The sequence below is a fragment of the Hippoglossus hippoglossus genome, chromosome 24 (genome assembly GCF_009819705.1).
Source record: "Hippoglossus hippoglossus isolate fHipHip1 chromosome 24, fHipHip1.pri, whole genome shotgun sequence".
Lineage (NCBI taxonomy): Eukaryota > Metazoa > Chordata > Actinopteri > Pleuronectiformes > Pleuronectidae > Hippoglossus > Hippoglossus hippoglossus.
The window spans coordinates 7,983,596-8,099,745 of NC_047174.1; the positions used below are offsets into that span (position 1 = coordinate 7,983,596).

At 41.4% G+C, this 116,150-nt stretch overlaps 9 protein-coding genes across 14 annotated transcripts; 2 read left to right on the forward strand and 7 right to left on the reverse strand.

The window, feature by feature from the left end:
• Nucleotides 1–8,053: 8,053 nt before the first annotated feature.
• Nucleotides 8,054–15,222, reverse strand: epm2a (EPM2A glucan phosphatase, laforin). Its single transcript, XM_034579370.1, has 4 exons — nt 14,897–15,222; nt 13,488–13,662; nt 9,650–9,894; nt 8,054–9,555 (listed from the first exon to the last, which is right to left on the reverse strand). Exons 1-4 carry the CDS (start codon nt 15,141–15,143, stop codon nt 9,272–9,274), a joined length of 951 nt encoding a protein of 316 aa, XP_034435261.1. The 5' UTR covers nt 15,144–15,222; the 3' UTR covers nt 8,054–9,271.
• Nucleotides 15,223–16,018: 796 nt separating this feature from the next.
• LOC117758044 (hydroperoxide isomerase ALOXE3-like) lies at nt 16,019–22,446 on the reverse strand. Its single transcript, XM_034579365.1, has 14 exons — nt 22,300–22,446; nt 21,536–21,740; nt 21,323–21,404; nt 21,101–21,223; nt 20,909–21,012; nt 19,860–20,032; nt 18,786–18,929; nt 18,442–18,645; nt 18,008–18,094; nt 17,703–17,869; nt 17,195–17,316; nt 16,992–17,092; nt 16,535–16,705; nt 16,019–16,403 (listed from the first exon to the last, which is right to left on the reverse strand). The coding sequence occupies exons 1-14, from the start codon at nt 22,444–22,446 to the stop codon at nt 16,224–16,226; spliced, it is 2,010 nt and encodes a 669-aa protein (XP_034435256.1). The 3' UTR covers nt 16,019–16,223.
• Nucleotides 22,447–24,662: 2,216 nt separating this feature from the next.
• LOC117758048 (hydroperoxide isomerase ALOXE3-like) lies at nt 24,663–31,365 on the reverse strand. Its single transcript, XM_034579368.1, is given in 15 exon segments — nt 24,663–25,125; nt 25,128–25,224; nt 25,356–25,526; nt 25,814–25,914; nt 26,017–26,138; nt 26,528–26,694; nt 26,834–26,920; nt 27,183–27,386; nt 27,527–27,670; nt 28,584–28,756; nt 29,631–29,734; nt 29,830–29,952; nt 30,052–30,133; nt 30,265–30,469; nt 31,014–31,365. Coding segments are annotated over 15 exon segments (2,007 nt in total). The 5' UTR covers nt 31,161–31,365; the 3' UTR covers nt 24,663–25,045.
• A 2,406-nt stretch (nt 31,366–33,771) lies between these two features.
• Nucleotides 33,772–39,468, reverse strand: LOC117758047 (arachidonate 12-lipoxygenase, 12R-type-like). The gene is made up of 14 exons (XM_034579367.1): nt 39,322–39,468; nt 38,997–39,201; nt 38,784–38,865; nt 38,562–38,684; nt 38,363–38,466; nt 37,315–37,487; nt 36,258–36,401; nt 35,914–36,117; nt 35,565–35,651; nt 35,260–35,426; nt 34,749–34,870; nt 34,546–34,646; nt 34,089–34,259; nt 33,772–33,957 (listed from the first exon to the last, which is right to left on the reverse strand). Exons 1-14 carry the CDS (start codon nt 39,466–39,468, stop codon nt 33,778–33,780), a joined length of 2,010 nt encoding a protein of 669 aa, XP_034435258.1. The 3' UTR covers nt 33,772–33,777.
• A 5,454-nt stretch (nt 39,469–44,922) lies between these two features.
• LOC117758050 (arachidonate 15-lipoxygenase B-like) lies at nt 44,923–51,347 on the reverse strand. The gene is made up of 14 exons (XM_034579371.1): nt 50,924–51,347; nt 50,157–50,361; nt 49,959–50,040; nt 49,737–49,859; nt 49,538–49,641; nt 48,678–48,850; nt 47,644–47,787; nt 47,300–47,503; nt 46,867–46,953; nt 46,562–46,728; nt 46,061–46,182; nt 45,855–45,955; nt 45,398–45,568; nt 44,923–45,266 (listed from the first exon to the last, which is right to left on the reverse strand). The coding sequence occupies exons 1-14, from the start codon at nt 51,068–51,070 to the stop codon at nt 45,087–45,089; spliced, it is 2,010 nt and encodes a 669-aa protein (XP_034435262.1). The 5' UTR covers nt 51,071–51,347; the 3' UTR covers nt 44,923–45,086.
• A 2,782-nt stretch (nt 51,348–54,129) lies between these two features.
• On the reverse strand, nt 54,130–59,731 carry LOC117758046 (hydroperoxide isomerase ALOXE3-like). Its single transcript, XM_034579366.1, has 14 exons — nt 59,545–59,731; nt 58,779–58,983; nt 58,569–58,650; nt 58,347–58,469; nt 58,148–58,251; nt 57,813–57,985; nt 56,774–56,917; nt 56,430–56,633; nt 55,997–56,083; nt 55,692–55,858; nt 55,181–55,302; nt 54,978–55,078; nt 54,521–54,691; nt 54,130–54,389 (listed from the first exon to the last, which is right to left on the reverse strand). The coding sequence occupies exons 1-14, from the start codon at nt 59,689–59,691 to the stop codon at nt 54,210–54,212; spliced, it is 2,010 nt and encodes a 669-aa protein (XP_034435257.1). The 5' UTR covers nt 59,692–59,731; the 3' UTR covers nt 54,130–54,209.
• Nucleotides 59,732–61,437: 1,706 nt separating this feature from the next.
• Nucleotides 61,438–66,628, reverse strand: LOC117758228 (F-box only protein 30-like). Of its 2 annotated transcripts, none has more exons than XM_034579737.1 (3): nt 66,426–66,628; nt 62,596–64,632; nt 61,438–62,214 (listed from the first exon to the last, which is right to left on the reverse strand). In XM_034579737.1, the coding sequence occupies exons 2-3, from the start codon at nt 64,573–64,575 to the stop codon at nt 62,020–62,022; spliced, it is 2,175 nt and encodes a 724-aa protein (XP_034435628.1). In that variant the 5' UTR covers nt 64,576–64,632; nt 66,426–66,628; the 3' UTR covers nt 61,438–62,019. The 2 variants fall into 2 exon arrangements, with proteins under 2 accessions (XP_034435628.1, XP_034435627.1); XM_034579736.1 differs by having other exon boundaries at nt 62,596–64,636; nt 66,426–66,582.
• Nucleotides 66,629–70,140: 3,512 nt separating this feature from the next.
• Nucleotides 70,141–98,382, forward strand: grm1a (glutamate receptor, metabotropic 1a). 4 transcript variants are annotated; one of them, XR_004613254.1, is made up of 10 exons: nt 70,141–70,255; nt 71,080–71,911; nt 74,888–75,137; nt 88,499–88,734; nt 89,984–90,230; nt 90,817–90,985; nt 92,209–92,335; nt 94,329–95,262; nt 96,766–97,618; nt 97,741–98,382. XR_004613254.1 is itself a non-coding variant. In XM_034579733.1 (9 exons), the coding sequence occupies exons 2-9, from the start codon at nt 71,194–71,196 to the stop codon at nt 97,553–97,555; spliced, it is 3,471 nt and encodes a 1,156-aa protein (XP_034435624.1). In that variant the 5' UTR covers nt 70,141–70,255; nt 71,080–71,193; the 3' UTR covers nt 97,556–97,676. The 4 variants fall into 4 exon arrangements, 3 of the variants coding, with proteins under 3 accessions (XP_034435624.1, XP_034435626.1, XP_034435625.1); XM_034579733.1 differs by lacking the exon at nt 97,741–98,382 and having other exon boundaries at nt 96,766–97,676; XM_034579735.1 differs by lacking the exon at nt 97,741–98,382 and having other exon boundaries at nt 96,801–97,345.
• A 1,892-nt stretch (nt 98,383–100,274) lies between these two features.
• Nucleotides 100,275–114,974, forward strand: rab32a (RAB32a, member RAS oncogene family). 2 transcript variants are annotated; one of them, XM_034579271.1, is made up of 4 exons: nt 100,286–100,702; nt 109,331–109,608; nt 113,610–113,802; nt 113,862–114,974. In XM_034579271.1, the coding sequence occupies exons 1-3, from the start codon at nt 100,489–100,491 to the stop codon at nt 113,757–113,759; spliced, it is 642 nt and encodes a 213-aa protein (XP_034435162.1). In that variant the 5' UTR covers nt 100,286–100,488; the 3' UTR covers nt 113,760–113,802; nt 113,862–114,974. The 2 variants fall into 2 exon arrangements, with proteins under 2 accessions (XP_034435161.1, XP_034435162.1); XM_034579270.1 differs by having other exon boundaries at nt 100,275–100,702; nt 113,610–114,974.
• The last annotated feature ends 1,176 nt before the right edge of the window (nt 114,975–116,150 follow it).

Sequence of the window (116,150 nt, forward strand, 5' to 3'; positions counted from 1 at the left end):
GTGTGTGTGTGACAGTGAAGGAATGAGAGAGGGAGATAACTGGAATAGTGAGGTTGAAAGATTGACATTGAATAGAATGGAGGTTTATTTCTGAAGATAAAGACCGATAGGTGGAGTCCAGCAGTGCCAACTTCTTTATTTGCAAAGTCACTTTAGCGGCGTCTTAGTCTGACTTGGTGTAAGTGATTTGACAGTGAAGATAAACTCTGATGAACTACTTTATGAGCTTCACCAACATATTCTCCTTTAATACAGCTGTCTGAACAGAGTACGCCAACTTGGAGTGAATAATAGTCCACTTTGAAAGACTAATTTGCCTTTGACGATTATCCCGAGGCCTTGCAGTCATATTCGGGCTCAACAACCAGACACTGACGCCTCTAAGGTTCTGCCAAAGACCTCTACTGAGCACCTTCCGGGACTTGATGTTACCAATATAATCTTGAAGTAAGCACGGACCACCTGGCTCAGTCCCCAGACTAAAGACAGGCCTCATCTACTTCCCATCTGTCTGGCAGTGGGGTCCAGATGTGCTGATGAGGAACAATAATCAAGGGAAGATAGAAATTCTGGACAGGAATGAGCCAAATGCACAGAGTGTCCAAAAAAACTCTAAAATCCATGTTTATATTTGTATTTTTATTAGAATTCGCAGCATCTTATATTTAAATACAAGAAAAAAACAAGCAAATGAGTTTATTTCTGGATTGTTTTGGGGCCACATGTCGTAATCTGTAGCTAAATAATTTTTTCATCTGCGTCTGAATGTATTTATTCGTAAATATCAATGCATGTATTTCATGTTGGACACAGATTTTCTTATTCTGCCATCATTTCACAGAGCAGATATAGAGATGAGCAAACCAATCTTCTCTGATAGGCTGGCATTCATTATCTGCTGTCACTAGTGATTTATGAGTCTGGTGGTCCCGGGTACAGGCGACCATATGTCTCCTCATTCCTATACACACATGCGGCACCGTCCTGTTGATGATGCTCGGATTCATCATCCACAGACACAATAAACACCCCGAATAAACTTTTAATGGTATCGACAGCGGCCGGGCTCTTTCCTCCTTTCAGGCCCGGCTCTGCTAAACAAGCAGAAGAGAAAGGCTTCGATCAGGGGAGAGAAAAAGCTCCGTCGGGCAATTTTGGCTTCCTGTGAAGGGTGTTGTTGTCGTCAAACACGTACGGAGAAATTACCCCATTTCCAATTCAGTTCATCCGACACTGTGGTATTAGGCTGAAATGGAGCAAATCACATTAGGTCCAAAGATGTCAATTAGCTGGTGGGTAATCTAAATTTGCTTCCCATTGTGTTGAGTGAGTCATTATCTGGTTTCCCCCCCCCCTAAAACCATGTGAATGATAAGATGAGCATCATCAATTTTCAGCACAGTGAATACCCCAAACTATGTGTAATATAATTAGCATAAAAATGTTTCTAACTAATGTCCCCTTGATGGTCCAGTCAGTTCAGAGACCTTCTTTAAATAATTAGACTAATTTAGCCGAGGCTGTTTCACCACCATGTTCTTCCTGTGAGCACAGGCTGTGAATATATTCAGTGCCGTGGAGCTCAGCGGCCGCTTGTGTGCGGTCGCCGTCTGAGCCGCTCTGTTGTAAATGTTATCCGTTCTGGCAGCGACTCCATGTCAAATGGTGCGAGGGTGACGAAGCAGGTTATAGTCACGCTCTGTCCCCTGTCAGCCCACGTCAGGTCACCCTGCTGCCCCTAGTGGCCTGCTGGGTGTCTGTGACGCTGTGATCGGGGACAACTCGAGCAAGTGCATCAGATGGGATTAGGTCTGCTGCACACTTCGGAACTCACAAAAAGTTGCGCGATCAAATGTGATTAAAAAAATAAAGTAAACATGGAGGCGGACAGCTGGTGTCACAATGTTTTGCACTGAGAAACACCACTCATACTGATTCCAATTGACATGGGAGAGAAACATCTTATTTACGCTATCGGCAGTTTCAGTTGACAGCTCACTCTCATTGGCTGTTGGGGGTCTCGGCTCACTCACCTAATCGCTGTTCCTTTCATACTACGTGAGTCATCGAATGTTTGATATTTGCGATTTGAAATTCAGTCGGTGACATTAAGATTATACATCTAAACCCCTCCACACTACATGTTCATTGGCTCAGATAATTGTGCTCTGATCAGCCTCAGATCGGCAAGGTTGCTCTACAGAGGGCATTAGAACGGCCATGTTGGACTAGTCATTGTATACAGGCCTTTTAGACCTAGTTTCCTCAGAGCTGTCACCTGGGAAAACTCTGTAAACTCTCACAGATAAAATGTCAGATGTGTGCACAGAGATTAGGCAGATTTTATTCCAGAGTTAATAGAGTTGTGCCTGAAATCAAAGGTAATGATCATATTGTTCTGGAAATAAGCAAGTTCAATCATTCTGATGAGGATTCGTAATGTAAAAGCTGAATTCGTCTTTATGCAGAGGTGTTTCCATTATCAGACAGATGACGATACTTATAACTAAAGTTCACGTTCAAACCACTGATCACATGTTCCCTGCAGAATCATGCTAAAAATGATAGACCTGTCTTTGATTGGATCATTTAGTGCTCATTGATCTCTTGATTACCATGTTAACTGAGCTGTCAGCCCTGGCATCTGGCATCACACACTCAGACAGGGGGAAAGAAACTGGGGAGGCCGCCCCACTTGTCATGCATGGCCACACACTCTCTCCTCTCTTTCTCTTTAGGCTAGCCAACTTAATTACGCGCTAAAAACGTCTTCAAACGAGCCCACAAAGTGACGTGTACCTGTCCGCTCCGGTTTAGCTCAAGCTGGATGACAGATATGAACACAAACAGACTAAACTATGTCGCTGCTGTGGTTTACTGCACAATCATATGATGTATTAGGGGATCAGGAGACGATTTGCTAAATTTAACTGAAAGGAAAGAAAAGCATCAGATAAGATTGGAGGAGCGCAGACGTCTGAGTGATTTGTTTTGTCAAATTGTCAAACGGGCTTATCCACCTTCAGGATCAGAGAGAAACTGTTTTGAATTTTACCATCAATAAAGATTTAACGATACTATTTTAGTTCATCTGAGACTCTGATTTATGATGTAGTAAATCTGCATTTTAGCATTGAAAAGAAAAGTGCAGCATCTTTCCTCCTCACACACAAAGAGCTTTCAGTATAACTCATTTTGCCAAATATAGCTTCAGGGGTCCAGATTTTGATTTATATTCCAATCAAAACCCTTTTAGCTTGATTGGAATACAAAAAAAACTATCCAGGTATGATGTTGATTTAACAAATTAAAAGCTGCTCAATTTGACAACCGATTATATCATTTATTTATCACTGCATTGGTTTTAATGTACTGCTAAAGACCGTTTCGAAAAATGTGTCCTGCCTACAAAAATACTTTTGTTGACTTTTTAGTTTGGGTCCATGGCTCATCCACTAACATGGAGGAGGCAGGTTCCATGAGCTGTACTGCAGCCAGCCACAAGGGGGCGATTTGAAATGTTTTGGCTTCACTTTTTGCGAGCTGTCATATCTTCCATCTTTATTTGCGGTGTTAGTTACAGACAAAAAACTATTACGGTGAACAAATCCAGATTAAATCAAAGTGGTTATAATCATAGTGGCAGACCTTAATTTACCAGTTGAATGGCAGTTCGTCATATGCTTCCTCTGTCCTTTGTGTGAACCAGTTTCTTGTGTGAGGAATGAGATGAGGAGGGAGAGTGAAATACAGAGTCCAGTCAGGACTGTGTGCATGGACCCAGAACAGAGCTCCAGGTAGCAGATGGAATTTATTGATTTGGGATATATCTCTATTTTCCAAGGTCATTGACCCCAGCGTCTCCCTGTGAGGTGTCGTCAGTCTGCGCCCAACATGAATCATGACATTCTGTCCATATAGACCTGCAGAATTTTATATATTACAGTAAAATGTCATGACAGAGTACAGATAAAGACACCACAGTTGAAATCAGGCCTGGTGCACAACGCGCAATCCTTTAACTGTCATGCTTTATCCAGTGACACGTCGCCCCCCCCTCCCACTGGTTCGTATCAGAATCTGTCCCGCTGACACTGATCAATGGCAGCGGCGATGTAGAAGATGGAGGGAACAACAAAGGTATTGACAGCAAGAGATGGATTTCACGGGAAGCCGGTCAGTACAGTCGCCGGGTGATAGACTCTAGTGGGGTCTTGTCAAAGCAAATGACTTGCTTAGTCCATTTCTCATTTTTCGCCCCATCCGCTGTACCACTCGTCCTTTTCTCGTGATGAACAGCACTGCGCTGAAATTGACTGAAGTGTTCGAGTATCTTCAATTGAGGCAATCATCACAACCAGCAGCAATTATCTCATGTCGGGAAATTAACAATTTCATTGCAGCCTGGTGTCATTAACTTGAATAACATCAGACATGCACGTACTGAGAGCATAAGTGATCTGCGCTTGATTAAGATGCGTCAAAACTCCCACACTCGTTTCTAGATAAGCAAAACCTTCAACCACTGAAACAGGAAGATTTAAGAAAAATAATTGTAAATACAACAATTCAATTCATCCATGGAGAACATTTTTGACGTTGATTAAGAAATCTCGAAGACACTACTCACGCAAACTTATTAATAAATTAATTATTGGATAGGTTTATTAGCAACATTAAGATCTATAGTCGATCATTCATCGATGATACCACTGTAAGAGCCTTTTCACAACTGAAAATCCGAACCAGGGTTAAATGTTTTACATTTGATCAGGATGGTTTTAGTTCCACATTTCAATTTAGGGATTATTAGTCAGTAGTCTTTTATAGTGTCAGTTATATAAAATGTCCTTATTTAAAAGTATATAAATTGGTAGATTGCAACAAACCGAATACTCCGCTTCTGCAAAACAGAGATTTGCAGTTTTGTATCTGCAAAAAAACAACAACCAGGAAATGAATAATTCAAAATCTCAGTAATGTTCTTAATAAAACCAAAAGTGCACTCAGGGTACAGGCAAAGAAAAGAACAGGCAGAGGCTCACCAACTGATTTGGAAATTAATTGGGTGCATGGTCTATGTGTTGCAGCAATAAATGATTTTCAGATTGCATTCACACAAAAATGTCGAGCCTGCATATATCAGCCCAGTCATTGTTATGGTTCCCCGGAGACAAAGGCCGGATATTATTGAATATCAGTTGGGCACTGCCACCAGCTCCTTGTGGAATGACTCAGGCTGCAAATAATGCATTAAAGTTCAGTTCAGCGGATGTTTGCTGCTTGGATAATCCCTCCAATTGGCTCTGGTGGATGTTTTGATGGCTCCATCTCCTTCACTTACCACTTTCCAACCTGTATAAATCAACTTCACAGCTCGTGCAACTGCAGAATGCTTGAAAGTTGGGATGGAGAACTGCAAGACATTTGATTCAGGTATGTCATAAGCAGGTTTGGGCACCGGTGCCTATTGCAGATTTCGCTACCTGAGCAATGAACTGAAATATTTGCTCTGCTTCCAGGCAACATAAACATCACTGCACCTCCCTAGTTAACATTAGGTGTAGCTCTCACACTCTACATGGCTCTGACAGCACGTAACGTTAGCCTACAGTTAGCTAGTAGCTACCTCAAACTTAACACAACAACAAAATGCCTAAAGCCGAATGGTCAAAAGTGTGGCTGTGTTTCACGTGAAAGGATTCTGACGCCGGGACATGCAGCAAATGTCCAGGCAATAACTAAGGGCGGGGGAACCTGGATACATTTGAAATCAATTATTGTTGTTGGGTTAAGTTTTATTTATTGTCGGATTTTGTTATGTAAAATCGTAAGAGTTTTGCTGTATAATTAAGTTTTTAGCATCGCTATCGGAAAAAGCCCAAACTATACCCAACCCTAATGATAACAAACTTCGCTGTATCTTTGTTGCATAAAAAATGGGCCTTCCATCTAGATATAATTCTTTCCACAGTTTAAGTGGAGGTGAAATGCAGAGAACTGTCAGCGTGTGCCAACAAGTCCAGCTTTTTGGAAAATGCTGACCATTCTCCAGACTTAACCGCCGTCAGAGACGATACAGAATTCACGTCCGTCAAATCTTGTGTGGTTCTTTATCTCGACGAACACATGCCATATTTTGGCACGGCACCGTCTCATGCAGTGAGTCTATCTATATATTGCAATTTCAGATTGATCTATTATTCAACAATGTTACCCTGGAGCCTCCCAGATTTTTTTAACTATATTTTCCAACTGCCTGATATCACTCTGTTCACTGTTCATTTTGCGCTGAATGCCTCGCAGTCAGATGTTCTTAACCTTCAACGATGGGCGGCTTGCACCTGCCAAAAAATGCGTGGAGGAATACCTCTCTGTGAATCTGGAGCTATAGTCAGTAATTTATCCGACTGGGTGTTTTGCCTGCGAGCAAAGTCAAGTGCAGTGTCTTCATTGTTGGATTTTTTTCTTAAGTACATATAGAGAGCCCAGACAATGCAAATCATTTGACTGAACCTGGAATCTATTAAGTTAATTGGCCGATGGTGTCCTGACTGAGGTGATGCATATAAATCATTGGAGGCTCTTTCTATGTAAAGCGCTTACCCTCTCTCTCTATGATGAATGAATGGCTATAGCACAGACTGGTCAAGCTAATAGAACTGCGGGGAAGACGAATAGTAAGTGTTTGAAAAGGGGCAAAGTTCATGTTCAAAGTATCATGAAAACAAAAGGCTCAGTGGAAAAAATGCAATTCACGCTTCAAAGCTTACTGACTGCCCATGAAGTAATACAGGAAGTACACAAACCTGGTCTTCTTTGAGTCTTATTGACTTTAAAATGCTCTGCTCATCCATCTCACAGATATGCAAAGTAAGCAGAAGAACATTCAATGAGGCTTTTAATGAGTCTTGTTTCAGATAACCGCTCTGGTTGGATGAAATGAGGCAATACAGAGTGATTTAATGTATAGTTTGACTGTGTTTGTCAGGTATCTGTATAGTGTTTGTGTGCCTGTGTTCCACTGGATTGAATTTAGACACCAACTTCACAATATGACAAAATCAGAAGTTCGTGATAGTTTTTAACTAAGGAGCAACTTTCTATTTGTGCAAATCATTGTTCACATATGAACATTACTCAGCTTCTTTTATCCCTTTCTATAAGTATGTGGACATTGCTTTTGCAATCTGAGTTTAACTGTGCATGTTTATGTGCTTTAATTAAGCTGAGTTTGTTTGGCAGCAATGCACAGTGAGTCACACACAGAGGGAGACAGCTTAAATAGTCGGGGGAACCTGAGGGAGGAGGAGGCATTTTGGAAATGTAAAACTGAGTGACCAGTAAAGTTGCACTGAGGACAAATAACAGCATAAACAAAAAAGTCCTGATTTCTGCCTGTTAAATACACACATACATTTAGGTTTGATTAGAAAACACCTCCACCAACCTGTGGCAGAATTCAAGATTTGATTTTGATAAACATCCCAACATGATTCAAGCAGCTTAATGGCTGAAATCAGTTCATCAGTTGTTATTATTTTAATCTCACTTCTGTGTGGCGCCCTAATATTTAGTTTACTGTAAATTAAAAATGATTTGAACATTTCACTGTGTGAAGTTAAATTCAGATCTGCATTCTGTGGACCAACACAAGAATAAAGTAATCTTTAACATTGTTGTAGTAAAGGTACTATAATCTGGTGTGTATAGTTCATCTTCTTATTATGTTGGTCAATCAGCTACATGCGTGCAGATCTTGGATATAAACTGAGGTATTTGTCAACCTTTGAATGAATGACAGAAGCAATATATCCTGATACAGTCAGAATTATTGGAAATATATTATTACTGTGCCCCTCTGATTATTTTATTTCATAATAGTTTTGTTTCAGTCAGAGAGAATAAGAAAACTACAGACACAATTTTAAAGATTGCCTCTGCGATGCTTCAAATCAGAAAAATGAATGCATATAGATACAGAAATATAGGTAATAAGTACTAGTCCGAGGCCTGCAGGGACAAAACATTTGGGAAACAACACAAGTACGTGCATGACACATTGTGGTAGAGATGGAAGTGTATAATTGTGGAACACTGCACTATATAAATCTGTCTTCTGTGACAGTTGCAAATGCTTTCTAATACCTTCTCCAATTTAAATGCAAGGATCTCGGGGAACAGGCAGAGGTGATTGACAGATCCTGGAAATCATGTGGACTACAGATACTTTATAACATCAGTCACTGACAACAACCCAGTGGAATAAAAGCAACATGTTTTCCAATTACATTTGCATCAATCCGGCGAAAAAACACCAGCAGCCACACACACATAGTAAGGTATAGACGCATTTGTTTTCAAACCTCTACACATTCTGCTTCTTCTTCAAAAAGGAAAAGCATGTCACTCATTTCAAATCTGGATTTTATGCATATTTTTAGAGCGTTTGGAAATCCACAACTTTGCTTCTTTTTTTTTGCATGGCTCAATCCACCCACCCGTCCCCACTGACGCTCTTTTAAGTTGCTGTCTTCCGCAGGTACTCACTGAAAAGTAATGAGAGGCTGTAAGACACGCTCGAGGAGAAGAATCTTCCCTCCTCTCTAATCCACCAACTTTCTTAAATCAGGGAAAGGTAACAAAAACACTGCATCTTAAAAAAGAAAAAGCAATAGATCCTCATTATGAGTCAAGGCAGAAGAACAGTATTCCGATAATGCTTTATTATGTATGCATTAAAATGGTCTGGCAGGGATGTTGTTTTTTGTTATTTAGGAGAAGGGTCGGAATAACATCTGTCGGATAAATAAATAAAGATGAAATGCGATCAGGCTCTCCGAGAAAGACGGGGCGGAGCTGTGTTCTTCGATGTCTGGGAACAGAATACCTGCTTGACAGATATGGAGAGGCATTGTCATTGGAGAATTGATTTGTTGCTTTGGCAAGGGGCTGCCATTTTCAGGCAGCATCAAGACTTCTCTCCAAAATAATTTCCCGATGAGATTAAAACTGATTTTTGGTACAGAATTGTGAAATATAGAGAATAACTGTGGAAAGGGAGACATCTGGTTTTGTTTTAGTGTATTGATATTTGGTTTGTTTTGCAGTGTGTCCCACTCAATCATTGCTGTTCAACACTTACAGTAGAAGTCGCCTTTTCAAAATGTCAACGCTCTTCGTTGATTATTACTAAAACGGCTGAAGTCTTTCTTGTTTTAGTTCCAGTCTTCTTTAAATGTGAAAACTTCAGTGCAAAGACTCTAAACTCTCATGGCTCCAGGTAAGAGAGGGAGGGCCTCAGTTGTCCAAACTTCTGGATGAATTCTGCCTGAGCCTGGACCAAAGCCTCCTCATCGATGTACACCACCGGCCTCCTGACTGCGACAAAGTATTGCACCTTCCTCAGGCTCCAGCCGAGGACGTACATGAGCAGGCCACACACGGCAGCCGTCGACCTGCCCACTCCAGCGTTACAGTGAACATAGACGGTGTGGCCATTCTCCAAGAGACCTTTAAGCAGGAATACCGCCTGGGGAAGCATCCTGATACGACCTGCACAAGAAGAGAGTAACGTACAATACGTGTAAAGGAGAAGGCTGGTAATTATATCTCAATATATCCCATGGAAAGACCTCTTGTAACTTACCCTCCGTGCTCATGTCAGGTGTGGGCATCCACAGGTACACCATGCCACAGTCTTTGTACAAATGCATCATGGTGTCCGGCGTCATCGCTTCCCCAGGGTTGCGTCTGCAGTCGTAGGAGTTGTTCACCACGTCGCCCTCAGTCTGGAAGTTCATCACCGCAGTGATGCCCAAGTCATGCTTCATCTTAATCGTCACATGCTCTACCTGTCGAGGGCAGCTGCCAAGCCAAACACGTGGAAGCACCCTGCGGACAAATAAACACGTATGCATCAATCATTTACGTGTATGTTTTATAGACTGTATAAAAAGAGAGATGTTGCGTCTCCACTTCCTTTAGATTTGAGCTGGATGCAATGTTATTTAATTCTACTGTGCACTTGTCTTGTTCTTGTTCTGACTGACAGTAAAGTGAATCTGAATCTCTTGAATCCCGATCTTGCATTTAAGCTGATCAACTAGTTTAAGCAGGTCTCCAATCAGTCTCAAAATGTCTCACCTCTCTCTTCTATCCTACCTTCCTCCCTCAGAGCAATGAGGTTTTATTGACCTCCTGTCCCTCTAATCTTCTTCCTGACCACTGTGGTCGGTGGCAGACTCCATTTAGCGCTCATTAGCATGCACAAAGTCAACAGCCAGAGGAGGTGACACATAAAATGATGAAACGACGGCTGTTAATCTGTGATGTTTCAGAGTCACACTGCAGTGAGAGCCTGTGGTCTGGACTTGTTACCAGATGATCTGTGCGTGTGTGTTTTAAACCTAAAAATACCTTCAAAACAGCATTCAGATGAATCAAATCTTCTTTCCTCACCACTGAAGAATTATACCTTTTTTCTTACTCTGAGTTTAAATATGTCTAAAGGTATAACCCTGACTTGTGCAGAAGCTGTTTTAATATTTTTCTTTGTATAAATAACAGTTTCACTATTTCAATCTATTAAAGTAAAATCAAATAACAAGGTCTCTTGTTTTACGTTGTCATTTTATGACTGCATAACTTAATCTAAATGAAAATGATGTCTCTTCGGTCTCTGTTTGTTGAAATATGCCACTTGTTCAGTTTTTAAAAAAGGCTGCATAACTCTGAGGCCCTCTCTCCTTTGAACATTAGAGAGGAGGCACCAGATTAAAGTTGAGTTAAATTCCCTTTGAATCGTATAATGATTTACTACAGAGGTGAGTCTGAATCATACTCGGGGCAACACGGATGCAAGGTTGGCGAGACTCATTTAAAAAGCTATTTATAGGCCAGATAAAAGGGCACAGTGCTTCCTACTGAACAGGGGTCCTTGACATAAGCCTTGTAAGGTCTTGGGGCACAAATTAGAACCTGATGGCAGCAGCCAACACTGTTTATTCCCATGCAACTTTATTAGCTCACTGCTTCAGGGGTCTGGGGTTAATTTGGGCTGTACCTGGGATGCTCTCTGTGTATGACATTGTGAAAGGAAGGCGTGCATGGGGTAGGTGGAGCCATTGCATGCTGGATGTTTTGAGGTTTCGAGGGGACTTTTGGGGGGGGGGGGGGGTTCTCTCAACCTGAGGGGCCGACATTGAACCAAAATGAACCCCCTGAAATTGCGGTATTTTAATCTTCAAACGATTATTGTCACAAAGTGAATACTGTTCATACACACCACTATATGAAGCACAAACACACATTTAGACATTCTCGTCATCAACCAAACCTCTAAGACTACGAAGCCTGTGGCAGCAAGCTAGTGGCACAGGGCCTCGTTAGGGGATCTCTGACCATGGTGTCATTATAGTTCACTGTACGTAACCAATCATGGAAATTAAGGGGGTTGTCACAAAATTCTCATTGCTGTGGATTAATGTAATCAGCCATTTTCAGGGGGTCCCTTTCAGCTCCAGGAAATTGTCTGATTTGCCTAACCTGTTGCAACGGCCCTGGTTGAGTATATGACCATTTATTTTCCTAAATTACAGATTTAATTCCACGAATGTAAACATGAATCCTCTGCACTGTTAAAATGATGAAACACTATCTGATAAAGATTCCACTGTAAATATTATGAAAGGTTTAGCTTTATTTTGACTTAGTAACTGAGGATTAATGCAACTCTTCAAGGTGGAAGCTGTAAATGGCTGAATAGAGTCAAAGTCATTGAGATGTTATGAGCTGACAAACGACTTACTATCTAATAGACCTGTCAGATAAAAAAAAAACAAGGACTACAAAGAAGACATTGTTTAACTATCAGTCACCTATACTAAAAGAGACAGTTACTGAATGAGTTGCCTTGAAAATAAAAATGAATTTTCTGATTACCATACCTGCCCTCTCCACTGACATGGCCAACAAGCTGGATGAGTTAATAATCTCACTGCTCGTGGTCGACTTATTTAAAGAGCGATCGTTTTCAATGTGACAGACAGTGATTAGAACTAAATGGCAGAGAGCAAGGTTAAAAAACAAGGGAGCGAACAGAGGGCATTGCCTGCCCTGCAACAAAAAGGTAAAGCTGTATTTGTATAGCACTTTTTAACAGTTACAAAGGGCTTCACAGAGGCGTAAAAATAAATTCTTAATATTTGTAATTCACCTGTTGATGAAAGCTCATTTTTAAGAATTGATTTGAAAGCAGTAAGTGATGTAGCAAATCTAATCTGATCTTGGTCAGAGTTATGGTGTCTGTTCCCTAAAAGCACAACATGACTGCCCTGTGCGCTTTGCAGCACACTGAAGTACAACAGAAGTATTTGCTGGGACAGATTTAATATCTGAATGAAGTTTAATTCAAGCTTTCTCTAAGGACACATATTAACACAAGATCCTTACTATAGAAGATCAGTTATGTGTGGAAACTGTAAAAAAAAAGATGAGGGTAGAGGAGCTGATTTAATCCTCACACTTCCAGCATGGATACATTCACTGCATGGCCCCCAGGGGACCAGATTAACTTTTGTTATTATTAACTTTGGTATCAGATCTCACATCAGCAAGGCAAAAAACTTTCAACAACTATCAAATTTCTTTGGGTGTTTGTTTGTATTTGCTACAGACCACAAGGTTATTTTACACTTTTGTAATTTGTACCTGTTTTCACCCCTGTCTGGTTGTTTGTTTGTTTGTTTGTTTGTTTGTTTGTTTGTTTGTTTGTAAGTGGGAATACACAAGAACTACTGGAAAAGGTAACCACGGAACTTGCTGGAAAGATGTGGTATGGTTAAGCGAAGAACCCATTTAACTTTGGTGCAGATCCAGGAATGCTTGTTTTTCACTTAACATTGTAATATTGGGTGTTTTTCAACATTTTTGTTTACTTCTCAAAGAATAATTCATGGATCTGGATAAGGAAAATCAGACATGTTAGGTGTGCGTGAAATTTGGTGCAGATCAAAATAAAAATCTGGTTCTAGTGAATTGAAATGTGGATTCATAAGGGGACTGTTGGGTCATGTCGGACGTATGCGCTCTACTAAGTACCATTGGAATTTTAGGTCTTTTTTTCATCGGGGAATCAATCTATTAACACCTCTAATCCCCAATAATACAAAAATGATATCATGGTTGTTAAATCTATGATATATCCAGATGAAAGAATGAGATACAGGTACAGAAGCTGTGCAGCATTCAACAATCCAGATCATGGACTGTGAAAACATAAATATATCATCAAAGTCTGTCAGTGCATTGTCTCTGGTATAATACTTGATTGACTCCCTTGACAAAATCAGAGATAAAGCTCAACAACAATAACAACAACGAAACACCCTGAAGGCTGGTAAACATCCTGATAAATGACACCTCAGCAGTTGGCACCCATGCTGCCCTCTTTAACGCTCATGCAGGGAGGGTTTCTGTAGTTTTACCTGGAGAAATGCATGGCCGCCTGACCCGCCACACCCAAATAAAAGCGGGTGGTATGTTTCATCTCGTCTGTGTGTCCAGTTTCCTCTATCCAGTGGCCAATCGGGTGGCAGTACACTCCGTCCACCACGTTCCTCTCATCATATGAACAGAACCTGTCATGGCTGGGGCCGCTACCTGGTGACAAAGAAGACAGCACTTGTGTAAGTTAGTGACCAAATATGGATGTTTCTTGTTTAAAAGATGTCTCTTCTGAACAAATACAGTCTCATGTCACCTATGTTTTTCTGTAAGGGACGAAATACAATGTGTTGTTTTGCATTAAATAGGAAAAGCATCTTTGTAGCATCAGGAACAGATGGACAAAATGTTTCTTAAACTTGAAGCTTTAACTCCAAAAAAGATAGTTGTGAAATATTGTACACTTAAATCCTCCATATTCATCAAGCAGGTACAGTAACAAGTAATTTATCTAGTTACTATGGATACAAATACAGAGCATTTACTTATTAAGCAGAAAATATATAATCAGATTAAAAAATATGTTGCAGTGTTATACACAACCAACCTCCACCAAAATGCACCAGCATTAAATTCTTGTAAAGGTGTCTAAAATCAATAACAATAATGATCCAGTAATATAATATAAATAACATCATAGTCTAAACATGCTCATTAAGTCATTACTAACTACACATGTTGCACAAGTAGGTCATAGTTCTACTCAATATTGTATTTAGTTTATTGCACCGACATATTATTCATCCATAGAAAACGTCTGTACGACGTGTTTTTTTAAATCTCTTTTATATATGAGGATTCTTTTTCTATTCCTATTATATTTAACATACGATGAGATAATAGTTTATTTGTTATTTTACTAGGAAACGTGCTGTGTTGCACCAGCAAAAACAGACACCTGTCGAAGTGACATGCAATATAAATGCAGTGAAATATAAAAACATAAATAGAATATAAATAATATAAACACAGTGAGCAGAGTATATACAGTATCACATATCTCTCACCACATTTCTTCCTGCACTGCAACTTTGTTTGTACAGCAGTGTCTAGATTTAATTTCCTCTATAATATCAATAATAATTTAGTAATATTTGCAGAATAATACATTTCAAATTTTGCATGTAGACTTTATTACATGCAATGAAATATTTGATACATCGAACAGTTACTTTTACTACAAAACTCCACTGATATTTAAAAGTAGATGTGCAGTGAAGTCAAAGAGCCAGGTTGCTGAATTACAAGTGTCGCTGTACCGCCATCATGAGGCGACAGGCGCACATTACACAGTACAAACCAAACATGGCGGAGTTGTTTTGGTGCTTTTCTCGTGAATCGCAGCTTTGAGCGTGAACATCCTCACAGGAGCTCAGTGCTGCTGTGTTACCTTCCCAGATGTAACAGCCTCTGGTTCTTTGCAAGAACTTGAACCACAGCGCGTCTTTCACCGGCTCCTCCAGCTGCACGTCGCCGAGCCACAGGTTCGGTTCATGCGGCGACAGGAGCTCGTGTGCGGGCTTCATGTGCACCGCTCTGTCCGGGTCCCACCGACCCATCTCCTCACGAGAGCCCAGGACCAAGAGCTGCACGTCCGCACTGTCCGGAGCGAGAATGACCCCGAATCTGAACAACATGGTCACGGGTGTTTAACACGGCACGGCACGGTTATTATAGTCCCTGTTAGATTATAGCGCGGTTAGTATTCAGTGGAGTCGATAGTGTTTGGTGTCGCCTAAATATAACACACACACACACACAAGTTTGTAATTCTATCTTAGTGAGGACACAGATTGGTATAATGCATTTCCTAGCCCCTTATCCTAACCAAAATGTCCTCACTTTACCAAAATGCCCTCACTTAACCCAACATGTCCTCGCTTTATCCAAAATGTCCTCTTCGCCAACATGTCTTCACTTTCCACAACATGTCTTCACTGTCCCAATGTTTCCTAACTTTCCCCAATATGTCCTCACTTTCCCCAAAGTGTCCCTTGCTCCCCAACATGTCTTTACTTCCCCCAACATGTCTACACTTTCCACAACATGTCCTCACTTTCATAAAAAAGTCTTCACTTTTCCAAACATGTCTTCACTTCACCCAAATTGTCCCCCCCCCCCCCTTCCCAAAATGTCTGATGCATCTCTGTCCAGATGTATTTATTTTAAAGAGCCCTAACATAATGGTTTCAACATGTGCATCAGTCATGCACTTTACTTCTGATGGACATGAACTGATAAATTATGCATGATGTTATAAAAATAAAGGGAGGTTGCAAATATGAGCGACTATAAGTTTAATGGATTCGAAGTTGAATACAGGTGACAGGAACCAATTATACACAGTACATCTTTATCTTTATTGTTTAAGCAAAGAATTCATGTATTTCCCCAAAACATAACATCAGTGTGTTTTCTTACAGCTAATTCATCTCTGCCATTGTGTCCATTACAGGAATGGAAAAAGCTAAAACTTAATGGTAGAAAAGAGTAAGAAGTAACATTATATATCCCCTTTTTGTTTAATATGGTCAGAGTAATGTTTAAGCTATTATTTCCTACGTCCATCAATTAAGTTATTGCTGAACAACCACACCACAGGCCCACATATCAACTAAAATATGTAATCACATCATGCAACACCTACCCACAACAAAAACACCTCCCAGGATGAAATACAGTTGGTTAATGATACAGAATTGATCTCTCTGACTTTCTCAAATAGACACGCTGTTCTCAATGCGAGAAGGGTGCAGATAGTCATAGGGCACTTCAAGGTGTGAGTTTCTCTCTGTGATTTCTTCACCGAGGTATGACAACTCCGCTTGAAACTCCTGAATCACCTGTGTAAGCTCAGGCTCGTCAAATCTTTTCTCAGGATATTGACCCAAAGGAATCTGCCGAAATGACAAAGTCGAGACAGAAATATTACAGCGACAGAGTTTATCATGGTGCAAAAAATGACAAATTCTTATTGAATTATGCAAGTATGAATTAACAAATGCATTAATATTTAAATAAAACTTACAACACTACTGTAGTCGCCTGAAAGTTGATTTATTAACACTGATGTGGCGACAGTCTCTCCAACATTCGGGATGGTCTCCATAATTGTCTCCATGCTTGACTGCCCCTTGGTGGTCGGAGGAGGTTTGTGCAATAGCAATGCGGCATTCAGCGTCCAGAAGTAGAAGTCAAACTAGATGATGAGAGAAGTTTCAACATGCATGTAATGTATGATTAAACATTTTTGTATTTATGTATTATTTTATTTCATGTAGTTATGTTGTGGCAAATTTGATGTCAAACTAATTGAATCGACTGAATCTCATTAAAAGTTACAAAAAAGTGATGTAAATGTAGGAAATGAAACCTGATAGTTGAAGAAACAGATTACACATCTGCCACACGTCCCATATATTTGAAATGTGAAAACAAACCTCAATACATATTCCAGTGTCCTAACTTTTTCACTCTTGCCTCACCTGTCCATTATTGACTGCTGCATGTTGAACCGACACTGTGAAGATGACCATGGTGATGAATCTTATCAATTCCTCAATGGAATGAAAGGAGGATGGGAATCCTGTCGGCAGCACCACCATCATTAGTTAATGTTCGGCATTCACAATTTGCATTGGACATTTTTTATAGACTATATGTTGTATACAGAACATGGGTTAAATACCTGAGGCTTTGTTGCTCAAGAGGCCGTAGGTGAATATCTCATGGATCCAATCCTGCAGCTCTGTGTCTTTACAGACGTCAGCGTCTGAGGGATAGTAGTACTCCACTGCTGCCCTCACAAAGCTGGTTAACACAAAACAATGTGATTCTGAGTAATTATGTGGAAAAAAGAAGTCCCTATCAAAACCCACAGACTGAATTTAAACATGGACATCATGACAGCTCCCCAAAAGTGAGGCCAAAGCATCTCAATCAACACCTGGTGTTTCTCCGACCAGACACCTAGTGCAAAGTATGTAAAATGTCTTCCACAGGATTCACCGCCAGCTAGTGGTTGCTTTAATTACATTTCTAATACAAAAATGAAAAAAACAAATCTCAACAGTATATAAATACATTAATTCCTGTCTCCTACATGCTGCACCACTTCTTTACTGAACACAAGCTGTTGATTGTAAAACAGATCAGTGAGGATATCTGCAATATTTATTACCTAAATTTGAAGTTACCTGTTGATGATGGACCACAGCTTCAATCCATCATCTCTGTAGTAGAAGTTGGGGATTGACTCCAGTCCTCGTGCAGCAATGTTCTCTGGCAGACAGACGGAGCTGTAGGTCATTTCACGGAGGGACCTTCTCATGATCTCTATCATCCCCTCAATTCCAACTGTACTCTAATAACAAATTATACAGAAATATTTACCATGAGACAAATATAACTTTGTTGTAAATCTTATAGAAATTCAGTTTTTCAACAGTTCAAGATGAATAGAATAGTCCGGCTTTGTATTATATATGTGAAAGAGCCTTACTATTTTAAAGATCCCATCAGGTCCTATTAGATCGACACGGCCTTGAATGTTTATGTCGAGAGTGGACTTGAAGTGTGGAAACAACAGCTGAAGAGAAAGGGTGGAAAATGTTAAACGTCAAGTTAAGGTGCTTATTTAAGCCAGAATGGCACAGAATCTACAACAAAAATGGGTTCTTCCCTGACCCATACCATATCTTTCCCACCAACTTAATCTGTTTGGTAGTTTTTGTGTGATATATTTATAACAAACAAGGAAATAAACAGCAGACAGCACATCCTGGCTGTGTTGATCAGCAAAGAGAAGACACAACCATAACAAAACAGGTTTCCCTCAACTCATGAACAAAAACCTGACATACCAGTCAAACATCAGGTCAGATCCAAAAGAAAAACACACATACGAGCAGAGTGATCTCTGCTGTGTCGTTGTACCTTGTAGAGGGGATGAATCACAGGGAAGCAGCGCAGAGTGGCGACAGTGTAGACCTCTCCCATGAAGTGAGTATTCATGAGGTGATGGACGGCTTCATGATCCATTGTATCTGCGTTTTTGATATAGATCTTGGCCAGCAGCCAGTCGGTCTCCAGGTCGCTGGGCAGAAAGATGGGATTCTTCTCTGAGGGCTGTTGATGCAGCTGGAATGTGATGAAAAAATATTGACTTTAAAATGGTTGAAGAGTGAAACAGGACTTTTGAAAAAATTTTATAAAAATAATAATGTAATTTGGAAAATAATATGATTCAATGACCACACTGGATTTTCATATAAATATACCTGTATTGCAATTGGCATCAGTTTGTTTTCTGGGTTCAAGTAGAACAAACAGAGACCAGAAGTCACAGTCAGAGATTCTCCATTGTAGAGATAAGTGGGGATTCCATCCAGCTTCTTTTGGTCATAGAGGAATATATTGCCTTTCTGTATGGGAAGGAATCAAGACGCAACACAGATTTGTAATCAATCAATGGATCAATCCATCTTAAATCATTCCTTTCAAACTAAACTAATGCATTCAAAGTGCTTTACAGGTGATTGACAAAACATAAGATGGTAAAAAGGAATTGAAAATAAGTTTAAAAAAAATTAAGATTTAAAGACTAACGCATAGCAAAGCAATCATTAATGGAAAAGACAGCAATCAAACAAAGTTAAGAAATTAAATATATGTATAATTAAACCATAAATTATAAAACACTACATTAAAGCCAAACTAAATATTAACAAATCTGAGGGGTCTTCCCCCCCAGCTTCATAAACCACATGCATTTCAGATGCTTTGTTGGTTTAGTGGATGTTTCACATATGTAAGCAACTTAATTTATATTTTATTTATTTTATAATTTTGTTAGTATGAATTAATTGATGTTGTTTATCGTACAGAAAAAGCATCCATTCATCCATCGACCTATTGTGACCTTAAATGGCTCTTGGATCCCTGTGTTTGAATGTGCTCACCAGTAGGTCTGTGACCCAGTCAACTTTAAACTATCTGTACCAGTAACAGTATTACACATTAACACGTTCTATAGTCTTTTTTATAGTCTTTTTCAATACTAACAGGTAGCCAGTGTAAAGATTTAAAAAAGGTGTGATGTGTGCTGTCCTTTTGGGATTCGTCAGCACTGGTGAGGCAGAGTTTTAAATTAATTGTCACTGATTAATTGTGTTCTATGTTGTTTGTTGTCTCTGCTTGTTATAAAAACATGCATTTGTCTGTGTTGCTCAAAGAGAAACGGCATCACTTTGACAATAATCTTCAAATGTTAAATTGCTGTTTTCAAGCTGAATCAATGATTCAAGGATTTTTCCTCCAATGAAAAGATTATTTTATTCTCTCTTCTTTCTTACCCCAATTTCACTCATCAGACTGCTGCCCTCAGCCAGGAACGGCTTCACCATCTCTTCTGTGACAGGAAAGTTTGGGGGGAGCTCTGAACAGCGCTTGATCAAAGTGGGGTTGATTCCGTTCAGGAACTGGAATCCGTAAAAGTCATCCTCCTTCCAGTGCTCTGCAACGTACTCTGAAAAAAGAAAAGAAACAGAGATATAAGGTTTTACCTGCTCAGGTTTGATGTACGACATGATCCTAGTCATAAAAAATTCATGTTTTTTTAATTTTGAAAAAAACTAGAAGACATAAGTTTTAATTTCACAAAAAAGAAGAAAATGTATTCAACATTATCAGCTGATTTCAATAGATTTCAGTGTTGAAATTTGAGATGCAACAACCATAACAAGGGATATGGAATGATGAATGTGCCTGTGGGAAAATAAACTGTAGTTAGGTGTTAACTAAACAATTTAAATTATTTAATGCTCGATAACTAATTCAATATTATATATGCATATATACTATATTCAATTTTCTTTTTTCAGTGCATTGTAAAGTTTTCAAAAAACCTAAGTAAAACTGTTCATAGAATAAATGTTGGTCACATCGTAGGTGCATTGTTTTTCACGATATCGAAAAGTATGTTGGAAACATTTAGCCCATATATTATAACATATGAATGATTGGTTTAACTTTGGAGGTAAGCTTAGTCAATTCACATGTGTGGTTTACAGCAATGAGTCCATATATAAGCTGTATAATAATCAGCTTTGGAGATTTAAATGATTACCAATCTGCCAATTTCTGTTAGATCACTTGTGAGCTGATAATTCTGTGTGTCCCACATCCTAACATGTAGCCACTTGTTACTGTATTTCTACAGCGGTTCTCCAGTCACATTCACAGCCACCAGACGCCAGGGATCAGACCACCGAACCTCTGGTTAGTAAGACAACCTCTACCTGCTGAGCCACAGCCACCCCTGATTTGTGAAATCAAAGAGGACAAGACATTTCTGTTGAGGAAGTCTATGATCTAATCTGCAGTACTGGAAAACATGAAATACCTGACATTGCTGTCTTTTCAAACTTAAAGAGTCTTTTCAGGTCGTCGACATTTTCCCATTTTTCGGTGGATCCGACCATTCCCTTAAATTTGAATTTCAATCCACTGAATTAAGACAAGGGAAAGAGAAAAAGAGAGCGTGAGTATATGGGAACCAGTTTGTGTTGAAAATCTTTATCTACAGTCGACCCACAGTCGTTTGGTTGTGTCTTGCATTTCGTCCGTTTTGGTCTTAGAGAAGCGGATTTCAGCTGGTAGCTCAGACTCATTTTCAAAACTGCATGTGTGGAGTAGTCCTTCAGCTAGAGGCTTCCACCTGAAAAAAACAAAGGAACAAAGTTACATAAAAGTAAATGGTCTCAAAGCGGACATGCCTGGATCTGTAGGTACAGGACCTACTGTGCTGCACACTTACTGGTACAAGCTCTTTTGAAGTGTCAGCTCTTTTTTCCGGTGCTCAATCAACAGGGGATGGTCGTCCTCAAGAAACTTCATGGCTGAGAAGTGAAAAGAACGTTACGGCAGTCAAATTTCAACTGTAAAAAAATTAAAAAATGTTATATCCCCCAAAAATATATAATGTTTAATAAAAAAGATCTATAAAATGAATAATAATATAATATCAGACCTCGCCCTCCTCTCAGCTCCACATACTCTCCCCTGGAGATCCATCTGTGACAGGGGAAGAGAATTACGTCTCCCTCTGGAGTCGTCACCTCTATGGTGGAGCAGTACCACTCGTCTTCTGGGAAAAAGAGACGGGGATCCTTCTCCACCTTGACCAGCAGAAGTTTCCCCAGAGATGAACTGGTTTTCACCGTGTAGGTCCCGGTCTGGAAGTAAGAGTTAATGTAAATATAAACAGTGAAGTAAGTGCGACATCGGTTGAAAAGGGTTCGGTTTGATGTTATCAGTCTCACAAGCATTTCTCAGTACACAGAGATAGACAAACATGACAGCTGGCTGGTGAAAGTGGGACAAACACCACACCTTGAATAAACCTACGAAACAAAACAAGTGGTTGAAATTTGCTGAAAGACCGCCCATAAATGTGATCCACAAAAATGTTATCATTTTGTTCTGGCAGAAATCTTCTCATCTTCACTGAAAATTGGTGTTGATCGAACTTTGATTAAGTAGAAACTATATAAGATAGAATATAGAATGTTTAAATTGACAGAAAAATCTGAACCAGGGAGAAAGCGTACCAGTAGAAATGGGCCTTTGTGAGAGATTTAAAAGAGTATAAGGAGTTTGTTGGACTGACCCCCTCAAGGATATTGATCCAGAGAGTGGGAGCCCTGACAGGAAAGGCCTGGTCACCTTTTGGATGTACTATCCCTTTAATTTGTGAATAGATTTTAGAGTGTCGTGCAGGTGGATTTAACTTACTTTCCCGGTGCAGAAGTCTTTGCCAAAGTTGTCCAGATCAGTTTTCTCACTCTCTCCGTCACTTCCAATTAGAGTGACAGAAACGTGATCCCATGTTCCTGCACTTGGCATGTCACCTGTTGACACCTGTAGCTTGTACTCAGCCATGGTCACTCAGTGGATCCGGTCCAGAAAAACTACCAAAATACCAGGTCCAGATTTTTCCTCTCCGTGCTCTGTTTTCTTGCTCTCTGCCTCTTTTCCTCACAACCCTCCACCCTATTTAAGACCTTTACAAGACCACACCTCTTTTGGTCTTTTAAATGGTTCGGTAAGACAACTCACATTCCAACGTCCATTGCAGCAGAACAGGTTTAGTGTTTGGCATCTAGGCTCCAACTTAATCACACCCCCATATGATTACACAGGAAGGATGGGAGTGATGAGCAAATACTTGTAACCCTGTAGGGAGCCTACAGGTGGATGCTGGGGTGGTGGAGGGGCTGAAGCAACTGGTAGCAATACTGCAGCAGCAGTGCGAGCAAAGGGGATGATGGGAAATTTCTCTCTGCTTAAATAGACCACCCGATAAGGTGGGTGTGTATTATAGATGGTTGTGGAGAGTGAGGTATGTCACATGATGTATGTCACATGATTGGAGCAGCGCAGCTTGAGTTGGCAGCCTGAACTAGTTCGCAGGCGTCGCTCCAAAGGTGGTTGGAACATGTGTTTCTGTTTTTTTTTGTCAGCTTGAAGTCCTTTACAACAGGATATGACACTTATTTGCTCAGGTTTGTCCTGTTGCTTTGTCTGCACTAGTTCACATCTTTTTACATGTTTTAAATTAACTCAAAAGTACTGACTTTGTACTCAAAGACCGAACTCCTCTGATCGGTTGAGATGTGACCTTTTAGCAGGGGTGTTTCCAGAAACTTTTGGGACTTTAAGAGACCTGCTTGGGGACCCTACACAATCGTTATCTCTTATGTAATCAGCCATTCTCGGGGCAGGTGGAATCAATTCAGGGCCTCAGGTAATGACCTGATTTGCATTTAGCGCTGCAACATTTCTGCCTGGTACTGATAATAACAGGTTTGGTCATGCTGAGCCACGCCCACTAACCTGACCTGATAATATTAACATTCACATTCTTTTTTTGCAGTGAAATACACACAGCAATAAAGAATCACTGAATTCTAACTGGCCTGTGGAGAGTTAAGAGTTAATGTAAATACTTTATTTCATTGAATCAATTTCTGGGAAAGTCTACAGTATAAAGTAATGGTATATTTATTTTTTCATTTTCTTAATGCTCACCTGTAGAGGAGTCACCAGCAGCACATCCAACAACCTGTGAGTCCTCTCATTGTCTGTGTGGTGATTACTCCCAGAGAAATTTCCTTCCAGATTCTTCTCATGTCAGTTCAAGATACTGAACCCCAAATTGCCCCTTAAGGCTGTGCTGCTGTATGAGTGATGTATGATCCACATAGATGCACTGTATGAGTGTTTGTGCAAGTGGTAAGACTATATTGTAAAGCGCTTTGAGTGGTATATAAATACACACCATGTTCTGTACACAACATTAAAAGTTCAAAAGAAATTGAATACACAGTATATAAATTCTATAAACACAGTGAGCAGAGTATATACAGTATCACATATCATTCACCACATTCCTCTTGCACTGCAAATGTGTTTGTACAGCAGTGTCTATATCTAATTTCCTCTATAGAATCCATAATAATGTATGATATATTTCTAATTTTGCATGTATAATATTTTGCATGCAATAAAATATTTGATACATCGAACAGTTACTTTTACTACAAAACTCCACTGATATTTAAAAATAGATGTGCAGTGAAGTCAAAGAGCCAGGTTACTGAATTACAGATGTCGCTGTACCGCCATCATGAGGCGACAGGGGCACATTACACAGTACAAACCAAACATGGGTTAGGGTTAGGTTTTACTTCCCCCAACATGTCTTCACTTTATCCAAAAAGTCCTCTTCCCCAACATGTCTTCACTTTCCACAACATGTCTTCATTTCCCCCAACATGTCATCATGTTGCCCAAGATATCTTCACTGTCCCAATGTTTCCTAACTTCCCCCAACATGTCCCCACTTTCTTCAATATGTCCCCACGTTCCCCAAAGTGTCCTCACCTTCCCAAAATGTCTGATGCATCTCTGTCCAGATGTATTTATCATAAAGAGCCCTAACATAATGGTTTCAACATGTGTATCAGTCATGCACTTTACTTCTGATGGACATGAACTGATAAATTACTCATCATGTTATAAAACTAAAGGGAGGTTGCAAATATGAGCGACTATAAGTTTAATGGGTTCGAAGTTGAATACAGGTGACAGGAACCAATTATACACAGTACATCTTTATCTTTATTGTTAAAGCAAAGAATTCATGTATTTCCCCAAAACATAACATCAGTGTGTTTTCTTACAGCTAATTCATCTCTGCCATCATGTCCATTACAGGAATGGAAAAAGCTAAAACTCAATGGTAGAAAAGAGTAAAAAGTAACATTATATATCGCCTTTTTGTTTAATAAGGTCAGAGTAATGTTTAAGCTATTATTTCCTACGTCCATCAATTAAGTTATTGCTGAACAACCACACCACAGGCCCACATATCAACTAAAATATGTAATCACATCATGCAACACCTACCCACAACAAAAACACCTCCCAGGATGAAATACAATCGGTTAATGATACAGAATTGATCTCTCTGACTTTCTCAAATAGACACGCTGTTCTCAATGCGAGAAGGGTGCAGATAGTCATAGGACACTTCAAGCTTAGAGTTTCTCTTTGCGATTCTTCACCGAGTTTTGACAACTCCGCTTGAAACTCCTGAATCATCTGTGTAAGCTCAGGCTCTTCAAATCTTTTCTCAGGATATTGACCCAAAGGAATCTGCCGAAATGACAAAGTCGAGACAGAAATATTACAGCAACAGAGTTTATCATGGTGCATAAGACGACAAATTCTTATTGAATTATGCAAGTATGAATTAACAAATGCATAAATATTTCAATAAAACTTACAACACCACTGTATTTGCCTGAAAGTTGATTTATTAACAAGGATATGGCGACAGTCTCTCCAACATTCGGGATGGTCTCCATAATTGTCTCCATGCTTGACTGCCCCTTGGTGGTCGGAGGAGGTTTGTGCAATAGCAATGCGGCATTCAGTGTCCAGTAGTAGTAGTCAAACTAGATGATGAGAGAAGTTTCAACATGCATGTAATGTATGATTAAACATTTTTGTATTTATGTATTATTTTATTTCATGTAGTTATGTTGTGGCAAATTTGATGTCAAACTAATTGAATCGACTGAATCTCATTAAAAGTTACAAAAAAAGTGATGTAAATGTAGGAAATGAAACCTGATAGTTGAAGAAACAGATTACACATCTGCCACACGTCCCATATATTTGAAATGTGAAAACAAACCTCAATACATATTCCAGTGTCCTAACTTTTTCACTCTTGCCTCACCTGTCCATTATTGACTGCTGCGTGTTGAACCGACACTGTGAAGATGACCATGGTGATGAATCTTATCAATTCCTCAATGGAATGAAAGGAGGATGGGAATCCTGTCGGCAGCACCACCATCATTAGTTAATGTTCGGCATTCACAATTTGCATTGGACATTTTTTAAAGACTATATGCTGTATACAGAACATGGGTTAAATACCTGAGGCTTTGTTGCTCAAGAGGCCCTGGGTAAATATCTCACGGATCCAATCCTGCAGCTCTGTGTCTTTACAGACGTCAGCGTCTGAGGGATAGTAGTACTCCACTGCTGCCCTCACAAAGCTGGTTAACACAAAACAATGTGATTCTGAGTAATTATGTGGAAGAATGTGGAAAAACGAAGTCCCTATCAAAACCCACAGACTGAATTTAAACATGGACATCATGACAGCTCCCCAAAAGTGAGGCCAAAGCATCTCAATCAACACCTGGAGTTTTTCCGACCAGACACCTAGTGTAAAGTATGTAAAATGTCTTCCACAGGATTCAGGCTTTGATGACATTTCTAATACGCGACAGGCGCAAAAATTTAAAAACAAATCTCAGCAGAATTAATACATTAATTCCTGTCTCCTACATGCTGCACCACTTCTTTACTGAACACAAGCTGTTGATTGTAAAACAGATCAGTGAGGATATCTGCAATATTTATTACCTAAATTTGAAGTTACCTGTTGATGATGGACCACAGCTTCAATCCATCATCTCTGTAGTAGTAGTTGGGGATTGACTCCATTCCTCGTGCAGCAATGTTCTCTGGCAGACAGACGGAGCTGTAGGTCATTTCACGGAGGGACCTTCTCATGATCTCTGTCATCCCCTCAATTCCAGCTGAACTCTAATAATAAATTATAAAGGAAATATTTACCATGAGACAAATACAACTTTGTTGTAAAACTTATAGAAATTCAGTTTTTCAACAGTTCTAGATAAATAGAATAGTCCAGGTTTGTATTTTATATGTGAAAGAGCCTTACTAGTGTAAAGATCCCATTAGGTCCCATTAGACCTTCACGGCCTCTAATGTTTATGTCGAGAGTGGACTTGAAGTGTGGAAACAACAGCTGAAGAGAAAGAGGGAAAATGTTTAAACGTCAAGTTAAGATGCTTATTTCAGCCAGAATGGCACAGAATCTACAACAAAATGGGTTCTTCCCTGACCCATACCATATCCTTCCCACCAACTTAATCTGCTCGGACACAACCATAACAAAACAGGTTTCCCTCAACTCATGAACAAAAACATGACATACCAGTCAAACATCAGCTCAGATCCAAAAGAAAAACACACGTACGAGCAGAGTGATCTCTGCTGTGTCGTCGTACCTTGTAGAGGGGATGAATCACAGGGAAGCAGCGCAGAGTGGCGACAGTGTAGACCTCTCCCATGAAGTGAGTATTCATGAGGTGATGGACGGCTTCATGATCCAGCATATCTGCGTTTTTGATATAGATCTTGGCCAGCAGCCAGTCGGTCTCCAGGTCGCTGGGCAGAAAGATGGGATTCTTCTCTGAGGGCTGTTGATGCAGCTGGAATGTGATGAAAAAATATTGAATTTAAAATGTTTGAAAAGTGGAAAAGGACTTTTGAAAAAATAAAATAAAAACAATAATGCTATGTGGAAAATAATGTGATTCAATGACCACACTGGATTTTCATATAAATATACCTGTATTGCAATTGGCATCAGTTTGTTTTCTGGGTTCAAGTAGAACAAACAGAGACCAGGAGTCACAGTCAGAGATTCTCCATTATAGACTTGAGTGGGGATTCCTTCCAGCTTCTTTTGGTCATAGAGGAATATATTGCCTTTCTGTATGGGAAGGAATCAAGACGCAACACAGATTTGTAATCAATCAATGGATCACTCAACCTTAAATCATACCTTTCAAACTAAACTAATGCATTCAAAGTGCTTTACAGGTGATTGACAAAACATAAGATGGTAAAAAGGAATTGAAAATAAGTAAAAAAAATTAAGATTTAAAGACTAACGCATACCAAAGCAATCAATAATCAAAAAGACAGCAATCAAACAAAGTTAAGAAAATAAATCAAACCATAAATTATAAAACACTACATTAAAGCAAAACTAAATATTAACAAATCTGAGGGGTCTTCTCCTCAGCTTCAAAAAACACATGTTGGTTTTGTGGATGTTTCACATATGAAAGCAACTTAATGTATATTTTATTTATTTTATAATTTTGTGAGTATGAATTTATTAATGTTGTTTATCGTACAGAAAAATCATCCATTCATCCATCCACCTATTGTGACCTTACTAAATGGTTAAATGGCTCTTGGATCCCTGTGTTTGAATGTGCTCACCAGTAGGTCTGTGACCCAGTCAACTTTAAACTATCTGTACCATTAACAGTATTACACATTAACACGTTCTATAGTCTGTTTTAAAGTCTTTTTCAATACAGGTAGACAGTGTAAAGATTTTGAAAAAGGTGTGATGTGTGCTCTCCTTTTGGGCTTTGTCAGCACTGGTGAGGCAGAGTTTTAAATTAATTGTCACTGATTAATTGTGTTCTATGTTGTTTGTTTGTCTCTGCTTGTTATAAAAACATGCATTTGTCTGTCAGTGTTGCTCAAAGAGAAATGGCATCACTTTGACAATAATCTTCAAATGTTACATTGCTGTTTTCAAGCTGAATCAATGATTCAAGGATTTTTCCTCCAATGAAAAGATTATTTTATTCTCTCTTCTTTCTTACCCCAATTTCACTCCTCAGACTGCTGCCCTCAGCCAGGAACGGCTTCACCATCTCTTCTGTGACAGGAAAGTTTGGGGGAAGCTCTGAGAGGCGCTTGATCAAAGTGGGGTTGATTCCGTTCAGAAACTGGAATCCGTAAAAGTCATCCTCCTTCCAGTGCTCTGCAACGTACTCTGAAAAAAAAAAGAAACAGAGATATAAGGTTTTACCTGCTCAGGTTTGATGTACGAGATTATCCTAGTCATATAAAATTCAGGTTTTTTAATTTGCATAAAAACACAGAAGACATACGTTTTTATTTAATGAAAAAGAGAAAACGTATTCAACATTATCAGCTGATTTCAATAGATTTCATTGTTGAAATTTGAGATGCAACAACCATAACAAGGGATATGGAATGATGCATGTGCCTGTGGGAAAATAAACTGTAGTTAGGTGTTAACTAAACAATTTAAATTATTTAATGCTCGATAACTTTTACAATATTATACATACATATATACTCTATACAATTTTCTTTTTTCAGTGCATAGTGAAGTTTTCCAAAAACCTAAGTAAAACTGTTCATAGAATAAATGTTGGTCACATCGTAGGTGCATTGTTTTTCATGATATCGAGCAGTATGTTGGAAACATTTAGCCCATATATTATAACATATGAATGATTGGTTTAACTTTGGAGGTAGGCTTAGTCAATTCACATGTGTGGTTTACAGCAATGAGTCCATATATAAGCTGTATAATAATCAGCTTTGGAGATTGAAATGATTACCCATCTGCCAATTTCTGTTAGATCACTTGTGAACTGATAATTCTGTGTGTCCCACATCCTAACATGTAGCCACTTGTTACTGTATTTCTACAGCGGTTCTCCAGTCACATTCACAGCCACCAGACGCCAGGGATCAGACCACCGAACTTCTGGTTAGTAAGACAACCTCTACCTGCTGACCCACAGCCACCCCTGATTTGTGAAACCCGACAGGACAAGACATTTCTGTTGAGGAAGTCTATGATCTAATCTGCAGTACTGGAAAACATGAAATACCTGACATTGCTGTCTTTTCAAACTTAAAGAGTCTTTTCAGGTCGTCGACATTTTCCCATTTTTCGGTGGATCCGACCATTCCCTTAAATTTGAATTTCAATCCACTGAATTAAGACAAGGGAAAAGGGAAAGAGAAAAATAGAGTGTGAGTATATTGGAACCAGTTTGTGTTGAAAATCTTTATCTACAGTCGACCCACAGTCGTTTGGTTGTGTCTTGCATTTCGTCCGTTTTGGTCTTAGAGAAGCGGATTTCAGCTGGTAGCTCAGACTCATTTTCAAAACTGCATGTGTGGAGTAATCCTTCAGCTAGAGGCTTCCACCTGAAAAAAACAAAGGAACAAAGTTACATAAAAGTAAATGGTCTCAAAGCGGACATGCCTGGATCTGTAGGTACAGGACCTACTGTGCTGCACACTTACTGGTACAAGCTCTTTTGAAGTGTCAGCTCTTTTTTCCGGTGCTCAATCAACAAGGGATGGTCGTCCTCAAGAAACTTCATGGCTGAGAAGTGAAAAGAACGTTACGGCAGTCAAATTTCAACTGTAAAAAAATTTGAAGATTTAATATCCCCCAAAAATATATAATGTTTAATAAAAAAGATCTATAAAATGAATAATAATATAATATCAGACCTCGCCCTCCTCTCAGCTCCACATACTCTCCCCTGGAGATCCATCTGTGACAGGGGAAGAGAATTACGTCTCCCTCTGGAGTCGTCACCTCGATGGTGGAGCAGTACCACTCGTCTTCTGGGAAAAAGAGAAAGGGATCCTTCTCCACCTTGACCAGCAGAAGTTTCCCCAGAGATGAACTGGTTTTCACCGTGTAGGTCCCGGTCTGGAAGTAAGAGTTAATGTAAATATAAACAGTGAAGTAAGTGCGACATCGGTTGAAAAGGGTTCGGTTTGATGTTATCAGTCTCACAAGCATTTCTCAGTACACAGAGATAGACAAACATGACAGCTGGCTGGTGAAAGTGGGACAAACACCACACCTTGAATAAACCTACGAAACAAAACAAGTGGTTGAAATTTGCTGAAAGACTGCCCATAAATGTGATCCACAAAAATGTTATCATTTTGTTCTGGCAGAAATCTTCTCATCTTCACTGAAAATTGGTGTTGATCGAACTTTGATTAAGTAGAAACTATATAAGATAGAATATAGAATGTTTAAATTGACAGAAAAATCTGAACCAGGGAGAAAGCGTACCAGTAGAAATGGGCCTTTGTGAGAGATTTAAAAGAGTATAAGGAGTTTGTTGGACTGACCCCCTCAAGGATATTGATCCAGAGAGTGGGAGCCCTGACAGGAAAGGCCTGGTCACCTTTTGGATGTACTATCCTTTAATTTGAGTGTCGTGCAGGTGGATTTAACTTACTTTCCCGGTAGAGAAGTCTTTGCCAAAGTTGTCCAGTTCAGTTTTCTCACTCTCTCCGTCACTTCCAATTAGAGTGACAGAAACGTGATCCCATGTTCCTGCACTTGGCATGTCACCTGTTGACACCTGTAGCTTGTACTCAGCCATGGTCACTCAGTGGATCCGGTCCAGAAAAACTACCAAAATACCAGGTCCAGATTTTTCCTCTCCGTGCTCTGTTTTCTTGCTCTCTGCCTCTTTTCCTCACAACCCTCCACCCTATTTAAGACCTTTACAAGACCACACCTCTTTTGGTCTTTTAAATGGTTCGGTAAGACAACTCACATTCCAACGTCCATTGCAGCAGAACAGGTTTAGTGTTTGGCATCTAGGCTCCAACTTAATCACACCCCCATATGATTACACAGGAAGGATGGGAGTGATGAGCAAATACTTGTAACCCTGTAGGGAGCCTACAGGTGGATGCTGGGGTGGTGGAGGGGCTGAAGCAACTGGTAGCAATACTGCAGCAGCAGTGCGAGCAAAGGGGATGATGGGAAATTTCTCTCTGCTTAAATAGACCACCCGATAAGGTGGGTGTGTATTATAGATGGTTGTGGAGAGTGAGGTATGTCACATGATGTATGTCACATGATTGGAGCAGCGCAGCTTGAGTTGGCAGCCTGAACTAGTTCGCAGGCGTCGCTCCAAAGGTGGTGGAACATGTGTTTCTGTTTTTTTTGTCAGCTTGAAGTCCTTTACAACAGGATATGACACTTATTTGCTCAGGTTTGTCCTGTTGCTTTGTCTGCACTAGTTCACATCTTTTTACATGTTTTAAATTAACTCAAAAGTACTGACTTTGTACTCAAAGACCGAACTCCTCTGATCGGTTGAGATGTGACCTTTTAGCAGGGGTGTTTCCAGAAACTTTTGGGACTTTAAGAGACCTGCTTGGGGACCCTACACAATCGTTATCTCTTATGTAATCAGCCATTCTCGGGGCAGGTGGAATCAATTCAGGGCCTCAGGTAATGACCTGATTTGCATTTAGCGCTGCAACATTTCTGCCTGGTACTGATAATAACAGGTTTGGTCATGCTGAGCCACGCCCACTAACCTGACCTGATAATATTAACATTCACATTCTTTTTTTGCAGTGAAATACACACAGCAATAAAGAATCACTGAATTCTAACTAGCCTGTGGAGAGTTAAGAGTTAATGTAAATACTTTATTTCATTGAATCAATTTCTGGGAAAGTCTACAGTATAAAGTAATGGTATATTTATTTTTTCATTTTCTTAATGCTCACCTGTAGAGGAGTCACCAGCAGCACATCCAACAACCTGTGAGTCCTCTCATTGTCTGTGTGGTGATTACTCCCAGAGAAATTTCCTTCCAGATTCTTCTCATGTCAGTTCAAGATACTGAACCCCAAATTGCCCCTTAAGGCTGTGCTGCTGTATGAGTGATGTATGATCCACATAGATGCACTGTATGAGTGTTTGTGCAAGTGGTAAGACTATATTGTAAAGCGCTTTGAGTGGTATATAAATACACACCATGTTCTGTACACAACATTAAAAGTTCAAAAGAAATTGAATACACAGTATATAAATTCTATAAACACAGTGAGCAGAGTATATACAGTATCACATATCATTCACCACATTCCTCTTGCACTGCAAATGTGTTTGTACAGCAGTGTCTATATCTAATTTCCTCTATAGAATCCATAATAATGTATGATATATTTCTAATTTTGCATGTATAATATTTTGCATGCAATAAAATATTTGATACATCGAACAGTTACTTTTACTACAAAACTCCACTGATATTTAAAAATAGATGTGCAATGAAGTCAAAGAGCCAGGTTGCTGAATTACAAGTGTCGCTGTACCGCCATCATGAGGCGACAGGGGCACATTACACAGTACAAACCAAACATGGGTTTGGGTTAGGTTTTACTTCCCCCAACATGTCTTCACTTTCCCCAACATGTCCTCACTTTATCCAAAAAGTCCTGTTCCCCAACATGTCTTCACTTTCCACAACATGTCTTCATTTCCCCCAACATGTCATCATGTTGCCCAAGATGTCTTCACTGTCCCAATGTTTCCTAACTTCCCCCAACATGTCCCCACTTTCTTCAATATGTCCCCACGTTCCCCAAAGTGTCCTCACCTTCCCAAAATGTCTGATGCATCTCTGTCCAGATGTATTTATCATAAAGAGCCCTAACATAATGGTTTCAACATGTGTATCAGTCATGCACTTTACTTCTGATAGACATGAACTGATAAATTACTCATCATGTTATAAAACTAAAGGGAGGTTGCAAATATGAGCGACTATAAGTTTAATGGGTTCGAAGTTGAATACAGGTGACAGGAACCAATTATACACAGTACATCTTTATCTTTATTGTTAAAGCAAAGAATTCATGTATTTCCCCAAAACATAACATCAGTGTGTTTTCTTACAGCTAATTCATCTCTGCCATCATGTCCATTACAGGAATGGAAAAAGCTAAAACTCAATGGTAGAAAAGAGTAAAAAGTAACATTATATATCGCCTTTTTGTTTAATAAGGTCAGAGTAATGTTTAAGCTATTATTTCCTACGTCCATCAATTAAGTTATTGCTGAACAACCACACCACAGGCCCACATATCAACTAAAATATGTAATCACATCATGCAACACCTACCCACAACAAAAACACCTCCCAGGATGAAATACAATCGGTTAATGATACAGAATTGATCTCTCTGACTTTCTCAAATAGACACGCTGTTCTCAATGCGAGAAGGGTGCAGATAGTCATAGGACACTTCAAGCTTAGAGTTTCTCTTTGCGATTTCTTCACCGAGTTTTGACAACTCCGCTTGAAACTCCTGAATCATCTGTGTAAGCTCAGGCTCTTCAAATCTTTTCTCAGGATATTGACCCAAAGGAATCTGCCGAAATGACAAAGTCGAGACAGAAATATTACAGCAACAGAGTTTATCATGGTGCATAAGACGACAAATTCTTATTGAATTATGCAAGTATGAATTAACAAATGCATAAATATTTCAATAAAACTTACAACACCACTGTATTTGCCTGAAAGTTGATTTATTAACAAGGATATGGCGACAGTCTCTCCAACATTCGGGAGGGTCTCCATAATTGTCTCCATGCTTGACTGCCCCTTGGTGGTCGGAGGAGGTTTGTGCAATAGCAATGCGGCATTCAGTGTCCAGTAGTAGTAGTCAAACTAGATGATGAGAGAAGTTTCAACATGCATGTAATGTATGATTAAACATTTTTGTATTTATGTATTATTTTATTTCATGTAGTTATGTTGTGGCAAATTTGATGTCAAACTAATTGAATCGACTGAATCTCATTAAAAGTTACAAAAAAGTGATGTAAATGTAGGAAATGAAACCTGATAGTTGAAGAAACAGATTACACATCTGCCACACGTCCCATATATTTGAAATGTGAAAACAAACCTCAATACATATTCCAGTGTCCTAACTTTTTCACTCTTGCCTCACCTGTCCATTATTGACTGCTGCGTGTTGAACCGACACTGTGAAGATGACCATGGTGATGAATCTTATCAATTCCTCAATGGAATGAAAGGAGGATGGGAATCCTGTCGGCAGCACCACCATCATTAGTTAATGTTCGGCATTCACAATTTGCATTGGACATTTTTTAAAGACTATATGCTGTATACAGAACATGGGTTAAATACCTGAGGCTTTGTTGCTCAAGAGGCCCTTGGTAAATATCTCACGGATCCAATCCTGCAGCTCTGTGTCTTTACAGATGTCAGCGTCTGAGGGATAGTAGTACTCCACTGCTCCCCTCACAAAGCTGGTTAACAAAAAACAATGGGATTCTGAGTAATTATGTGGAAGAATGTGGAAAAACGAAGTCCCTATCAAAACCCACAGACTGAATTTAAACATGGACATCATGACAGCTCCCCAAAAGTGAGGCCAAAGCATCTTAATCAACACCTGGAGTTTCTCCGACCAGACACCTAGTGTAAAGTATGTAAAATGTCTTCCACAGGATTCAGGCTTTGATGACATTTCTAATACGCGACAGGTGCAAAAATTTAAAAACAAATCTCAGCAGAATTAATACATTAATTCCTGTCTCCTACATGCTGCACCACTTCTTTACTGAACACAAGCTGTTGATTGTAAAACAGATCAGTGAGGATATCTGCAATATTTATTACCTAAATTTGAAGTTACCTGTTGATGATGGACCACAGCTTCAATCCATCATCTCTGTAGTAGTAGTTGGGGATTGACTCCATTCCTCGTGCAGCGATGTTCTCTGGCAGACAGACGGAGCTGTAGGTCATTTCACGGAGGGACCTTCTCATGATCTCTGTCATCCCCTCAATTCCAGCTGAACTCTAATAATAAATTATACAGAAATATTTACCATGAGACAAATACAACTTTGTTGTAAAACTTATAGAAATTCAGTTTTTCAACAGTTCTAGATAAATAGAATAGTCCAGGTTTGTATTTTATATGTGAAAGAGCCTTACTAGTGTAAAGATCCCATTAGGTCCCATTAGACCTTCACGGCCTCTAATGTTTATGTCGAGAGTGGACTTGAAGTGTGGAAACAACAGCTGAAGAGAAAGAGGGAAAATGTTAAACGTCAAGTTAAGATGCTTATTTCAGCCAGAATGGCACAGAATCTACAACAAAAATGGGTTCTTCCCTGACCCATACCATATCCTTCCCACCAACTTAATCTGCTCGGACACAACCATAACAAAACAGGTTTCCCTCAACTCATGAACAAAAACATGACATACCAGTCAAACATCAGCTCAGATCCAAAAGAAAAACACACGTACGAGCAGAGTGATCTCTGCTGTGTCGTCGTACCTTGTAGAGGGGATGAATCACAGGGAAGCAGCGCAGAGTGGCGACAGTGTAGACCTCTCCCATGAAGTGAGTATTCATGAGGTGATGGACGGCTTCATGATCCAGCATATCTGCGTTTTTGATATAGATCTTGGCCAGCAGCCAGTCGGTCTCCAGGTCGCTGGGCAGAAAGATGGGATTCTTCTCTGAGGGCTGTTGATGCAGCTGGAATGTGATGAAAAAATATTGAATTTAAAATGTTTGAAAAGTGGAACAGGACTTTTGAAAAAATAAAATAAAAACAATAATGCTATGTGGAAAATAATGTGATTCAATGACCACACTGGATTTTCATATAAATATACCTGTATTGCAATTGGCATCAGTTTGTTTTCTGGGTTCAAGTAGAACAAACAGAGACCAGGAGTCACAGTCAGAGATTCTCCATTAGAGACTTGAGTGGGGATTCCTTCCAGCTTCTTTTGGTCATAGAGGAATATATTGCCTTTCTGTATGGGAAGGAATCAAGACGCAACACAGATTTGTAATCAATCAATGGATCACTCAACCTTAAATCATACCTTTCAAACTAAACTAATGCATTTAAAGTGCTTTACAGGTGATTGACAAAACATAAGATGGTAAAAAGGAATTGAAAATAAGTTAAAAAAAATTAAGATTTAAAGACTAACGCATACCAAAGCAATCAATAATCAAAAAGACAGCAATCAAACAAAGTTAAGAAAATAAATCAAACCATAAATTATAAAACACTACATTAAAGCAAAACTAAATATTTACAAATCTGAGGGGTCTTCTCCTCAGCTTCAAAAAACACATGTTGGTTTTGTGGATGTTTCACATATGAAAGCAACTTAATGTATATTTTATTTATTTTATAATTTTGTGAGTATGAATTTATTAATGTTGTTTATCGTACAGAAAAATCATCCATTCATCCATCCACCTATTGTGACCTTACTAAATGGTTAAATGGCTCTTGGATCCCTGTGTTTGAATGTGCTCACCAGTAGGTCTGTGACCCAGTCAACTTTAAACTATCTGTACCAGTAACAGTATTACACATTAACACGTTCTATAGTCTGTTTTAAAGTCTTTTTCAATACAGGTAGCCAGTGTAAAGATTTTGAAAAAGGTGTGATGTGTGCTGTCCTTTTGGGCTTTGTCAGCACTGGTGAGGCAGAGTTTTAAATTAATTGTCACTGATTAATTGTGTTCTATGTTGTTTGTTGTCTCTGCTTGTTATAAAGACATGCATTTGTCTGTCAGTGTTGCTCAAAGAGAAATGGCATCACTTTGACAATAATCTTCAAATGTTACATTGCTGTTTTCAAGCTGAATCAATGATTCAATGATTTTTCCTCCAATGAAAAGATTATTTTATTCTCTCTTCTTTCTTACCCCAATTTCACTCATCAGACTGCTGCCCTCAGCCAGGAACGGCTTCACCATCTCCTCTGTGACAGGAAAGTTTGGGGGAAGCTCTGAGCAGCGCTTGATCAAAGTGGGGTTGATTCCGTTCAAGAACTGGAATCCGTAAAAGTCATCCTCCTTCCAGTGCTCTGCAACGTACTCTGAAAAAAAAAAGAAACAGAGATATAAGGTTTTACCTGCTCAGGTTTGATGTACGAGATTATCCTAGTCATATAAAATTCAGGTTTTTTTAATTTGCATAAAAACACAGAAGACATACGTTTTTATTTAATGAAAAAGAGAAAACGTATTCAACATTATCAGCTGATTTCAATAGATTTCATTGTTGAAATTTGAGATGCAACAACCATAACAAGGGATATGCAATGATGCATGTGCCTGTGGGAAAATAAACTGTAGTTAGGTGTTAACTAAACAATTTAAATTATTTAATGCTCGATAACTTTTACAATATTATATATACATATATACTCTATACAATTTTCTTTTTTCAGTGCATAGTGAAGTTTTCCAAAAACCTAAGTAAAACTGTTCATAGAATAAATGTTGGTCACATCGTAGGTGCATTGTTTTTCATGATATCGAGCAGTATGTTGGAAACATTTAGCCCATATATTATAACATATGAATGATTGGTTTAACTTTGGAGGTAAGCTTAGTCAATTCACATGTGTGGTTTACAGCAATGAGTCCATATATAAGCTGTATAATAATCAGCTTTGGAGATTGAAATGATTACCCATCTGCCAATTTCTGTTAGATCACTTGTGAACTGATAATTCTGTGTGTCCCACATCCTAACATGTAGCCACTTGTTACTGTATTTCTACAGCGGTTCTCCAGTCACATTCACAGCCACCAGACGCCAGGGATCAGACCACCGAACCTCTGGTTAGTAAGACAACCTCTACCTGCTGACCCACAGCCACCCCTGATTTGTGAAATCAAAGAGGACAAGACATTTCTGTTGAGGAAGTCTATGATCTAATCTGCAGTACTGGAAAATAGGAAATACCTGACATTGCTGTCTTTTGGAAGTTAAATAGTTTTTTCAGGTCGTCGACATTTTCCCATTTTTCGATGGATCCGACCATTCCCTTAGATTTGAATTTCATTCCACTTAATTAAGACAAGGGAAAAAGGAAAGAGAAAAAGAGAGCGTGAGTATATTGGAACCAGTTTGTTTTGAAAATCTTTATCTACAGTCGACCCACAGTCGTTTGGTTGCGTCATGCATTTCGTCCGTTTTGGCTTTAGAGAAGCGGATTTCATCTGGTAGCTCAGACTCATGTTCAAAACTGCTTGTGTGGAGTAATCCTTCAGCTAGAGGCTTCCACCTGAAAAAAACAAAGGAACGAAGTTACATAAAAGTAAATTGTCTCAAAGCGGACATGCCTGGATCTGTAGGTACAGGACCTACTGTGCTGCACACTTACTGGTACAAGCTCTTTTGAAGTGTCAGCTCTTTTTTCCGGTGCTCAATCAACAGGGGATGGTCGTCCTCAAGAAACTTCATGGCTGAGAAGTGAAAAGAACGTTACGGCAGTCAAATTTCAACTGTCAAAACATGTGAAGATTTGATAACCCCCAAAAATATATAATGTTTAATAAAAAAGATCTATAAAATGAATAATAATATAATAACAGACCTCTCCCTCCTCTCAGCTCCACATACTCTCCCCTGGAGATCCATCTGTGACAGGAGAAGAGAATTGCATCTCCCTCTGGAGTCGTCACCTCTATGGTGGAGCAGTACCACTCGTCTTCTGGGAAATGGAGATAGGGATCCTTCTCCACCTTGACCAGCAGAAGTTTCCCCAGAGACGGACTGGTTTTCACCGTGTAGGTCCCGGTCTGGAAGTAAGAGTTAATGTAAATATAAACAGTGAAGTAAGTGCGACATCGCCTTTTGGATGTACTATCCTTTAATTTGTTAATACATTTTAGAGTGTCCTGCAGGTGGATTTAACTTACTTTCCCGGTGCAGAAGTCTTTGCCAAAGTTGTCCAGTTCAGTTTTCTCACTCTCTCCATCACTTCCAATTAGAGTGACAGAAACGTGATCCTGTGTTCCTGCACTTGGCATGTCACCTGTTGACACCTGTAGCTTGTACTCAGCCATGGTCACTCAGTGGATCCGGTTCAGAAGATACCAGGTTCAGATTTTTCCTCTCCGTGCTCTGTTTTCTTGCTCTCTGCCTCTTTTCCTCACAACCCTCCACCCTATTTAAAACCTTCACAAGACCACACCTCTTTTGGTCATTAACAATAGTTCAGTCAGACAACTCACGATCGAACGTTTATTGCAACACAACAGGTTTAGTGTTTGGCATCTAGGCTCCAACTTAATCACTCCCCCATATGATTACACGGGAAGGATGGGAGTGATAAGCAAATACTTGTAACCCTGTTGGAGCCTACAGGTGGATGCTGGGGTGGTGGAGGGACTGAAGCAACTGGTAGTACTGCAGCAGCAGTGCGAGCAAAGGGGATGATGGGAAAGTTCTCTCTGCTTAAATAGACCACCTGATAAGGTGGGTGTGTATTATAGATGGTTGTGGAGAGTGGGGTTTGTCACATGATGTATGTAACATGATTGGAGCAGCGCAGCTCGAGTTGGCAGCCTGAACTAGCTCGCAGGTGTCGCTCCATAGGTGGTGGAACATGTGTTTCTGGGGTTTTTTTCAGCTTGAAGTCCTTTACACCACGATATGACATTTATGTGCTCAGGTTTGTCCTGTTGCGTTGTCTGCACTAGTTCACATCTGTTTACATGTGTTAATTTAACTCAAAAGTACTGTCTTTGTACTCAAAAACCGAACACCTCTGATAGGGTGAGATGTGACCTTTTAGCAGGGGTGTTTCCAGAAACTTTAGGGACTTTAAGAGACCTGCATGGGGACCCTACACAATCGTTATCTCTTATGTAATCAGCCATTTGCCTTCTGCACTGCAACATTCCTGCCTGCTACTGATAATAACAGGTTTGGTCATGCTGGGAACCGGCCCACTAACCTAACATGACATTTCATTTAGCTGATGCTTTTATCCAAAGCAACTTACAATAAGTGCATTCAACCATGAGGGTACAAACCCAGAACAACAAGAATCAAGAAAGTACAATTTCTTCAAGAAAGCCAAACTACAAAGTGCTTTAAGTAAGTGCCATTTAAGTGTTACCAAATTGTTAGTTTAAACTTTTATTTAAGGTATAGTCGGATCAGGTGTGTTTTTAGTTTGCGGTGGAAGATGTTTAGACTTTCTGCTGTCCTGATGTCATTGGGGAGCTCCTTCCACCATTTAGGAACCAGGACAGCAAACAGTAGTGATTTTGTTGAGTGTTTAGCTCGCAGTGAGGGAGCAACAAGCCGATTGGCAGATGCAGAGTGGAGTGAACGGGCTGGGGTGTAACGTTTGACCATGTCCTGGATGTAGACTGGACCCGATCCGTTCGCAGCACAGCTACAGTGTTCAAAAACCAAGTTGAAAAGAAAGTACGATGAAGCCTGTCTTGCTCTTGGGTTCACAGTGAATGCGGTAGGACATGAGGAGAGACCAGTGTGTATTTTATGTCTGAAAACTCTATGAGACCCAACAAATTAAGAAGACACTTAGAAACATTACACCCCAGTCACATGCATGTGTTCTTTTTGGTTGAGCTTTATCATCTTTGTAACAAAGTGATTATGAATTGAATTCATTTTTTCTCTATTTTTGAAAAAGTACAGACTGATGGAGGAATGTAGTGATAAATGTCACCAAAAGTACTTCAATTAAGTTAAATTTAAGCAAAGTTATTGCACTATTTTTTGAAAAAAGCGACAAATGTCACAAAAAGTTGTTTGAAAAAGGTTTTTTATTTGCACATCAGAAATTCCTGAAAGTAATGTGAATTTAATGTTCATGTGTATGTCATGTAAATACAAATGTTAAACTTGGCTCATTTTGTCATCATTTTGTTGGGGCAGGGGAGCGGGTGGGGCATGACAAATATTCTAGCTCCAAAGTGGGGCATGACAGAAAAAGTTTGAGAACCACTGATCTACAGGAACATGTTGTTGCAGGTACTGCCTGGCACTGATAATAACAGGTTTGTTCATGCTCGGAACCGGCACACTTACCTAATATTACATTTCATTTAGCTGATCCTTTTATCCAAAGCGACTTACAATAAGTGCATTCAACCATGAGGGTACAAACCCAGAACAACAATTTCTTCAAGAAAGCCAAACTACAAAGTGCAATAAGCAAGTGCCATTTAAGTGCTACTAAATTGTTAGTTTAAACTTTTATTTAAGGTATAGTCGGATCAGGTGGGTTTTTAGTTTGCGGTGGAAGATGTTTAGATTTTCTGCTGTCCTGATGTCATTGGGGAGCTCCTTCCACCATTTAGGAGCCAGGACAGCAAACAGTAGTGATTTTGTTGAGTGTTTAGCTCGCAGTGAGGGAGCAACAAGCCGATTGGCAGATGCAGAGTGGAGTGAACGGGCTGGGGTGTAACGTTTGACCATGTCCTGGATGTAGACTGGACCCGTTCGCAGCACGGTACGCAAGTACTAATGTTTTGAAACGGATGCGGGCAGCCACTGGTAACCAGTGAAGGGAGCGGAGGAGGGGAGTAGTGTGAGTGAATTTAGGTAGGTTAAAGACCAGTCGAGCTGCTGCAGTCTGGATGAGCTGCAGAGGTCGGATGGCGCCACCTTCTGAGTTAGAAGGGGACGTATTCTCCTGATGTTGTGCAGCATCTATCTAAAGGAACGTGTTGTTGCAGTAATGTTGGCAATAAGGGAGAGTTGACTGTCGAGTGTCACACCCAGGTTCCAAGCAGTCTTGGTGGGGGCTAACACGGAGTTGTCAAGGTAATAGTCAGGTCGTGGGCGGGAGAGCCTTTCCCTGGAAGGAAAAGTAGTTCAGTCTTGTCAATGTTAATTTTCAGGTGGCTAACCTTGTATTATTATCATTCACTTTCTTTTTCTTGCAGTGAAATACACACAGCAATAAAGAATCAATTAATTCTAACTGGCCTGTGGAGAGTTAAGAGTTAATGTAAATATTTTATTTTATTAAATCAATTTCTGGGAAAGTCTACAGTATAAAGTAATGGTATATTTATTTTTTCATTTTCTTAATGCTCACCAGCAGCGCATCCAACAACCTGTGAGTCCTCTCATTGTCTGTGTGGTGATTACTCCCACAGAAATTTCATTCCAGATTCTTCTCATGTCAGTTCAAGATACTGAACCCCAAATTGCGCCTTAAGGCTGTGCTGCTGTCTGAGTGATAGATGCACTGTATGAGTGTTTGTGCGAGTGGTAAGACTATATTGTAAAGCGCTTTAAGTGGTATATAAATACAGACCTGTTACCATTTTAGCTTTGAAAAATGGAAAAAAAACTATTTGGTTGTGAATTCCCAATGAAATTAACATAATGGTGGTTTGACTGAATAGATAATTTTTTACTCGAGCCCAATTCATATTGACTTGAACTCCTCTAATATCTCTGCAACACATGTTGATTCATCGATTCATATTTTCATTTTGGACTCTTAGCAGTCATACACAATATACACCATGTTCTGTACACACCATTAAAAGTTAAAAAGAAATTGAATACACAGTATATAAATACTATAAACACAGTGAGTATATACAGTATCACATATCACTCACCACATTCCTCTTGCACTGCAAATGTGTTTGTACAGCAGTGTCTATATATAATTTCCTCTATAGAATCAATAATAATGTATAATATATTTCTAATTTTGCATGTATAATATTTTACATGCAATAAAATATTTGATACATCGAACAGTTACTTTTACTACAAAACTCCACTGATATTTAAAATTAGATGTGCAGTGAAGTCAAAGAGCCAGGTTGCTGAATTACAAGTGTCGCTGTACCGCCATCATGAGGCGACAGGCGCACATTACACAGTACAAACCAAACATGGCGGAGTTGTTTTGGTGCTTTTCTCGTGAATCGCAGCTTTGAGCGTGAACATCCTCACAGGAGCTCAGTGCTGCTGTGTTACCTTCCCAGATGTAACAGCCTCTGGTTCTTTGCAAGAACTTGAACCACAGCGCGTCTTTCACCGGCTCCTCCAGCTGCACGTCGCCGAGCCACAGGTTCGGTTCATGCGGCGACAGGAGCTCGTGTGCGGGCTTCATGTGCACCGCTCTGTCCGGGTCCCACCGACCCATCTCCTCACGAGAGCCCAGGACCAAGAGCTGCACGTCCGCACTGTCCGGAGCGAGAATGACCCCGAATCTGAACAACATGGTCACGGGTGTTTAACACGGCACGGCACGGCACGGTTATTATAGCCCCTGTTAGATTATAGCGCGGTTAGTATTCAGTGGAGTCGATAGTGTTTGGTGTATAACACACACACACAAATGTTTGTAATTATATCTTAGTGAGGACACAGATTGGTATAATGCATTTCCGAGCCCCTTATCCTAACCAAAATGTCCTCACTTTCCCAAAATGCCCTCACTTTACCCAAAGTGTCCTCAGTTAACCCAACATGTCCTCACTTTATCCAAAATGTCCTCTTCCCCAACATGTCTTCACTTTGCCCAACATGTCTTCACTGTCCCAATGTTTCCTAACTTTCCCCAATATGTCCTCACTTTCCCCAAAGTGTCCCTTGCTCCCCAGCATGTCTACACTTCCCCCAACATGTCTTTACTTCCCCCCACATGTCTACACTTTCCCCAACATGTCCTCACTTCCCCCAAATGGTCCCCACCTTCCCAAAATGTCTGATGCATCTCTGTCCAGATGTATTTATTATAAAGAGCCCTAACATAATGGTTTCAACATGTGCATCAGTCATGCACTTTACTTCTGATGGACATGAATTGATAAATTACTCATAATGTTATCAAACTAAAGGGAGGTTGCAAATATGAGCGTGTGATGGAAATTCATCTTGAGATTTGAAATAATGAGATTCTCAGACTGGAGTTGCCTTTGAGTCTTTTTAATAGTAAGCTCTGCAGAGGTTACACAACAAGCACGGGTGCTCAAAGTGGAACTGCCCCAAAGTCCAAAAAAGCCAGTACTTATACATAGAGGAGTTTTAAAAAACACAACATGAAAAAAAGACATGAAATCATCATCTGTGTCTATCTGCTGTGTCCGTCCCCTGTAGCAGTTGGAAGAAAACATTACAGAATAAGGGCATACACACTGTTTGTCAAGGTCACAGCAGTGAGACACCGCCAAATAAGGGTTCCATCCTGTCAGGTAGACAGTATCACAGCAGTGAGACACCTGGTCAGTGGAATTTTCCATTACAAGCGACTATAAGTTTAATGGGTTCGAAGTTGAATACAGGTGACAGGAACCAATTATACACAGTACATCTTTATCTTTATTGTTAAAGCAAAGAATTCATGTATTTCCCCAAAACATAACATCAGTGTGTTTTCTTACAGCTAATTCATCTCTGCCATTGTGTCCATTACAGGAATGGAAAAAGCTAAAACTCAATGGTAGAAAAGAGTAAAAAGTAACATTATATATCGCCTTTTTGTTTAATAAGGTCAGAGTAATGTTTAAGCTATTATTTCCTACGTCCATCAATTAAGTTGTTGCTGAACAACCACACCACAGGCCCACATAACAAAAATATTTTATCAAATCATGCAACACCTACCCACAACAAAAACACCTCCCAGGATGAAATACAATCGGTTAATGATACAGAATTGATCTCTCTGACTTTCTCAAATAGACACGCTGTTCTCAATGCGAGAAGGGTGCAGATAGTCATAGGACACTTCAAGCTGCGAGTTTCTCTTTGCGATTTCTTCACCGAGTTTTGACAACTCCGTTTGAAACTTCTGAATCATCTGTGTAAGCTCAGGCTCGTCAAATCTTTTCTCAGGATATTGACCCAAAGGAATCTGCCGAAATGACAAAGTCGAGACAGAAATATTACAGCAACAGAGTTTATCATGGTGCAAAAAATGACAAATTCTTATTGAATTATGCAAGTATGAATTAACAAATGCATTAATATTTAAATAAAACTTACAACACTACTGTAGTCGCCTGAAAGTTGATTTATTAACACTGATATGGCGACAGTCTCTCCAACATTCGGGAGGGTCTCCATAATTGTCTCCATGCTTGACTGCCCCTTGGTGGTCGGAGGAGGTTTGTGCAATAGCAATGCGGCATTCAGCGTCCAGTAGTAGAAGTCAAACTAGATGATGAGAGAAGTTCCAACATGCATGTAATGTATGATTAAACATTTTTGTATTTATGTATTATTTTATTTCATGTAGTTATGTTGTGGCAAATTTGATGTCAAACTAATTGAATCGACTGAATCTCATTAAAAGTTACAAAAAAGTGATGTAAATGTAAGAAATGAAACCTGATAATTGAAGAAACTGATTACACATCTGCCACACGTCCCATATATTTGAAATGTGAAAACAAACCTCAATACATATTCCAGTGTCCTAACTTTTTCACTCTTGCCTCACCTGTCCATTATTGACTGCTGCGTGTTGAACCGACACTGTGAAGATGACCATGGTGATGAATCTTATCAATTCCTCAATGGAATGAAAGGAGGATGGGAATCCTGTCGGCAGCACCACCATCATTAGTTAATGTTTGGATGCATTCACAATTTGCATTGGACATTTTTTATAGACTATATGTTGTATACAGAACATGGGTTAAATACCTGAGTCTTTGTTGCTCAACAGGCCGTAGGTGAATATCTCACGGATCCAATCCTGCAGCTCTGTGTCTTTGCAGACGTCAGCGTCTGAGGGATAGTAGTACTCCACTGCTGCCCTCACAAAGCTGGTTAACACAAAACAATGTGATTCTGAGTAATTATGTGGAAGAATGTGGAAAAACGAAGTCCCTATCAAAACCCACAGACTGAATTTAAACATGGACATCATGACAGCTCCCCAAAAGTGAGGCCAAAGCATCTCAATCAACACCTGGAGTTTCTCCAACCAGACACCTCGTGTAAAGTATGTAAAATTTCTTCCACAGGATTCAGGCTTTGATGACATTTGTAATACAAAAATGAAAAAAACAAATCTCAGCAGAATAAATACATTAATTCCTGTCTCCTACATGCTGCACCACTTCTTTACTGAACACAAGCTGTTGATTGTAAAACAGATCAGTGAGGATATCTGCAATATTTATTACCTAAATTTGAAGTTACCTGTTGATGATGGACCACAGCTTCAATCCATCATCTCTGTAGTAGAAGTTGGGGATTGACTCCAGTCCTCGTGCAGCGATGTTCTCTGGCAGACAGACGGAGCTGTAGGTCATTTCACGGAGGGACCTTCTCATGATCTCTATCATCCCCTCAATTCCAACTGTACTCTAATAATAAATTATACAGAAATATTTACCATGAGACAAATATAACTTTGTTGTAAATCTTATAGAAATTCAGTTTTTCAACAGTTCAAGATGAATAGAATAGTCCGGCTTTGTATTATATATGTGAAAGAGCCTTACTATTTTAAAGATCCCATCAGGTCCTATTAGATCGACACGGCCTTGAACGTTTATGTCGAGAGTGGACTTGAAGTGTGGAAACAACAGCTGAAGAAAAAGAGGGAAAATGTTAAACGTCAAGTTAAGATGCTTATTTAAGCCAGAATGGCACAGAATCTACAACAAAAATGGGTTCTTCCCTGACCCATACCATATCCTTCCCACCAACTTAATCTGTGCGCTAGTTTTTGCGTGATATATTTATAACAAACAAGGAAATAAACAGCAGACAGCACATCCTGGCTGTGTTGATCAGCAAAGAGAAGACACAACCATAACAAAACAGGTTTCCCTCAACTCATGAACAAAAACATGACATACCAGTCAAACATCAGTTCAGATCCAAAAGAAAAACACACGTACGAGCAGAGTGATCTCTGCTGTGTCGTCGTACCTTGTAGAGGGGATGAATCACAGGGAAGCAGCGCAGAGTGGCGACAGTGTAGACCTCTCCCATGAAGTGAGTCTTCATGAGGTGATGGACGGATTCATGATCCAGCATATCTGTGTTTTTGATATAGATCTTGGCCAGCAGCCAGTCGGTCTCCAGGTCGCTGGGCAGAAAGATGGGATTCTTCTCTGAAGGCTGTTGATGCAGCTGGAATGTAATGAAAAGATATTGACTTTAAAATGTTTGAAGAGTGAAACAGGACTTTTGAACAAAAATTATAAAAATAATAATGTAATTTGGAAAATAAGGTGATTCAATGACTACACTGGATTTTCATATAAATATACCTGTATTGCAATTGGCATCAGTTTTTTTTCTGGGTTCAAGTAGAACAAACAGAGACCAGAAGTCACAGTCAGAGATTCTCCATTGTAGAGATAAGTGGGGATTCCATACAGCTTCTTTTGGTCATAGAGGAATATATTGCCTTTCTGTATGGGAAGGAATCAAGACGAAACACAGATTTGTAATCAATCAATGGATCAATCAACCTTAAATCATACCTTTCAAACTAAACTAATGCATTCAAAGTGCTTTACAGGTGATTGACAAAACATAAGACGGTAAAAAGGAATTGAAAATAAGTAAAAATCGAAAAGACAGCAAACAAACAAAGTTAAGAAATTAAATATATATAATTAAACCATAAATTATAAAACACTGCATTAAAGCCAAACTAAATATGAACCAATCAGAGTGGTCTTCCTCCCCAGCTTCATAAACCACATGCATTTCAGATGCTTTGTTGGTTTAGTGGATGTTTCACATATGTAGGCAACTTAATGTATGTTTTATTTTTTTATAATTTTGTTAGTATGAATTAATTAATGTTTATTGTACAGAAAAATCATCCATTCATCCATTGACCTATTGTGATCTTAGTAAATGGTTAAATGGCTCTTGGATCCCTGTGTTTGAATGTGCTCACCAGTAGGTCTGTGACCCAGTCAAATTTAAACTATCTGTACCAGTAACAGTATTACACATTAACATGTTCTATAGTCTTTTTTAAAGTCTTTTTCAATACAGGTAGCCAGTGTAAAGATTTAAAAAAGGTGTGATGTGTGCTTTCCTTTTGGGCTTTGTCAGCACTGGTGAGGCAGAGTTTTAATTTAATTGTCACAGATTAATTGTGTTCTATGTTGTTTGTTGTCTCTGCTTGTTATAAAAACATGCATTTGTCTGTCAGTGTTGCTCAAAGAGAAACGGCATCACTTTGACAATAATCTTCAAATGTTACATTGCTGTTTTCAAGCTGAATCAATGATTCAAGGATTTTTCCTCCAATGAAAAGATTATTTTATTCTCTATTCTTTCTTACCCCAATTTCACTCATCAGACTGCTGCCCTTAGCCAGGAACGGCTTCACCATCTCCTCTGTGACAGGAAAGTTTGGGGGAAGCTCTGAACAGCGCTTGATCAAAGTGGGGTTGATTCCGTTCAGAAACTGGGATCCGTAAAAGTCATCCTCCTTCCAGTGCTCTGCAACGTACTCTGAAAAAAAAGGAAACAGAGATATAAGGTTTTATCTGCTCAGGTTTGATGTACGACATGATCCTAGTCATATAAAATTCATGTTTTTTAAATTTTGAAAAAAACTAGAAGACATAAGTTTTCATTTAACAAAAAAGAAGAAAATGTATTCAACATTATCAGCTGATTTCAATAGATTTCATTGTTGAAATTTGAGATGCAACAACCATAACAAGGGATATGGAATGATGCATGTGCCTGTGGGAAAATAAACTGTAGTTAGGTGTTAACTAAACAATTTAAATTATTTAATGCTCAATAACTTTTACAATATTATATATACATATATACTATATACAATTATCTTTTTTCAGTGCATTGTAAAGTTTTCAAAAAACCTAAGAAAAACTGTTCATAGAATAAATGTTGGTCACATCGTAGGTGCATTGTTTTTCATGATATCGAGCAGTATGTTGGAAACATTTAGCCCATATATTATAACATATGAATAATTGGTTTAACTTTGGAGGTAGGCTTAGTCAATTCACGTGTGTGGTTTACAGCAATGAGTCCATATATAAGCTGTATAATAATCAGCTTTGGAGATTGAAATGATTACCAATCTGCCAAATTTCGTTAGATCAGGACAAGACATTTCTGTCGAGGAAGTCTATGATCTAATCTGCAGTACTGGAAAACATGAAATACCTGACATTGGTGTCTTTTCGAAGTTAAAGAGTCTTTTCATGTCGTCAACATTTTCCCATTTTTCGGTGGATCCGACCATTCCCTTAAATTTGAATTTCAATCCACTGAATTAAGACAAGGGAAAAGGGAAAGAGAAAAAGAGAGCGTGAGTATATTGGAACCAGTTTGTGTTGAAAATCTTTATCTACAGTCGACCCACAGTTGTTTGGTTGTGTCATGCATTTCATCCAATTTGGCCTTAGAGAAGCGGATTTCAGCTGGTAGCTCAGACTCATTTTCAAAACTGCATGTGTGGAGTAATCCTTCAGCTAGAGGCTTCCACCTGAAAAAGACAAAGGATCAAAGTTACATAAAAGTAAATTGTCTCAAAGCCGACATGCCTGGATCTGTAGGTACAGGACGTACTGTGCTGCACACTTACTGGTACAAGTTCTTTTTAAACGTCAGCTCTTTTTTCCGGTGCGCAAGCAACAGGTGATGGTCCTCATCAAAATACTTCATGGCTGAGAAGTGAAAAGAACATTACGGCAGTCAAATTTCCACTGATTTAATATCCCCCCAAAATATATAATGTTGAATAAAAAAGATCTATAAAATGAATAATAATATAATATCAGACCTCTCCCTCCTCTCAGCTCCACATACTCTCCCCTGGAGATCCATCTGTGACAGGGGAAGAGAATTGCGTCTCCCTCTGGAGTCGTCACCTCTATGGTGGAGCAGTACCACTCGTCTTCTGGGAAATAGAGAAAGGGATCCTTCTCCACCTTGACCAGCAGAAGTTTCCCCAGAGATGAACTGGTTTTCACCGTGTAGATCCCGGTCTGGAAGTAAGAGTTAATGTAAATATAAACAGTGAAGTAAGTGCGACATCGGTTGAAAAGGGTTGGGTTTGATGTTATCAGTCTCACAAAAATTTCCCAGTACACAGAGATAGACAAACATGACAGCTGGCTGGTGAAAGTGGGAGAAACACCACACCTTGAATAAACCTACGAAAACAAAACAAGTGGTTGGAATTTGCTGAAAGACTGCCCATAGATGTGATGCACAAAAATTTAATCGATTTGTTCTGGCAGAAATCTGCTCATCTTCACTGAAAAATTGGTGTTGATCAAACTTTGATTAAGTCGAAAGTATTTTAAATAAAATATAGAATGATTAAAATAGACAGAAAGATCAGAACCAGGGAGAAAGCGTACCAGTAGAAATGGGCCTTTGTGAGAGATTTAAAAGAGTATAAGGAGTTTGTTGGACTGACCCCCTCAAGGATATTGATCCAGAGAGTGGGAGCCCTGACAGGAAAGGCCTGGTCACCTTTTGGATGTACTATCCCTTTAATTTGTGAATAGATTTTAAAGTGTCGTGCAGGTGGATTTAACTTACTTTCCCGGGAGTGAAGTCTCTACCAAAGTTGTCCAGTTCAGTTTTCTCACTCTCTCCGTCACTTCCAATTAGAGTGACAGAAACGTGATCCCATGTTCCTGCACTTGGCATGTCACCTGTTGACACCTGTAGCTTGTACTCAGCCATGGTCACTCAGTGGATCCGGTCCAGATAAACTACCAAAATACCAGGTTCAGATTTTTCCTCTCCGTGCTCTGTTTTCTTGCTCTCTGCCTCTTTTCCTCACAACCCTCCACCCTATTTAAGACCTTCACAAGACCACACCTCTTTTGGTCATTATCAATAGTTCAGTCAGACAACTCATGATCGAACGTTTATTGCAACACAACAGGTTTAGTGTTTGGCATCTAGGCTCCAACTTAATCACTCCCCCATATGATTACACAGGAAGGATGGGAGTGATGAGCAAATACTTGTAACCCTGTTGGAGCCTACAGGTGGATGCTGGGGTGGTGGAGGGGCTGAAGCAACTGGTAGCAATACTGCAGCAGCAGTGCGAGCAAAGGGGATGATGGGAAATTTCTCTCTGCTTAAATAGACCACCCGATAAGGTGGGTGTGTATTATAGATGGTTGTGGAGAGTGGGGTATGTCACATGATGTATGTCACATGATTGGAGCAGCGCAGCTCGAGTTGGCAGCCTGAACTAGGTCGTAGGTGTCGCTCCATAGGTGGTGGAACATGTGCTTCTGGGGGTTTTTTCAGCTTGAAGTCCTTTACACCACGATATGACATTTATGTGCTCAGGTTTGTCCTGTTGCTTTGTCTGCACTAGTTCACATCTGTTTACATGTTTTAATTTAACTCAAAAGTACTGACTTTGTACTCAAAGACCGAACACCTCTGATAGGGTGAGATGTGACCTTTTAGCAGGGGTGTTTCCAGAAACTTTAGGGACTTTAAGAGACCTGCATGGGGACCCTACACAGCCGTCATTTCTTGTGTAATCAGCCGTTCTCGGGGTGGAATCAGGTCAGGGCCTCAGGTAATGACCTGATTTGCCTTCAGCGCTGCAACATTCCTGCCTGCTACTGATAATAACAGGTTTGGTCATGCTGGGAACCGGCCCACTAACCTCATATTACATTTCATTTAGCTGATGCTTTTGTCCAAAGCGACTTACAATAAGTGCATTCAACCATGAGGGTACAAACCCAGAACAACAAGAATCAAGAAAGTACAATTTCTTCAAGAAAGCCAAACTACAAAGTGCTATAAGTAAGTGCCATTTAAGTGCTACTAAATTTTTGGTTTAAACTTTTATTTAAGGTATAGTCAGATCAGGTCTGTTTTTAGTTTGCGGTGGAAGATGTGTAGACTTTCTGCTGTCCTGATGTCATTGGGGAGCTCCTTCCACCATTTAGGAGCCAGGACAGCAAACAGTAGTGATTTTGTTGAGTGTTTAGCTCGCAGTGAGGGAGCAACAAGCCGATTGGCAGATGCAGAGTGGAGTGAACGGGCTGGGGTGTAACGTTTGACCATGTCCTGGATGCAGACTGGATCCGATCCGTTCGCAGCACGGTACGCAAGTACTAATGTTTTGAAACGGATGCGGGCAGCCACTGGTAACCAGTGAAGGGAGCGGAGGAGGGGAGTAGTGTGAGTGAATTTAGGTTAAAGACCAGTCGAGCTGCTGCAGTCTGGATGAGCTGCAGAGGTCGGATGGCGCTAGCAGGTAGACCTGCCAGGAGGGAGTTGCAATAGTCTAGGTGTGAGATGACCAGGGCCTGGACCAGAACCTGCGCCACCTTCTGAGTTAGAAGGGGACGTATTCTCCTGATGTTGTGCAGCATCTATCTACAGGAACGTGTTGTTGCAGTAATGTTGGCAATAAGGGAGAGTTAACTGTCGAGTGTCACACCCAGGTTCCAAGCAGTCTTGGTGGGGGCTAACACGGAGTTGTCAAGGTAATAGTCAGGTCGTGGGCGGGAGAGCCTTTCCCTGGAAGGAAAAGTAGTTCAGTCTTGTCAATGTTAATTTTCAGGTGGCTAACCTGGTATTATTATCATTCACATTCTTTTCTTGCATTGAAATACACATAGCAATAAAGAATCAATGAATTCTAACTGGCCTGTGGAGAGTTAAGAGTTAATGTAAATATTTTATTTTATTGAATCAATTTCTGGTGAAAGTCTACAGTATAAAGTAATGGTATATTTATTTTTTCATTTTCTTAATGCTCACCAGCAGCGCATCCAACAACCTGTGAGTCCTCTCATTGTCTGTGTGGTGATTACTCCCACAGAAATTTCATTCATACATGTTTGGTGTCCTCTAAATATAACACACACACACAAGTTTGTAATTCTATCTTAGTGAGGACACAGATTGGCATAATGCATTTCCTAGCCCCTTATCCTAACCAAAATGTCCTCACGTTCCCAAAATGTCCTCACTTTCCCAAAATGCCCTCACTTTACCCAAAGTGTCCTCACTTAACCCAACATGTCCTCGCTTTATCCAAAATGTCCTCTTCCCAAACATGTCTTCAGTTTCCACAACATGTCTTAATTTCCCCCAATATGTCATCACTTTGCCCAAAGTGTCCCTTGCTCCCCAACATGTCTACACTTCCCCCAACATGTCTTCACTTCCCCCAACATGTCTTCACTTTCCTCAACATGTCTTCACTTCCCCCAAAATGTCCCCACTTTCACAAAGTGTCCTCACCTTCCCAAAATGTCTGATGCATCTCTGTCCAGATGTATTTATTTTAAAGAGCCCTAACATAATGGTTTCAACATGTGCATCAGTCATGCACTTTACTTCTGATGGACATGAATTGATAAATTACGCATGATGATATAAAACTAAAGGGAGGTTGCAAATATGAGCGACTATAAGTTTAATGGGTTCGAAGTTGAATACAGGTGACAGGAAGCAATTATACACAGTACATCTTTATCTTTATTGTTAAAGCAAAGAATTCATGTATTTCCCCAAAACATAACATCAGTGTGTTTTCTTACAGCTAATTCATCTCTGCCATCGTGTCCATTACAGGAATGGAAAAAGCTAAAACTCAATGGTAGAAAAGAGTAAAAAGTAACATTATATATCGCCTTTTTGTTTAATATGGTCAGAGTAATGTTTAAGCTATTATTTCCTACGTCCATCAATTAAGTTATTGCTGAACAACCACACCACAGGCCCACATATCAACTAAAATATGTAATCACATCATGCAACACCTACCCACAACAAAAACACCTCCCAGGATGAAATGCAATCAGTTAATGATACAGAATTGATCTCTCTGACTTTCTCAAATAGACACGCTGTTCTCAATGCGAGAAGGGTGCAGATAGTCATAGGGCACTTCAAGCTGCGAGTTTCTCTTTGCGATTTCTTCACCGAGGTATGACAACTCCGCTTGAAACTCCTGAATCACATGTGTAAGCTCAGGCTCGTCAAATCTTTTCTCAGGATATTGACCCAAAGGAATCTGCCGAAATGACAAAGTCGAGACAGAAATATTACAGCAACAGAGTTTATCATGGTGCATAAGACGACAAATTCTTATTGAATTATGCAAGTATGAATTAACAAATGCATTAATATTTAAATAAAACTTACAACACTACTGTAGTCGCCTGAAAGTTGATTTATTAACACTGATATGGCGACAGTCTCTCCAACATTCGGGAGGGTCTCCATAATTGTCTCCATGCTTGACTGCCCCTTGGTGGTCGGAGGAGGTTTGTGCAATAGCAATGCGGCATTCAGTGTCCAGTAGTAGAAGTCAAACTAGATGATGAGAGAAGTTTCAACATGCATGTAATGTCTGATTAAATATTTTTGTATTTATGTATTATTTTATTTCATGTAGTCAGGTTGTGGCAAATTTGATGTCAAACTAATTGAATCAACTGAATCTCATTAAAAGTTACAAAAAAGTGATGTAAATGTAGGAAATGAAACCTGATAGTTGAAGAAACAGATTACACATCTGCCACACGTCCCATATATTTGAAATGTGAAAACAAACCTCAATACATATTCCAGTGTCCTAACTTTTTCACTCTTGCCTCACCTGTCCACTATTGACTGCTGCGTGTTGAACCGACACTGTGAAGATGACCATGGTGATGAATCTTATCAATTCCTCAATGGAATGAAAGGAGGATGGGAATCCTGTCGGCAGCACCACCATCATTAGTTAATGTTCGGCATTCACAATTTGCATTGGACATTTTTTATAGACTATATGTTGTATACAGAACATGGGTTAAATACCTGAGGCTTTGTTGCTCAAGAGGCCCTGGGTAAATATCTCACGGATCCAACCCTGCAGCTCTGTGTCTTCACATACGTCAATGTCTGAGGGATAGTAGTACTCCACTGCTGCCCTCACAAAGCTGGTTAACACAAAACAATGGGATTCTGAGTAATTATGTGGAAGAATGTGGAAAAACAAAGTCCCTATCAAAACCCACAGACTGAATTTAAACATGGACATCATGACAGCTCCCCAAAAGTGAGGCCAAAGCATCTCAATCGACACCTGGTGTTTCTCCGACCAGCCACCGAGTGTAAAGTATGTAAAATGTCTTCCACAGGATTCAGGCTTTGATGACATTTCTAATACGCGACAGGCGCAAAAATTTAAAAACAAATCTCAGCAGAATAAATACATTAATTCCTGTCTCCTACATGCTGCACCACTTCTTTACTGAACACAAGCTGTTGATTGTAAAACAGATCAGTGAGGATATCTGCAATATTTATTACCTAAATTTGAAGTTACCTGTTGATGATGGACCACAGCTTCAATCCATCATCTCTGTAGTAGTAGTTGGGGATTGACTCCAGTCCTCGTGCAGCGATGTTCTCTGGCAGACAGACGGAGCTGTAGGTCATTTCACGGAGGGACCTTCTCATGATCTCTATCATCCCCTCAATTCCAACTGTACTCTAATAATAAATTATACAGAAATATTTACCATAAGACAAATATAACTTTGTTGTGAATCTTATAGAAATTCAGTTTTTCAACAGTTCAAGATGAACAGAATAGTCCGGCTTTGTATTATATATGTGAAAGAGCCTTACTATTTTAAAGATCCCATCAGGTCCTATTAGACGTGTACGGGCTCTAAGGTTTATGTCGAGAGTGGACTTGAAGTGTGGAATCAACAGCTGAAGAGAAAGAGGGAAAATGTTAAACGTCAAGTTAAGATGCTTATTTAAGCCAGAATGGCACAGAATCTACAACAAAAATGGGTTCTTCCCTGACCCATACCATATCCTTCCCACCAACTTAATCTGTTCGGTAGTTTTTGTGTGATATATTTATAACAAACAAGGAAATAAACAGCAGACAGCACATCCTGGCTGTGTTGATCAGCAAAGAGAAGACACAACCATAACAAAACAGGTTTCCCTCAACTCATGAACAAAAACATGACATACCAGTCAAACATCAGCTCAGATCCAAAAGAAAAACACACGTACGAGCAGAGTGATCTCTGCTGTGTCGTCGTACCTTGTAGAGGGGATGAATCACAGGGAAGCAGCGCAGAGTGGCGACAGTGTAGACCTCTCCCATGAAGTGAGTATTCATGAGGTGATGGACGGCTTCATGATCCAGCATATCTGTGTTTTTGATATAGATCTTGGCCAGCAGCCAGTCGGTCTCCAGGTCGCTGGGCAGAAAGATGGGATTCTTCTCTGAGGGCTGTTGATGCAGCTGGAATGTGATGAAAAAATATTGAATTTAAAATGTTTGAAAAGTGGAACAGGACTTTTGAAAAAATTTAATAAAAATAATAATGCTATGTGGAAAATAATGTGATTCAATGACCACACTGGATTTTCATATGAATATACCTGTATTGCAATTGGCATCAGTTTTTTTTCTGGATTCAAGTAGAACAAACAGAGACCAGAAGTCACAGTCAGAGATTCTCCATTGTAGAGATAAGTGGGGATTCCATCCAGCTTCTTTTGGTCATAGAGGAATATATTGCCTTTCTGTATGGGAAGGAATCAAGACGCAACACAGATTTGTAATCAATCAATGGATCAATCAACCTTAAATCATTCCTTTCAAACTAAACTAATGCATTCAAAGTGCTTTACAGGTGATTGACAAAACATAAGATGGTAAAAAGGAATTGAAAATAAGTAAAAATCGAAAAGACAGCAAACAAACAAAGTTAAGAAATTAAATGTATATAATTAAACCATAAATTATAAAACACTGCATTAAAGCCAAACTAAATATGAACCAATCAGAGGGGTCTTCCCGCCCAGCTTCATAAACCACATGCATTTCAGATGCTTTGTTGGTTTAGTGGATGTTTCACATATGTAAGCAACTTAATGTATATTTTATTTATTTTATAATTTTGTTAGTATGAATTAATTAATGTTGTTTGTCGTACAGAAAAATCATCCATTCATCCATTGACCTATTGTGATCTTAGTAAATGGTTAAATGGCTCTTGGATCCCTGTGTTTGAATGTGCTCACCAGTAGGTCTGTGACCCAGTCAACTTTAAACTATCTGTACCAGTAACAGTATTACACATTAACACGTTCTATAGTGTTTTTTACTGTCTTTTTCAATACTAACAGGTAGCCAGTGTAAAATTTTGAAAAAGGTGTGATGTGTGCTTTCCTTTTGGGCTTTGTCAGCACTGGTGAGGCAGAGTTTTAAATTAATTGTCGCAGATTAATTGTGTTCTATGTTGTTTGTTGTCTCTGCTTGTTATAAAAACATGCATTTGTCTGTCAGTGTTGCTCAAAGAGAAATGGCATCACTTTGACAATAATCTTCAAATGTTAAATTGCTGTTTTCAAGCTGAATCAATGATTCAAGGATTGAGGATGAGACAAGATTATTTTATTCTCTCTTCTTTCTTACCCCAATTTCACTCATCAGACTGCTGCCCTCAGCCAGGAACGGCTTCACCATCTCCTCTGTGACAGGAAAGTTTGGGGGAAGCTCTGAGCAGCGCTTGATCAAAGTGGGGTTGATTCCGTTCAGAAACTGGGATCCGTAAAAGTCATCCTCCTTCCAGTGCTCTGCAACGTACTCTGAAAAAAATGCCAGGGATCAGACCACCGAACTTCTGATTAGTAAGACAACCTCTACCTGCTGACCCACAGCCAGCCCTGATTTGTGAAACCTGACAGGACAAGACATTTCTGTCGAGGAAGTCTATGATCTAATCTGCAGTACTGGAAAACATGAAATACCTGACATTGTTGTCTTTTCGAAGTTAAAGAGTCTTTTCAGGTCGTCAACATTTTCCCATTTTTCGGTGGATCCGACCATTCCCTTAAATTTGAATTTCAATCCACTGAATTAAGACAAGGGAAAAGGGAAAGAGAAAAAGAGAGCGTGAGTATATTGGAACCAGTTTGTGTTGAAAAGCTTTATCTACAGTCGACCCACAGTTGTTTGTTTGTGTCATGGATTTCGTCCGTTTTGGCCTCAGAGAAGCGGATTTCAGCTGGTAGCTCAGACTCTTGTTCAAAACTGCTTGTGTGGAGTAGTCCTTCAGCTAGAGGCTTCCACCTGAAAAAAACAAAGGAACAAAGTTACATAAAAGTAAATGGTCTCAAAGCGGACATGCCTGGATCTGTAGGTACAGGACCTACTGTGCTGCACACTTACTGGTACAAGCTCTTTTTAAGTGTCAGCTCTTTTTTCCGGTGCTCAATCAACAGGTGATGGTCCTCATCCAAAAACTTCATGGCTGAGAAGTGAAAAGAACGTTAAGGCAGTCAAATTTCAACTGTCAAAAAATGTGAAGATTTGATATCCCCCCAAAATATATGTTTAATAAAAAAGATCTATAAAATGAATAATAATATAATATCAAACCTCTCCCTCCTCTCAGCTCCACATACTCTCCCCTGGAGATCCATCTGTGACAGGAGAAGAGAATTGCGTCTCCCTCTGGAGTCGTCACCTCTATGGTGGAGCAGTACCACTCGTCTTCTGGGAAAAAGAGAAAGGGATCCTTCTCCACCTTGACCAGCAGAAGTTTCCCCAGAGATGAACTGGTTTTCACCGTGTAGGTCCCGGTCTGGAAGTAAGAGTTAATGTAAATATAAACAGTGAAGTAAGTGCGACATCGGTTGAAAAGGGTTTGGTTTGATGTTATCAGTCTCACAAGCATTTCCCAGTACACAGAGATAGACAAACATGACAGCTGGCTGGTGAAAGTGGGACAAACACCACACCTTGAATAAACCTACGAAACAAAACAAGTGGTTGGAATTTGCTGAAAGACTGCCCATAGATGTGATCCACAAAAACTAAATCGATTTGTTCTGGCAGAAATCTGATCATCTTCACTGAAAAATTGGTGTTGATCAAACTTTGATTAAGTAGAAACTATATAAAATAAAATATAGAATGATTAAAATAGACAGAAAGATCAGAACCAGGGAGAAAGCGTACCAGTAGAAATGGGCCTTTGTGAGAGATTTAAAAGAGTATAAGGAGTTTGTTGGACTGACCCCCTCAAGGATATTGATCCAGAGAGTGGGAGCCCTGACAGGAAAGGCCTGGTCACCTTTTGGATGTACTATCCCTTTAATTTGTGAATAGATTTTAGAGTGTCATGCAGGTGGATTTAACTTACTTTCCCGGTGCAGAAGTCTTTGCCAAAGTTGTCCAGATCAGTTTTCTCACTCTCTCCGTCACTTCCAATTAGAGTGACAGAAACGTGATCCCATGTTCCTGCACTTGGCATGTCACCTGTTGACACCTGTAGCTTGTACTCAGCCATGGTCACTCAGTGGATCCGGTCCAGAAGATACCAGGTCCAGATTTTTCCTCTCTGTGCTCTGTTTTCTTGCTCTCTGCCTCTTTCCCTCACAACCCTCCACCCTATTTTGGACCTTTACAAGACCACACCTCGTTTGGTCATTAACAATAGTTCAGTCAGACAACTCACGATCAAACGTTTATTGCAACACAACAGGTTTAGTGTTTGGCATCTAGGCTCCAACTTAATCACACCCCCATATGATTACACAGGAAGGATGGGAGTGATGAGCAAATACTTGTAACCCTGTTGGAGCCTACAGGTGGATGCTGGGGTGGTGGAGGGGCTGAAGCAACTGGTAGCAATACTGCAGCAGCAGTGCGAGCAAAGGGGATGATGGGAAAGTTCTCTCTGCTTAAATAGACCACCTGATAAGGTGGGTGTGTATTATAGATGGTTGTGGAGAGTGGGGTATGTCACATGATGTATGTCACATGATTGGAGCAGCGCAGCTCGAGTTGGCAGCCTGAACTAGGTCGTAGGCGTCGCTCCATAGGTGGTGGAACATGTGCTTCTGGGGTTTTTTTCAGCTTGAAGTCCTTTACACCACGATATGACATTTATGTGATCAGGTTTGTCCTGTTGCTTTGTCTGCACTAGTTCACATCTGTTTACATGTTTTAAATTAACTCAAAAGTACTGACTTTGTACTCAAAGACCGAACACCTCTGATAGGGGGAGATGTGACCTTTTAACAGGGGTGTTTCCAGAAACTTTTGGGACTTTAAGAGACCTGCATGGGGACCCTACACAACCGCTATCTCTTATGTAATCAGCCATTCTCGGGGTGGAATCAGGTCAGGGCCTCAGGTAATGACCTGATTTGCCTTCAGCGCTGCAACATTTCTGCCTGGTACTGAAAACAGGTTTGGGCATGCTGGGCCACGCCCACTAACCTGACCTGGTATTGTTATCATTCACACTCTTTTCTTGCAGTGAAATACACACAGCAATAAAGAATCAATGAATTCTAACTGGCCTGTGGACAGTTAAGAGTTAATGTAAATACTTTATTTTATTGAATCAATTTCTGGGAAAGTCTACAGTATAAAGTAATGGTATATAAATGTTTTCATCTTCTTAATGCTCACCTGTAGAGGAGTCACCAGCAGCGCATCCAACAATCTGTGAATCCTCTCATTTTCTGTGTGGTGACTTTTCCCACGGTCATTATGAAACGGTGTGCGTGAGAAACTTAATCAGACAAGTCCAACTGTGGCCCAACGCAGCTGCAGGGTGTTCAAAATTGCCTCATGCCAGACCGCATGATTGTGGAATGTGATAGGAGGAGGTTTGCACAGAGGGGGGTTTCCATTGAGCAACCAGGAGTAGTTGTCAAACAAGACAATTAAAGAAGCTTCAAGATGTAACACGTTTTTATTCTTGTAATCGCAAATCATAGATCATTTGCTTCTAGTTTTCCCAACTACTGCTGCATGTTCACCTGAGATATATATATATATATATATGCTTTTTGAGTTGCATCACATTCTCACACATACACTGCTATTCTTGCAGACTTCAAAGAACAGTTCATCCATCTGCCTGGTCTTCAAATGTACATTAATGATAATGGCACTCAATCGAACGCATATCTCTCCTAGATATCAGAGGTCTAGGAATGCAAGAATCTTCCAGGAAAATCTGTGAGAACGTAGACAAAACCCTGCCTGAAAGATAACCGGAGGAAGCTTCAAAGAAAACATATAGAAGGTTGAAAAGATTTTATTGAATGGTAGCAAATCACATGCATTAATGGGGCTATCCTCATATTAATATCCATCTGTTTTGACTCTGTCCTACAGACGCAGACTTGCATTGGAGTTGACATCATAAATCGGGATCAGAAAGACGAGAAAGAGGACACACAAGCAAATCTTGTACAGTGCTGGCATAACTTTCTGTCACACAGAAATAATGCAATAACCAATAACCTGCTTTTTCCTCAAGGCTACAACTTGACGACTAGACAGTGAAAACATTCAAATCTCTTTCCACTTTCTCATTACATCAAATAGAACAATATAAATCTACTGTGCATATTTGTCTTCAAGAAAATAGACTTTATCTTACCAGGTGCATATTCAGCAAAAAACTCATGCAAAGCTACAAGGTTAATATGTATTTAACACGTTGTGACAGGTAAAGTGTTATTTCATTCATTAAGGCTTCTTCATATCTAGAGTGTAATGCAGGAAGAGTTCATTGCTTATTCAAAACTGAAAAACGTTGAAATTGCACCATCCACGTAATACTACAGTGATTCTGCGGGCGGTCAGCCCCATTTGGTCAGGTGTAAACGGGACGCAGGACACGACGCAGCGATGGTCCGTCGCGTGCAGTGCACATGGCAGGAAGGGGTATGGGCTCCGTCTTGTGCTCCACCGTGTTGTAGTGGCACTTCTTCAGGTGGTCCGACATGCTGGGGAGATCGGTGAAACCCCAGGACGACACGGGGCTGAAGGCAGTGCTGAATCTCCACACCTGAAACAGTGAATAGAAAAGGATGTTGGGGTGAAGAGGGGCACTGCGTTGATTGATTGCAGATTTATATATTCATTTTAAACAACTCGTTGGTGGTGGTATGTGGATTTTAATACCTATGGATAGAGCCCTACTTTCCTGAGTAACTAGCTGCTGGCTCATACATCAAACAGACAACAATGGAATTAATCTTCTTGGCACGAAAACAAATTATCACTTTTCCTTTATAAATTGAACTGTAAAACTATGAATTGTTATTCATTGTATGATTTAGGCTATTGGCAGCTATTTGGAATGTTTCCACTTGCAAAAGCACATCTTTGTGACGAGTTTAAGTCATTTAGAGAGAGTTCATGTTTACAGATGTAATTTTCTACTCACTCTATTTTTTATCTGCCATGACACAGTGCCATGAGCACCAGGTCCTTGTCCCCGCTCCCACTGCAGCTCCACTATACCCCTGGTCTGTAGGAGACTGGCACACACCTCCCTCATAGTCCGGGAAACCAGTGACAGCTGACACAGGCTGAAACTGTCCAGGAACCCAGCTATGTGCCACAGTATCTCATTGGGAAGCCCGCTAAATTGGTCAGACTGGGAGTCATTTGGAAGTTTGGCCCTCGGGCAAGGCTGAACCCCGAAGGACCTCAGGTGTCTGTCGTGAACCACCTTGGCCCCCTGGGTGGATGGGTAAAACCTCCGTTGGGAAAATGTGCAGCCATAATATGCTAGTGGACAGCGGTGCTCCATCCAACCATTGAGACCAGCGTGGATGTCACCGTGGACGTTGGTGAAATGGGAAGAAAACTGGTCCCGGCGGAATGACTGGCCACAGACGAAGGGGAACATGTGTTGGTAGCGGGGGTTTGAAGGGAGGTAACGGTTATGTGGGACCGCCTCCACCTCCAGAGCTTCCAGGACAAGGCCGAGGCGGAGGGTGCGGAAAGGGCTTGGGTAGGCGAGCTGGGGGGCAGCATGATCACAGGCCGATGCAGAGGCCATGTCACCCACTCTTGTGTTTGTTACCAAGATCGCTGCGGGGAAAGTGAACGTCTGTGTGCCAAAGTTGACGCAGTAGCCATCAACATAGACTGTGTCAGAGATCCTCCTACACTCCCTAGACTCTTCTAAGCAGAAGAGCAGTGCTGCTGTGATCAAATCAATCTCTCCTAGACCCATTGGGTCGTCATCCTGCTCCAGATCGGAGGTGTCCACTGCCTTGTCCTCCATTTTGGGTCGCAATCTATATGGTGACCTGTCTGGGTGGAAACCTATCCGTCCATTTGGTAACGGGTATTGGCTCTGACCTCTAAAATACTGGTAGTTGTGGAACCTCCGCTCAGACCCATGGCTTTCTAATAGGACTAGCCCCCTGTCTTCCAGGACCACGTGACCAGCCCTCTGTGCCACACCTGGGCTGACATGCTGTGGAGATGACATTTGAGGCGTCCCTGCCTCCTGAGAAACACCAGCGTTCATGTCACCTTGCACCTCAGCAGAAGAGGCTGCATCTAAACAGGCCCCTGTTGCTCCTGACTGAGGTCCCTTTGTTTTAGGAGCACCGTTTCCACTTAAACAGCTAGAACAAACACTTTTCTCCTCCATCTCACTTTTCATCACACCGTCAGCCTCTGCTTTGTCTTCCAGTCCATTCTGAAGGTCTGTGCTGCTGCTCGATCTACTCTCCTGCCCAGCAGCTCCTCTGTTTACACACACTGAGCTGCCATCAACAGAACCAGCACTGCTGACAAAGTCTAAAGCAGCAGCTAAACTTCTTGCAGTCTCAACTGTGGCCTCATACAGTTTACCGAAGTGCTCCTCGTTCAAGCCATTAATTCCACTGGCAATCTTCTCCTTTGCCGAACCTGGGGCAGGCGCTGGCGAGTTCTTTACCTTGGTCTCCTTACCAACTGGAACATGTGGCTGTCCCTCTGCAGTAGGTGCCATGGAAATCACCTTGAGGGACTCGAGGAGTGTACGCTGATCCTGAAGAGCGAGTGCCATATCCAGCTGCTCCACCTCCTCCACCCCGCGACTGAGGCTCTCATAGGAGGTATAGTCCAGGCAGCTAATGGGCCATCTGTTCCACTCCATAGTACAGCACACCACGCCGGCCGGACACACCTCGAGGTGTCCATACATTTGGTTGCGAACCAGCATGGCGGGGCAGCCATAGCCACTGTTTAGACAGGGGACCCTCAGTAGTGGGCAAAGAAGATGGTGCTCGCCAGCTTTGCAGGAGTGAAATACTGCCCCACACATTTGAGGACAGGAGATGAGATCACAAGAAATTCCTGGATCAGGTCTGACCATGCATCTCTGGTTGACACAGGAGATGCAGTGAATATGATCCTTCTCCATCTTCAGAGCTGAGGGTGTGGAGAGCTCCTGAATGGGACGGTGACAAAATCCACTGTCCTGCCAAATAAATGGAAAGGGAAAACAGTTTAAGTGTTAACCAAAGTACTGAACATGAATACTGTCAAATATTTATTTCTAAAAGTATTGTCCTTACACTTTATTGGAATTCATGAGATTAAAACCATGAAATCAGTATTGAGGTGTACCACAGCTTTGGGCCTGTCTTGTATGGCTGCTATCATTATGTTTAACCACCAGATGTCAGTGCCATCTTAATATTAACATGGCAGAACAAATCTGTTGCCATTTGCTGTAACGATGATTTAAAAAAAACATGGGTAACATGGTAACGGCACAGCCTCCTCATACAAATCATTACACAGAATAAACTACCTGAAAGTGTCTGAGGTGCTGGTGTTCTTTCTTTAGAGCCTGCTATGAAACAGCGCCCCCACTCGGTTGTGTGGGGGAAATCAACAGCAGTCACGTGATGCAGACAAAAGCTTGTCTCATCCAAAAACCTTGTTAGGAAGTTTCCCAGCTTGATATGAAGGAGGTCCCAACCTTTCACGTGGATAAAACAGATTCCTCTCTTAACGTCAACCTCAGAATGTAACGGGTATCGATTCAGTTGTGTGTTCACACTTGGAAAATACTCAAAGTGTTTCTGTGGGAAACTAAAAAACACATAATGATGATGCAACCCCCCAGAAAGACATCACAAAAACAAACTAATAATTAGCTTTCTCTTTGTGAAACTAAAGTCGGCAGATTGACTCTAAAGTTGCAGTTTAACTAAAAACCTGATGATGCGAGTACTGTTGGTCAGGGAATTCAATTCAATTATTGTCATCGCACAGTGTGCAGCTGGGTGCAATTCTGGCACAATGCACTTCAGTTCCAGTGCTTCACATGGTAACGTAACTAACAGACAGATTACAATTGAATCAATAAATATAAAAAACAGACATTAAATTGATAATCAAATATAGGGTATTGAAGCAGATGAGGAATATTGCAGTTAGGGTATTATTGCACTTGGCTAGGTTCAATAATCACACTTGGATAAAAGCTTGTAAAGAGTCTGTTAGTGTGAAATGAGAAACTTTGATTTAATTGCAATTAACTGCAGGAATCGCACAGTACAGATGATTATATCGTTGAAAGTCTGTCGTGTGGAACTTGGTCTCAGCTGCTGATATTCGATGGATGAAGTTCCTTCTCGTCCCCTTTGCTGAACAACATCTCTGCAGAGATCACGAAGAACTGGAAGAATCTCCTGCACATTTCTCGCCCGTCAATCCTCCAGGGTTGACACAGGATATGTGATGTTTGCACGCGAAGACAGGGGAACCCCCAAAAAGCCCAATGTTTTCATAATGAGATGCTAATCTGTGGTGTCACTGTAGGGCTGCATGGAAGCTAACTGAATAGTCAACTTCCATCCCAGCTGTTATTGTACTTTATGAAACGTCACCCAGCAGTTCACACTTGCTTTGCTTGATACGTGTTGACAACAGAGGCAGCAACACTAAAACAGTCGCTACTTCCTGACAGTTCGAAGTTAACTTCCATCAAACATCTGCAGCTAAACGACCCCCCCCCCCCCCGGTAACTATTGAAGCTGTCGCTAAAGTGAACACTTTGTTTGTATTCGCACGCGCACTGAACTCCAGCGTCGTGTCGAACCCTCTTTTGCTCCTTTTTAAACCAACTTGTTGTTGTAACAATGACAAGCTAGCGGCTAACGCTGGCTAACAGCGGCTAGCCAGCTCCGAAGTTGAGCCGCTTGCTCGACAAGCTAACGCGGCTCCGTGCACGTCGTGCTGGCGTCGGAGTTGTGTTCTCACCTCGTGTTGGTGTTGGCAGGAAAACTTCTGGTTGGACGTGTTTGGTTTAAAATACGTTTAAATTCAAGCAGCTGTGAACTGTAGTTTCCTCTGTGGAGCTACTGCTAATGACAGCTAGCTACATCAGTTAGCCTGCTGCTTTTTTCCCCCCTCCCCTCTGTCAAAACTTTATTGACAAAGGCATAGAACATCCATTTTACACTGAGGGAAAAAGAAAGAGTCAAACTTTAAATTCAATTAATCGTGTTGATTGATACAATATTTAAATTACAAATAGTTAAATAAAAGTAATGTTTCTAAATAAATAATTGGCCATAACAATCAAAATTACAAATAAACTCTATGCCCTTTATTTAAAAATGGAAATTGAAATTGGATTACCTTGAAGCATGATGTATTTGCATTTTGAATTGAATATTTTTATTATATCTTATCTGTTTGCTGTTATTTATGTATATATAATCAGCCATATCTATACTGCTAATAAATTAGATAAACTGAGATTATAGATTACAAATGTGCACAGTGGGAAAGTGTTCAAGCATACATCCATAACTGTTCGTATTAAATATATAGGCTTTTATTCCATCATCAACAAATACATCCAATACGGAAATAATATAGTCCAGCTACCCCACACCTATTTTGTGCTGCTGCCTTCGCTGGCCTTGTAATTCTGGTATTTCTGACATCCACCAACAAGCTATGGGACTGGTGAACCACTGAAGAACTGGATGTGTGGGGCATAAAGACTTTGAAGGTCTCAAATCAAGTGGGATAACAACACTATATTTGGATTTTTTTCCTTAAACTTGATTTATTTTGTTTTAACTGCCCATCAGCTATTTGCAAACCTTCAAATAGACAAATGGATAATGATGGGTTTCTCTTTAAATTTTAAGGTCTTGACCATGATATGTTATGATTCGGTGCTTTAAATGGAACTGAATTCCAAACCTTTTTATTTCAGTTCATTCATTTTTGGCAATGGGTTTTGTGAGGCACTTTGTAACCTTGTTTAAATAACTGCTATACAAATATTATTATTATAATATTATTACTTTAAACCTATAAGATAGAAACAAAATAAGACCACTGATGAATAAAATGACTTCTCTCATGTCTTAAAAAACACAGATCACTCACCTGAATTGTATCTTACCTATCTTCTTTTTGTTGTTGCAGGCAGTAACCACTTACAAACAGGAGAGGTCAGCAATGCACTATTTCTGCGGACCGGCCTCCTGGCTGTTGATGGTCAGACCGTGGCCTGGAGACGCCACATTCCGAGGTCGGGATCACCTACAAAACAGAAGCCCTGGAGCCAGAGGACCTGGACCATGGACACATCAGCAGGACAGTGCTTAGCCGCACACTTGTCAGGAGGTGTTGAAGCAAAGCCATGCAGTCAGTGGGGCCGTCAACGTTACCTGGTATGAAACCGAACATAAATATTCTACAAAAAGGAGTCGGAACATTTCGTACTTTTGAGAAATGAAAAAAATTACAGTTTTATTTGTATACAGGCTACAATCCAGACAACTCAACCCAGGCAACCAGAAAACCCCTGTCGCTTCAGCCCTGCTGATAAGGCAGAACTGAACATTTAGAGAATAAGAGGCAACCATAGGATGTAGCTTGACTAAACCAGACTCTCACACACACAGAGACAGTATTTGAACATCTGCATTCTGTTGACAACTACTTACCCACACAAGACATGATAAAACCGTGAAGAGAATCGGTATTGACAATGTGATGTGTGGATGATGTGAAATTGCTCAAATGCCAAATTTGCTTCTGGAGGCCAGTTGGGATTGTTGAGATAAAAATAGTTGTTAATCCAGACAGTTCAAACATTTTAAGCATTTATGGATAAATAGCACGACAACAATGATGTTTTTCATCTGTTGCTAAATGGAATTGCGGTTTCTCAGCTTTTTGTTGTAAGACTGCACTGATTTCAGGGCAGCTATTTTAATTGTATGTGGTAAAAAGATGTTTATGTTGAATAACTTATTTTTATTTAATTTTAAGCTTTGGTTTCCTCTTCCACCTGCAGTGCAGTTGTTTTGTCTCTTAGTGGCTTCATTTCACCAGTGATGGTACGATTATCTTTGCACCTTCATCCCGTGCACCTGCTTTTTCCTTGAAGCTGTCCAGTAAAAACCACCCTTTTCTTTTGCAAGTTATAATTGGTTCATTGTGGCATTTTTGATTGCAAGATTCCCTTTGCTGTTGTCTGTTGCATTTTTCTAGGTTGCCATCGATGAAAAGGACAGATGTGGCTGAATAAGTGCCAACATTCCCGATCTTGTGCAAAGCAAGGTCTAACATGAAATATTGACTTGCCAAAAGATTGAGTGATGAGGTTTATATTTGAGGAAATAAAATGTAAATGTTTGTCTGTTTCTTTGGCTCATCTATTTATTCACAAGAGTAAGCAATGACGCTGATATCAATATTACTGAGGGAAAGGGGAATTCACTCTAATGCCTATAATGAATCTAATGAAAATGACCATCACATTAACTGATAATTAGCCTATGTAACACAATCAAAGCAATAATAATACTCTACTTAGGTCATTGTTGGAAAGTCTTGCTGGTCAGACCCCGCAGACCCCAGTCCTGAAATAAACCGAGAACCGCCTTTTGCCCTGAAGTGTGGCTACAGCATCCAAGTAGTCTCCCCTTCTCAAAACATGTCACTTTTATTCAGGTTCAATATGAGAAGCTCGCCCCCAAAGCCCCGGGCACGAGCAGTGGCAGTGCCATCGCGACTCCTTTTAAAAGTTTATTTGTGATTTATACCGCCTGGCGTGAGTCACGACCGGACCCGTCCCTGCCACATAAACCGCCTGCCCCCTGGGAGTGGGCCGTAAGGTAGAGACTTTAGAATTCAAACGCTGGGCGGAGTTTAAATCATCAAGGTGGCAAATTCCATAAATCGTCTTTATTTATAGTAGATTACAGTGGCCTCCACTGACCTGAGACCTGAAATGTCGTCTGTGACCTTCAACCAGACGCTGGGTGGTGCGACGCACACTGTTAACACTGCTGTCCATGGTGCTGAAACCATCCATCGTGGCTTAGGTCGCGTCTTGCATGAGTTGGCTGAAGCAGTGAATATATCAGATTATAGCCTCACTATAATTCTGTCTGCGGCTTGTTAGCGCTTGTCAGTCCAGCATCATATCATTTACTGTGAGACATCATGTAATTCAAAAGCTGCTAAACGCCTGAAACCAACACGACTCACTCAAAAACAACAGAATTATTGACATGCTGATTGTTAAGTTGCAACCGATACTGATGATGGGGTAAATAGCTTCAATCAATACACAGTTCAGGTTCATAGGTTTGTGCTTTTAAAAACATTGTAACTCATTGTGCTACAGACCATATTCCAACCCTTTTTTTTTTTTTACCTGGGTACATCCAATAGTGTCTATTTAATAATCTGTGATATTACAGGATAATATTATAATGAAATCATATAAATGAAATGTAACGTATTATATGTGACAATCGATGCCTTTACGTCTTTTCATTTTTATCTCCATCGTATTTATCACCACGTGTCAACATTTATCATTATTCATCATACATCTTTATATAACACAGGCAGACATGAAGGGATAAATACTGTAGGAAAAAAAAAGGCGACGGTTGGAGGGGTGTGAGATGGGGGGGGGGTCTTAATGCTTAACATTGAGAGAGAGAGAGAGAGAGAGAGAGAAAGAGAGCGAGAGAGACTCAAATGATAGAGCCGAGGACCACGCGCTACAGAAGAAGGAGGAAGGCACGCGACATGTCTCAAGGATTCAGGCAAGTTTTAATGCAACACACAGTAAAATGCAGTTTCACATATATGTTTAGTGTTAACATGACAATTAAAACATATATAATGTATAGGATATCATTGTTTTGCATCATTCTGATGAAGATATTAGTCTGTGTGTGCTTCATCTTATTCCTCCTGTTATCATTAACATTATCAGTAGAATTATTATCATCAGAGTTGTTGTTGTTGTTAATTGTGACAGATGCCACCTTATGCACGACAGATATGGTAGAAAATGTTGGGTGCGTTTAAACCAAGAGCAGCCAGGCTATAACAGCTGGATTTCTTATTGTCAGTCCTCATGTGGGAATCAAACATCACTCGATCATGGGTGGATGTTTGTTGCTCATGTCTCAGTCAGGTGGTGAACACAGTGGCTGTGATGTGAGAGGATGCACGAGCTCAATTCATCAGCCCCCGAAAAGACACGTCCCTAAAAACGTGTTCGCTGTCCGCGGTGCTGAAATCTGCCTCGTTTTGTCAATGGAGCAGCAGCCCAGTGCGCCGAGACTCCACTCACTCACACAGCTGCTGGAAGAAAACACAACATGTTTGAGGTGGTTTTTTTTAAAGACCTGGCTGCCTCCACCGTCAGTAAACAGTAGTCCTGTTTCGATGGATGTGAGTTGAGTGCCTTGCTCAAAGGCACTGAACTCCCCTCCATGATAGTTGATGCTTGATGACTCTTCCAGCTGCAGGAATGTAAAGCAGGGCGTCGATAGAAAGGAGCATGCGTGCTTATAGTCAACTAAACGCTCAGCACATCTGTCCTCCTCCCTCACAGCAGTTTGTCTCCTTTCCTCTGCAGGTGCACGCGGATATGCTCCAGGTGTCGTGCGCGCGGATCATGGTCGCTGGGATAAACGTGGATGTACTGACAGACAGCGGATAGTATGCCCGCACACTTGGCACGGCACACGCGATGTGGCACAACATGGCACGCGTAAAGATGGGTCTCCTCGCTCTCCTCTTTTTCTTCCGCGTCCTCGTGCTCTGCCACGGCAGCAGCATCTATGAGCGCTCGGTGGTCCCCCGCGCCGTGGCCCGCTCCGTGGCCCGCATGGACGGGGACGTGATCATCGGCGCGCTCTTCTCCGTGCACCACCAGCCGTCCGCGGAGAAGGTGGCCGAGCGCAAGTGCGGGGACGTCCGCGAGCAGTACGGCATCCAGAGGGTGGAAGCCATGTTCCACACGCTGGACCGGATCAACACCGACCCCAACTTGCTCCCCAACATCAGCCTGGGCTGTGAGATCCGGGACTCCTGCTGGCACTCCTCCGTGGCCCTGGAGCAGAGCATCGAGTTCATCCGGGACTCCCTCATCTCCATCCGGGACGACAAGGACGGGTCCAAGTGGTGCATTGATGGTACCCCGTCCAACCAGCCTCCGCCCACCAAGAAGCCCATCGCAGGGGTGATCGGACCTGGATCCAGCTCTGTGGCTATTCAGGTGCAGAACCTCCTGCAGCTCTTCAACATCCCGCAGATCGCCTACTCTGCCACCAGCATCGACCTGAGTGACAAGACGCTGTTCAAGTACTTCCTGAGGGTCGTGCCCTCAGACGTCCTGCAGGCCCGGGCCATGCTGGACATTGTCAAGCGATACAACTGGACCTATGTGTCTGCGGTGCACACTGAGGGTGAGACTCCATCACTGACCTCCATCAAAACCACCATGATATTCTGATTCACGGCCATGTTGTGTGTTAAGACTTTTGGGTGATGCAGTGAGTTTATAGTGACCTCATGGTATCACTGAAATGCTTTTCTTAGTGTTATACACACAGAGCACATTGACTATGATATTCACTAGCCCATCACTTGCGTCAAAATTGAGTTGTAGGGGGAAGCTGGGATGATATCAGCCTGTTAGAAACCACTGGCTCAATATTTATTTGATATAAGAATTGACAGGGTGTCTTTTGTACGAAGGCCTTCTACATGGCTCATTTTTGTGGCCCACATTCCCAAACTGTTCACATTGACATAATTACAGGTTTGGGCAACTTTGTATGTGCACTTCCTTATCTGTCTCTTGAGTAGAACCAATCACAGTGGTTCATTCCCATTATAATGTACATCTCCTTGTCTCTGTCTATTTCTTTCACTCTCAGGTCTTAGTTGTGCCCATATATCTCCATACTTGAGTACATATTCTTTGGGATTTTATTGCAGTTGTCTGGAGTTGAGTTTTTTTGTGTGGATATTCCATTGTTGACACAGTTTCACACACATCCCATGCATCTTGACAGAGCTGTGTGAGCGTGGATTAAATAACCAGCACTGGGGTATGGACCCTAAGCGGAGTGTTAATATGGTGTTACTCTTATTTTATTTCTTTGTGAAATGCATTGCTACTTTTTCTCTTTTCTCTTCCTCTGCACTTGAGTTCCTTGGATGTTGTTGCTAACAACACAGGGACTATTTTAGCATTAAGAATTTCGGTGTTCAGTTAGAAATGAATTCCATGGTTAAGTCACGAGGATGAGGCCGGGATGAAAAATTACATTATTGTGTCAAATTTCACCAGGTTCCTTATGAATTGAAATGTCTTGTCTCCTCAGAAACGTTATGTTTAAGTGTGTTCCATATTTCATACCACGTTGGGCTGACTTTCTATTTTTGAGAACCTTTTTGTTCGGCTGAGCAGCACAACAGTTTTGGTGGAGATATGAGTTGGGTAGACAGAGTAATTACTGTCAATTATGTCCATGGCTCAGTGAAGAACAGTCGGTGATGTGCAGAGAAACGATGACTGACAGGCTATATTACCCTGGATCCCCCTGGAGCTGCGGACTCACGGGGAGTGTAAAACATCTTTGGAAAGTCCTATTATTGTCAGGTGCTGGAAAGGGGCTGCGACACAGGTTGTTATCAGAGAGATGAAGAGAGGGAGTTAGGGAGCTGTAGTACCCGGCGGCTTAACTAGGTGGCGTCAGCTGTCTGACCTTCAGCACACCTACAGGAGGATCCTGTGGGACTGAAGTAATAATTTAAGAGTAATGAAAGACCAGCCTGGGGACGGATGAATTTGATTGAAAGCAACATCACTTACTCAGGCTGCAGCGTGAGCAGTGAAAGTAGGACATCATCCGAAAAAGGCATCGTTCAAAGTTCAAACTTATGAGATTTAACTTCTTTCACACATAGACCTTCTGTAAATATAAAATCTCAAACTGAATATGTTTTTTATAAACAGTCGAGAAGTTTGGAGACAGAGTAAATTTGAATATCGGAGACTTCCTATTAAAATCTCTCCTGATGCAGACCTTACCCTGACCTTTAAGAAGTCCTATTTAAATCCACTCGTTTGTTTTGCTCTATCTCTGTAAATAGTGGTCACGACTGGCTTAAGCTCATGAGTTCTCCCTCCCCTCCACATTAGACAAGTTATAAATGCAGCTTGTTGCCCGTAGCAACAGCTAGGGCTGTGAAATTGCATAAATTACCTGTTCCGATTATCATCAGTCTGACGGGAACACTCAAAAAGCAGGCTTTCACTGGTCATTGTAAAATGGCCCGTCAGCTAATGCACCCACTACCCACCTGTCTGACAGAGGAGATGGAAAAAGTGAAATAATTGGATATCATCATTTCCATTTACTACAGTGAGAGAATGAAATGAGGCAAATGAAAATATCATCAAAGGACTGTTGGAAAACCGACTCATGGGCCCATTGTGTGCCAGAGTAAATGCAGTGTCTTCCTCACTGTATGAAGTCCTGCCTGCACGGTGAGTTTACTCCTCATCGCCCATATAAAGAGGAATGCAGCGCGGAGGCTCTCTTAGGAGCTCTCATCGAGACAACTGCGGAACAAAGATTTTTCTGAACAGGTTCTCTTAATTTTCCTTATGACTACATGCACTTTCAAACGCAAACGCACAGAGAGACACATGTTCAAGCATGCATCAGTGATTGGATTGTCCGTGTAATCCAGCTGTCATGCTAAAGAGCCGTGGGCTTTATCAACAATCCAGCCCGTGACACATTAGTCAAGCACTGCAGTCCACATGGAAATGGCAGATTTAGACTCAAACGGATTTTGTATGGGCTCTTGATTGGGATGGTTAAACAAGGATAGTGATCTTCTCTATCTGCCCCCCCCCCTTCGGCTTTGATTGCAATCAGGAAACTCTCTGACACTCATTATCAGAGGATCAGAGCTGCAGCTCACTCAGGGGCTTGACGCACTGAACAAACTCTGGGGGGATGAGGGGTGGTGCTCTAAGCAAACCATTGATTGTCCATCAGTGAAATAGATAGAAACGTATTGGTTGAAAAACAATTACCCATGCTGTTTAATGATGTCAATGTGTTTTTGCATGTAAGATGGTATGTAATTGTTGCTATTTTTCAGAGTCATTGATTGTGCCACTCACAATCAGAGAGTTAAACAGCGCATATTCATGTCAGAATTAGTGAAATGATCACAGCCAGGGCATTATCCATTATCCGCAAAGGCTCATTTATGAAATGGGATTACCAGACAGTGAAAAATTCATTACACAAGGAAGAGGTTTTATTGTTTAATTCCAGCAAGGACACCATGTTTTTCTTTTCCAGCCTAATTCTCATTACTCAATAATAGGAGTCTGTCTCCTTCGTTACCTGCAGGGAACTACGGGGAGAGCGGCATGGAGGCCTTCAAGGAGCTGGCCTCTCTGGAAGGCTTATGCATCGCCCACTCGGACAAGATCTACAGTAACGCAGGGGAGAAGCACTTTGATCGCCTTTTGAGGAAACTGCGGGAGCGTCTGCCCAAAGCTCGCGTGGTGGTGTGTTTCTGCGAGGGCATGACTGTCCGAGGCCTCCTGATGGCCATGAGGCGACTGGGGGTGTTTGGGGAGTTCCTCCTCATTGGCAGGTATGTTTGTTCTCTTCGTTTTTTTTAACCTTTTAATTCACAGTTGAGAGCAACTCGCTGGATGGCAAGAAATCGGTTAACAGGCTGGAAGGCTACAGGATGCTGCCTTGTCTTCCTGATGTGCGTGTCACCAGGGCAACTGAGAAGAATTAGACCACATACCGATAGCAGTGAATAGAAATGTTCTCCAGCAATGAATAATTGGTATTTCTGTCACAGACGCAAAACTGGAGAAGGGAACAGCACCTCGAGTTTGTTCTCGCCCTGTTTGTGCTTCCTCTTTAAGACAATAGCATTTATTCCTTATCAATATATATGTCTATAAGAAGAGCAAGAGTCAACACGATCTGCTTTTGTGATTTCTCCTCCTCTTTGAATATTCACTCCATCTCTCTCTTTCTTCACATTCCACCTCCCCCTCTCTTCCTCTGTTTGTCAAGGCTGAGTGACAGTGACTGACTGTAGTGGTAATCTTAGTCATTAGAAAAGGGCAAGTCGAGTTGTCTCAAACACTTGCACTGTGCAACATTGCACCGTAGAAACAGCCTGAGAGGAATGTTCACAGTTGTCAGTAAAAAGCCCCAGCGACCCTGATGCTTACTTTCAGTTCATTCATGCAATATCCCTCCTCCACCATTTCAGAGCGGGACGAGGTCTTTGGCACCGGTCTGTTGTGGAGCAGTTGTCAGCTGTATGTTACATGAGGGGCACATTAATAAGACGGCTAAGGATGACAGGGGGCATGTAGCCCAGCTAAGCAGTATTCATTGGAGATTTGCTGAATGCTGCAGGAGTGCAGCTCTAAAGCTGTCCCATCATTCTCCAAAAGGAAGAACCTAAGAGACCAAATACAGGAGAGTAACCTCCATCACTGCTGCGTGTTCTCACAGAACCTGGCCTATAGTCGTCTGACAGTTCTAACATCGGGATCGGTACCTTTCTACATTTAAGGGGTAGATTTTAGCTTTAAGAATTTCTTTACAATGTACAATCTGGAGACATCATTACAATGTAAAGAGACTGCTCAGTGCAGTTCACATGTTGTTTTTCCTTTTAAGAAATACAGACTCTCTGCTGTCCGGCATGAAGACATTTGTTTCCTTGTCGTTGCCGTTATCTTTGAAGAAGTCTTTCCTCCTTCCTATAATATTTCCCTGTGGTAGAAAGACAAGTGCAGCTCTTACCAGCCTCTGTTTATGCTGCATGTGTTATATTCAGTGCATATTTAAGTTGTTGGCAGGGAGCACTCTTTCTTTTCAGATGCAGCACATGCCTTTTAAAATATCCATTATAATGACACTGTAGAGTCACATTCCCATATCTCTACTTTCCCCTTCCCTCTATAGGATGGGATGGAAAAGTGGGGCCTTTTTTTAGCTTTTGTGAAAGTCTCCATGGGCGGAGGAAAGGCTTCTGGGTCACAAAGATAGAGAGACAGAGAGAGAGAGAGAGACAAAGAGAAAGGCAGAAGATGGAGGGAAAGAGTGTAAAAATGACAGAGGACGTCTGGGCCAAAGCCATGTGTGTGTTTCCGGGTGATTACTGAACAAGTGAATGATGCTGGCAGGAGTTTGTTCTCTTCGTTTATGCTTTCACCTCTAAAAAGAAAAACCTCTTTCATGAAGTGTGTGTGTGCACAGAGAGCTACAGAGAGTTGGAAGAGGAGGTGAAATACACAAAGACAAACAAGGAGTGAATGAAACAAAACGACACAACAAGAATAACACACTGAAACAAATGTGGTTATATCAAAACTGGCAATGTAGCAAAGAGGAAGAGGCTAAAGTTAAAGCTAAATGTCTGAGGAGATTTTGTATGAGTCAGCTCCAACACTGGTAAACATTCATAGTTTTTCAAAGGAGGCACTTTATATTCATATTAATTCAATTTGGTTTATTACTTGTAAAGGTTTACATGCTCAGGCTGTCCATTGCTGCAGCTCCTCTTTTCAGCCTCTGTCGGAAACACTCAGTTTTAGCTCCTGTCTCTTTAAGGGCCCCTCCTGATAAAGCCCAGTCTGCTCTGATTGGTCAGCAGTCCCACTCTGTTGTGATTGGTCTACTGCTTCCAGCGTGTGTAGGGAAATGTCGGCCTCCACTCTTGCTTTACTTGGCTTTATAGGGACGCAGCCACTAGGTGTTCATTATGCAAATGTGGGGCACCGTTATGTCATGTGACATCATGGTTCCCTGGGACTTTTTACATTCACAAAAAACCTAAATAGAACACTGGAAAAGCATAACATGTCTCCTTTAACTCTCACTTACAGCAAACTCTTCAGGCCAATCAGTGTAACAATATACATGTCAACACATCAAAGTCTACATCAAAGTCGACCAGGAATGTTTGTGATGTTTTTGAATATTGGTGTTTAAATCGTAGCACTTAGCAGTTAAGGCAGTTATTGGATTGTAATTTACACTTCCTCATGCATTGCTCCTCGTGTTATTACACTTGGCACAAACAGACAAAACCACATAAGAGATAGTGCACGATCAAGAGCAGGCAGTGTTGTGGTTGTTCCACTTCATCTCGTCATAGAAAACCACAGCAGAACCACGAAACAATGTTGGCCGTGTAAACTGCGAGTAGACATGCAGAGAGTTTTGAGTGTGGTGTTTTTTTTTTTGCTGCTCGGCCAACCCGCTCTTCAGACGAGGACCAGGTGTGGCAGCGTGCTCGACCCACTTTATCCCTGACCTGCAGACTCAGCTCTGCATCACTCCAACACTGCACCTCCACTCTGCCCTGCTATTGTCAGTCAGAAGGGCTCTCGTCTCGCTCCCGCTCTGATGTCAGTCATGATTTTACCAATCAGCTGCCTCCATTACTCTGTAACTGCGCACACACGCCGTCGCACATAAAGAGACAACGTTCACTCCGTGCACGTAGAGATTTAGACTCGCACCGCCGAGAAAGATCATCCGCGTCACTCCAGTCAAGAAGACATTTCAAAGTGATTTCTCTTGGATTAGAAACACAGTCTGACGATTCAAACTTTGTTTTTAAGAACGGAAATGATTGTGTGAGCAGATTAGAAGAGGAGATGGTTAACAGTAGATTTTTGGGTACTGGCATGGATATGGGTGGATCTATCACTGCACTAAGCATAATTTTAATACTTTCAGTGGATAAAATAACGTGTGTAATGTGCAGTTACAAACCCAGAGAGAATTATCACTTGACTTTCACGTTCCTCTTTGCTCTGAGGAGGGTTTTAACGGCTTTCAGCAAATTTTTAGTTTTCACAGCCCCAGACTTGTGTTTTGGTTCGACCTCTCTGCACTCATCAATCTCATCTCCAGCTTCAGTAGACGGCAGTTTACAGAACCAAACAACAGTCAGACAAAGTTTGCTACTAACTGGTGAGCACAGCTGACAATTTTCGGGCTTAAGGGCCAGATAATTCCCTCAGGAGTTGGACCAAGACCAGAAAAGATGGAAGATATTTGACTTTTGGCCAGAAACATGACTCCATATTTTTATGAATTTATTCATTTGATAGGGACAGTGCACATTAATCAACAGAAAAAACACAGTAAATAAGCCAGAGTCAGATACATAAGCTAACATCAATCTGTTAGCCCTAGCCAGTGTTAACAAGGCAAGTAACATGACCTTATATATTATATGATCTTATATGATTACTAATATCTATAATAAAATTTATAATACACTTAATTTGTATAGCACAATTCATACATAGAATGCAACACAAAGTGCTGAACATATAAAAGCAAATAATCACAAACTATGATAAAACTATAACAACAATTAAGACGAAGTAAAATACAGTTGAATTATCTACGTATATACATACATTTAAAATGTTTATACACAAATAGAACACACAAAACAATCAGGTAAAATAAATATACAACAAAGCCATGAATAATAATAATAATAATAATAATAATAATAATAATAATAATAATATTTTTCTCTCATTGCTTCCTCTGTCTGTTCAGTCCTAGATTCTGAATGGCAGCATTGAGGAAACCCACCTACCCATTTGCCCGCCCGCTTGCTCTCTTGCAATTAGCAGCACTGGTTTTCTCTCCCCCTCTAATGCCGCTCCAACGCTGTTATTACTAAACATCATTTGCATAAGCTGCTTTTCCACATGTAACACCCTTTTCTGTGCCTGTCTTACGCTCGCAGTCTTGGTCGGGGTCCCATTTTAAACACCCCACATTCTGGTTCCTCATGTTTGATTCCTGACAAAATGGACACTGGGACGGGAACGCGGATGTTCTGCCTCTGTTATGCCCTGGCAACAGTCATTAGCAGGTTACGACAGTGTCTTCCGAGGCTGCGCTGAGGTGCAAGGAAAGCTGTGAACCCATATTGTGTGTGTCACATGCATTTCTGCATTTGGCAGTCCTGTTCAATTCACTGCAACAAGGGGGGGGGGGGGTCAGGTTTTGCTCGGAGCTTGAATAAATGAAATGTTTTGAGCGAGAGAAAGAGAGAGGGAGTTGTGGCACGACACATTTAGCTGCCTTTTTCCTGTCATCTGCAAAGCTTTCATCTCCCCCCCATCTCAGGAAGGAGAGCGAGGAGGATGTGGAGTTCTGCCGATTGACTTCTTCTTCTCGCGAATAATTTGGCAAATAGCGGGGGCATGAGCAAAAAGAGACCTTATCTCTGGCAGCAGCTCTGGCAAAGACAACAAAATCAATCGTTTTCATCCAGAACTGTGGGCGACATACAGGACAGTGTAATATCAATCATTCCTGAATCTAATGTTTAAAGAATATAGTCAGGTTTTATGATTTCTCATTTGACAAAGTAACAGTTTCAACTCATTGTCAAGAAGAGGGGATTCTCTGCTGACACACTGGAGGACTGTGTTTAGACTAAAATCACTGGAAGGTTTTTCCAGATCCTCCAATCTAATCCTCTTTTTTTCCATTTCCAGTATTATCTTGAGATGTGTGCAGCATGATACGCTCAATCCACAGCGTGTTGAACGCTCTTGTTCAGCTCACTTTCCAGAAACATCTCTCCCTACTTCGTCTTCCAGTAGCGACTGATACATTAGTTATGAACGTGAGAGGGAAAGAGTGGATTGCAGAGGAGCAGTCTGAGACAATAAAAAAGCAGAAGAGAGTTGATGTTGAACACCTTCTTCTCTCTGTGCCACATGATTTTGACGACGTGACCCTCCAATGTGTGGAAGTTTAGCCAGAGTTCACTGGGGCGAGTCATGCAGGAATCAAGCTCGGGATCATTTTCTGTTCGTGAGGGGGGATTTGCTAGGGGAAAAAAAGGGCTTGTGTGACTGTGCTGCCACTGTCTCCATGGAGATTATGTGTTTTGGACTCATGACAGAGTCGGTGTGATCGTCTCACTGCGGATCTGTCATTCAGTCTGTCAGCAGGGGCTCCAAGCACAATAGTCCCTTCTCAGAAAATATGGCTGACATCTGAGAAATTCCTCCCGGCAACAACAGTAACGAAGATCGTAATTATGAGATAAGGACACGCTGTCGACGTTCATTCAGTAACGGAGCCCTGCTCCCTCTGCTCGTGCACACATGTGGGTGCTCCGGGTAGTAGATTCGAGTTGAGTCAGGATCGGTGATTGCATCTGTTTGTGTGCCACTGAGCAAGGGAGCACAATGAGCCGCATCTGAATATTTATAACACGCCTCCGATGTTAATTGAAAGCAGCCACACATTGTCAAGGACATCACTGCGTTTTCAATTGATGCCTTGTGTTCCCTGGTGCTGAGGGGATGGCTGAATGACATTGGAGTGATCAAAAATAGCACGCTGGCTCTGCATCTGGACATAGCTGTCACATCATGATTCACAGACGCTGAAACGCTTCCCTCGCACAGACAGCGAACGTTGAACCAAAGCGTGTGGATATTATACGTTCGCACAAAGAGACTAGTGAATGGAGACGCACCGCAAAATTAGTCAGGATCTTCCGTAATGGAATACTGTATAGTGCTAAAACGCATTCCATTCTCTCGCACAGCAATTAACTCGGTCTGTAAGATGGCAGTGGCATTTGGATAGGCGTTTCTCAAAGGCCTTGAGACACTTATTAAACGACGGATGCCGCTTTTTAAACGCTTCTCTCGCACGCACTCTTCCGCTCAGGCGGTGTTTTATAAGCGTTTCAATCAAACATCTCTGCAAATGTTTAAGGCGCTTATTGAACGTGCTTCTCCTGACAGACGGCGTCGGCCTCTCACCAGCAGCTTTAGATAGGTGTTTATTCTTTATAACACCTGCTGACGCTTAAACGTACAGCATGTAACCTGTCTCTGGATCAAAACAATTACAAGAGACCTATGTTGATGATGTCACGAAGCAGTGTGGGATTATAGGAGTTAAGTTGTCTTCATCACCGTTTTCTTGTCCCGTAATCTTACTCTTACAGCAATGAATAATCATGAATAACCGATACAAACAGTGGGAGGACAACAGCTAACTGGCTAGCGGTGTGTTTTCCTTTGTCATATGTCAAATGTAGGACTCCTTCAGTAGCCGTGTCTTCAGCCTCACATAACGGTTTAACATTAAACTGACCTACTGATAGTAAGATCTTGTCATCCATCAGTCACTGCTACAGCTGATATTCAATGCATAGGCTCTGTCAAGGGGTTTAGAAGTGAATTGACGTCCCTCGGTAGTAAAACGCAAAAAGGATTTTCTCCCAGCAGTGTTCTCTGTCAGCGTGGAGAGGACTGATCTCCCAAACTGGGGCATGATGAATAAGTAAAAGCAGCCTGGATGGGCTTTTAAAGGCTCCCCGGCTCACCCAGGGCCCTCTATGTCACCTCAAGAGAGTCCTGCTGCTGCCGCCATGACGCTAACAAGCCACCGCCACTCTTGTTTTAACTCCACCGAGGAATGAGAGAAATGGGGGATAATGGGAGACGATGGAGGGAGAGATGAGGGCAGAGAGGGGAGAGATAGTTTGCAGTTCTTCTGCAGAGCAAATGTGGAGTAGCTCAGCAAATTTACCAAAAATAGAAATTATGGTTCAGTATAGCTGTAATCTTTACTGTTATTAGATAAAGTAGTGCGCTGTTTGCTTGGCCTGTGGTAAAGCTATTACCACTATTCTTTGTCATTAGTAAGTCAGTTATACTTTTTTATTGTTTGTGTGCTGGTTGATTGTTTTATATAATGAGTCTATGGTGCAGAGTGAAGTTAGGAAACTTAGTGTTCATCCTACCTGGTTTATCTGCCGTGAAGATTTCATGATTCAAGATTTCAAGTCAATTCTTATCATAAAATTAGCTTTGTACGCATAATGTCGTTTATATTTACCTTTGAATTATTCGCCTAACTGCTGTTATTTTTTCTTACATTGCATGTTGGCTATTTCCGAGATCTGATGAGCAAAGCGATCCTCAGACCCAAGTTCACAACTTTCCCAATTAAAACGTCTGCAATTCAGCTCAATATAAAGGAAAGCAGCCACAAAACAAAGGGGTGCTTTTGATTTGAAGACAAACTGCCAAACAGGAAGTGTTTCTATGTGATAACCTGTTACACGGCTGTCGTTCATGCGAGGACGTAGGAGAAAACATCCCCCACTGACTGCTACAGAGCACTGGGCGCCTGTTAATTAAATTTGTATTCATAGTGAATATATCCTTGTGCCCAAATTGCACCACACTCGACACTGCACTTTCCTGGACGCTTAACAAAACACATGTCGAGTACGAAGTTGATAAGATGAGAGTTCCACATACACTCATATAGGCAGACAGACGTTTGTGGAATTAGTAGGTGCATTAGGCCAGTTCATATCTTAGTGATCAGTGAATGACGAGACGGATTTGAAGTTTTTCCACTCACTATATAGAACAATTAGGAAACTCTTTGTCTCCCCTATGCTCCCTTTTCTCTTTTTAAAAGTAACCCATTCAACCTCCAGGGGAAACAGCGCATGTGATTAAATTTCTGCCCTGCCAATTAATTCATGGCTTCATAAATATACAAATGTGCTATCAAACTGGAAGTAGATCATCTGGGAGAGTCGCGGGAGCTCTCGTCTACTCACTGTTGTACACTAGTCTATAAATTATCCAGCCGGTGGTGTTCCGCGCTCCTCTAAACAAAGCCACGCAGCACCAAGTTTCAGTAAATCAGTGGGATACAAACTTAACTCATATGACTTCAGAGGAAGCGTGGGCTGCTGATTGTATTTGCAGAGATAAGTAGGGACTTAACCGGGTCATAAAATGTTTTTGAAAGTTGAGGGTAAAAGAGAAATTCAATTTAGTTTATACTGTCAAAGATTAGCCTCAGTTTTCAAGAAAAAAGAGAGACAACATTTTACTTGTTTGGTTCCTAAAGTTTCCTAAATCGCACTGTAACTGTGTGGATGGATGTTCACAACTCTTATATATGCCAACTGCTGACTTTACACTGGCCTAATGTTAAATTTAGGATTGAATTCAACATCTTTTAAAATATTTTAAAGGTCTTGCACAGTTTGATCCTACCATAAATCACGGAGTTGGTTCTTAGGTCATCAAACAATCTGCGTCGGTTGTAAGTGTGTTGTTGGTTTGGATCATGTAAATATTTCCCTGGGAGCTAAACGCACTGCTGGCGTCTTTTTTAGATCAACAATAGGTCCAGTAAAGAGCCTCCACTTGAAGTGGCTACAGTGTAATCTTATGGCCCAACTGCGAAAATGCCACGAAATATTGACCTACGGTACTTTTTGTAAATAATAAAAGGCTAAAATTATTATGCTGGGTCTTTGCTGAGAGTCTAAGTAAATAGACTTCATTCAGTAAATAGAATTCAGTCCCTTATTACTGAGGTTAGACTTTAACAAACAGCCGCGGGAATTTCTTTTAGCCGTGACCACAGTCTTGACCTCACCCATGTTTTTGTTTACTTAACCAATTTAAGCATATACGTCGCTTTTGGAAGGGAAAATACTGTTAGGGACACTAAGTCAGACAATGCTGATACGTTGGCAATGACAAAATGAAAAATGGTTATTTTGTTTTTGTGAAATGAAGGTGAGACGATTGTTGGAATCTCAATGAGGACCAAAAGACCTAGATTTGTGATTCTTCTCTTCTATATTTTGGAATTATTACCATAGAAATCGCCTTTATTTATGAAAAAGAAAACTAACGTCATATTTTGATACATTTTCAGCTGTAATCATCTCAGCTATGTGCTGCTTTATAAACACACCCCTACCTGCCTTGTCTGCCTTTAGTGCAACAAAACTAATAACATACTTGAACAGCATTGACTCCTTAATCTGCTTAAACAGGTGCTCCTTCAGTATATCTGACTCAGTGTTTGTAATAATAGAACTTCCGCTACGCAGCGTGAAGCCGCGGAACATTGAGGTGACATTAAATCAGATTTTGTCCCATTAGGTGTCCCTCTGGTGGTCCCAGAGTCCTGATGAGCTGTTTGGAGTCCTGCCAGACACACGGGAGGAGAGCGAGAAGAGAGAATGTCATTTGACTTCATCGCAAACTCCACTGTGGAGTCAATGCATCGTGCATTATTCATGTAGAGCGCTGAACAGCACTTCTACCCTCTCCCTCTCTCGGTCCTTCTCTCTCTTTTTTTATCTAAAAACCAATCCGCACTATTCTATAAAACAAACATGTAAAGAGCTGAATTGTATTGAATAGACTATATTAAATGTGGTTACCCTGTGAGGGAAGGTACAATAAATACTGGGAACACACACAAACACACAGCTATCCTTGTGAGGACCATCATTCATTGCAGACAGCCTAACCAATCCCTTATCCCCAACCCTTGACCTTGACCAATTCATGCCTAACCCCCAAGGCATTATTGTACGTCTACCTAAATGATGACAGTCATTGGCATAATGCATTCCCTGTTCCCCTTAATGTAACCGTAACCATCACAACCACAATACCTAACCCTCACCCTATCCCTAACCCTATCCCTATCTCTATCCCTATCCCTAACCTAAACCTAACTCTTCACCTAACCCTAAAAGCAAGGTTTAACCCTCAAACAGCCCTTGTGAGGCCAAAATGTCCTCACAAAGATATAAGTGCAAGTACAAACACACAAGTACGAGTCGATGCATGTATTGTTGTGTCTCTCTCTGTAGAGTATACAGTAAGAGAGAGAGAGAGAGAGAGAGAGAGAGAGAGAGAGAGAGAGAGAGAGAGAGAGACAGGACAGAGGCGGTATTCACTTGGAGTGAATGAACAAAATGTGACTAGTGCGAATTAAATTCACGTGCTTCTGACTCTAAACTCAATTAGGATGGTGAAAAGGATGACTCAGCAAAATTGGTCTTTAGAGATGTACAGCAAACATCTTTAAAGAGAGAACAGGCTGAGGTCTCTACTCGAGGAATAAGTCACACAGTATGTTGTGTTGTGATCTTAGGGGACCATGCTGCTTTCATTTTGTCCTCTCACAACTAAGCACTGCTCCAAATGATTTAAACTAAAAACACTTTTATCCGCTTTACAATAAATCAAATTTAAGCCTCAATATAAATCTTCACACCACAAACTCCACTTCCTCCCACGATCCAGAAATGAAGCCAAAATATCCCAGATACTTGCGCTGCCATCTGACACCAATGACCAATCATATGAAGCCTCAGCTCTCAATCATGACATTTCATCAGTTTTTTATACTATTAAACAAATCAAAAAACAAGATGCACACAGATGTAAATAATAAATTGGACGACGGCTGAGTTCCATTTAGCTGTTTCAGGGTCCTGGTGTTTCTCATTGTGACTGTCACGACGGTGTTGTCTTACTGGGACACACCGAACATAGTTCATCTGTGGGAAATACTCATCAGTGCACCAAATGTGTATTCATCCACAGCTGAAAATAGTCCCTAAACAGATTCGCTCTCTAGTTCTGTTTGAGTCACGTTTTTCCTCCAAGTGCAGTGCCCGGATGTTTTAGGAAATCACTCAGCCTCTTTCAGGGAATGACATGACGTACGTTTGCCCTGTTTTTAAAGATTTACGGCTTCAGTGTGGACTCACCAGTTGAGGGCTGAGTGCCAAAGTGGGGATTTTTCAGTGTGTTTTCATGGAATTTTTTAATGTAAGAAAATTATAAAACAACGACGTTGTGTTATAAACTGTTGTCTTATTATGGTCTTTGACACTGGTCGGTCATTACCGTGTATTTTATTTAACTCCAGAGGGCAGTTCACCTACCTTTTAGATGTGTGATTGATTACCAGTGTGGAGGAGAGAGAATCAGAGAGACAGATGTCAGGGTCAGTTGGAAGCTATTTTCAGGTTATTTCCACTCTGTCTGTCTCCTGCTGCCTATACTGTATATAGGACTCTATAGGGCTTCCAGCTTGAGTCTGTCTATACTACCCAATCCCTCTGGTTTTATAGTGTCCTTCTCACATTCTCACAAATTTGTATGAATGTCTCCTATTTCTTGACTCGCAATAATTGTTGACATAAAGGTCAGAGACTTTGACCTGCACACACGCATGCACACCAACGCACACACGCCCTTATCCATCAACCAGAACATCCCATGTGTGCCGGGTAATTGATTCCATGGTGAGTCATACAGCACCTAATTGGAGCGTAGCTGTCAATAGTGCAGGTATTTCAAGGCAGTAGCCCTCGGCCCGTATTAAAGTCGGAGAGAGACACAGAGAGCAGAGAGGAGAACCTCGCCGGCTGCGATTTAGAGAGAGAGCCGAGCTCGGGGCAGCGCCGGTTATCTGTTAATTTGTTTTCCACCGTCCCCTTCACTGGTGTTTTCCATTTCTCTCAGAGCCCACTGGGCAGCGGCCTGTCCAAATTAACTTGGTAGGGTAGAAATTCTTGCACAGAAGGTGACTCAAGCAAACAAACAAGCAAAGCTGAAGGGATTGTGTAAAGCCTGCCATTACGGCGGAGGCACTATTGTTGAAATTGAGTATCGCTGCAGTGGACTCGAGATAAGCCTCCAACCAGTGCTGCTGTGCTAATTTAACACTGTACAAGAGTGGAAGCTGCAGTCTACCTATACATGTAGTGGAAGTCGAGAACAAACACATGCACCACGAGGTTAAGCCCACAGCTGCTCCAATTTTGCCTTTTAAGCTGTGTTACTGCTGTTTATGTTTTTTGCATGTTTCAGTTTTAAGCCACCTGCCACTTTAAAGGTGGAACTTACAAATCAGTTTGCTAATTTGAATCATTCAATACATTTCAAATACACATAATCATTTGTAATTATTTTGCTATGTAGTTTGTTCACATGACAGGATTAACCATTGCAGTCCTCTGGGTTGCCAACTGGAAATAACATCAGAGGGAACTGTAGAGTTCCTGATGTAAAATGGAAGTATTGAATATACTGTAAAAAAGCTGCAACCATTTCGAATTTACACTCAAGGAAGGATGCACCTCCTCTTCCTCCCACTATCCACGAATCAAGACAAACGATCCCGGATACCTACGATAACATCTTGCCACTAGCGAATCAGGGTATGGAGCCGCAGTCGCTCGACCAATCACGAGTCAGTCTCAGCTGTCTTGCGTGACGTTCCTCCTCGCTTTGATGCATCAAATAACTAATTAAAACCAAACTCAAAAATTAGAACTATACCTAAAGTTATAGAAACCATCTTTGAAGAAAACATTAACTTGACATGTGCTGTTTTGTTTGGCCCATGTCCCATCTATAAACATGGAGGAGGTGGTTCATGTCAGCCATCTTTAGATACGATCTATTGTGCATGTGCAGATACTGTACATATGGATTTGTGTTTCTTTGAATGTGTTTGTGTGTGTATATGTATAAATGTGAACTTTGTTCTGCTGCAAGCTTAATATCTTAATATCTCGGCAGGTGACTATTATCACATCATCATGTTCATGTCTGTGGATCTTTTTCGGTCTTTTAACAAACTAGGAATAAACAGGAACTAGGTGTTGAGCTGACGAACAATTTAATCACCACTGCACATTCGCTTGGTGATGATGATTCAGTGTCGGCAGTTCAGTTTAACGATTTGGTGAAGATTCACTCGCACATGTGTTAAACACCTCATGTCATGAATGAAATAGGGAATCTGCCCTTTAAAGTGAAGCTGCGTCTGTTTACGTTGTGTGAGATGAAATTACTTTTCATTTGACACAGTCTAATGGGCTTGTCGCTGTCAATCAGCAGTTAAAGGTAATTCATGGTAAACAATAATACAAAATAAAGGACTCATGACAGTGAGTGTCATCGCTGTGTGGCAGCTCCTCACACTCTAAATTATGAAAATGTTTTAGTGTCACTCAAATCGTTTTTATCGTCCCTTACTGTTCCCGCTGCAATTGTTACATTATGGCTTCCACCTCATTATACGTTATGGCTTCTTCTCTCGCTCCTGCAGTGATGGATGGGCGGACCGCTACGAGGTTGTCGAGGGTTACGAGCACGAGGCAAAGGGAGGAATCACCATGAAGCTGCAATCGGAGGTGGTCAAGACCTTCGACGACTACTACCTGAAGCTGCGGCTGGACACCAACACCAGGAACCCCTGGTTCTCTGAGTTCTGGCAGTATCGTTTCCAGTGCCGCCTGCCGGGTCATCCACAGGAGAACAAGAACTACAAGAAAGTCTGCTCCGGTGGGTGACAACACAGAAACGCATATATTTGATGATTTTTTATTCTTTTTGTAATGAATAGGCAAACTGTTTGTGCTGCTCTCGGGCATCATCCTGTATTCTCTCATTTAGCTGTAAATTAGAGTAGAGGGTAACATCTAACCAGAGCGCAAAAACACTGAATAATAACAAAAACTGTGTATTTTTTTCCTTTCTCTGTTTTCCTCCCTGAATATTTTCTCCCTCTGCTCTCAAAAAAAGGTGATCACGGTAAATTGAGTTCTTGACTTGTTTCGCAGCATTTAAATCTCAATTCAAAATGACTCACAGCAAAATCCAATCAAAAACAGATCATCCAATGAGCACTGCAATCAGAATCACATTAGAATTCTTTGCTCAGCATGCTTATAATCAGACGATTCATCAAAAATCAATTTGCGGTTGTGGTTGACATTTCGTCATCAGAGCAGAACAGTCATGGTTGTGGTTCTATTTTCTTTGCATCACACTTTTCCCGCTTTTATTCCATAGACCTTCAAGGTGGTAAGTGCATTTTCATGGCCACTGCTATAGTGATGATCGGAACGGCACCTGCACTCGACTCCTCAAGAACAGGGAGAGTTTGACTCATGCTTTACGTCCCTGTAATGTCTTCAAACTGTGATTTATTCAAACGGACGGTTTCCGGCTCTCAGTCAAAGCGAGGATCGCATCAGTCAAACTCTGAGCTTGTCCACACTGTACGAGGAATCATGAAATTGACACGTTGAAGAACTGCACCAAGGAATGGCACCGAGCACACACTGTTCACCCAAGCAGCTAGCAATCCTGAAAACGATCTTTTCTGCCTTTTCTGTAAATGCATGTTCATGTCACAGACAGAAAAATCTGTATTTTAAATGCACTGTCTGAAGCAAACAGAAACCATTTTTAAACATTGGGAAGTATTTTCATGCAAAGATGCAAAAACAGAAGTCTTACTCAACACTGAGGTTTGACTGTGGGACAGTGCCTTTAGATGACGGTGAGGTACATTAGGCGTCCACAGTCCCACACAATGGTTGCTCTCCACATCTGGTTCCCTGTGAGGTTTGAACATCTTATTCTGATTTCCCTGAATGCTTTTATTATATTTTGCTGCAGAAGGTTCTGTTTTGCAATAGTTTCTCCACGTCTGGTTCAATTTCCATCGTGCATTGTGAAAAAACATTAGATTTTCTCTTCTTCATTCCCACGGTGACAAACCACTTGTTCTTTTCCTCCCCGACAGGAAATGAAAGCCTGCAAGAAAACTATGTTCAGGATAGTAAGATGGGCTTTGTCATCAACGCCATCTACGCCATGGCTCATGGACTCCACGACATGCACCTGGAGCTGTGCCCGGGACAGCCCGGGCTCTGTGAGGCCATGGACCCCATCGACGGCAGCAAGTTGCTGGACTACCTCTTAAAGACGTCCTTCAAAGGAGTCTCAGGGGAGGACATTTATTTTGATGAAAATGGAGACACCCCAGGAAGGTAAGAGGATGAGGGAGGTGTTAAGAAAGTAGTAAAATATAGAGAAAATTGCTTTGTCTTTATCTGTGAATTTCTCTCCTCTCACGCACTCCCACTCATTAGCACACGTGCACGTACATACACACGTGTGCACCAATCTCGAGTCCAAAAGGATGTAATTATTTTGGACCGGAACAGATTCAGTGGATTGTCGGCCGTGGCAGCCACTTTCATCTCTCTTCAGTCCGACAGACAGCATTTGACAGTGTGAAAACACAGCCATGTCATTCCTCCGTCAACTAGAGGTCAGGTGGAGCACATCCTGGTTCAGTACAAAGAAATTGAAGCTCTTGATGTCCCACTAACAGGGTTGTAAGCTGTTTAAGTGACTCTGGATAAGGGAAAAAAAGGTTTGCTCAGCTGTGGAATTGTTATCATTAAATTACCTGTCACTCTTACCCACCCCCCATCTTCTATATCTCCCTCTTCCTCCTTTTACGTCACTCTATTACCTTGTCTAATACACTGTCTTCTTCTTTCTTTTCTCACTTAATACACTAATCTACGCTCTTTATGGTCCTCTGTCTCTCTCCCTCTGTCCACCCAGGTACGATATCATGAATCTGCAGAATGTGGAAGACGAGCGCTATGACTACCTAAATGTGGGCTCCTGGCACGAGGGCATCTTGAACATCGACGACAGCAAGCTGTGGATAAACAGCAGCGACATGGTCCGCTCCGTGTGCAGCGAGCCGTGCTCCAGAGGACAGATCAAAGTACGAATTCATATCCTCCTCACAGCAAATTCTCCAGCGTTAAATCAACCGTGCCGGAGCTCGTTTACTCTGGAGAAACCTGAAGTCGGCAAAATCAATAGTCATTAACAGTGGAGAATCAGTGGTGACTCTGGAGGAATTGTTCAAAACTATTCAAAGTTGTTTATTCAAGTCAAATGCCAGCCGAGACTCGTGATTGGTTTCTGGAGATTCTGGAGCTGGAACTAGAGGAAAAGTCAGGGGGGGGCATCACAGTAATTAGGATTCAATCTCTTGGGACAATAAAAGTCCAGATTTCATGGCAATCCAATACCAATAGTTGTTTAGGTATTTCTGTTTGAATCATCTGACCCATCAACATTGCCATCCACGGATTCATGTGCTAGTGGCGCTAAATATAAGCAGCAATGTCACTACTAGCACATTGTTGCAAAGAATCATAACATTTTGGATTCATTTTCATCCAACGCATCTAGAAGAGGAAAGTAAAGTTTCAGGATGTTACTCCTACATTTTGGATCCCTGCTTCGAAGCAGGTGATGATGATGATCATCAGAGATTATTCAGAAATGCTTAATGAAGGAGAAACAAAAATCGCAAACAGTCTCATTAAACATGATTGAGGATTAAAAGAAATGAATCCTTGTAGCGTTCACAATCACTTATGAGATTTCAAGTTGAATCAATCTATGCTACATCACACTAAGTTTGCACAAGGTTTGCAGAAATGAATTCCAGTGCCATTCCTTCTACCTGGTAGAGGAGACGGCCGGTTCCGAACAGTAAATATTAAAATCTGGTATTAAGCCCAGTTTGTAGAAATGCCCTGATTTGCTTCATCTGGGGCCAATTGTTTTCAGTCTATATACTAAGTCGCCCTGAGGGAGGGTGCATCCTCTCTCCTGGCTGCTCCCCCTCTATCTGCTTTGTTCCCTGCCCTACTTATCACCCTGCTTTACATATCACAGTGCTGGTAACAGCTTCTCTGGGCGCTGAATGTAAATGCAACTGGCCTTGTTTTATAAACAGTATGTCTGGTTCTCAGGAAGAAAAAAAAAAGAAAACCTGCACCAACAAATCCCCATCTTTGATATCCCCCTGATACTCATTACTTATTTATGCTGCTTCAGGCTGTGATGTGCTGTTTTTTAAATCCGTGTTGCGACTGGATACTAAGATGTCCGTGACCCCTGGTTGTTGATGTCTCGCCTCTCTGCGTGCAGGTGATTAGGAAGGGCGAGGTGAGCTGCTGCTGGATCTGCACCACATGCAAGGATAATGAAATCGTCCAGGATGAGTTTACCTGCAAGGCATGTGATCTGGGATGGTGGCCCGATGACGAACTGGCAGGTAGGGGATAGAAAACAAATCAAATTCATGTGCAATGTTCATCCACGCTCTTCTCTTCCTCGTCTTTAATCAACATGGACTTACCATCTTACCAATTTTAATGTATTTGTGTTTGCTACCCTGTGCACACTCTCCTGCCAGGACATTTATATCTGTCAACAGCGCACACTCTATTCTGCGCCCTCCGAAATCCTCCCCCTCCCATCAGCCTCTTTGTACTTCACACCCTGACACCTCCTTTTGCTGATGCTTTTCATCATCCAGGTCCTGTGACCCTGCTCTCTTTAGCTCCCCCCCCCACACCTCCGCACCACTCTCCCAAAAGTGACACTGCTCACATCGCTCTTCACTGCTCTTTGCCTTGTTGTGACCCAGTGGTTGTTTTGACAGTGATTTATTGAGTTGAGAGGAGCTCTCGATTCCCAGGTGTAAAATGCTATTACTACCACGAGAGGCCTGGGGAGACATTTTGGCAGTTTGTCGAGGAAGCAAATCTCGCTTCGCTCTTAATGCACGTCCAAATCTGGAGAGTACTAATAGAGAGAGTTGCTATCCTATTCACAGAGAGAGGCCGCACTGTCCATATGTTTACTTACAAGCTCATTTAGGGCAGGACGAGGGCGAGGAGGTTACGTTTGCACCTGATGTCGGATGTATAACATTGACCTTGGCGGTGTTTTACTGCCATTCTAGTGTTATTAGTAACTTAGCAGGATTACAAAGAAAGTACTAAACTGATATGCACCAAACCTGATGGATGGATGGAGCATGGTTTTGGTGCAAATCTGGTTCAAATAGAGGTGCAGGGATTTTTTTATTACTTTTCGTAAATTACAATAAACTCCCCGATTTTTTAAATAGGGTTCGGCAGGGACGCTCACGTAAAATAGTGCATCAGTACAACAAGCTAAGCTATCCCTCGTGTATACTGAAGAGGTTGATGATGGTTTGGAAATGTGCGACAACGTCAGTCGATATCAAACAAGAAGCCAAAGACCTCGAGGTTGCTGTGAGGTGTGAATTCACTTCGAAGCAGAAAGCAGAGGATTATTACATCTCGGAGCTTGACTGGGCAGCTGCCTCCTTCTCAATCACACTCACCCTGGGTCCATGTCTCTACCTGTCGAATTCACCAAGCAAAGAGCATGACGTGAAGGAGTGGAATCATTTGACCCAGCGTGAAAGTGAGAAGCGCTCACTCTACACCCCCGAATGTCCCCTGAAGCAAACTGCACACTGACTGAGAAAATACTATATATTTATTTCTTTTAAGGAATACTCAATTTGAAGAATCTTGGGGCGACTCAGAGGTTTTCGACTGATGATTTAAAGCTTCAACTTTCTGGGGGCAGCCCTAGTTCAGTTTGATGATTGGTTAACGCCCTAAAATTCATATTAGTAAGTTTTGCATTTTCTGCTGAAAGCTCCCGAGCTTAAGTCGAAGAGCATTTTAGAATTTCAGATTTCTCATGATTTGACATATTGGGAGTTAGTGCGCAGGCCAGAAGTGGGTTTCTGCGAGCATAGCCTCTCCAGTGATGGCAGTGACTGTAATGCTATTAGCAGCAGCATGTAATTTATGGAGCGCTAAGCCAGGGAAGTCTAGGGATGTCAGTTTTCTCCCATTAAGCTCCACAAACTTCTTCCTCTGAATGTTTGGATAACAAGTGTGCAACTGGTGCATCATGACAGAGTTGACACTACATGTCTGCACATACACATTTGGCCTACCATCGAAATGAGGAGGAAATTTGACAGAACTGGAGCTGTGGGATGTGTATGATGTCACATGCAAATTAGTTTCCATCTTGGAGGCCTGATCTCTGCTGCAGACCTGACTCCCCTCGTGTCTCTGAAGCTGTGTCGCTCTCCTCTTTCCCACCTACTGTCTGCACGTCGGTTTCTCTCTCTGTTCTGATGTAGCTTTCATTAACAAAAGATGTGCTGCAGCACCAACAGAAAATGTACCTGACGTTTCCTCTGCTCTCTCCAGGCTGTCAGCCCCTGCCTCTGAGGTACCTCGACTGGGCCGATGTGGAATCCATCGTCGCTGTGGCTTTCTCCTGTCTTGGCATCCTAATCACCTCCTTTGTCACCTTTGTGTTCATCCAGTACCGTGATACACCTGTGGTTAAGTCCTCTAGTAGGGAACTCTGCTATATCATCTTGGCAGGCATCTTCCTGGGCTACATCTGTCCATTCACATTAATCGCCTACCCCACGGTGGCCTCCTGCTACTTGCAGCGGCTCCTGGTGGGTCTTTCATCCGCCATGTGCTACTCCGCCCTGGTGACCAAAACAAACCGCATTGCCCGCATTCTGGCCGGCAGCAAGAAAAAGATCTGCACCAAAAAGCCTCGTTTCATGAGCGCCTGGGCCCAGGTGATCATCGCCTTCATGCTCATCAGTGTGCAGCTAACTCTGGAGATCACACTCATCATTCTGGAGCCTCCACTGCCCATCAAGTCGTACCCAAGCATAAGTGAGGTCTTTCTCATCTGTAATACCAGCAACGTAGGCATGGTGGCGCCACTGGGTTACAACGGCCTGCTTATCATGAGCTGCACCTACTATGCCTTCAAGACGCGGAACGTGCCAGCCAACTTTAACGAGGCTAAATACATTGCCTTTACAATGTACACTACCTGCATCATCTGGTTGGCCTTCGTGCCCATCTACTTTGGCTCCAACTACAAGATCATCACCACGTCCTTCTCTGTCAGCCTGAGTGTGACAGTGGCGCTGGGGTGCATGTTCACCCCCAAGATGTACATTATCATTGCCAAACCAGAGAGGAACGTCCGAAGCGCCTTCACCACGTCCGACGTGGTGCGAATGCACGTCGGGGACGGCAAGTCGGCTCAATGCGGAACTAACAGCTTCCTCAGCATATTCCGGCGGAAGAAGCCCAGCACTGGAAACGCTAAGTGAGTGACCCTCTATGTTGTTTATCTTATTGATTATATGTTGGTTCCTGGGGTGACTGGCTAGAGACAAAATGATGAGATGCGTAACCACTCAAATGGTGCAGTGAGCTGCCCGAAGACAACATCACTTATTTACAAGTATTATGTAGGTGATTGATGGATTTTCCATGATATTTGGCTGTTTATACATGTTGTCTGTGGTCCAATTTTAACTCTCCAGCACCCTGGATAAGTAGAACTGAGCCGATTCATTGATTTAGATACAGTGAGTGAACACTAGTTTATATGAAACATCCCCCCTCCCCCTGAGAGTGAAATATTCAAAATGAAATCAAGCTAAACTTAACGGAAAACTCAACTGATGCCATTGATTTGAAGCCAATGGGCTATGCCAACATGTCAGCGATGATTAAACCACGAATCTCCACAGATTTACCCACATTTAAATTAGATTTAAGACTTGCATATAACTTCTTTGAGCTCCACAGCATTGACACGAGGACAGGTGTCTAAAAGTAAGGAGCGGGGCAGGAGTATGAGAGTGACCCCGATTTGTTCACGTGTTGTCTCTCACCCTTGCTATGCATCCTTTCTAATCGTCTAACCCGTGAAGCGTTTAGCCTGAACACTGTCTGCAGAGTGCCGAGGCTGGCAAATGTTCCAGCATGGGAGGTCATTCCGCTCCTTTCCTGGAGAGCTGCACTGTCATCTGAGGACACATGTTATTATTATGTGCAACCAAGGGAGACGTTTAAGCCCTCACCAGCCAGATAATCATATATTGATCACGAAGAATATCACTCAGCTCAGCCAAAAAGTCTTAAAGATGAATTTCCTACTTTTCTACTTCCTCACTTTTTCTTTGCTTTTCCAGTGCATTTAATTATTCTTCATTTTGCTGAGTGAAATAAAGGAAAAAGTTGCAGCCAGTAACGTGAGGAATTAAAGGGATCACTTACCTCTGTGTCCCTCCTTGGCTGGCGAGGACGTTTCCGACACTGCAGCCCTCCGAGAAAGAGATCTGCCGCCCTGTTGCTTCTTATTTATCCCGACTTAACCTCACATTTAACTTTTCTCAGCATGAAAGCCCCTCCCCTCCCCACCTCCCCGACTAATCAAATTAGAGCCAGTGCTGAACTCTGTCGTCTTCAGACACCAACACAAATAATGCAATAAAAGCATGTCTCCCGTTTTAACTATAGAAGCAAATTGTAAGACAGGAGGAACTGAGCTGTGCGGCTCCTAATTCTGTCCCGAGCTAAATGTCTGAAGCAACTGGAGGATCATAATGCCGTCCGCAACACATTATGAATCACTATGTCTCCCCTTAGCGAAGCTGTTAGCGTCAAGACGTGTGGTTAGAAAGTATTTTAACATGCATCTGAAATGTTGAAATGCTGCTGCTTTCTGTGCCATTTTGCTGCTATGTTGATGTTGCTTTTTTGTATGTCTCCACCACCCGCCTTCCTGTGATAGTAACTTGGGTCTCTATCTCGTTCATAGTTCTAATGGCAAGTCTGTGTCATGGTCTGAATCAGGTGCAAGACACCCTCCGAGGGGGGGGAATGTGTGGCACAGACTGTCTGTGCATGTGAGGAAACAGGAAGCCGGCTTGAATCAGATGGCGGTCATCAGGCCCCTAACTAACACCCCCGACCCCCACAGTTGTGAGCCCTCCACCTGCGACCTTCGGACAGACCCGCATCTCCCCCAAGAACCACCTGGTGCTAAGCCTTTGTACAACCTGGCAGAGGAGGACGACGAGGGCGACTTGCAGCGCCCCCTCTGGAACCCGACTTGCTCTGGACAGACGCAAAGGATGGAGTCTGATTTAGATAGGCCGGCTTCTTATTTGCCCTCTCACTTGGCGAGCCGCACCACGGAGCGCTTGCAAGGGGCTGTGGTGGACACACACAGCTCCAATGTCCCTGCGCTGAATGATCACGCTCCCGCCCACGAGCCTTTGAGCTTGACACCCTCTCACCTTCCTCTGGTCCCACATGCGGGGGCGTTTGACGAGCAGGGGCCCGAGGATGAGGACCTGGACCTCTTACACAGCTATATTTATAATGCCAAGGGGGAGGAGGAGGACGGGGAGGATGTAATTCACAACAAGCCGACTCTGGAGGATTCCCTTGCACTATCTCCTCCCTCCCCCTTCAGAGACTCTGTGTGTTCGGGGGAGTCCGTCAGCGGCTCCCCCGTCACTGAGTCGATGCTCGGGAGTCCCCCGAGCTCCGTCTACACCTCAAACATGCTCCCAGACTTCGCACACAGCTCCTCAACACTGTGAGAGCGAAACAGGCACTCACACAGTGGCTGTCAGCACAATTATACATCACACAGACATGGATTTCCACACACACACACACATACACACACACACACACACACACACACACACACACACACACACACACACACACACACACACACACACACACACACACACACACACACACACACACACACACACACACACACACACAGAGAGATAAAGATACACGCAACATGATTTACCTTTCAAAAACATATATTTTTTGCTCTGTCATTCGCTTGCTCGTATTTATTACTCTGCTTGTTATGAGTTAGGGGTTAAGCCAAACTACAAGTCAAAAACACTAGGAATCATCCATGAGTGCTTACATTTCTGAAGGGCTGTCCGTGCACAAAGCCTTTCTGTGAAACGTTAAACTGAGAACAGTGCCAAAACTAATCAGCTCTCATGCCAAACCTCTGTATGATTTACGCAACACTGGGAATTATAGTAAAAAAGTTGTGGTTTCCATGGTGGCAGTGCAATCAATTGGTCTATAACGACATATGTAAAGCAAGGCCTACTTGTGTGTACAGTACATGTGCGCACACGTGCATCATAAGACACAACCAGAGAGCAAACTGGCTTTATAAGGACTGCAGTAGCTCAAGTGCATTTCACGTTCATGTGCGTTGGGGTCGCAGCTTCATCGGATAACTATTTGCTCTCCGACTTTGTTTTTCATTAACGAGTTTTCTCTCATCAGACCTCGCTGCAGCTTAAATATCACAAAGAGGTAGTTTAACATGAAAAATGAAGTAAGCTGGTTAGATATTACTTTAATGTGTTGCAAGGTGTGCTCTACGTCACCGAAGACGTGCGCTGTACGATACGTGACATGGATACAATGTGCCAATCCAGAAAAGAAAATAATGTTATCAACCTACATCCCTGCTTTTTGGATTATTATAATTTTTTTTTTTTACGATGTAGCTGATACAGGTTAGCGTGATTGTAGATGATGGCGATGTTGTTTATTCAGTTTACACTCAATCGTAACCCTGAGAACAAGTTTTATGAGCATGGGATGTGATAAAAGTGAGTTTGCTGTGTCATTGTAATGGAAAACACAGTACTTGTACAAGTTCTCAAAGTTTGTAATACTGTTAAAACCATCTCTTGTTTTTTCACACAGGTGGTATGTTTGTAATACTGATAAATGTTTCTATATTTAGAATGTCAACTGAAAAAAAAAGTTTATACATTTTGAAGCTGTCCTCAGATACTTGTCAAGGAGCAGTGTGTTTGGTTTTTGGGTAACTTTTAAGCTTAACTTGAGTCGACTGTATCCTCTTGAAAATATTCAGTTGTTAAAGTAACCAATGATTAGTTGCTTCTTGTAATGACATTATACATGTTTCGAATTTTTTGCTTAAATCTTGCATTATGAACCTAAGTAGTTTACTTGAGGTTAAGTTTCTTAGTTCTTTATCTATAAGAATACAAATTATTTCAGAGTACAAGACTATACAGTGCATAGTGCAATTGTATTGTATTTCCAAATGTTTTTAGTCTATTATAGTGTAAGTTGTTAACTGATTTTGACCAATGTATAAAATATACGAGGGTGCCACCTGCTTAACACTGTCAACTCTATAGAATGAAATAGGCCTTTTATTGTTTTGGGCAAGCTAAACAATGCTGTAAAATAAAAGGAAAACTATTTATATTAAGAAGACTGATTCCTGCCTGTGATAGCCTCGTTAGATTATTGATGGGATTTTGGGGGGTATTTGTATTAAGTTTTCACAGAAACTGAAGAAAAGAAAATTAAGTTAAACAGAACTTTTGATCACATATTGGATTAGTGTTGCCTTCACCAAGAAGGTTACGTTTTTGTCTGCGTTCATTAGCTGTTCTTTGTTAGCAGGATTATGTAAAAACTACACAACTGATTGATGAGGGGACTGATATTTATGAGTGTTTGCAATTTGGTGCGGATCCAAATAAAAATCTGGATCTTGTGAATTTAAATGTGGCTTCACAAGAGGCCTTGGTGGAGGTATGTGCACTCTGAGTCTCATTCTTTCTTCTTTATAAAATTCTATATGAGATAAATAAATCTCAGTGTTTTAGTTTTACTAGTTGATAACTGTGGAAGCCCATTTCCGCCTGTGACAGAAAAAATGTATTGCAAAATTGTAAGAAAATATATTGAGTCATTATTTTGAAACACTTAGTATACATTTTGGCATACTAAGTCATTGTTTTGAGTTTAAGTCACTATTCAGAATTAAGTCTTTATTTTTTAGATATAAAAGCCATTATAGGGAAATTTGTCCAGTTAGTAGGTCACTATTTTGAGATAGTAAGTCATTTTGAGATTTTAAGATAGAGTTATTATTTTGAAATACTAAGTCTTTATTTACACACACTTATTATTTTTGAAATACCAAGACTTGATTTACAGACTCTAACTCATTATTTGTAAAAATAAGTCACTATTTATGAGTTAGTTAGTCAGTGTTAGAGAAAGTTTCCCATGAGGACTTGCAGGATATTGTGTAACAAAGTGGCAGAAATGAGCTTCCATAGACAACCACGATGCCATAACTCTGTAGACGTAAAGTTTGAATGGGGGAAAGAACCATAAATCAAACATGCAAACATGCAAAACTCAGCGTGATCTGCAGCAGACGTAGAGTAAACCAAGCTTCCCTGCCACTTCCGGGTCCTGTGACTTATCAGGTGGTTGCTGGGCTGCAGGAGGAGGAGGAGGAGGAGAATGAGAAAAGTTCCGGGAAGACGAACCGTAAAAGTCTTTTGCATCCACCCCCTCAGTTCCTGCAGCAGCCCCGCTCCGCCGCTCCCCCTCTCCTCCGCCTGCAGCAAGCCTATGAGCGCGAGCAAGAGAAAAAAAAGCAGAAGTTGTGTTTGAGAGTTTTCGTGAGTTTAAAGTCAGTGTCAGCATGGCCGGGGGCTCGGTGTCTGAGTGCAAGGAGTACCTCTTCAAAGTGCTGGTGATCGGGGAGCTGGGCGTCGGGAAGACCAGCATCATCAAGCGCTACGTGCACCAGCTCTTCTCGCAGCACTACAGGGCCACGATCGGGGTCGACTTCGCCCTGAAAGTCATCAACTGGGACAGCAAGACCCTGGTGCGGCTACAGCTGTGGGACATCGCAGGTAAGGAGGACGGAGGAGACGCATGGGTACGCGTGGGCTTTTTTTTTTTTGCACGTTGCAAAACGCAAATCAGGTGGTGAAGGTGGTGGTGGTTGGATGTCACGCTTATGTTTAGTTGTGGGTTTGTTGGGGTTTCGTCTGCGCAGATGGCCGTAGCTCAAAAGTTCCCTCACACCAAACCACTTCTGTGTTGGAAGTGATTTGTTCCTGATTTGTACCCTCAGGCCCACGGTGTGAAAAGTGAAAGCAATGATGTGGAGTTTCCACCAAGAGACCGGTTGATCATGTCCGCCTGTTGTCTCTTCCACTTTATGATCATGGCAGCTCATAATTGCCAGAGGAATGTAGGTCACGTTGTAAGAGCTCACCCCCCCACCACCCAACCCTCTCAATGAGACTCACCATAATATTCTGTGGGGGATTAAACAGTGTTCATGCAGGCCCCTGGTGTGTCCTTCACACTGTGGGTTTTTTCTTCTAATGTCCCTGTCTGTCTGTGTGTGTGTGTGTGTGGATAGTCCCCGGTTCAACTTGTGTGGCTGCAGAACTTGGCACAAATGCACTCGCACACCAACCTGTGCATTCCCGCAGCTTTAGTAAGCAAAGCCCAGAGAAATCAGAGCAGTGTAGAAGTTCCCCACACATGCAGGCGCCCTCGCTCAAACTCTCACTGTCTGTTTGTCATCTCCAGGCATGAAAATAAATATCACACTGTTTAACAGGGAGGGGGGGGGTTTGATGATTACATTGTTGAGAGGGGAAGTGAGCAAGCAGAGAGACCAACGGGCAAAATGACTAAACTTCAGGAATCACCACCAAGCTGACAGGCTCACTACAGTTCAATCAGCAGAAATGAGGGTGTGATGTGGGGTGTAATGTTTTGGGGGGGGGAGAGATGGTTTGTCTGTGATTTCTGGGTAGCCTCCATCTTTTAATGTTTTAATATCCTCAAAAAAAACCATCTGACATTAAGTCTTGTGAAATTGCTTGGTCACACATACAAGAAATCATAAGGCTGAATATTTGTATGTTGGGTGAAATGAGGTTCCATGGCTTCAGGGGCATGTGCGTCCCAACACTTGTGCCTATGTGTGTTCTTTTCTTTTTTTATTAGCTCTAAAGAATGTGTGCGTCTTTAGGCGGAAACTTTGGACTTTATGTTACTGTAAAAATCTCACTGTGGTTGTTTTGTCAGTCATGGGTTTGACCACACGTAACAGTCCTGTGAGTTATGTGTGCAGCAGGGTTAGTTAATCATTCTGTGAGAAGATGTCATTTTAAAGGCTTCTGTCATGTCTGAAGGACACAAGGATTCAGATTCTTCAGTGTTGAGCTGAGTTTCCAGCACCGGGTCAAGTGCCATTTTAGATTTGAAAATATATCATATTTAAGCTCTCACATAACAAGATAATGGTTGTATACAAAGGCCTATGCATATATTTAAAAAATTTAAATAAATAAATATATTTTAATTAATAAAGTAGACCTGCTTCACAATGACTATATGATCCTCAACCACAGGATGAACTTTAATTTATTGAAAATGTGCAAATGGATTTTTGAAGACACAAGAACAGGTCTTTTTGGGCCAACCTATCTGTAGTCCGATTTTTTTTAAATCTATCTTGAATATCACTTGGTTTCATCCATTGTATGTATATACAGTACGTAAACTCTGCTGGAGGATGTGTTTACCCTTTTTGGTATAGATTTCAGAAATCAAAAGTTAAAAGTTAGACATTAATGATTTGATGGAACTCCAGTAGGATTAATGATCCTACTGGAGCTTTGATTTTCTGGTAATGATTTAAAATGGAGTTGAAAAGTCCTAATCTGTCTTTTTTCCAATATTTTTTGTATTCTATTGACAGAAGAAATGATCGTCTCTGCCTCTAGACGTGTTCTATTCTTACTTTGGAACGCGGATGTGCGGGTCCATCTTCTCCCTCAATCAAACGAACCTCATATGCTGAGACAGATCAGGACAGATGGTTAGAAGACTGCTGTTTTTATATTTATTCCATCGCTTACAGCAGTGACAGAAAGGGGGGCGGACAGTTGGATGTGAGGTGGGGTGTGTGGGGGGGGGTGTCGCCAGAACAACTTGCATGTCTGTCACAGACTGATTGGCAGTGAGGGCTACGTTCCCCCGCCGTCACTCAGTGAGCAGGGGCATTTGTGACTGAGCGCCAGGGAGGGCCGTCTGCCTGTCACAGCCAGACAGCCCTCGCTCAGAGGACCTGCTAGGGTAAATACAACACTGCCGCACTTCCGCACTTAGATGGACTGATATCATTCATAGAGACAAGGGAACACGCTGGCACATATTGGGTGAGCAGGGCCGTTTACACACGCTCGCTCCGACCGCAAAGACATTTTGAGGTTAGATGACACAGATAGGAAAAACCTCGTTTTTCACACCTACACCAAGGCCTTGCCCGAGGACACTGAGCATAAAACCAGTAATGAAACGTGTGGGTGTGAAAGAGTGAAAGCTGGAGGTATATTTGCCAAGTCATTAAGACCAGCCATTAAGCCACTTAATCGTGCAGGAAAGGAGGGGAAATTATCTTCTTGGCAACACGGAGAGCAACTTCAGAGTTTCGTTGTCTTTTTACCAACCTTAATAATGATTACAGCCTGGGAGGAATGATAGTAATCAGAGGACTGTACGAGATGGGGGCACCATGGAAGTCAGTGTGACGCTTGTGGCTCTCCCACCCCCTTTTCTCCCAGAATTGCTACTCTCCTCTGGATTTGTCTCAGCCAGTGGACAGGATGATTACCACCATGACACAGAGTAAAAACGGCAGCACCTTTTATAGGACCAAACATTCCCGCGGGAGCAGGAGGTTGCACATTATGGGATGCATGCAGTGGCTCTCATCACAGTGGTAACCTTCAGTCTAGACAGAAAAACCTTGAACTCTTCTCCTCTTTCTCTCAAACACCACTGTTTCCCAACAGGATCCGAAAATATCTGTGATCAGAAAAATCCGGAGCTTTCAACCTGGTAATGGGGAACCTGCCAAGAGGTCCAGGGTAATTCTGAGGGGGGCCCAAGGTGTTTAAAGGGAAAAAAAATGTTTTAATTGGTGTTCCCCTTGAATTGTATTTATAGTTTTATAAATATTGGGATGGTTTTACCATTTTCAGTTTCTAGAAATCGATCAAATTCTGGCAAATCCAACCGTTCAAAATTGAAATAGGGTCTCAAGTAATGATTTCTATCATCAATCAATGTTCTTATTAAATCGGAGCAGTGTAGTGAACATGTATGCTGCTTTGTAGGGTTTATAAAATGGCCTAAAACCCAAACATAATTTCACTATCACTTGAGAAAAAGACAAATAAGAAACAAGTTATCAAAATAGATGATCAGCTGTCACTCAATAATTCATTTATCAATTAATTGTTTTTAATAGGGTATGATTACGAGTTAATTTGACTCTAGCAGTGGATATTTCAGATGCATTTTCATACATGAACTCTGCAAAATGTCCGGACCCAACTTTCCAGAGATTGCTGTTCACATATGAAGAAAGCAACAGGAGATTTCCCGAGTTCGACACATTCAAAGCAACCGGATAATATCCTGAGCACTTCGGTGAGGGGGAGGGGGGGGGGGGGGGGCACTTGGGGAAAAGCATAGTGTCAGTCATTATTACTAAAAGCTCTCGAATCTTGTGGTCTTACCATGTTGACATCCTCATAGGTGTCTATTATTGATTTACTCTCACATGGGCTCACATGGACATTCCCTGGACATTTTACTTGGGGGCGCTGTCCAGAGCAGCTGACTTGGACATTTGTGTCCTCGCATATAACTCCTCAGGATAATTTTTAAAAGAAGCTTTAGTATTTATCACCACACAGTAAATAGAGAGTATCCTGGTCGGTCGAATGGTTTAAAAATGGGTTGTGTGCAATAATTCTGCTTAATATTCTACAAATGTTATCATTCTGATCTTAATTCCTCCAACCTTGTGCCAGGGCTTTACGTTGCTCAGCCCCCACAAACCCTCCAGTTGAAAGTGAGGGGCCGGACGAGGGTAATACCACTTAGAGGTTGAGGATTTTCTCTCAATTCAGACTCTGTTCGGTGCTAAAGGCCGTAGTAAGCTGTAAGTCACTTCTCACATGCTGCTCAGAGAAATCTGAACGTGCCGGTCATGTGCTCCTCAGTCTCTCTCTTGCTGGAGACTACCTTAACGACCGAACCCTGTGCTTGTCTTTGTTTTTCTAATGCCGCCGTTAGGGCAAGTGGGGAAGTTTCTCCGCCAGTTCCCTCCCGACAACAGACTGGCTTGTCTGGCTTGGACAGTTTCTATGGTAACCCACCCACAGGATAGCAATATGTACGGCCGTAGAGGAAACTGGGGTTGCTAGGGCTATGGATAATGATGAGACTTTGCTTGCTTTCTGTTTCTCCCACACAGCCAACAGAGATGATACGGTGGCTGCAGCTAAACCATTTTCTTTTTCATCTGCTGGTTCCATAACTGAAGGTTTCTCATGTTCGTAACCGCAGAGCCTAATTGTACTTGAGGTCATGCACCGGTATTCATCAGCGCGGTGGACTCGACTGAAATGTCTTTGAAATTCCACAGCAGTTCACTGCCTCTCTTTCCGGACAGATTCCAACTCTGTTCTCTTTGGTTATAGGCAGTTGCCTCATGTTGAGCACACGTCTTTGTTCCCTCCTGCAGTCTCATGCTCCTCTGTGGTATTCACTGGGTAAATACTCCATTGTTCATAGAGCTCATTCCATTCCTGCATTTTACGCTGATTGGGTTAGCAGTGTATGACACACATTTTTTTGACACGTGCTTTTAGAATAATTTTTTCCCCCTGTATATTCAGAAAGAGATGTCTTTCTTTGGCTGGGTGATGGTGACAGCATTAAAAAGAACAGCATCTTTTGAGGAATAGAGTCCGTGACCTATGACCTCTCCTGAGTCCTTAAAGGCAGAGCTTTGAAAGGGAGAGGACCAGAGTGAGTGCTGGACTGAAATAGAAAATCCTCAGGCCCTAAGAACTGTATGGTTTGAGAACCCTATTTTATTTCAATTAAGTTTTATCATCTGCTTTATGAAATGTCATGTTTAAAAGAGTCCAGGCCTGAAGACATCTACAGGCCATATTAGCTGTTGTCTTACTTTGACATTATCTCCTTGCAGGTTCATAAGATGGCCCTCAAATCTGGTCAGAATAGTCCTGTGCTCCAGAGCCAAGCGTTTGATTTTTCAAGAACCATGTTGCCATGACGACACATCATTCCCCATGAAACAGGAAGCAGTTTTTTAAGGTTGCCGGTTATGCTTTATAACTCACCACGTTTGGCAGATGCTTCAGAGGACCTAGAGGCTGGAAGTTCATCGGGTTACTTTGCCTCTGTGTAGCAAGATGCCTTGCTAGCACCCCCCTTTCAATTTCAATGACGTAGCTCTCATGGTACATTTCACCTACATGTGGTCGGCAGATATTTCAGGCCAACAGGAAATCAACAATTTATAATTGAGTGTGAACCTTCCTAGAAAATATTGTCTACTGTTGTTAAAAAAAACTCATTCTTGCCAAATAACAATCGGCCATGTGTGTAAGATGTAAGTGTGTAAATATAATTTATCAGGGTTGAACAAAAAACTCTGGGATACTGTGAATCAAGAAAATGGATATACAGATGAATCCATTATCAAAATGGTTGTAATTAGCTTTTATTTAACAATCATCAAATCACAAAATAGTGTAATGTGCTGTATGTGTTGTTTTTCTGAAGCAGGACAACATTTTTAAATTAAATTTATAAAGCAAACACAAAATCTTATATTATAATCTTATATAATCTGTCCCTCTTTCCCAAGACATTAATTAACAAAGCAAACAATTCACTAGGACTAGGTTTAGTAAAGACAACAGAATGATTTTCCAGGACTTATGGCACTTGAGAGTTCAGGCACTGTTTGATTTGCTGTCATTTAATGCGAGTGACTTCTGTGTGAATCCTCAGCACATGGTCAATATCCCAAATAACTCGTTAACCTCGCTCCCCCCAGGAGGAGCGAGGTGACCACCCCCATTCTGGCTCTGCTCACATATCGACCCAGCTATAAGGACTGGACGTGTCAGAAAATCAGTGTGTTGAATGTAGGCAATGACACACTGCCATGGCCTCTTCAGTGCATGTAGAACTCAAACCCGTGGCATTTATTCTCAGAACTTCTTTGTGACTACAAAACAGGAATTAAATAATTATAGAAAATGCTGATTTGCATAAAGTTCACATGCAAAAAATGCTCTTTTGGGGCCAATCAGGACAAACTTGCACTTCTGCACATTTTTAGTCGAAGGTGAGGAAAAGTACTTTTTCAGAGAGGCAGTGTTTTTTTGGTACTGATCGCATCTCATGTCTAAATAGCCAAATCCAACATTGCACTTCCTTGGGCCCTTAATAATTTGCAGGCTAAGTGTGAAGCTGAAAAAAATCAGAGATATGGGTTCCTAATACAGACAGACCCAGAGATTTGTGGAATTTTTAGATGGATAAAACATGTTGCACTTTATTTTTTTCACATGTGAGATCTCTGCCTCTCTTCTTTTATGCCTTTTTATATCTGAAAATATTCATGTTTGCCTCCGTGATGTCCCTTTAGTAAACCTCTCAATAGAATAAGAGGGGAATCTTCTGTTAAAATTATGGAGCCAGTTATTTAATTTATGCTTTTTTCCTCTACTCCACCGGATGTATGAGCACCACAAGGGCTGGAAATGAAAGAGCCTTATTTCAGTCTATCGGCCCTTTATCCCATTGTGTCGTGTCTCTGGTGAATTTACCTGGGGTTATCTCAGCTAAAATTAGACTCTCAATTATGAGCAATTACCGACAGGCCTGTGGGCCCCACAGTGTATTCGCTCTCCTGCTCACGCCGGCACTGCACCACGCCACTCCTGCGTGGTTGGGTAAGTACCTGCAGTAAAGTGAAAGTATGCTGGGAAAGGCTGCGCTCACAGTTCCTCAAAAGCTTTTCCTGGTTCATGTATTTTGTAAGTCGACTCTGGTGGAGTGTGTTAACTGTGTAACAGACATATACGATTACACTTGATCTTTAGACTCTTAAATTGGAGCGGTGCAGCAAGAATATGTGCTAAATCCGCCAAAAGCTACTGAACCTCAAGATATTGGAAACCTTATATGTAATTGCAGAGACTGCGTCTAAAGTAAATTAAGGCATTTGCTGACAACTAGTGTAAATCTGTCCCAAATGTTTGTGGATGCTGTTGCAGGTGCGTTTACCTCAGAAAACTAAACTCACATGAACATACCTCAGTAATTGAATGAACCTTTTTAACCACATGCAGCTAAAAACAGGAACCGTACGCTTATGCACCATGATGTGCACGTCTGTGAAGCTACTTCTACGGGAAGAAAATCCACTTCTGTCATCAAAAAAGAGCAAAAACAGACCATAATCCTCCAAACGTTTAATATAAATGTTTTTTTGGTTTTCTGTCTTAAATATATACAGTATACGTGTCATTTTGTAAGCTCCTGAAACGAAGATGTTTTTTTGTCTTGGAACATTCTCCACAACTGTCTGTTTTCATTTCACATTTGCGACAGAAGACTGTCTGAGTCACAGATTATCATCCCAGCGACAGGCTTCTCATCCCCGTTCTCCGTTCCTCGGGCCTCAGGCAGCGTTGACACACCTAACTGTCGAGGCATGCAGGGAACGAGCGAGCATCGCAGGGCCCATTTTCTTTCAGTAAGAAATAACCTCCTTTGGTTATTCGAGGTAACCAAATAATCACAGCGGACATGCGACATGTGGTGAACCCATAAGACGGTGTTAAGTGTTACCAGAGATAACTTCACTCCTCTGCTGAGCCACTGCTTCCCCCCCTTAAGGGCATGATGAGTGATGTTCCTGGAATTATTGTCTCACTTCAAAACTTGTATTTACCCCTTTGATTTTAAATGTGATAATGAAAGTATCAAAACGTCCATGGAAATTTGAATTGGTTATGATTATGTAACTTCTCCCTGGTTAGAAACAGCTTAAAAACACAAATGCATAGTAGAAATACAACAAGCCGTTCCAAAATAAACACTGCAAGTAGTCAGTTGAGTTAGAGCATCATCGTTTGGCAGGAGTGTGGCAATTGAAATCTCTTCACTGGCTGATAAACCTTTTGAGGAGTTGAAATGATCCGACTAAATCAGGAGATCAGTTTGAGAATAAAACCTAAAAGCGGTTTTATTGTGTTAAAGAAGAGGCCTTCTCAGATTGACAGTGACACCCCATCCCTCTCTCTGGTAATTTCCCTCACATTGTCTCAGAGAACGACTTCAGAGAATGGGCTTATTATCATGGCAGGTTATTTCGGCCATTCTCTGAGCGGAATAGCCCCATGGCCAATAAGGGAAAGTAGGTTGAATAGGAACCATCTCTGTCCTCATCATTATTTTTGGCCACATACTGTATAGAGGGAAAAAATGAGAATGAAATATTGAGCGTCTAAATTCAATCTACTGCAACAAAGCTGAGGGTTAGACATTTGGTTTCGACTTTGGTGATTTGATTCAGATTTTTTGATTCCACCGACTTCCTCTTCCCATCTCCCCAGGTCAGGAACGATTTGGGAACATGACGCGGGTGTACTACAAGGAGGCCGTGGGGGCGTTCGTGGTGTTCGACGTGACGCGGGGCTCCACGTTCGAAGCCGTGTCCAAGTGGAAGAACGACCTGGACAGCAAGGTGAAGCTGGCTAACGGCAACCCCATCCCCTCGGTGCTGCTCGCCAACAAATGTGACCAGAAGAAGGAGAGCACCAACAACACGGCGCTAATGGACAATTTCTGCAAAGAGACTGGATTTCTGGGCTGGTTTGAAACCTCTGCCAAGGTGAGAGATCAATACACGGGAGGAAGAGATTATCGATAACACGCATGAAACAGACCCATGTGATTTGATGTTTTTGTCATTTTACTGAATGGCTTCTTTGTTCCCCGTGGCAAACAGGAAATCCTCTGATGTTAGCATGTGACGTTGTCTGAATGGTGTAGTGAAAATGTGGTAACATGTTGTAATGTTTTGTTTTTTTTACGCTCTGGCGCTGATTCGATGGAGAGGTTTTGATGCAAAGATGATCAAAATAATGTAAGACGAAATGGAGGGCGCCAATATTTCCCTAAATCTCTGAAATGACTGAATGACAGCTGGGATTTTGTGACAGGAAATTTATGTGAAGCATGTTTGTTTTTTTTGTCATCGTCCTGCTGTCTCTGCCGTTCATGCATAACATCAACGGACGTTTATCTTCCCGACCAGTGAGAAAGATCTGTCGGACAGCTGGTGTGATACGGTATCGCATGACGTTGATGGATGTTGCAGCCCAGAGCTGCGAGGGGTTGAAAGGGGCGGGGCTCTGAGAGATAATGTGCCGCAGTGTTTCTCCTCAACTTAGGTCGTGGTGTCACATGATTGGTGATACAGGGTTTGTGTGTTTACACTGCGCGGAGGTCTGATGTTCGATCTGTCGCTCGTTTCGTTAAGCGTCCAGTTGGAGTTCGTACATTTAAATACGTAAATTAGCTTAAAGCGTCGGAAGAAGCAGTAACATATAAATATATAATATAGTCGTGTCCAGAACGTTCCCTGTGAATGTTGAATTATTATAAGTGTATTATTATTATTGTTGGTCATGCATCAACAGGAAAGTTGTGCTGTAAATTTACAGCAAAGTAGAACTTTTTGTGTAGTAAATAGTATAATACTATAATATAATATTAAATAATTTGTCTGAAAAGTAAATAGTAACTATAGAAGTGTGACAAAAGTATAATATTTCCCTCTGATGCTGTTTTCAGACATGTGCTGAACTCTGGACATCTTCCTGAAATAGTTCCAGAGGGGCTGTACCTGAGAACACAAATGTTGGCGTCAGTTACTTGTTAATATTTTCCGGAACTTTTCCTGCCAGCCCCACTAGTAAAGTGTCAGAGTTTATAACAGGCCGAAAATGTCTGGAGTGGACGTGTTGATGACGTTTCTTACACGTGACGGACGTCAAAATTGATTGATGCAATTATTTCAGGGTTGAAAAAGAGGTGTCGAAGAAGATGTCAACTTGGAAACTTGCTGTAAACATAAACGCTGCTTTTGGAGCATGTCTGAAAATGGCTGTAGTGGTGAAAGCAGTAAGAAAGCTTAACAAATACCTTGAAATCCAACAAATGAACCTCCTTCCTTTCTGCACTTGTGTGCTGTAAAGCTTTCTTCCACTTCCTGTCAGAATGATCAGCAGGTAACTGTGGGAGGACGCAGGTTTGGCACAAACAAATGCCTGCGTGTGCCAGCTCACCCTCACACTGATAAATCCTACCATTTTAAATGCTGCAGTTTTACCTCGTTTGAAATGTTCGTGTCTCCAACTGTGAGACTCCAGAACTCGTTCCCCCGTCATGGGTCTGTGTTTCTAGGGATTGTTTACAGATGCTTGGAAACACACACTTTGAAACGCACATGCTCGTCTTTAATGCTTCCAAGTTGCAGATTGTTGAAGTTTAGCCAGCCAGAGTTAACTTTATTCGCTCATAACCTTAGGCTCTGCAGCTGTGTCACGTGCTGTGTCATGTGAAGTGTGTGTCTGTCTGTGTGTGTGGGTGTTGTGTGCAAAGTCTTTCTGCTCGTTTCCTTTCTGTGAGTGCAACATTATATTAGTTGGTTTGTGTCAACCCACAAGAACATGTGATAGTAATTCTGTTTTGGAGCAGTGCACTAGGTTTGAAGGGACAAAACTCAAAAGTCCTGAATGTGAATTCTAAACAATCTTAGGGAGATGACACGCAGATGTTGAGGGGTGGTTATTTTACATTTCTAAAATGAAGTCCACGGCTTATTTAGGAGGAAGCTCTGGTTCTGATTGGTTCACAAGTATATGTCTTGGATGAATCATGGAGGTTGAAACGTGACAAAGACGGGGCTCATGATAATCATGGGGTTGTTATTCTCATGCAACAGCAGTTAATCAAGATATGAGGCAGCGGGGGCCTGTAGATTAGAGAAGAGAGCATGTGACCAGAAAGTCAGCGGTTCAATACGCAGACCGACAGGGTTAAATCTGGGTGGGGAAAAGCAGTGCTGGCCCCTCCCTCATCCACACTGCTGTGGTTCCCTTGAGCAAGGTTCTTAACCCGAGTGCTCAGTAGCCATCAGGTCAGACTGTGGTTGTACTCGGCTGCTTCCTGGTGTGACTGTGTTCAGGGTTGATCCTGTAAAAGGGAAGTTCTCCCCCCTAAAAGAATAGAGCTTTTAAAAATGTTTTGGTAATTTTGTTTGATTCCATTATTAAATAATAAGGTTTTAGGTTCTTTTGATCCTTTTCCTTCTTTTTACATTCTCTTATCATCTGTTCGTCTTTAACCAAGATGGCCGGGCCTTTTGTTAGTGTAGAAGACCATTCATATTCATCACCTGCTCAACCCAAGGGATCAAAGCTTTTAAACCTCGTCTCTGCTGTCCTCCGATTGGCTCTCTGGAAAACATCCCTGGTTCTCTTCAGACATTAACATGCAACCTGGGTGATCTGATCTCAAGTGGACGGTTCGTCGTTCACACCTGGCATTAGAATGCATCTCCACACGTGTTGGTGCTTTATATGCAAATAAAAACATAGTATTACATCATCGCTGTTTGCATAGACCAAATGTTTTTCCTGTTTCTGGCCAATTCTGCAATGACAGACAGGTCGCGTGCGTGCGTGCGTGCGTGTGTGTGTGTGCTTGTTTTTGTTACCTGTTTAGGACCTTTTCCACTAAACAGTGACCTTGTCAGGACTTGTCGACCTCATGGGGAACAAATTCCGTTCCTAATGAGGCATAACATGATTTCTGAGGTCCTGGTTAAGTTTAGGGTTAACATGTGAATTATGTTTGGTTAGGCATGAATTGGTCGTGGTTTAGCTCAGTTTAGGTTAAAAACGCAGCCCTTTGGATGAGTGATACAGGGGCACAGACACTCAAGGTTGTGGTTAGGCTGCCCACAATAAATGGAAGTCAATGCAAAGTCCTAGTAGTGATAGCTGTGCAAACCTGTGGTGCATGTGGCAGGGCAAAGAGGGTTTGAGCGAATCAATGCATCACGCACAGCTCTACAAGGAAATAAGCTTTTACTTATTTGGAATAATAATATAAAATCAATGTTGATATCGCGTTAATCATGAAACTGTAGTGGGCCAGAGGACGTAGGTTGAGTAGGCGCTCCTCCAGTAGACCGTGTGCCACAATGACGTTCATGCTGCAAAAAGCTTACGGTCATACGTGGCCCACACCAACTGTGAATGTGGTCTCTATACCTTGAATAACATTTTTAAAACTAACAATTTAGTAGCACTTAAAATGGCACTTACTTAAAGCACTTTGTAGTTTTGCTTTTTTGAAGAAATTGTACTTTCTCTATTCTTGTTGTTCTGGGTTTGTACCCTCATGGTTGAATGCACTTATTGTGAGTCGCTTTGGATAAAAGCATCAGCTAAATGAAATGTAATGTAATGTAATGTCTCAGGTGATCCAATCTCAGTTCATCATGAATACGTTGATACTTAGCGCTGTACACTTGTGTTCAGATCACCTTAGACGAATGTTAATGCCAGGTCTGAACGAGGCCCACATCTCCCAGCTGCTGTTTTAACAGGCTGCCTCACATAAAGGGGTTTAGTGGCAATTCTGGAAAGAAGAACTGCAGCATCTATAAAACCCTGTGATGGCTCCTAATAAAGCCACTGTCGTTTCCTACAAGCGTTGACAGGCAAACAGGAACAAGGATGGGGGGGGGGGAGACTAACGTCTGCACTGTCACTAAGTATTTTATCACCTCTCTGACACACTGTTGTGACCTTTTCGCAGGACAACATCAACGTGGACGGGGCAGCGCACTTCCTGGTAGAGAACATCTTGGCCAACGACAAAGGTTTGCCGTACGAGGAGAGCAACGGCGACCGGATCAAACTGGACCAGGAGACTGTGGCTGCTGAGAGCAAGTCGGGCTGCTGCTAACACTCGATCCACTCCCATTATCCGTCAGCCTCCCTTCGGCGGGGTACGGTGCCCGTGCCCACCCCGCGGCTCTCGGGCCCTCGACTGCAGCCTCTCGCAGGAATATGGATTTTTTTTGGTCCTCAAAGCTCCGGGAACTTCTCCTCCCTGCGACGCTGCAGATCCAACTTTCTCACCGCATCTCCCCCGTATAGGCCAGAACAGAAGCCCGGTTTTATCTTGATGTTGCCTTTACCTTCTTTCTCCCACGTCTCCAAACCACAGGGTTTTTGATTGTTGTGTTTATCTCCTCACGTATTCTCCTGACTGTGTATTATAACGCCAACTATGAACTCTACCCAAACCTTCCCCACTCCTGCCATTGCCCTTACAGCCAATGAAGGATTGTACGACACCTGTGAAGGGGTGACAAACTATGCACAACACTGAGAAACACAAAAAACAACCTGTAGCCTCTTTGGTCCATTTCGTCTCAGTGTCTCACTACTAAAACACTCTGAGTCTTTCATCAGTTAACATGGACCTCCAGCATCATCTTACAGCACACTCATGTTTGCGTGTAAAGCACCAGAGCTTAGTATTATTGTAGTATTCGTCATTGTTGTCTTTATGGCGTATCTTCTCTTAAATGATGTGCTATCATACACTTTTGTTTTCCCACAATTTTAATATCAGGGTTGGTCGCACTTTTCATTCTTCACACAAACACTGACGGGCAAATACGGTATTTCAGAAAAAAACTCTAATAACGCTGAGAAATGTTTATCTGATTGTCCGCCAGTAAAAAAAAAAATGTAGATGTGATTAAGTGTATGTGTTTTTGAAATGTGCTGGGTCGTGAGATTGGGAAAAAAAAAAAAAAAAAAAAAATCCGACAGAGGACGATGTTTTCTTGTACATATGAGATAATCTGTTGAAAGTGTTCAGATGAAATATGAAGGATTTTTTTTTAACATGGAGATGAAATAGAGTTTACATGTGAAAATACTTAAAATCTACACAGCAAAGAAGAATAAACATTTTAACAGATTTGTGTTGGGTTGTAGTGATGAGCCTGTCTAATCACATGTATTTATCTAGATGATTGAATGTGTTTATATAATGTATTTATATTGCAGAAACAAATCATATAAACTATGTGGATGAGTAAATGATGCCTGTACCATATATTATACCTAAAGCTCAGTATTTGGCTCGAATACAATATAAACATTTTGTTTCCCTGTGTGGATTTTATGGCTCATTTTCCCAAGCAAACCTTTCAGATTATAAAAGTTCAATAGTTTTTACTGCCACGTAACATCTTGGATCAAGTCAGTTTAGCCGGGATTATTCTAATATTAACACATTTCTTATTAGCATTATGTTCAAGCACTAATGCCTGCTGCTGCTAATTGCAGGTTCGTGGAATTTGGATTTAAAATGGCAGTGAAGTTGGTTCGGCAGAATTTCTGCAACAACACAAGAGTGGAAATAGGTGTACATGGTACAGACTCTTTGAAAGTGCTTTTTCAGTCTTATCGATCACACAAATCATTTAACCATTCAAACACACATCATACAGTGTTGGCACAGTCGTCAGGGAGAATTCAAGGATTCAGTATCTCACCAAAGGACACTTCAGAATGAACACATCAGTTGATAAACAGCCCTGACTATGTTCTAAGGTAATATAAAGAACAGAATGGCTAATAGCCACATGAGTTTCACTTCCATGACCGCAGAAGTCTCGATTCTTCATGCTCCAGCACTGCATTAATGAAAAGTTGTTTCAGTGTGCATGTATACAAAATGAATCCTAAAGCTGTAGTGTTGAGTGTCACTGGAAGAAACTCTCAGCACAAAGAACAATAGATAAAGCTCTATGTGTGAAAATTACAACTCCTACTGTTTGTGTGTGTGTGAGAGAGAGGGACAGGGAAGATCATGTGACTCCTCTTAAGAATGTGTGTGATAGTCATCAGACATTAAGCTCTCAACACTATCGCTGCTTGTGCTCTTCCACACACCTAATTGTCAGCAGAGCAGAAACCACGCAGTGGAGGCGGGCCAGCTGTAGCTGTGTGTGTGTGTGCGACGCTGGAATCCAAATCTCGTCACTGAAGCGATTCACCACTTATGCATCTCAAAGAGTTTAAACCTTGATAGCGTATTGATGCACTCGCTCCCCCCTTTTATTTTATTATCTTAGTGTGTATTTCTGTGTTTCTCTGTGAGTGCTGCTTCAGTCCTGTGTTTCCATGAGCCACATGTACATCACATGGTGGCAAAACAATGCAGCTCAACACTATGTGGCTGCAAGGAAATCACACTCGTGGGTTGATTTTATTAAGATGATGCTTTGACCTCATAGTATCTCTCCTGAAGTGTTCTCCAGTCTGTCTGTAAACC

What these genes read in the sequence shown, in the direction of transcription:
- epm2a (XM_034579370.1), bottom strand. Translation starts at nt 15,143, where the DNA reads ATGTTGTTCAGATTCGGGGTCATTCTCGCTCCGGACAGTGCGGACGTG. An exon ending in AGGCTGTTACATCTGGGAAG is followed by an intron (nt 13,663 to 14,896) that starts GTAACACAGCAG and finishes CTTTGTCACCAG; the next exon opens with GTAGCGGCCCCAGCCATGAC. An exon ending in GCGGCCATGCATTTCTCCAG is followed by an intron (nt 9,895 to 13,487) that starts GTAAAACTACAG and finishes ATTTGTCCGCAG; the next exon opens with GGTGCTTCCACGTGTTTGGC.
- LOC117758044 (XM_034579365.1), bottom strand. Translation starts at nt 22,446, where the DNA reads ATGGCTGAGTACAAGCTACAGGTGTCAACAGGTGACATGCCAAGTGCA. An exon ending in GGAGCTGAGAGGAGGGCGAG is followed by an intron (nt 21,405 to 21,535) that starts GTCTGATATTAT and finishes TTCACTTCTCAG; the next exon opens with CCATGAAGTTTCTTGAGGAC. An exon ending in CTTGAGCAACAAAGCCTCAG is followed by an intron (nt 17,093 to 17,194) that starts GTATTTAACCCA and finishes TGCTGCCGACAG; the next exon opens with GATTCCCATCCTCCTTTCAT.
- LOC117758047 (XM_034579367.1), bottom strand. Translation starts at nt 39,468, where the DNA reads ATGGCTGAGTACAAGCTACAGGTGTCAACAGGTGACATGCCAAGTGCA. An exon ending in CATGACGCAACCAAACGACT is followed by an intron (nt 38,467 to 38,561) that starts GTGGGTCGACTG and finishes GTCTTAATTAAG; the next exon opens with TGGAATGAAATTCAAATCTA. An exon ending in CCAAAAGACAGCAATGTCAG is followed by an intron (nt 37,488 to 38,362) that starts GTATTTCCTATT and finishes TTTTTTTTTCAG; the next exon opens with AGTACGTTGCAGAGCACTGG.
- LOC117758050 (XM_034579371.1), bottom strand. Translation starts at nt 51,070, where the DNA reads ATGGCTGAGTACAAGCTACAGGTGTCAACAGGTGACATGCCAAGTGCA. An exon ending in CGAAAAGACACCAATGTCAG is followed by an intron (nt 48,851 to 49,537) that starts GTATTTCATGTT and finishes CTTTTTTTTCAG; the next exon opens with AGTACGTTGCAGAGCACTGG. An exon ending in GTTGAGCAACAAAGACTCAG is followed by an intron (nt 45,956 to 46,060) that starts GTATTTAACCCA and finishes TGCTGCCGACAG; the next exon opens with GATTCCCATCCTCCTTTCAT.
- LOC117758046 (XM_034579366.1), bottom strand. Translation starts at nt 59,691, where the DNA reads ATGGCTGAGTACAAGCTACAGGTGTCAACAGGTGACATGCCAAGTGCA. An exon ending in CTTGAGCAACAAAGCCTCAG is followed by an intron (nt 55,079 to 55,180) that starts GTATTTAACCCA and finishes TGCTGCCGACAG; the next exon opens with GATTCCCATCCTCCTTTCAT. An exon ending in CAGGCGACTACAGTAGTGTT is followed by an intron (nt 54,390 to 54,520) that starts GTAAGTTTTATT and finishes TCATTTCGGCAG; the next exon opens with ATTCCTTTGGGTCAATATCC.
- LOC117758228 (XM_034579737.1), bottom strand. Translation starts at nt 64,575, where the DNA reads ATGGAGAAGGATCATATTCACTGCATCTCCTGTGTCAACCAGAGATGC. An exon ending in CATGGCAGATAAAAAATAGA is followed by an intron (nt 62,215 to 62,595) that starts GTGAGTAGAAAA and finishes TCACTGTTTCAG; the next exon opens with GTGTGGAGATTCAGCACTGC.
- grm1a (XM_034579733.1), top strand. Translation starts at nt 71,194, where the DNA reads ATGTGGCACAACATGGCACGCGTAAAGATGGGTCTCCTCGCTCTCCTC. An exon ending in AATGGAGACACCCCAGGAAG is followed by an intron (nt 90,231 to 90,816) that starts GTAAGAGGATGA and finishes CTGTCCACCCAG; the next exon opens with GTACGATATCATGAATCTGC. An exon ending in GCCCGATGACGAACTGGCAG is followed by an intron (nt 92,336 to 94,328) that starts GTAGGGGATAGA and finishes TGCTCTCTCCAG; the next exon opens with GCTGTCAGCCCCTGCCTCTG.
- rab32a (XM_034579270.1), top strand. Translation starts at nt 100,489, where the DNA reads ATGGCCGGGGGCTCGGTGTCTGAGTGCAAGGAGTACCTCTTCAAAGTG. An exon ending in ACAGCTGTGGGACATCGCAG is followed by an intron (nt 100,703 to 109,330) that starts GTAAGGAGGACG and finishes CCATCTCCCCAG; the next exon opens with GTCAGGAACGATTTGGGAAC. An exon ending in GGTTTGAAACCTCTGCCAAG is followed by an intron (nt 109,609 to 113,609) that starts GTGAGAGATCAA and finishes ACCTTTTCGCAG; the next exon opens with GACAACATCAACGTGGACGG.